The sequence below is a fragment of the Erpetoichthys calabaricus genome, chromosome 2 (genome assembly GCF_900747795.2).
Source record: "Erpetoichthys calabaricus chromosome 2, fErpCal1.3, whole genome shotgun sequence".
Classification (NCBI taxonomy): domain Eukaryota; kingdom Metazoa; phylum Chordata; class Cladistia; order Polypteriformes; family Polypteridae; genus Erpetoichthys; species Erpetoichthys calabaricus.
In genome coordinates, this window is record NC_041395.2 from 132304513 (window position 1) to 132440214 (window position 135702).

The 135702-nt window shown below is 37.4% G+C and overlaps 9 protein-coding genes across 9 annotated transcripts in view; all 9 read left to right on the forward strand.

The window, feature by feature from the left end:
• LOC127526833 (extracellular calcium-sensing receptor-like) overlaps window positions 1-1839 on the forward strand; it is a 6390-nt gene extending 4551 nt beyond the window's left edge. Inside the window, exon 4 of the mRNA XM_051923779.1 lies at window positions 715-1839. Coding sequence (XP_051779739.1) covers window positions 715-1628 — 914 coding nt within the window. The 3' untranslated portion in view covers window positions 1629-1839. The remainder of the gene's footprint in view (window positions 1-714) is intronic.
• An 8570-nt stretch (window positions 1840-10409) lies between these two features.
• Window positions 10410-20345, forward strand: LOC114645398 (extracellular calcium-sensing receptor-like). The gene is made up of 6 exons (XM_028793257.2): window positions 10410-10852; window positions 11374-11665; window positions 13358-14173; window positions 14268-14495; window positions 15926-16049; window positions 19181-20345. The coding sequence occupies exons 1-6, from the start codon at window positions 10653-10655 to the stop codon at window positions 20089-20091; spliced, it is 2571 nt and encodes an 856-aa protein (XP_028649090.2). The 5' UTR covers window positions 10410-10652; the 3' UTR covers window positions 20092-20345.
• Window positions 20346-21674: 1329 nt separating this feature from the next.
• On the forward strand, window positions 21675-29647 carry LOC114643289 (extracellular calcium-sensing receptor-like). Its single transcript, XM_028791893.2, has 6 exons — window positions 21675-21873; window positions 22253-22547; window positions 23315-24121; window positions 24531-24755; window positions 25498-25621; window positions 28734-29647. The coding sequence occupies exons 2-6, from the start codon at window positions 22287-22289 to the stop codon at window positions 29645-29647; spliced, it is 2331 nt and encodes a 776-aa protein (XP_028647726.1). The 5' UTR covers window positions 21675-21873; window positions 22253-22286.
• Window positions 29648-37670: 8023 nt separating this feature from the next.
• On the forward strand, window positions 37671-52964 carry LOC114645399 (extracellular calcium-sensing receptor-like). The gene is made up of 8 exons (XM_051922547.1): window positions 37671-37715; window positions 40203-40273; window positions 46879-47088; window positions 47512-47800; window positions 49076-49879; window positions 49977-50204; window positions 51149-51272; window positions 52063-52964. Exons 1-8 carry the CDS (start codon window positions 37671-37673, stop codon window positions 52962-52964), a joined length of 2673 nt encoding a protein of 890 aa, XP_051778507.1.
• Window positions 52965-59871: 6907 nt separating this feature from the next.
• On the forward strand, window positions 59872-75016 carry LOC114643298 (extracellular calcium-sensing receptor-like). Its single transcript, XM_028791901.2, has 6 exons — window positions 59872-60080; window positions 60250-60538; window positions 61169-61978; window positions 62464-62691; window positions 68834-68957; window positions 74024-75016. The coding sequence occupies exons 1-6, from the start codon at window positions 59875-59877 to the stop codon at window positions 74923-74925; spliced, it is 2559 nt and encodes an 852-aa protein (XP_028647734.2). The 5' UTR covers window positions 59872-59874; the 3' UTR covers window positions 74926-75016.
• Window positions 75017-81534: 6518 nt separating this feature from the next.
• LOC114643310 (extracellular calcium-sensing receptor-like) lies at window positions 81535-87916 on the forward strand. Its single transcript, XM_051923777.1, has 6 exons — window positions 81535-81711; window positions 83008-83299; window positions 84229-85044; window positions 85157-85384; window positions 86034-86157; window positions 87015-87916. The coding sequence occupies exons 1-6, from the start codon at window positions 81686-81688 to the stop codon at window positions 87914-87916; spliced, it is 2388 nt and encodes a 795-aa protein (XP_051779737.1). The 5' UTR covers window positions 81535-81685.
• Window positions 87917-105069: 17153 nt separating this feature from the next.
• On the forward strand, window positions 105070-114785 carry LOC114645400 (extracellular calcium-sensing receptor-like). The gene is made up of 6 exons (XM_028793259.1): window positions 105070-105275; window positions 105556-105847; window positions 106457-107272; window positions 107370-107597; window positions 112740-112863; window positions 113878-114785. The coding sequence occupies exons 1-6, from the start codon at window positions 105076-105078 to the stop codon at window positions 114783-114785; spliced, it is 2568 nt and encodes an 855-aa protein (XP_028649092.1). The 5' UTR covers window positions 105070-105075.
• A 4120-nt stretch (window positions 114786-118905) lies between these two features.
• Window positions 118906-124189, forward strand: LOC114643320 (extracellular calcium-sensing receptor-like). Its single transcript, XM_028791920.2, has 6 exons — window positions 118906-119104; window positions 119287-119575; window positions 119840-120655; window positions 121033-121260; window positions 122598-122721; window positions 122825-124189. The coding sequence occupies exons 1-6, from the start codon at window positions 118917-118919 to the stop codon at window positions 123736-123738; spliced, it is 2559 nt and encodes an 852-aa protein (XP_028647753.1). The 5' UTR covers window positions 118906-118916; the 3' UTR covers window positions 123739-124189.
• A 5295-nt stretch (window positions 124190-129484) lies between these two features.
• The window catches only part of LOC114645401 (extracellular calcium-sensing receptor-like), an 18044-nt gene continuing 11826 nt past the window's right edge, over window positions 129485-135702 (forward strand). The window contains 5 exon segments of the mRNA XM_028793260.2: window positions 129485-129684; window positions 129858-130146; window positions 130410-130579; window positions 134554-135220; window positions 135595-135702. The exon segment at window positions 135595-135702 is cut by the window's right edge and continues 120 nt beyond it. Coding sequence (XP_028649093.2) covers window positions 129485-129684; window positions 129858-130146; window positions 130410-130579; window positions 134554-135220; window positions 135595-135702 — 1434 coding nt within the window.

Below are 135702 nucleotides of genomic sequence, written 5' to 3' on the forward strand. Positions count from 1 at the left end.
CTTTCTTCAAACACTGGCATAATTACACAACAGACTCATTTTGAGAATGACACAATGATTATGCTGCAAGGTGAGAGCAACTGCTTTTGGTAAATTAATAGTTTCTGCTCCATGTTAAAGAAAAATTAATCTTTCTGCTCTTTTCAGTTGAAGGCAGAAAGTATTTGTGTTCTTGTTTTATGTGCCCAAATGTTGCCCAAATTCACACATTATTATCCTGATAAACGCAGTTTCTACTTACTATATAATCATTTATTGTCAGGTAAATTTCCAGCCTGTGAGTGAATATGTAATTGTGCATTTGTATGATCTGTATTAGACTGGCATATTTTCCTGTACTGGTTTTCATGTTAATACTTTAGAATAAGGGATACTTATAATGCATATTGCTGTCATTCACTACTATGTAAGAAAACCTTAACAAAGGCTTTGTTTGTGTTATTTAGCAATAAGTAACTAACTGGTTCAATAAAGCCATTAGGCTCTTATTGTAAAGTCTTACAGTTATTAACATTGCACTTTTTACTGTAGCTTTAGTTATGACTCAGTAATATTCGGCCAGAAAAAAATGAGTTCTGGAAAAGGAAAGATTAATTCCCTGGTAGTCCTTTTAACTACTCTAACTACTGTAGTGCATATATGTGTAACTATATATACTCTCTCTATATACTCTATATATTTATAATAATATATATGCTACATTTTATCTTTCAGATTCAATATTTTGTCTGAAGTGTCAACTGGAATATAAATCCAATGAACAAAGAGACCAGTGCATTCTAAAGGATATTGAATTTTTAACATTTGGAGAAATCATGGGAATACTATTGGTCATATTATCAATTTTAGGGACTATGGTAACATTAACTGTTGCTACTGTGTTTTTTAAATATAGACAGACTCCAGTCGTGAAAGCAAATAATTCTGAGCTGAGCTTCCTCCTACTTTTCTCTTTGACTTTTTGTTTTCTTTGTTCTCTCACTTTTATTGGTGAACCCTCTGATTGGTCGTGTATGTTACGACATACAGCTTTTGGCATCACATTTGTTCTTTGCATCTCTTGCATTCTAGGGAAAACACTGGTTGTACTGATGGCATTTAGAGCTACACTCCCTGGCAACAACATCATGAAACTTTTTGGTCCCAGACAACAACGTTTTAGCGTGTTTTCTTTAACAGCAATTCAAATCTTGATTTGTGCCTTATGGTTAATACTATCACCACCCTTTCCTATAAAAAACATGCAGCACTACAATGACAAGATCATTCTAGAATGTGACTTAGGTTCCGCAGTGACTTTTTATAGTGTTTTGGGATATATTGGCTTTCTGTCTATCATGTGCTTTATTTTGGCCTTTTTGGCTCGAAAATTGCCGGATAATTTTAATGAAGCTAAATTTATCACATTCAGCATGTTAATATTTTGTGCAGTTTGGCTTGCATTCATTCCTGCTTACATCAGCTCACCAGGTAAATATACTGTGGCTGTGGAAATTTTTGCTATTGTAGCTTCCAGCTTTGGTTTGCTTTTCTGTATTTTTGCCCCAAAATGCTACATTATATTGTTAAAACCAGAAAAAAATACAAAAAAATTTTTGTTGGGGAAAAATCAACCAAAGGCATGTTGAATTACAATTTATTTTAACTGCATTTCAGTTTGTTATTATTCTCTTAGTGAACCAAGGGTAAATTTAAGTTCCCCTAACATTGAACTCATCAATAATTTTTATGGCTAATTAAGCAGCAATAAAATGCAATTTACAAGAGTTTTTGGTGTGTTTTAAAATATGTATGAAACTTGTATTGTTTTGTGTATTTTATTTTGTCTTAGACCATATGAAGATGCTAGGATATTTTATAAACAGGAGTATTTGGATACCTTTTTGGGTCTGGCCCAATTTTTCAGTTTTCATGCAGTAGAAATCAGAAATATTATACATAAAAATATATAAAAGATACGTAAAAGTTAAATATATAAGTTTTGAATACACATTGGAAGGACTGAATACACAATGGGAGGTCTGAAAACCGAAAGTACACCTTATGAGAGGGATTTAGGAGTCGTAGTGGTCTCGACACTATCAACTGCCAGTGTTCAGAAGCCATTAAGAAGGCAAACAGAATATTAGGTTATATAGCACGATCTGTGGAGTACAAGCCCAAGGAGGTTCTGCTCAACCTTTATAATGCACTGGTGAGGCCTCATCTGGAGTGCTGTGTCCAGTTTTGGTCTCCAGGCTACAAAAAGGACATAGCAGCACTGGAACAATTCCAAGGAAGAGCAACTAGGCTGATTCCAGGGCTACAGGGGATGAATTATGATGAGAGATTTAAACACCTGAGCCTTTTCAGTTTAAGCAAAGAAGATTAAGAGGAGTAGTGCAGGTTCCGGATCAAGACTGAACTGTAATCATATTTTAAAATGTGTTAAAAAACACTGGGACACAGTTGGAAACTTGTTTTCGGTACATTTTGCACAAACATTAGGAAATTTTTCATTACCCTGACAGACATAGATACATGGAATAAGCTACCAAGTAATGTGGTAGACAGTAGGACTTTATGGACTTTCAAATCTGGTATTTTAGAAGAATTAAGTGGATAGGACTGGCACAATTTGTTAGGCTGAATGGCCTGTTCACTGCTCTACTGTTCGTTACACTACTATTGCTACTGTAATGTTAGAAGGCAAGCCATAGGCTTAGCTGAAATGGACTGGGAAATTACACTTTTTCTAGGGGTAAACTAAGGAAGGAATCATGAAGAAAGGCTTGAGTCAAAATACTGAAAAAACAAGAAGAAATTGATTGTCAAAATATAAATGAATAAATAAAGTAGGAAACAAAACTTAAATTTGAAAATTTAAAGCTGAAGTGGTTCTTACACTGTATTAATATCCTTTATCTTTCCATACTCAAACATTAGTTTTTATGAAGTGAATTCAAAGCTTGGACACTGAGAATAGGGGTTAGACATCTTAAACAGAAGTAATGTGAAGATGTCATGTGTAATAATGACGCTATATAGCGCCTGACCTGGCACAGACTGACGCAGAGGCACGTACTTAAACAAAGCACACTTTTATTTTTCTTCAGCCATGGGGCATGCCCTTCCCCGTGTCCCACAAGCCCAACACAGTCCCAAAACACTCACAAATGTTACCACTACACTCTTCTCTTCTTCACCACCACTCCTCCTCAGGCTTAGTCCTCCTCCTCCCGACTCTGGCTCTCTCGAGTGGTGGTGGCTGGCCTTTTTTATACCCCACCCGGAAGCATTCCAGGTGCTTGATCAATTGCATTTCCGGGTGGGGCTGAAGATTTGACCAGCCGGGCTGCAGACTCCATGCAGCTCCCCCTGGCGGCCATCTAAGCCCCCAACCAGGCTGTGGAGGACTCCATCTCCCATGGAGCCATGCGCCCGGTTGGGGAATCATTGTCTGCCAGGGAGGCTGCCACCAAGCGTCCCGGGGGAGGTATTGAGCTGTCCATGGTAGCTCCCCCGGAACAGATGCAATAGGGGCGTCCCTGCCAGGCATGGGACCCGGCTGTCCTTCACACATGCATTGCACCACAAATGACCACGTAACAAGTAGTGGATGTCATTATTAACAACACTATGGCTTTAAATATGATATGAGAGTTCTAAAATGGTGGCGCCCACCAAAAAATAAAAACAAAACAGAAAAAAACAAAAAGGTGAGCTACTCACTTCAATACAATAACAATTCAATTAAATACATTCAAAAACACTATATGTTGTAACAAGAATGAGTCAGAGACATCATAAAGAGTTGGGGCAGCCACCGTATAATATGCTCGGCTGCAAAATTGCTTCTTTTTGTACACGATGTGTTTAGATCAGAGTCCAGAACAGAACTGCCTGTACTGAGGCAAGATGGCAGTTTTAAAGGCCTGGAAAGGAAATGATGTCAATGGTGCAGGAACTGGGAGTGGCGTCCTCATGCCCGGAAGTGATGTCATCCTTGGGGCCGGCAACAGGCGGGATTTCCCGGGAAAGGTCTGCAAGGGACTGAGAGAGATAGTCAGTACACTCTGCCGCCCCCTGGCCTGGCGTAGAATTACTAGTGTTTAGGCCCTTCAGCTGTTTCCCATGCACACGTGTGTGACAAAGCCCCCCCCCTTAGCCCAGACCCATCGGGTCGGGCGGACCTGTCCGAGAGGTTGTGGACTCGAGGGAGAACATCCGCATTGGCATGGAGAGAACCCTTACGGTTAACAAGCAAGAACTTATATGGTTGGAGGTCAAGAAACCACCTAGTGACCCTCGGATTTGACTCCTTGTGAAGGGCCATCCACTGGAGAGGTGCATGGTCCGTCACTAGAGTAAATTCACGGCCCAAGAGGTAGTACCTCAACTGCGTAATCGCCCATTTTATCGCAAGAGCCTCCCGTTCCACTGCCGCATACCTGGTCTCCCAATCCAGCAGTTTCCGGCTCAGGTACATGACGGGGTGTTCAACACTATCGACACTTTGGCTCAGCACGGCCCCCAGGCCTGTGTCTGAAGCGTCCGTCTGGAGTATGAAAGGAAGTGAAAAGTTGGGTGCTTTCAAAATGGGTGCTGACGTAAGGGCCTGTTTTAGGTCACAAAATGCAGCGGCAGTCTTGTCAGCCCATACCACATGGTTTGGAGCCCTCTTCTTTGTTAGGTCTGTCAAGGGTGCTGCTCTCTCGGAGAACCGGGGTACAAACTGGCGGCAGTACCCAGCTAACCCGAGAAAAGCCTGCACTAGCCGCTTGGTTTTCGGACAGGGCCAGTTTAATATGGTATTAACTTTGGAGCACTGTGGCTTCACAACACCACGACCCACCAGGTAGCCCAAATACTTAGCTTCTTTTAATCCAAAGAAAGTTAATTCACCCAGTGCCCGCAATACCGTTTCCACCTGCTGCACGTCATCCTTCCATGTGCTGGAATAGATGACAACGTCATCCAAATAAGCAGCACTAAACGCGTTATGAGGCCGGAGCACTCTGTCCACCAGACACTGAAAAGTTGCCGGAGCCCCATGTTACCCGAATGGGAGGACCCTGTTCTGCCAGTGCCCACTAGGGCTGCTAAACGCGGTCTTAACCTTCGCAGAGTCCGTTAAAGGAACCTGCCAGTACCCCTTTGTCATGTCAAGTGTGGTCAAAAATTTTGCTTGTCCAAGCCTCTCGAGGAGGTCGTCCATGCGAGGCATTGGATAGGCGTCAAGCTGGGAGACTTGATTCAGTCGACAGAAGTCGTTGCAAAACCTCCAATTCTCATCGGGCTTACTGACCAAGACAATTGGACTGGACCAGGGACTATAACTTTCCTCAATCACACCTAGCTCCAGCATGCGCTTGATCTCAAGCTCCACTTCTGCCTTCTTTGCTTCGGGAAGACGATATGGGCGTTCTCGTACGACAACTCCAGGTTCTGTCACTATGTTGTGCGCAATCAGAGAGGTCCTTCCGGGTTGCTCACTTACTACCTCCAGAATGGACAAGATAGCTGTCTCGAGTTACCGTCTCTGTTTAGCATTCAAGTTGGGATCGAAGTTAAGGCTGTCATTCTGAGCAAAGAAAGAGCGGGGCTGAGCGGAGGAGGGATCGGGATCCCTCTCCTTCCATGGCTTCAGCAAGTTGACATGATATACCCGCTCGCTCGGCCGACGATTGGGATGTTTCACCAAATAATCGACGAGCCCTTTCCTCTCCTTAACTTCATACGGGCCTTGCCAATGGGCAAGGAACTTAGAATGCGAGGTAGGGACCAACACCATGACCCGACCCCCCGGTTGGAACTCCCGGAGAGCCGTGCCACAATCATAATAGTGGGCCTGTGCTGCTTGCGCCTCTTCCATGTGACTTTTTAAAATAGGTTGGATTTTTCTGAATCGATTGAGTAACTGCGTGATATACTCTAATATATTGACAGAGGAAAGAGCCTCTCCTTCCCATCCTTCCTTTAAAGCATCCAATAATCCTCAGGATTGTTGTCCATACAACAATTCAAAAGGGGAGAACCCCGTAGAGGCTTGTGGGACTTCCCAATAAGCAAATAGCACGAGGGGGAGGAGCTGATTCCAGTTCCTCCCGTCCCCGCTGACCACCTTGCACAGCATTTGCTTGAGAGTCTGATTGAACCTCTCCACAAGACCATCGATTTGAGGATGATACACTGCGGTCCTTAAGTGCTTTATTTTAAGTAACTTGGCCGTTTCCTTGAATGTCGCCGAGGTAAAGGGGGTCCCTTGATCCGTAAGGACTTCTTTAGGGACCCTGACACGTGCAAATACACCCACTAGTTCCAGTGCGATAGCTTTAGTAGTGGCAGAGCGCAGTGGAACTGCCTCTGGATATCGGATAGCATAATCTAAAAGGACTAATATATATTTATGTCCTCAGGCTGAGGGCTCCAGAGGTCCTACTATGTCGACCCCAATACGCTCAAAGGGAACATCAATCAGGGGGAGAGGACTGAGAGAAGCGTGGTCCCTCCTAGGAAATTGCCATAATTGACATTCTGGACAAGAGATGCAAACCTCCTCATTTATTCCCGGCCAATAAAATCTGAGCTTAATCCGCTCTTAAGTCTTTTCTGTGCCTAAATGGCCTCCCAGGAGGTGGGCGTTTCGCCAACTCACAAACCTGCTGCTGGTAGGTTCGTGGGATTAGTAGCAACTTCCTCACCCTCATGATCAGCTACTCAATATAACAGATCATTGTCTAGTACAAAGTGAGGGCCGCGAGGCATGGGCTGATGAGTGCGTTGGCCATTGACAAGCACGACTGCATTTTTAGCAAACTTCAGGGAGTCGTCATTCCATTGCTCCCTCCTGAAAGATGCCGGTGTTTTTTTGAATTGAAATTGTATTTCGGAGAGAGGGTCTGGTCTGACCTCAAGGGGCAGGGAGTCCTCCCGACTCGTCGAGGCCCGGGAGCCTCCCCGTCCTCCTCGGAGTCTTCCGTATCTCTCTCCTCCGGCAGGTTACACGCCGTGGAAACAGCCTGAGTCGGGTTTGTCCCTTCTATGACTAGGCCTACAGGGAGTAGTTATCAGTACACCGCATTTACTGTCAGACCAGTCCCGCCCTAGGATCACAGGAGAAGGTGTGTGTGGGTGGACCGCCACAGAGAACTTTTTTACTAACCCCTCATAGCTTATGACACACAGGGCAGTTTTATATAAACGTGTTTTGCCGTGTATACACCGGATACTGGTCTTTTTCTCGTCCACTGTCGCGGTAGTACGTAACGGCAATCAACAATAGAGATGTTGCTGCCGGAGTCTAGAAGGGCTGTAACTCTAAATCCATTGATTATTACCACTCCCGTATGACCAGTAGCCAGGGGGTTCGTAAGTGCACATAACCGTCTTTCCTCCTTCCACCTGCATCCCTCCGCGCTCCCGCGTAAGCGGCCCACCCCGCACCCCGGGGACATCGGGACAGGCTTCGGTTTATATAGAAGGGACTTATACAGTGGGACATAATCCCTACGGAGTCCACTAGAGGACCATTCTGCTCTCACAGATTGTGAGGCTGGCTTAGATCTAACTTGGGTTATTAGCTCGTCCATGGAATGTAAGTCTCCCCAGACCGGCTGGGCAAAATTATTGGGAAGACCTTAGCCTTGAGTAAAATAAAGCAGGCCACCTGCTGCACAATTTGCCTTGTGTTTAACTCAAATGGCTTCAGCCATTGAGCCACTAGCTCCCAGAGAGCATAAGCTTGCTCCCGGGTTGATCTCTCCGGATCATATTCCCAAGCTTGTAGGTGTTTTACCTGCTGGTCTGGGGATAGCCCGTTTGTCTCTGGGACCTTGGTCCCAAAGGGCAGCTCAGTCCTCTCCTCTGAGAGAACATAGTAAGCCCTTTTGTTTTCCCCCCAGGAACCAGCCCACGTCGGTGGGTCTCCTCCACATTCTTCCTGTGTAGGACTTGGGGCTCGTTGTCCCTTGGTGGGAGCGAAGCCTGCACCATGCCGCTCCGGACCGCTGAGCACGCTACCCACTCAGAAACATGGCCCCGGTACTCTCCTACCTGAGTATATCCAAGGTTCCTTCCTGGTTTCTTTTGGGAAAGTCGTATCCTGCCGACTACGCCACTGTAACAAGAATGAGTAAGAGACATCATAAAGAGTTGGGGCAGCCACCCGTATAATATGCTCGGCTGCAAAATTGCTTCTTTTTGTACACGATGTGTTTAGATCAGAGTCCAGAACAGAACTGCCTGTACTGAGGCAAGATGGCAGTTTTAAAGGCCTGGAAAGGAAATGACATCAACGGTGCAGGAACTGGGAATGGCGTCCTTGTGCCCGGAAGTGACGTCATCCTTGGGACCGGCAACAGGCGGGATTTCCTGGGAAAGGTCTGCAAGGGACTGAGAGAGATAGTCAGTACACTCTGCCGCCCCCTGGCCTGGCATAAAATTACTAGTGTTTAGGCCCTTCAGCTGTTTCCCATGCGCATGTGTGTGACAACGTGCAATATACGTATAAATTACTAAAATAAGGTTATGACACATACTGCTATAAAAAAAACAGCCAGGACTGACACAATATAGGCAGTTTTATTGTGTGTGTGTCACCTTGGTCAAGATACACAGAAGCATGTTTTGTTGAACATCTCGTATGGGGGAAATTCAGAGCAAATTAGAGAAACTGATAGCAATGACAAAAGTCAAATAAAAGGCAGAGGTCAGATTAATGAGAAATTCAGAATAAAGTGATTGTCAAGCCAGAAACACAAAACTAGAAAGAAAAGCTAGAATTACATCAATAAGTTCATAATATTAACTTGTTTGGTGAAAACCCTGGATGCTGGGCTATAAGCCACCATCTTTTATAGGTTGGGTATGGCAACTATAAACAATCTGCCCATGACTATGAAAAGATTCTCAACAAATGGCAGTGACCATACAAAAAAGGACACAAAATGGCATTGCAAGAATAATGATTAAAAATATAAACAACAAAAACAAATGTAAGAATTCCAAAATTAAACGGACTGGATCCAAGGATGCCAAAAAACAGATTCACGATGCATTTCAGAAATGTATCAAGCAAAGGATAATATCAACACTAAGTAAGGAAAAAACCTTTTAATTAATGTGTGATGTGCCAGTGCTTAAAACTAGCCCCAGAGATGTATTGGTGGACACCTAAAAGGATGGGAGAATATACATTTATAAAATCTGATAGGCTTCCTCTCATCAGTAAGAAATTGTTTGTACAGTTGGAGCTGAATATCTCAAATGAGGCAAATCTTGACAGAAAAGTGTTCCTCCCCACTTCTTTCTTGGTGGAGTTCTGAAACTGGTATTGTTTGAACAGAATGGAAAGTATGCCCAAATGGAAAGGAAAACAACTGCAGGCCTTGGAATGAAAGAAATTTAAAGTGTTAAGAACAATTTTAGTGGAAAGCAGAAGGACCATAAGGTAATCCAGTTGTCAAGTAAAGGCAGAGAATGAAATATGAAGCCAAATTACAGTACAAAGCAAAGTTTCTTGATTACCTGATATCCTTTTCTCTGTATAGCTACAAGACACCTAAAGATATTTTACTTGTATTTTAATCCAAACATTTGACATCAGGGCGGCATGGTGGCCCAGTGGTAGTGCTGCTGCTTTGCAGTAAGAAGACCTGGGTTCGCTTCCCAGGTCCTCCCTGCGTGAAGTTTGAATGTTCTCCCCGTGTATGTGTGGGTTTCCTCCGGGAGCTCCGGTTTCCTCCCACAGTCCAAAGACATGCGAGTTAGGTGCATTGGCGATCCTAAATTGTCCCTAGTGTGTGCTTGGTTTCTGTGTGTGTGTGTGCGTGCCCTGCGGTGGGCTGGCGCCCTGCCCAGGATTTGTTCCTGCCTTCCGCCCTGTGCTAGCTAGGATTGGCTCCAGCAGACCCCCGTGACCCTGTGTTAGGATATAACGGGTTGGAGAATGACTGACTGACTGACATTTGACAACAGTAGCTCATGTAACAATGTCATGGACAGTGATGCTGCCAAATCACTTTACCTACAACAGACACAGCTGCTATAAACAACATGGCCACAGCAATAGAAATAGAGCAGAAAATGATGGCTCTGACAAAGGATACTAACAATAGGATGATGTAATTAACAAAACAATAAAGAATAAGATTTATAGATTGGGTGGTATTGTAAAATAGTAGATACAAATACTGTCTGTTAGCTCCATTGGATTCAATTGCCAGCCTGTTGTCACCCATATTTGTTTTAGCTGTTCTTGTACTATTTGCAGTTTTAATAAATAATATTACCATTTTACCTGAGCAATATTTGTTTAGTTATCAATCGGTAAGTAAGAAGACTGCCATATTCAGTAAGTAAGAAGACTGCCATATTCCTTTCATTTTGTCTATCCTTTATAAATTAATTTTAAAAATTCAAGAGACTCGGGTTTATATAATTAAAAAAACAAAACTAGCAACAAATTCCTAAGGTACCATATTAAAGTAATTAGTTACAGATGACTGTTACTTGTTTCCCCAAGCATATTTACAAAAACATTTCCTTTGAGAATTACAGCTTTAATTGGACTATGGAAATAGAAGTGATTAAATTCAGAAACAGTTTGCTTTAGCCCTGTCAATCTATATAAAAGAGCAAAATATTATTCTCCTCGAAGATATTCTTAAGACATGCTGCTATTGGCACTTTCATTAAGTGCTCTCATCACAAGAGCAGAAGAGCCTGTTTGTCTACTGCAAGGAGCACCAGAGTTGCCTCAGCTTTCTCATGAGGGTGACATAATAATTGGAGGAATTTTTTCATTTCACAATAACCTCATAGAGGTCAGTCCTACATTCAGATTGATGCCTGAGCCATTGAAGTGCAAAGAGTAAGTCCACTGTACACTAAGTTTGAGATTGACCTTAATTTCTTATGTATTGTACAATTAATTTTTTATCTATAATAAGTTTATTAGCTCTAAGTGTTAATGTTATTCTGAAATAAGAAATAAATATAGCCTTTAATAATATCATATGATATACTGTAACCTAAGTGTTCGTAATGATAATTAATGCCTTGTTTTCCTCATGTTTTCAATAGTATATTTAAATATGTATTTTGGAAAGCTGCATATAGCAGCATTAATGGTAAGCACAATCGCAATATAGCTTACAGGTTAGAAAACAATACAACTGAAAAGGAATGAAGGGATCAACTGCATGTACAGTATATTCAAGATTAAATATGGGAAGCTACAGTAAATGACAGCCTTGAAGCGGAGATCATATTAAAGCTGTGTGTTGTTAAGTGTTGCATATACTGATTCAGGAAAGTGCCTATTCATATATTAGATATATTAGAAAATACTTGCTTTCATGATCTAAATAAAGCCTATATTTTTTTCCAAAGTTTAAATTTCAGAGAATTTCAGTTTGCAGAAACGATGATTTTTGCCATTGAAGAAATAAACAACAGTACTTTGCTACTTCCTGGTGTTTCTCTGGGATATAAAATATATGACGACTGTAGCTCAGTACCGTTAGCAATGAAAGCAGCAATGGCTTTAGTAAATGGTCAAGACAGAACATTCTCTGATGTTCACTGCACCAAAACTTCATCAGTTCATGCAATAATTGGACTTTCAGATTCATCACCTACCATAGCAGTTGCAACGTCTTTTGGACCTTTTGGAATTCCAGTGGTGAGAGATACATTGAATTTTTGGTGAAATTTGGTTCAGTTTAGTGAAAAAGTAATATTAAGAAATTATGAGTGGCAAATTATCACAGTGGTAACTAGCAGAAAATAGAAAGGATTATAAGCTAAATCACTGTATGGGTGTATAAATCCTTCCAGTGCTTGTGTGGGTTTTCTCCAAGTAATTTGACCTCCTCCTATGCCTTATATATTTTAATTCACAACTCTAAATTGTCCCTGTTGTTGGTGTATCTGTGTGAGTGGTGTGTGAGTTTGCTCAGAGTTAGACTGGCTCACTGCTGTAGTAGGGCTGGTTTCTGCCTTGCACTCAATGCTTCCGATACTCATTGTAAACTCATAATGGAGCAAGCATGTTTGAAAGATGGATAGAAAATGTAAATAAAATCTATCCTATTCCTAAATTGATCAAATTTTAATGAAAACTAGCTATATAAATTTCATAGGTGTTTCTAAATGAATAATATGCCATATACTGTGTAATGTTCTGTATAAATACAACTACATTACTAGTAGAATTTAGAAAAGTTATAATGTGTTTCCAGGTGGTGGATTTGTAGCTTTGTTGCCTTGCAGTAAAGTGACAAGGATTCGTGTCCCAGGTCCAGTGTGCATGGATTTTGCATGTTCTCTCTGTATTTGCGTGGGCTTCTTTCTACAGTCCAAAGACATGCAGGGTAGGGGGATTGGCGATGCTGTATTGACTTTAGTGGGTGTGTAAGCATGAGTGTATTCCTCCATGATAGACTGGCACCCTTTCCATGGGGTTGTTCCTTCTTTGCACCCTATGCTTGCTGGGATAAGCTCTAGCCCCCTTGCAACCCTACTCAGGATTAAACAGTCTTAGAAAATACCATGGTATAATGTGTTTGTATATCCATCCATCCATTTTCCAACCTGCTGAATCTGAACACAGGGTCATGGGGGTCTACTGGAGCCATTTCCAGTCAACACAGGGTGCAAGGCAGGAACCCACCGCAGGGCACACACACACACACCAAGCACACACTAGGGCAATTTAGGATTGCCAATGCACCCAACCTTTGGACTGTGGGAGGAAACCAGAGCACCCGGAGGAAATCCACGCAGACACGGGGAGAACATGCAAACTCCACGCAGGGAGGACCCGGGAAGTGAACCCGGGTCTTCTAACTGCGAGGCAGCAATGCTACCCACTGCACCACTGTGCCGCCCCCCGGTTTGTATATGTAAATAATAAATATTAATAACACGTTATTGCATTCATTTATAAACGTGATTGTCAGGTTTTCTTTTTCTTTTTATTCTAATTTCTGAAGGAGACATTATTTTTATAAGAATAAATATGCACTTAATTTCAGTTGATTACTTCCTACAGTCGTACATCCAAGCGTGACTTATGCTGAAATGCCTTTTAAATATAATGAGGGCTCATTCCTACTTTGTGTAACCTCCTGTAAATCTGAACAGGGCAGATTCAGTGTAGAAAACAGAAATGATTATGATTTAATGCAAAGCATAATTGAAAAATAAAGGAAGTACAGTAAAAGTATTATCAAAATATCTCTGTCTCAATGTAATATTTGGAATATGAAAATGTACAGTGCACTGAAGTTGAAAAGAATGTTTCAACTAATAATATGTTGACAGTCACAAAAACCTTTTAAAACTTGTTTCATATTTTTTGTCTTTCATAAAGATCAGTTACTTTGCCACCTGTACTTGTCTCAGCAATAGAAAGGAGTTTCCTTCATTTTTCAGAACAATTCCAAGTGATTATTATCAAAGCAGAGCCCTAGCTCAGCTTGTAAAGCATTTTGGATGGACCTGGATTGGAGCAATTAGAAGTGACAATGATTATGGGAACTATGGCATGGCCACCTTTATAGAAGCTGTTCAAGAACTGGGTGTTTGCATTGAATATTCAGAAGCCATTTATAGAACATATCCAAGAGAGCGATTTCGCACCACTGCTGATATAATGAGACGTTCCACTTCAAAAGTTGTTGTTGCTTTTGCCTCATTTATTGATCTAGAGTTCTTGATAAAGGAGCTTTTACTTCAGAATATAACAAATGTGCAGTGGATAGGCAGTGAGGACTGGATTTCAAATGAAAAGCTTGCTACAAAGGAGAATTACAAAGTGCTGGCTGGGGCAATTGGGGTTGCAATTAGTAATGCACAAATATCAGGTCTGAGTGAATTTTTGCAAAATGTTGTTCCACACGACACACCTAGTAATACTGGTTTGCATGAATTCTGGGAGAGTATTTTCAGCTGTACCTTTGTTACACATGAAAAAAATGCTACCTCACATCCATGCAATGGTTCTGAACATCTAAGCACAATAAAGGATCAGTATACTGATGTGTCTGAGTTGAGAATTGCTAATAACGTTTATAAAGCAACCTATGCTATAGCCCATTCCCTTCATGACTTTTTTAACTGTCCATTTGCCCAAGATGTAATTTCCACTGAGACATGTTCCGATAAAATTAATATCAAACCGTGGCAGGTAAGAGACCCCCTTCTTATATTAAAATAATAATAATAACAATGATAATAATAATATATTTCATTTCCCCTGTTGTCAAAATATTTTATTTTAGGGTGTTCATTATATAAAAACAGTAAATTTAACCACAAAAAATGGGGAGGAGGTGTTTTTTGATCATAATGGTGACCCAGTGGCAAAATATGAATTAGTAAACTGGCAACCTAATGATGACGGAACCACCAGATTTGTGACCATTGGAGTCTATGATGCATCTTTACCAGAAGGACAAAAATTCATAATGAATAATCTCAGTATTGTTTGGACAGGGCATCTAAACAGGGTAGGTTATCTGAAGAAAACAACATCAGAATTCTATAATGTGATTAAGAATAGAACTGCATCAACAACCAAATAAAATACATAATTTACAGTATATAGCCTTATCTTTTACACCGCTTTAGTGCTTTGTTATTTAATCATGTATTTACAGAATATACTTTTTTATTGTATTTCATTAATTTGAAGCTAATGATTCAAAAAGCTTATCAACACTTTTTCTATGGACTGTTACTTTGCTCTTACAGCATCTTGTTTATTAATACTCTTCTAATACAAGGAGGTAAAACATGTACAATTTATGAAATTGAAGAGGGAATAAAAAAAAGATACATTTTATAACTGTTCAGTTAAATGTTAGTGGACACAATAGTCATCTGCATGAAGCTTCTGGAAATGAACCTGTAAATGAGAAACAGAATGATACAGGTTGTTGAAAGTATGTTGTGGTCGGGCAATGGAAGGGTAGTCTGGAATCAGTCCGAATTTTGGGATGGCAACTAGGTTGTCCTTTTATTCATTGCCAGATGAAGTGAACAACAAAGAAAAAAGAAACAAAAAACCGGGGTTCCTCTACTTGGGAGTCAGTCTCTTGCTCCGCTCTGCGACTTGCTCAGGCCTTCCAAAAAAAAAGACGTCTCTCTTTGGGCTGACTGTCCTTTATGGTGAAATCCCCTGGAAGAGGTTGGGTTAGATGCCCTTATTGGGTGGTCTCTCAGTGCTGCGAGGGAGGAAGAGGAACAGGACAAAGTCAACAGTAGCCCCCCCCCCCCCTGCTGTCTTGGCGGGTTATTACATACCTTTACCAAGCCCTCAGAGGAGTCATCTGACGCCCATGCAAGACAATGTATAGGTGGATTCTTTAGATTGTGAGATTCTTGTTAAGATGTTGCCTGCTCATATATATTTCTCTTAAGTAAAGGTTTTTTTTTATTCTTAACTAGTGACTAATGGTACACCCTTTGTCTATTATCAAAGACAAAGGGGGCTGCAAGGTAAAAACTTACCCAGGACACACATACTGGTCCAGTTTAGATCTGCCATTCAACCTAACGTTTAGGAATGTGAAATGAAAATTGGAGACTCTTGAAAAAAAATGAGTAATGGGGAGAATCTGCAATTTGAATCCAGTGCTGTGAGACAGAAATGCTAACTACTGTGCCCATAACCCTTGCCACCCAGTAAGGAAAATGAAATAACTAAATGAAGTGGGGGCACAATGCTTGTTTTTGGTCAAATACTATACAATATAAACATATTATTTTGTTTATTCATTTGTAGTAACATAATTCTCATTCAGAGCCAAATGCAACCTTCATTGTTTTTAAAAAATAGCCTTGTGCTTTTTGGTTACTGCTAACTAACCAGCTGATGACAGATTTGTATTGGTAGTCAATAACATATTAATATTTATTATATTTAACTACAATGTAGGTGCCTGAATCTGTGTGCAGTGAAGCATGCCTTCCAGGATTTCGCAAAGCAATACAACAAGGAAAGCCTCTTTGTTGCTTTGATTGCATACTTTGCCCTGATGGAGAAATTAGTAATACATCAAGTAAGTTATGTTTATTCTATAAAAGCTTCCATGTATCAATCTTCTAACCAGTTTATTTACTTTTAGGTCGAAGAGAACTAGTATCTGTGGAGGTAGCATGGTGCTCATGGGTGGGGGTGGAGGGCAAACCCCGGAGGGCTTATCATTCCATCACAGTACACAGTTGTGTATACACGTACAAATAATGAAAACAGGCTGATTTAGAGTTGCCAAATAAACCAACTTGCATGTCTATGTCACAGAAAGTGAAAGAGTATGTACTGTACTCCAGAGGAAAACCCCACATACACTTGGAGAGATCAGTATATAGACAGGGATTCAAATCCAGGGCCCTGGGGCTATGAGGCTACAGCACTAACCACTACAACAACGTGTCACTATAACATTTTTTGAGACACATTTAGATTTACTGCTTGGTAATTTTATACTTTTTATAAGTAGGAGTATCACAATGATACATGTTGCTTTAAAACAATAAAAGGGAGATACAGAAGTTAGCAATGAGAGATTGACTCACTTTCTTTCTAGAATGTGTGCACATCTTTCCTAGAACTACAAATGTTTAGAAGATACAGTGAATTTTTTTTCCAGTGATCAAGTAACGTGCTAAATTAGTTTGTACTGCATTTAAGTTCGGGAATTGAATCTGTCTCACTGTGGCATTGTTTATAATGAAGCAAAAAATCTAAAGAAGCAAGGGAAAAAATGGATCATAGTATAATGATTTGTGTCATTAGAGTGATTGCAGTTTTGTTTCCAAACACTTTCCTGAGATCTTTTAAGATCTTCCTAGTAATGTTATAGTCTCATTGAAGTTTACATATGTAAGACTGGAAAAACAGTAAAAACATTGGGTTATAATAATTCTTTAAATCTTATATTTTCAGTCAGTGTTTATTACAGATGGGTATGGTATTTATGAATATAAGCCTGCATGCACCATTGTACAGTATTTGTTGTACTTTAAATTGTTGAAATGGAATCCTAAACCGGACAACTTTTGCAGAATTTCTAATATCCTTTCTTTCCATTGTTTCTTGAGTGATAAATGAATAGACTACAATTTATATTATGTTATTTTGGGAGCAACACATTACATGTTACAGTGGTGTGAAAAATTATTTGCCCCCTTCCTGATTTCTTATTCTTTTGCATGTTTGTCACACAAAATGTTTCTGATCATCAAACACATTTAACCATTAGTCAAATATAACACAAGTAAACACAAAATGCAGTTTGTAAATGGTGGTTTTTATTATTTAGGGAGAAAAAAAAATCCAAACCTACATGGCCCTGTGTGAAAAAGTAATTGCCCCCTGAACCTAATAACTGGTTGGGCCACCCTTAGCAGAAATAACTGCAATCAAGCGTTTGCGATAACTTGCAATGAGTCTTTTACAGCGCTCTGGAGGAATTTTGGCCCACTCATCTTTGCAAAATTGTTGTAATTCAGCTTTATTTGAGGGTTTTCTATCATGAACCGCCTTTTTAAGGTCATGCCATAGCATCTCAATTGGATTCAGGTCAGGACTTTGACTAGGCCACTCCAAAGTCTTCATTTTGTTTTTCTTCAGCCATTCAGAGGTGGATTTGCTGGTGTGTTTTGGGTCATTGTCCTGTTGCAGCACCCAAGATCGCTTCAGCTTGAGTTGACGAACAGATGGCCGGACATTCTCCTTCAGGATTTTTTGGTAGACAGTAGAATTCATGGTTCCATCTATCACAGCAAGCCTTCCAGGTCCTGAAGCAGCAAAACAACCCCAGACCATCATACTACCACCACCATATTTTACTGTTGGTATGATGTTCTTTTTCTGAAATGCTGTGTTCCTTTTATGCCAGATGTAACGGGACATTTGCCTTCCAAAAAGTTCAACTTTTGACTCATCAGTCCACAAGGTATTTTCCCAAAAGTCTTGGCAATCATTGAGATGTTTCTTAGCAAAATTGAGACGAGCCCTAATGTTCTTTTTGCTTAACAGTGGTTTGCGTCTTGGACATCTGCCATGCAGGCCGTTTTTGCCCAGTCTCTTTCTTATGGTGGAGTCGTGAACACTGACCTTAATTGAGGCAAGTGAGGCCTGCAGTTCTTTAGACGTTGTCCTGGGGTCTTTTGTGACCTCTCGGATGAGTCGTCTCTGCACTCTTGGGGTAATTTTGGTCGGCCGGCCACTCCTGGGAAGGTTCACCACTGTTCCATGTTTTTGCCATTTGTGGATAATGGCTCTCACTGTGGTTCGCTGGAGTCCCAAAGCTTTAGAAATGGCTTTATAACCTTTACCAGACTGATAGATCTCAATTACTTCTGTTCTCATTTGTTCCTGAATTTCATGGCATGATGTCTAGTTTTTGAGGTGCTTTTGGTCTACTTCTCTGTGTCAGGCAGCTCCTATTTAAGTGATTTCTTGATTGAAACAGGTGTGGCAGTAATCAGGCCTGGGGGTGGCTACGGAAATTGAACTCAGGTGTGATACACCACAGTTAGGTTATTTTTTAACAAGGGGGCAATTACTTTTTCACACAGGGTCATGTAGGTTTGGATTTTTTTTTCTCCCTAAATAATAAAAACCATTATTTAAAAACTGCATTTTGTGTTTACTTGTGTTATATTTGACTAATGGTTAAATGTGTTTGATGATCAGAAACATTTTGTGTGACAAACATGCAAAAGATATAAGAAATCAGGAAGGGGGCAAATAGTTTTTCACACCACTGTATTATGTAAAAAAAAAAAGTTATATTTTAAAATCAATTTCTTATCTCCCAGATAAGGTGGATAATATTCTTAGAGCACTGATATTTAAATTTAAGGGGAAGTGTTTTAAAGGATATTTTACCTAACACCTCTTAGTATAATATTAGATATAGCATAATCAGAAATGTTATTTGTTTATTTTTACCCCAAACAATACCAAAATGTGTAACAAGTGATAGATAGATAGATAGATAGATAGATAGATAGATAGATAGATAGATAGATAGATAGATAGATAGATAGATAGATAGATAGATAGATAGATAGATAGATAGATAGATAGAAAATACACTGATACATATTTACTGTGAATATTTTTGTAAATGTGTAATCCCAGTTACTTAATGCAAAATGTTGTGTCTTTTTGATTTTACAGATTCCATTAACTGTATAAAATGTCCCATAGAATTCAAATCCAATGACCAAAGAGATACATGTGTATTAAAGGAAATGGAATTCCTGTCATTTAAAGAAATCACTGGAGTGTTGCTGGTGATATTTTCATTAATTGGAACTTTTTTAACTGTATCTATAGCTTTCTTATTTTTCTATTATAGAAACACTCCAATAGTCAAAGCCAATAATTCAGAATTAAGTTTTCTCCTCTTGTTTTCCTTAACTATGTGTTTTCTTTGTTCACTAACTTTTATTGGGGAGCCTACAGAATTATCTTGCATGTTGCGCCATACAGCTTTTGGGATCACCTTTGCATTGTGCATCTCATGCATTCTGGGAAAAACAATAGTGGTGTTAATGGCATTCCGGGCCACACTGCCAAACAGAAATGTTATGAAGTGGTTTGGGCCTCTTCAACAGAGATTAAGTGTTTTGGGTTTAACAGCAGTACAAGTGCTTATTTGTACCCTTTGGTTGACATTATCACCTCCTTTTCCAAACAGGAATATGCAACATTACAAGGAAAAAATTATACTGGAATGCAATTTAGGATCGTCACTACCATTTTATGCAGTTCTAGGATACATTGGATTTCTGTCTTCCTTATGCTTTATTCTCTCTTTTTTGGCACGGAAGTTGCCAGATAATTTTAATGAGGCAAAGTTTATTACTTTCAGCATGTTGATTTTCTGTATGGTATGGATTACATTTATCCCAGCTTATATTAGCTCTCCAGGAAAATTTACTGTAGCAGTGGAAATATTTGCTATTTTAGCATCCAGTTTTGCTTTGCTTTTCTGTATTTTTCTTCCTAAGTGTTATATCATGACAATTCATCCTGAGAAAAATACCAAAAAACAGTTAATGGGTAAAATACCTTTAAAGCAATAAATGAATAATGCAGGCTTTTATTAGTTTACTATGCTGATTAATGTGTCCATATTATATTAATTAAGACAAATTGAATACTGTTGTCTACCCATAAATATTTAATTCACAAATGAGAATTAACATTAAACAGGTGATACAACATGTGTTTTCTCTGATGTTATTTATCATAGAGGTCCTTCAAACACAGAATGCTTTCTGAGAAATAATCTGTCACCAGAATTAACACTGTGTGTAAATGTACTTTGTCATTGGTATAGATACCATAGTGTGCCTAAATTGTTTAATAAAAAAGTACATAAACTAAAGAATGTCTTCTTTCTTATTTGAATTCTGATCATTTTGTTGTTAATAACCTATGTTATTAAATGTTCAGTTATCAAGAGCATTGAAAAGAATTGAACTTAAATAAGTTTATAAGAAAACCCCCTCATTAACATATAAAGTATATACCAAATGCCTTTTTGGTGTGATTCAAATTTTCCACTCTTTTTTTTACACAACTATGATGTTGTGATTACAATGTTAAATAATATATAAAACAATATACATACCGGTATAAATTAGTCATTCTGATATGTAATGTCTAGATTTGCTCCTCTGATGATGAACTTCAGTGAATATTATTAATTGTTTTACAAAAGCACCACAGTTTTGAAAATCATTACTCTCAACATCCATCCATCCATCCATTATCCAACCCGCTGAATCCGAACACAGGGTCACGGGGGTCTGCTGGAGCCAATCCCAGCCAACACAGGGCACAAGGCAGGGAACCAATCCTGGGCAGGGTGCCAACCCACCGCAGTACTTTTAACATGTAAAGTAAAAAAAGCAAAAAAAAGTACCAAAAAAATCTTATGGAGAACACTTCTGCAATGATTGTCTAGTCCAAAATCAGTTAAAACCTAAAATGAAATACACCTCTTAGATTGGTTTATTTGTGAGTAACTGTAATCCATATCCTTATCCTGGACTGCATAAAATTGTGTACACTGGATTCAGAGGAGAATGAGGCTTTACAAGTAATAGACATCATTCTGTTTCCACTTTGGCTATCTATCTACTGTATGTGATGTGGAGCCTTTTGTATCTGTTGATCTATGTGATATAGTGCCTTTCATATCTATCTATTATCTGTTACATAAAATTAATTTCGGAATGCATGTTATGAAGGTATATTCCCTTACAGTTCACAGTATTTTTAATAAGTGATAAACTAAATGCATGTAAAATAAAAGTGTAAACATGCTTCACTTTGATTTAGCTATTAAATGAGTTTTGACTTTGAATTCTATTGAAAGTATGTCTGTGCTTATATGTGTTTTGTGTGACCTTATATATTTAAATTGGATTTGCCAAGATTTATTAGCTTGACACATAAAACAACACACTACAGTTTCAGTCACTGTATTCGGTAGTTGTTTGTTGTTTTTCATCTCAGTTCATTTATTGCCTACCTTTGAGAATATGTGGTTCCTCAGAATATGATTATCATCTAACCACCAAGGATTTTTCGGACACCCTATTTAACTTACATGACACCACCCTTTCTTTGGCAGGATTTAGTTCCTCTTTGGAAATGCTCCTGTTATCAGCAATAATTCTAATATGGCCTTTACATTTCACAGGAGGGTCTATTTGTAGACTGCAGGGCCGACCAGAATTGCCTCAGTTTTCAAAAGATGGAGATATTATAATTGGAGGCATTTTTTCCTTTCATGACAACCTTGTCAATGTAAAGCCAACATTTAATGTTTTACCGGAATCCCTAAAATGCAAGGAGTAAGTAAAAATTTGAAATATTTTACAATACTGGAAATAATTATTTATTTTAAAAAAGATAAACTTTTCTATATTTGTTGTGTGTACTGTTAATTCTGATCTTAATTGTATGCTTCTGAATTATCACAGATCCATAGCAGATTGTATTTTACCTTTTGATAAAAAATATATTTTTGAAACACAAACAAAGTGATTGTTCTAACTTATCTTGGTAATTTCACTGCTTTTCTGAAAGCAAATCAATTACTCTGATATATTTTGTATTCAGTATAGCAAAAATAAGTAATTTGCTTTTTAAATATATAAAACTTTATCTTAATTTTAGTTATCTTTAGTGATTCTGTAATTATTTTATTAGAAGTGTATTTATTTATTTTAGCATTAACTTGCGTGAATATCAGTTTGCTGAAACCATGATCTTTGCTATTGAAGAAATAAACAACACTACAGATATTCTTCCTGGAGTTTCCATTGGGTACAAAATATATGATGACTGCAGTTCCATGCCTTTGGCCATAAGAGCAGCAATGTCCCTGGTGAATGGTCAGGATGAGCAAATTGATCCCAATGACGCCTGCACCAAATCTTCTCCTGTTCATGCTATCATTGGTCAATCTGGGTCATCTCTCAGTATAGGAGTTGCAACAAGTATTCGACCTTTTTCAATTCCACTGGTAAGGTGCTAAATAATGCAACACAATTTTAGTAGATTTCAAATCACTGTAATACAGCGTTTCAGGGTTCATTTCTTGATGCATTTTAATGTTTATTATGTGATGATTTGAACCATAGTAAATGCATGAATGGAGAATAGTGTATCCAGTTTTGAATAATAATGAAAGTATTTATTCCACAATAAACTTAAAGAAGTAACAAAGTTTATTTTGCACTTAAAGAGTTGACATTAATTATAAAATCAAATTGGCATGATATCCAAAAATGTTTTAATAATTGTTATATACTCTTTAGTATAATATGGCTTCCTTCAAGAAGGTTTAATAATTAATTTATTTTTCTAATGTTGGATGCAACATACCTTTAAAATTCACTAATAAAAATGTTTACATCATTTCAAATGCTGTTGTATTTTCTGAAATTCTTCTTTCAAAGGTGTTTGCATTTTGAATTGACAAGAATGCACTTTAAACTTGACTTCACACAATCATCTTGTTTTACAGTCATATTAATAAAAGTGTATATTGCAACTGAAAAAAACTTATTTTTAAGTGAATGCATTTTACATTTATTTAAAATATTTAAATAATACTGTTTTTTATTTACTTTTATAACACTATGAATATAGAAACCAGAATGTAAACAGAAAATATTCAGATGTCTTTTCTGAGTTTGTTGTTATGGTGCATTTGTACCAACACATCTCTTCTAAAGGTTGTCACTTTCAACACGTGTATTGTTTAATGCCTTTCATTTCTATTTCTAGGTTAGCTATTTTGCAACTTGTGCTTGTCTGAGTAACAGAAACGAGTATCCTACATTCTTCCGAACAATACCAAGTGATTATTATCAAAGCAGAGCCTTGGCACAGCTTGTGAAACATTTTGGATGGACCTGGATTGGTACTATTAGAAGTGATAATGATTATGGACACAATGGAATGTCAACTTTTTTGCAAGCTGTACAAGAGGAGGGTGTCTGCATTGAATATTCTGAGTCCATTTATAGAACTTACCCACGAGAGAAGTTTCTTAAAGTTGTAGATGTTATAAAGCAGTCTACTGCTAAGGTTATTGTAGCTTTCACCACTTTTATTGATATGGAATTTCTCATAAAAGAGCTTTTGCTTCAGAATGTAACTGGGCTGCAATGGATAGGAAGTGAAGCATGGATTTCTATTGAAAGCCTAGCAACGGAAGCAAATTATAGAGTTTTGAGTGGGTCAATAGGAGTAGCAATCCCTAATGCAGTCATATCAAATTTGAAAGAATTTTTAGTAAATGTAAATTTGCAGAGTTCTCCTGGTAACGATGGACTCAGTGATTTCTGGCAAAATATTTTTGGTTGTACATTGACAGCACAAAACGAAACACAAAATGCTAAGATGTGCACAGGATCTGAAAAACTGAGTGAAATTAATAACCAATATACTGAAGTATCAGAATTACGAATTACTAACAATGTCTACAAAGCTGTATATGCAATAGCTCATTCTTTACATAATCTTTACACGTGCACAAAGAATTCTATGAACAGGACATGTGAAAAACTGACCAAAGTTGAACCATGGCAGGTATGCATATAAAAACTGATTTATTTGCATAGCAGTTATTTCTGTTTCTAAAGCACCAACAACACAGTAAATTAATACTATAGGAGTATTATAGACAAAGAAATACAGCAACATGTAAATAAAGGTACTAGAGTGTAAAACATTACACTGCTCTAAGTCTCCAGCATGGCATATCAGTAACAGTATCAGTATTCTTAGTTTCATCATATCATTTACTCATGAATGATAAATCACAGAAATATTTATAAATGTCATGTCTGGTCTCTTCTAATTGGTTGGTATTGTGCAAATAGAAGAAAGGAGTTCTTTTTGGTGTCAACCTCTTGATTTTTCCCAGTGAGCACATTTTTGCTGATTGCTCTCTTCGGTGGATAATTCAATAGTGTTTTTTTTTTGTTTTTCCTGATAGGTACTTTATAATATGAAAGAAGTGAATATTACAACTAGAAATGGTGAAAACGTGTATTTTGATGAAAATGGTGATCCATCAGCACGTTATGAATTGATAAATTGGCAGGTGAAAGAAAACATGGTAAAGTTTGTAACAATTGGCATCTATGATGCATCTTTACCAAGAGGGCAACAATTTGTCATGAATAACAGGAGTATTGTTTGGGCAGGCTTCATTAACAAGGTGAAGTATATATATAAATATTTTGTTGTCATTGACTAATAAAATGTGTTTAAATAATGTACCTATATAAAATCTGCTATTATCACTTAATTAAATAATTTCGTAGAATATTATGATGTACTGGTGCATTGGTCAGAGAATTGTGGGAAAAGAACCTTAAAAAAATAGGTGTGCTTGCCACCAATAAGGTGAGCGTGTCACGGGAGTGCATCATGAGGTGTGCTAGCTAGATCAGGGTAAGAGCTAGAAGGAAGAAGTGAAGCCAGTTGTTTTTGCAGAAGGGTAATAGGCGAACATTTATTATTTTTGAGGTGTTTTCTGAGACCCAAACATCGGAAAATGGTTAGGACCCACTTTTAGTAAAGAAACCTTAAGCAATAAAGGCATTGGGCTTACCAGTAAAACAGTTTGACTTGTGTCCTGTCTCTGCAAGTCGTCACAATATGTTTGCTTGAAACTCCAAATTAGCATTTGCATAAGGTTTCTTAATGAAATTGTTTTTAACTGAGCAGGACATATACTAGATGGTTTATCTCTTATGCATATTCATGTTACACTTTTGTGTAAGTTTATTGATCTGCTACTTGTAATTTTAATTACAATTTAATTTTAAATATGTGCTTATTTGTATAATATTCAGATATTGCATGGTTAGCTACTTTTAATGTTACTATTTGATTTAACAGGTTTACAGTATAAAAATAAAGAAATTAAATAGAATTAAAAAACGTTTTTCCTAAAGGTACCTATGTCTTTGTGCAGTCAGAGCTGCCCACCTGGAACTCGTAAAGCTGTTCAAAAAGGAAAGCCAGTATGTTGCTATGATTGCATACCATGTGCTGAAGGGGAAATCAGCAACGTAACAGGTATTAAAATTGTTATAGAGTTATATTTAGGCTAAACCAAAATGTTCATTTATTGAGTACAAAATAACCTTAAAGGAATGTCACACATATCCATATACCTGTCTTCACAATATGTTGGTTTTCATCAAAATTCTTTATTGGCTATTGTTTATCATCATTTTTAGGTTTTCAATAAAGGTTTATAAATCTACTTATGTGGTTCAAATCTATCTGCAGAATGCTTGAGAAAACCACCCCTCATCAAAAATGGCAAACACATGTACACTTAAATGTAATATGGCAAATTAGCATCACTAGTTCAAACTGTGGAAGCCTGAATCTGAAAGTGCACAAGAATATAGGAAGACAAGGCATAGACGATCCTATATATTATAAGACATGCAAACATGCTACATTTTTATTTATAAAAATGCAAATGCAATTAATATTTTTCCTAAACAGTTGTAAAATACTGTAAGTGAATAACAAATTCTCACATTTCTAGAAATGTACTCCAGTTACTCCTCAAGACCTGACATGTTCCATCAGGTTCTTTGACAAATATAACTCTTACAGTGTGCTCTGAGTGTTTCCCCAGTGAGCCTTACTGAATGCCTGATATACCTAAAGGAGAAATAGCTTAACTTGAAATTCTTTGTAGACTGATTAAAGTAGCTTTTCCTTACATGCATATCAAATACCTAAATAAAATCTTGTCTGAACTGAATTGTCTTGAAGCTACTTCAGTGCCTTGCAGAGGGGGGTAGTAACGAGTTACGTTTACTCCGTCACATTTACTTGAGTAACTTTTTAAAAATATTGTACTTCTAAGAGTAGTTTTACTGCACCATACTTTTTTCTTTTACTTGAGTACATTTGTGAAAAAGAAATGCTACTCTTACTCCGCTACATTGGGCAACACTCGACTTGTTACTTTTTTCCATTTACACATTAAACTATATTTTTGCAAGAGAGAAGTTGCCAGTGGATCTACTGCATGAGTGTTTCACCAATCAGACGTAGCCATGTAGTCATATGACCACACAAACTTCCTGTGTCTTGCAGCCTGTGAGAGACTTTTTAGTCATGCGGGGCTCCTGTTAACTGCTAAACAGTCACAGCTTCACGCAAGAACCAGATCGTTGTTCCCAAGCCTGCCTTTCATGTATTTTAACCTCATGTCTTTTCTCCTTTTCTTTAATTCCCCCTTCTTTTTTGTGCTGACCTGTATATATACACTCCCGTCTCCGTGGGCCTTAATCACATGCCGCATGAAGCCAATAAATCAAATGAGAATGATCGGACCCGCAAGTGCAGGTGCGACTCGCTCCAACTACCTCATTAACTCCCCGTGTTCGTGCAATTGCGCCTACGGAGAGTGACACGGCTTTATGGATTTGAAACTGGACTTTTTTTTTTTTTTTAATCTGCTGACCCGCTACACCACAAAGTGAATATACAGTATTATACTGTCAGTGTACAGTATATCTTGTCACTGTAAGTAGTTTGCACTGTTCAAACATACATGTTACCTACTGTAGGTATTGGCTTCAAAAGCTTTGTTGGGAAAAACTGAGATTTGAAACTTTGTGTTATTTGTGCATCTTTATTTTGTAAAGATTTTATTAATTTGTACTCATTTTTTATTTTATTATTTGGAAATAGCAGAATTTGCACATTATTTTATATTTTTGTCTGTCTTATTACATTTCTAAAAAATAAATCATTTATTATGTTCAAACAGTTACTGAGTACTTGAGTAGTCTTTTCACAAATACTTTTTTACTCTTACTTGACACCTTTTATTGGCTAACTAAAAAGATTACAATATGCAAGCTTTCGAGGCAACTCAGGCCCCTTCTTCAGGCAGATCTTGCCTGAAGAAGGGGCCCTGAGTTGCCTCGAAAGCTTGCATATTGTAATCTTTTTAGTTAGCCAATAAAAGGTGTCATTTTGCTTGGCTTTTCTCTACATTCATAATGGCTAGCACGGTACAACACCCTAGTACTACTCTTACTTGAGTAATTTTTTAGATGACTAGTTTTTATTTCTACTTGAGTAATATTATTTTGAAGTAAAGCTACTCTTACTTGAGTACAATTTTTGGCTACTCTACCCACCTCTGGTGCCTTGGTAGTCTTATGTACAAGGGAGGAGGCAAGATGTATCCTTGTAGGTGTCAAAAATCTATTTCAAAGGAAAGAAAAACAGAATACAAATCCTGATTTTTTTTATAGTTATATTCTTTCAGCCCCTGCCAGAAGATACTGTGCAGTATTTATGTGGCATTTACCATTCCATAAACTACTCATAGACAGTAATGCCATATTACCATAACTTCTCGTCAAAAAAGAGTTGAACCATGGGGCAAATTAACAGTTTTTGTCAACAGATCCTTGCAGTTCTCTGCATTACTGAGGCATAAGAAAGTGTTCATGCATGCCCAATATTATTAGCTTCACTTTGTCATAAACTTATTTGTGAACTTGCAGCTTTATTAGGTGCTATTTGTTTCATGAGTGGTGCTTTTCTCCTTGTTGCTATTCATTCCTGTCATTATTTACAAGCTCCAGTAATCATACACACAGTCTTAGCTTTCCCAACACACCATATAAGTGTTAGATCCTTCTTTACCAGTAAAGGAGCATTCTAAAATGTCTCATTCAAGTTCCTCACCTGAGTGCCATTGAGCACCACCCACTACCTTGCAGGTTGTGAACTAATACAATAGCTCCATGGTTTTCTCCAGGCTTAGCCTCTCACCACCAGACACCCATCAGCAAGTGCCACATTCCTCGGGTTCCAGCATCCCCAATGAGCTTCTCTTTGTTGTTTGAACCATCAAGGAAATGAATTCTTTAACTGATTTTGTTTACCTTCTTCTGTTAGATCATATGCTAAGGGTAACTCTACCAGGAAAAGAAGCCTCTCAACAACATCACATTAAAGATCAACAAACATGTAATACACTTCATCACACCAACCACACAATCCTAGAAAGGAGTGCTACATACAATGTTTCAAATTGTTCGTTGAATGCAAAAGTCTTTACATGTGCTTTAAAAACTTTTACTATATTTACACAATATTTGATGTGTTCATTTTTTTCCAATATACATTTATATTTTCACAGATTCAATTGATTGTCTGAAGTGTCCTTTGGAGTATAGGTCAAATGACCAAAGAGATCAATGCATCTTAAAAGATGTTGAATTTTTATCCTTTGGAGAAGTTATGGGAATAATTCCAGCTATCTTTTCTCTGACTGGAGCTTCCCTCACCACATCCATTATTTGTATTTTCTTTTATTACAGGAATACACCAATAGTCAAAGCAAATAACTCTGAACTAAGTTTTCTTCTTTTGTTCTCATTGTCTTTATGCTTCTTATGTTCTCTTACTTTTATTGGTCAGCCCACTGGTTGGTCTTGTATGTTGCGCCACACATCATTTGGAATCACATTTGTTCTGTGTGTTTCTTGTATTCTAGGAAAAACCATTGTTGTTTTAATGGTGTTCAGAGCTACAAAGCCTGGGAACAATGTGATGAAGTGGTTTGGTCCAAGCCAGCAACGATTAAGTGTTTTAGGTCTTACACTAATTCAGGTCTTCATATGTATATTTTGGATAACATTTTCACCTCCTTTTCCTAGTAAGAATATGAGATCCTACAAAGAAAAAATAATTTTAGAATGTAATGTAGGATCCACATTAGGCTTTTATATTGTTTTAGGTTATATAGGACTTCTGTCTATAATCTGTTTTATTCTGTCTTTTCTGGCTCGGAAACTCCCAGATAACTTTAATGAGGCAAAGTTTATTACTTTCAGTATGCTGATATTTTGTGCCGTTTGGCTTGCTTTTATTCCAGCTTATATTAGTTCACCTGGAAAATACACAGTAGCTGTAGAAATTTTTGCAATTTTAGCTTCCAGTTTTGGTTTACTTTTCTGCATCTTTGCCCATAAATGCTATATCATTTTACTGAAACCAGAAAAGAATACAAAAAAAAGTGTCATGGGAAAAATGCCCACAAAATCCATTTAAATTCATTCAACTAATAATAAGTGATATTTTGTACAATGATATTATTTATCTTTGTGTGAAAATGTATTTTTGATTATAATTTTATATCATGCAAAATAAATAAATAATAACTATGATGTGTGAGGTGCAGAAGTATTTCTCAAAATGGATAATTATTTGAACAGTATTTCAAACCCCATCATATGAGATGAAGTAAACCAAAATATTTTTGCCATTTATAATTCATGTACTTCTTAAAATGTTATAACTTCCAAAATTTTTGGGGCATTTCTTCTGTCATTTATTATTTAAGATTGTGAGATAAAATAAATATTAATTGAATTATTTATATATGATGAATTTGGAGATATCTGTTCATTTTTGAGATTCATTTAGAATGTACTATACATTCAAGCTTAGAGAAACTCACACTTTAGCCAAACCATGGCTCCTAATAGTTTATTCACTCCAGTGCAGAGTAGTCCATACAGCTAAGTTAGTTATTTAACTAAGGTCTTAAGCAACAGTTCTGCCTTTCCTCACAGTTTCAGGTGGCACTGTGGATTCCAAGAATGTCTTCAAAATATATTTTAGTTATTTATCACTGGCTTAGTTCCTGCCTCATGTGAACTACACAAAAAGTATTGTTCAGATGTGACTCCTAACAATGGCAATTCTTCCTGTCATATGGCAACCAGGCAGGAAGAGGCGGGCTCAGGTGAATGGACACCAGAATTGACATCAGTTTAGGAGAGATGTCAATCTTCCAGTCTACAGAGAGAAGGAAAAAAGAACATTATCACACATCATATCATGCCATCTCCTGGTGCGACGGAGAATTACCATCACCAAAGCCCTTAAACCGTCTCCTAGGCACACGCGCATGACAATATATATAATATTTAATTTTTATTGACAAAAAGTCAGTGTAATAAATGGAAACATAATACAATCACCCATGTCCTTGTCATTGTAGTTCATTAGAAACAGCGGAGGTAGCAGTGGCAGCTGGTGAAAAATATTTGGACGGGGGTGCAGTTTTTGGAGGGACACACAATTGAAGCAGCACTTATCAATTATATAGTGCCTTTCATATCTATTTATCTATTATATAGTGCCTTTCATGTCTGTTTATTATATAGTGTCTTTCATATCTATCTGGTAATTCCATATGCTCTTGAGGTCCTCATCATAGTGTCAATGCACATCTTGGCCTTTCCAGTACCAGACCCATAGGACAAATCCAGGCTAAAACGTATTATACCCTTTCTACCATGCAGCTCAATCTGATGCCAGCTTTCCCATTTCTACTGTGTTCTAAAACTTCAATCCATGACATCCATAGTCCCCCTATTCTTCTTTATAGATGTGGAAAGGAACAGGCGTACCTGCCACCCAAATTTTATACTACGCCTGTCTCTAAACTGCCCAATCCTCTGCCAACTTGCCCAATTCCTCATTCTGCCAAAATAAACACCATAATGCCTGCACCCCCACCTCTATAATCTGTCCTATAACACATCCATAAGCATAAGTCCAGTCCAAATCTTCTTCTGCCTTTGCTAACAGGGTGCCCAGTCCTTGACCATTTCCACTGTATTCCATAAATCCACATCATATAATCACTAGTCCTCTGATTTTTCTCAAGTCTTGCATCTCAGTTTATCATTGAGTGCACCTACAGAGTCATCCATCCATCCATTTTCCAACCTGCTGAATCCGAACACAGGGGTCTGCTGGAGCCAATCCCAGCCAACACAGGGCACAAGGCAGGAACCAATCCCGGGCAGGGTGCCAACCCACCGCAGGATACACACAAACACACCCACACACCAAGCACAAACAAGGGCCAATTTAGAATCGCCAATCCACCTAACCTGCATGTCTTTGGACTGTGGGAGGAAACCGGAGCGCCCGGAGGACCTACAGAGTCATTCCCACCCTAATTTTATTCAACACTTGCTGCCAGTCTGCCCTGTCCTATTCAAGTTTGCCAGGCTTACCTCATCTGGGCACAAATTCAGGTTGTAAGATCAACAACCCCCCCACCCCCACACATCTTAAACTATAACCTGCCCCTCCCCCCAACCTGTATTGTACTGCACCCACAGGAGAAGTCCAACCTAAATCTTATTCAATCTTTATGATCAGGATACCTATATTTCCTTAAACATAAACCTTGCCCTACTTTCCTTCGAGTCTGAAAATGTCTCAATAGCCTCATGTTATTGTCAGTGTTTCCCAACCTTTTTTATCTGTAGTGGCACACTTTCATATTCAAAATCATCCTAAGGAACACTACTATTTAGCTAACCACAAACTCATATACTGTATATGTCATACATATACTGGACTACCAAAGAAGCCGGTAAAAACGGAGCTCCAAGATCATTATTCGCAGATGTGGCACTTAGTTAGCACTTTGGAGGCATCTCCAAGCTGCTTCGCCTCTTTGCCCACCCATCCCTGCTTCAGAGACAACTCACATGCCCACTATCCACCAGTCCTGGGAGGCTCACTGATGAATACACACCAAGGGCAGTTGGACTATAAAAGCCAGGAGAAATGTCTGAAGTGATCTAGCATGGTGATCATGGAGCTGCTTGTATGCCAGCTTCTCCGGGTAGTCCTATCTTCTTCAGACAGGTGTCGACCACCTGTGGAGATGTCCCTCTCAGGTTCAGACCCAAGTGCGCTACACTATTACTTCCAAGGCACACCTGGTTAGCTGTCATGGTGTGCCGCTGCACTGCAGCACCCTGGGTGAAAAACCCCCCACTGCCACAGAAAGGGCATAAAAGTTCTCCCAGCTCAAGCCTTGATTATCTGGGAGTGAGATAGGCTACCTAGAGTTAATAATATATCGTTATGTGGAACACATGCATTTCATGTGTGTTCCGTGTCTGCAACAATCTATGTAAATACATTGTTAAAACAGAAAAGTTTTTCATGTTTTAGTAATAAATGAAAAAATGTAGACATTAACTGTATAATGTGTGAAGCCTGAAGTCCAAATATCAAATAAACACTTTCACAAAAGGTACAAGGAAAATACAACAGGTGCAGCGGTAAGAACTGCTGACTTATAATCAAGAGGCCACTGGTTCAATTCTGGTTGCCTCGCAAATTTACTGTTTTGAGTAGTGAGTTGCTCTTATTGTTATTGGCCGGATGGAAAGTCTCGGCACTGTTGGACTCTGGTAGCAACCTCTGTGTAGTCCACCGTGACTTCCTCCGGCAGACCCCTTATGAGAGCACAGACGAAGTAAACATCTGCTTCATCCATGGGGACATTAAAACATACAAGACTGAATTTACTCCCTCTGAAATTTAAAGGGAAGAACTTTAAGGTTTGGGCTGCCTTATGAGACACCTCACCCTGGCCACTCCTAATAGGATAAAGGAATGCCCTCCTCCCAAGGGTCTTTGGCCACCTGCAGAACGTCTCCCCCAGTGGTGGATAAAGAGGGGCTCGCCGCAGACAATGTTAGTCAAGGGGTCAGGTTTGAAATCGAACTGGAATTGTCCAGCGAGGGGGGGGACACACGAATCGTCAACTGAAGACCCAGGACAGCTGGCAGACTTGGCCATGCTGTTGCTTGCACTAACAACCTCCCCAGACTGGACACCCAATATGAGCCCAGATGAAATAGCGGGAGGTGAGTGCAATGCTGCATCGGAGCCCACATCGCAAATGACTATTACTATCTGGAGAGAGAGGACCGAACTTTAAAAACTACATTTTTTAATTAAGGATTGTTTTCTGTATCAGATGATTTCTGATTGCATAGCCCGATGGTTTGGTTTGGTTATGAATTGATTTTAGGTGTTTGAATAAGATTTCCAAGTTTGATGCATACCCGATGCCGCATGTGGATGAAACTGTTGGAAAAGCTTGGGCAGGCCTCATATACTGTATTTCCACCCTGGACCTCATGAAGGGTTATTGGTAGGTGCCCTTGGAGGAGCCCAGTTGTGAGAAGACCGCCTTCACCACTCTGGACGGGCTGTTTGAATTTACGGCGCTTCCTTTTGGTCTCCATGGTGCACCGTTGACCTTCCAGCAGATGATGAACCAGATCCTGCGTCCCCATTCTGCATACGCAGGTGCCTATCTTGATGATATAGTTATTTTCAATAACGATTGGGACTCTCATCTTGTCCACCTTCAGGCGGTGCTTGACAGTTTGTGGCTGGCGGGGTTGACAGCTAACCCTAAGAAGTGCAAGCTGGATATGTCGAAAATTCACAATCTGGGATAATCCAAGGGTTTCCTCAAGCCTCAAATGGACAAAATAGGAGAGGTGCTTGCATATCCCTGTCCCAAAACACAGAGGCATGTTCATGCTTTTCTTTGGCTCCCAGGATACTACAGGCGGTTCATTCCCAATATTGTGCATCGGGCCACCCCCCCTCACTGACTTGACAAAAGGCAGAAAGAATCGTAATGTTGTCTGGACCGATGCTTGTAACATAGCCTTCTCGGATTTAAAAGCTGCTTTATCCTTGTTCCCGGTTCTGCGCAATCCAGACTTTTCAAAGAAATTTATTCTGAAAACAATTGCAAGCACTTTCGGTTTAGGAGCTGTGCTGTCACAGTGTTTTGAAGGGGAAGAACACCCTATCGCGTTTCTCAGCAGGAAACTGCTGCCCAGGGAGCGTAATTATTTAAACATTGAAAAGGAGTGTTTAGCAATTAAGTGGAAGGTGGAGGCCCTCCGCTACTACCTCTGGGGATGGCGGTATACCCTGGTGACTGACCACGCCCTGCTTCAATGTCTATACAAATAGAAGTATTCGAACACCTTGGACACTTGGTGGTGTATTAGTTTGCAGGCTCTTGCTTTTGATGTTCGCCTCCGTCACACACCAATGATGATGAGGTTTCTGAACTCTTTTGGGACCCCCCCCAATGGAAAGACACTCAGAAACGCAATTGCCACGTCAGTGTAAGAATGCTTGTCCATAGCCAAGGCAACCATAGGTTGGAATTGCCAGAGCATAGCACCGCAGAATCAACTACAAGCTGATCGTGGTCAGACCATAAGCGCCTGTCACCGATGGGTGATGCAAGGAACATTATAAATGCAGGGAGCAGTATAACTTGGCCACTGACAGGACACTGACCTTGCTTGTTTGCTGTGTCTGTGTATAGGAGAGTGGTAGATCCCGCGAACAATAAATAACTGTGCTCTTCCTGTTTCAAGTTGAATAAAGCGGGTTTTGCTAAAGTATTGAGACTCAGCCTCTTTTTTGGGGTGCAAGACAAAGATTCACGTGTCACAGTATAGACACAAGACAAAACATTAATCTATGTTTGATTGGTTTCATCCTTCCTAAAGATTTAACCGAGGAAACATTATTCCTAGGTTGATGTCCTTATCATAATTCTGGTCTTTCAGCCAATTACATGGATGAATTCTTAGCTCATTATAAAGTTTCTCAGAGGCGTTGATTTCTTCATAGCTCAAATGCACTTACTTACAGCAAACCGCTCATAGTAAAGATTTATATGTGAAGTACTTGCTGAAGCTGCTAATTTTTACAGAACCTAGAGAGTTTCTATAGCAGCTTTTAAATACTTTCTTTGTCCAGGTCCTTTTTGGCTTTGGTTACACCTTGCGCTTATGGACTATACTGCAGTTTACAGTTTTGGAGGTGTCATAAACATAGCACCTTATTTGCTAGCATAAAAATTGTGGATGCTGGGCGGCCAGTGATCAGTCAAATCTATTTATCAGCAATGTGAATGTGTTGCTTTACATGTGCTTGCTCTCTACCTTGTGCATCTTGATTTTCTTTAACAAAGTTAGACTCAATGTGGCACCCACTTCCAACTCAATTACAGACGCTCTTCCATTCTTACAGTTCTTCACTAGGTTACCATTTGGAATGGAAGGGTTTGCCAACATCTTAGGCAGTAGTGGACCTACTGTAGAACAGAATTTAACACCAGGTAGATAGCGGGCAAGAGAGTTAATACCTGCAAAGGTTTATAAAGGAAGGAGTAAAAATTTTGCCATTGACATTTTTCAGTTCACATGGGTCCAATCTCTTGGCTTATAATTGGTGGAAAGTTCTGTCCATCAGATTTTCTAATGGTTGAGCAATGAGTCTTTATTTACAGACCAAGAAAATACTTCTACCTTATCAAATGACAGGTTTCAGGTGATAGGCCTTAGCCTGAAAGTCTTGTTTATTGCTTTCTATTGGTGGTAAATTGGGTTGAAATTTAGAAGTGAAAATAAAGACAGACCCAGTCAGTAAAACAGTCTGCCACAGGGATACCTATGGTTAAAAATGAGGGGTACCGGAATCAAACCATCAACCTCCTGATTATGAGACAGTAGTTTTAACTTCTGCAACAGCCAAGGAAACGTGTCAGCATCGTACCCTAACCTGATTTCTTTTTCTTTGGTTATATTCTTGAATAAAAGCACACTTGTTTTGTTATACTTGTACAATTTGTGAAAGTGTTTATTTGATATTTGGACTTCAGTCTTCACACATTATACAATTCATGTCAACATTTTATCATTAATACTATAACATGAAAAAAGTTTCTGTTTTAGTTATTTGTTCAACATTTCTTGCCTCGCATTTCCTGTGATCCTAAGTTTACCCGGATCATTGTAGACACGGAACACACATGAAATGCATGTGTTCCAAATAACAATGTATATTATTTACCCTGTACAATTCCAAACCTACATCACACACCCAGATAAATAGACTTGAGCTGTGAGAACTTTTTATCCAACTTGAACTGCGTCTGCTGGGGATGGGATAACAAACTGCTTGCTGCCAGTGCCATTTTCAAAACAAAGACGCTGATAAGGAGGTGCGAGGGAATTTAAGGTGGCTCGGCATTACAGCTTTTTTCGTATGCTTCAGGGATTCTAGTCTTAAAGAAATCAGAGGGATATAGCAGCTCATACAGTATGGAGAGGCTTGTCCACTTGTAGTACCTAAACTAAGGCCTCCTATTTCAATTGCTTTCTGTTTCCTTTCCTTTCTCGAATGCTGACCACTTGCTTTCCTCCCAAATCCACAGGTTGCCTTTCTAATATAATGTGTACCTAGTAGCCATGTATAACACAACAGCAAAACTTCCAATTTTAAATGATCTATTATAGTATCAAAGTCAACCTTTAAATTGTATATATGAAAAAAATGTTTCTTTACATACACTTTAAGGTTCAATTTAGCACTGGAGATTTTTTCAGTCTGTGGTGTGCTGGCACCCTGCCCGGGATTTGTTTCCTGCCTTGCGCCCTGTGTTGGCTGGGATTGGCTCCAGCAGACCCCCGTGACCCTGTAGTTATGATATAGCGGGTTGGATAATGGATGGATGGATGGATTTTTTCAGTGGATAAACTGCCTTCATGCTACCTTTGTTCAGACTGGCAACCTATATTATCCATCATCCCTCTATCCATTATCCCCCATTGTCTTTTCTTATTTCCACTCCTCTGGAGTTCATAAGTCTAGGATTTCCTCTACTGCCACCTCTTCACATGTGCGTCATTAGCATAGACCCTGTCAGCCCTGTTAACCACTGTGCCAAATGCTCTCTAGAATCCTGGGTAAAAATACCGTCATTTTTTCTCAGGACACCTTGAATAATTATAGAGTGTAATTCCTCCTAGTGGTGGCAGCCCAGTTTCACTGGCAAAACATCTAATACTAAGAACCTGTTCTGAGCAGTATAAAACTGTTGGTATATTTTGTATTGGTTGAATCTTTGACAAAACTATGCTTTAGTGCTTATATTGTTCTCTTGATAAAAAAATATAAAAACCTAAATTATTAGAACCCTAGTTCCAAGTGGGCCTTCCTATAGTGGTGGAGTGGTGGCTCTGAGGCTAGGGATCTGCACTGCCAATTGGAAGGTTGGCAGTTCGAATCCCATAAATGCTAATAGGGACTCTGCTCTGTTGGGCCCTTGAGCAAGGCCCTTAACGAGCAATTGCTGAGCGCTTTGAGTAGTGAGAAAAGCGCTATATAAATGCAAAGAATTATTAATTATTATTACTATGTTGAGATGTCCATTGTCACACTTGGGGATCACCTTCCTGCCTCAGCTGAGGTAAGCGGTACCACTCCGGACAACAGGGGGCTTTCACGCTAACTGTCTCTCCTTTTCCACCCCCAGCTCCAAGAAGCCATCCAGTGAGGGCACCCAAACACGGCCACAGCACCCAGAGCTGTCCCCATCTCTTCTGGTCAGGGCTCTAAAAACAGTATGACCTCAAAGTATGGACTCTGACGATCTGCAGAAGACTCTGACATGTTCTCTGTGCCTCCACAATCTGGGAGACCTTTATTTATTTGGGCTGTTTCAGCTGTCTTTTCTGTTGTGCCATTGTGCAGGGATTTTGTTTGTTTTACTTATTACTACAACTATTCTGTCCACTGGCCTCGCTATTAAATATTTTACTACTGCCAAACATTTTTTTAGATCTTACTAGTGTTCCTGACTAGAATGGGCTTTGCTGGCCTTAATGAAGATCTTTACTACTATATTTATGTCATAAACCTGTACATGGCATATCATGTGCTTTCCACCTAGCACAGTTTCATTTCATAAATATACAGTTAATATTATAAACAATTATTATAAACTGTTAATATTGTATCTTTCAGTACTGATACTTCATACATTAATATCAAAAGTGTTGTATATATTTTTAAACTGTTCCTCAAGATCTGTACACAGTCTGATTCTCTGCTGCTAATTCAATGCTCACGGTACAACTGTTATGATTTTCCTTTCCACCCTGCAGGCATTTAATGACAAGTTAATCACCCAGCTCATTGTGACAGCACTGCACAGATAATGAGCCTTTATTTAACCTGTTTACTGTTTCAGTTTAATCAGTCAGTAGGCCTTAGGAGAAATGCAGCAGACTGTAAAATATGTGACACCTTGTGGAATAAGGCAGCATTGCATCATTAAGTCAGTGAGTCATACTAAGCCAGAAATGTGCTTTATACTTGCATACTGAATCAGCGGATAATGTTTATTTTCAAACTCCTGTGATCCTGTATTTTTAAAGTACAGCATTTACTCAAGAGTCAAAACAAATTTTATATTGTGCTACTTCTGCCTTCAGATGGTCTTAAAATAAACACATTTGTATCTGCAGTATATTCAGACTACACTGCCAGTCATCTTTTGATTTTATGTATTATTGTATTGTTTTTACAATGAATGTGGTCCAGAATTTCTAGATGTTGTTTTAGTATATATGGGGGTAGTGTAGGAGAGATAATATGACAGCAAAGTTTGCTGTATCTTTCAGTTTTCTGATGTGCAATATCTTATCCCCTGCTAATTTAGGTCAGTTGTTTCATGTTTTCATTAATAATAAAAACTGGCATACATTAGCCCTGTTAACTATAAAGTTTTGGTTCTTACTATCAAAGTGATGGTATTATCACGTGTTCCCACTAAAACATTTTCACCCTTATTTGCTGGCAGAAACTAAATAAATACATATATATGTATTGGTGATTTGGAGATTGTTGACCTTCTTATTCCTACTTTAAATGACCTCTGCTGCTAATCACATATATGCATGTGGAGTATGTTTATCCATTTATTTTTCTTCAGTGAATTGCAGTTTAAACATTAGTATCTCTGGACTTTTATATGAACTTTTCCTGCTGGGCCATGTGAAGTTGATTCCTAAACTAGCAATAATAGGTGCAATTTTGTAAACAGGCCTTTTGATCATATTGTGCACTAATGAACAAAACAGGAATATCAAACTGGGCTCCAATATCTGAGCCGATGCATTAATGCATTCCTCTTAAAAAACACTTTCATGTAGTAGGTTCTGCATAATCCATAACTTCTAAACATGCATAGATAAAATTTAGCTCAAAGGCGATTTAGATTCAGTAACTTGTACCTAATTAAATGAATAAAAATAACATTAACATTAATTAAAAGGTAACATTAATATTGGTATCAGAAAATCAATAACCTGATGATGCACTTAAGTTCTGAAGCAGTAAACATGTCTGTTTCATAATGACTAGAATCCAGTTCAATGCCCAGCTTACAGTATATGGGAAGATGTATATGTTGTAGATAATATTTTGCATATGGACAAAAAATGTAAAAAAAAGTTATTATTCTTTATTATTATATTAGTTTTTGTGAATTACTTAACATAATTTAATATTGAATTTTTGTGTTTATTTAATGGATTGTTTAATATTATTTACACTAAAAACTTATATACTTATTTTTAGCGATTCATTTAAAATAATCTTATTCTAAAACTCAGGTTACATTGTTTAAAAGACCAAAAACCTTTCATTTGAAGTACCATTAACGCATGTTTTTTTTCTGTTCAAGAACAACTAAAAAGTGGTTACAATGAACAGTCTGAAAGATTCCCATGGGGTGCTCACCCTTGCAATTCAGATAACAAATGCACATTCAGTTCACAGGCACTAATATTTCCTTAAGGCCATTGCTCAATAGGCATGAAGCAACACGTGAGACATCTATAGTCTAGATATTTTTCAACTTCTATGTGCTTTCTTGCTTTAATTCTTTTAGGTTGTTATGTCACCATGGGGAGCTTGGATCTCTTTTTCAGGCTCCTACCTTTGCCCACCTTCCCCCACAAGGTTTATACCTTAAACCCAAGGGTCACAGCTCTATCATGAAAGACTCTTGTGGTTATTTTTCCTACTCAGGATATGTGCAATTAAAAATGATCAGCAATGTGTGCATTATTTAATAAGACAAGGAATAAGTAAAGCCAACTGAAAATAATTCAATTAAACAATGTTTTTATTTCTCCCTTTTCTCATTTTTAGTTTTGTCCTTTATGTCCGCAGTGAACAGGTTTCTACACCTATTTGAAGATTCCCAGCCTTTCTTTCATAATCATGTAATGTACTTTATAATAATATAATATGAGTTTTACATTACTGTATACATTTATTTCAATTTGTCACATATACAACAGATCAAGTAGAAACATGATACAAAACACACACATGGTCAAAGGATAAAAATCTCAAAAAAAGCCACTTAAAGATAGTACAGAGGATGCAAGTGGAATTACATTTTTGAACCAACTGTCTCAATGAACCCCTACAAAAAAACTAAACAAAACTAGAAGGTACAAAAGACATTCATCATTTTTCAAGAGTGCTACAAGGAGCCTTTGTATAGCAAAAAGTCATTGTTAAATGTCACTGATGTTTATACACGGTAGGCACTTAAGATTGGAATTTTGAAAAATTCACCTATGTGGCTTTGTGTAATCAGAGGTTGACATTATTTTTTGGTTGTTGTATTCTAATGAGTACCTGCATGAATGGAGTGGTACTCAGACAAATTAAAAGGCATCCAACTTGCTCTTTGACTTATGTTTACTTCCACTTTCAACCTGACTTGAGCTACTTTTTTCAGATTTACCCTGCGTCACACACTCATGTTAAGGGGACAGCTAAAGGGCCTGAGTAGCTGTAATTCCACACCGGACCAGGGGGTGGTGAAGTGCACGAGTTCTCTCTCTCGATTCCTTGCAGACAATTCTAGGGAATTCCCGCCCGGCTCTGAGGCAGCCAACAATATCACTTCCGGTTCAGGTCCTGATGACATCACTTCCCATACTGGCCTTTAAAGCCGCCATCTTGTTTCTAGTGAATCAGTTCTGTTTTGGACTCAGTGGTGTTAACATGTCTGTTCTTTTTCATCAATTTTGCAGCCGGGAAAAATTATACGGGTGGCTGCCTCAAACTTTCTCAATGTCTTTTGATCATTTTTGTGACACCTGCAATGTGTTGTTTGCAACCACAAACGAAGTACAGGCTTAAGGTTTTATTTCTCTGTTGTCAATTTGCTAATATAAATATGCAAGCTTCTGTACTTGTTTAGAATAACCTTTGATAACCTTAATAGACAGGCTTCAAACATCTGAATTATGTCACAGGAAATTCTGTTTCAGAAAAGGTGTCTTGTTTCTCTTTAGGCCAGTTAGATTGGTCAAACATCTGATCATTCTTATGTACACCATGTATCCCATACAGAAATCTAAGCTTTTAACATATCCACTTCGCCCCCCACATCATCAGAATACAGAAGTACTTATACTGACCACTACTTTTAAGTAAAAGTGTAAACAATTCCACAGCTGCCATAACCTTACCTTTACACCTTCCAGTTATAAGCTGCTTACAGCTTATGCTGAAATGCAATAGACGATTTTCATCAAAACACTCTCAAAATCTAGTAATTTAGATTAAAAGAAGTGAAAATGTTCTATGCAGATTCCTTAAATGTCTGAACTGCATGATTCCTTCCTATTAGTCACTGGTAAAAGCCTCCAAATTTTATTCAGGACCTTATTGTGAAACTTTAATTTACAAAATGAATTTCTTTTGTGTTATAAAGTTGCTTCAACATATTCCTTTTTTAGCAGCACCTTTCTGCAAAATAAAAAGAGAAATCTAACAACGCTTTGCTAAATATGTCTTAGTATGGAACAGAGCAATCAGCTGAGTTGGTGCAGTTCCTAAAGAGCAAGTTTGATATTTTTCAAGTCAAAATTATTTCTTCACAAACATGTTATATATGCATTTGTCATGCAAAATTGTCTAAAGTTAAGTGTTTCTTATAAATGAAAAACATCTTGCCTACATTGTTGTTTTACAATGGAGGCTAATGGGGCATGGAGCACTGTGAAGAAATAACCTTTACTTGAAAAATGACAAACGTATCTTTAAGAGTTTAAGTGTTGCAAAATATATAAATAAGGGGGCATTCTATGGCAACCATTCAATTTAACTTTGGGACACAAGCATTGTACATGCCAGCTTCACCAGAAGCCACACTAAGACATTAGCTTAGTCTTTTCATCTTCACCTTTATTAAGTTGTATGCTAAAATGAGTTGTTTTGACTAACCACATTGGATAAAAATAAAGCTGTCTCATGTTCCATCTTCAATAGTGTAAAATAGGTTTTATTTGTGTAGTTATGACAAAAAACACCTCAAATGTTTATATTTTTGTCACGCATGTGTATTTGCATACCCATCTGCCCATCTATGTGGTAAATAAATGCTAAGGCCTTGTAAATTATTATACTTTAGTATAACTGAACAAAGTGGGTGTTATCACATTGTAACTTTGAGGCATAGTTAAAAATAAAATCAAAAAAGTGTGGCAAATATCTTAGCAGTACTTGTATTTGCATTTCAAGTATAAAGGAATTAAAACTCCCATAATCATTTACAGTTTTTTATATACAGTATGCATATAGGTAGCACAAAAATATGTGTAGTCTGCCTTTCAGAGCAGAACTCCGTTGTCCCCAAACATCACTATTCACTTGTCACTCAACACTCATCATTACTTGCTCATCAGTCTTAATTACTAACTTATTTTTTTGTCATACATCACTCATCACTGCGATGAATGATGTGTGATGAGCTATAAGCAACTAGTGATGTGTGATGAGTGACTACTGAGTAGTGATGAGTGATGCATGATGAGCAACTATTAAGTGGTGACAAGTGATGCGTGTTGAGTGCCTACTGACTAGTGACAAGTGATATGTGATGATCTACATGCGAGTAGTGATGTGGGGACAAGCGATGTTTGATGACTGGAGAAGTGAAAAATGGCAATGTCCTGAAATGGATAAAGTACACTGTCTAACATATAGTGTTCAGATGGAGTTTCAGTAATTTATCCTTACTAATGTTTGGAAAACAATAAGTATCAAATTATCTAGCAGGACATTCTGAAATATTTTGTGAAGTAATCAATAAGTTGTTTTTTTGTTTGCCATGAATGAATCAATGAAGTTCACCATGTATTTTTCATTTTTTTATTTCAATGAGAAAAATATCATAAATTCCTTAGCACTGGTGATGTTACGTGTCAACTGATTTTTTCATTATGCCACAATTTTCTGTAAACCATTAGAATATATTAAATTTGTTTGTAGAGTATGTTGCTACTAAAATCAATGTCTGTAGTAGCTTTTAAAATGTTCTTTATATACATTGTTTTTCCCTTGAATTCTAATGTTTGCCTCATTCTTCTCCGTTCTGTTGAATAACAATAACAGACCATAAGTCATATAAATTAAGATATGATCAGCTTACTTGCCACCTGTTGGACATATCTTTTGGACATTTTTCTGAGTAACTGCATATAATGTGTCAGGATAAACTGTACAGTACAGTTTTCCCTTGCATTATATATTTTGTATTACAACTTTTTGCCACACTACCACACACCTGCATGCTGCACTGTTTTTTTTATAAATATATGCACTGTGACGGCCTTCGCCTCATGATATATGTATGCTATATACAGGAATTATGAAGTAATTACAAAAAAAGTTCCTACAAGGTTCCATCTAAGACTCAGATCAGTTTATTCCATCTTTAAAACTGTAGGTTTCACAGGAGGTATTACTGTTCTAATTGTTTTGGTAATTATTAATTTATAATAATGTAAACTACGAGGAATATCTTCATGGTGAATGAGGGTGCTAGCGAATAAAGATGTGCATTAGAGGTGTACACCAGGACTAGAATCCCATGGAACTCAACATAAATGTGTGATAAAGATGATAAATTGCCTATAATGTTTAATAATATTCTAGTCAAAATTATATTGCTTTAATATTAAAAGTCATTGTAATGCATTTGTGTTCATTAATAACAAGTAAGCCAAAGTGAAACTTGCCAACTAAACACCTTAAATAAATGGAAACATGTTTAAATCAACAGCATGTATCTTCGTAAGGAATCTTATCTTTGCAATGGATAATCCTCCATTGACAGATTTTAAGTTGCTGTGCATCAGACAGGAGCAGTCAGAGTATCTGTGTGAACATGATTAAAAAACAATGCATTGCACAGCTCTAATGTGTATATAACATATATATGCCTTGGTGCTACACTAGCAATCTCTCACTCCGTAATTACATTTGTGCTTAAATAAGTTTAAATAACATCATCCTATGGTATAGGGAGAGGTTGGGATCATGCACTGATACAAAGTGTTGCTGCACCCATCACATGACGAACCACCTCAGGATCCCAAATTAGGATGCGAGTGCAGCCATGCAATGGGTGACACCTCAGTACCACACTAATGGAACAGTGTGAGTTTTTTTTTTCTTTTTTACAGAGGTTGGAGTGCCATTTCTGCTACCAAACCACCAAGTTATATCCTAAAAGTTGGAGGACCAGGATGAAGCTTAATGTCATACCCAGGACGGAACAATTGCAGGTTAAGGGCCTTGCTCAAAGACCCAACTGAGTGAAATCACTTCTGGCATTTACAGGATTCGACCTGGCACCCTCTGATTGCTGGCGCAGATCCATAGCATCAGAGCCACCACTATGACTGCCTGTGGTTTCATGTGTTATATTTAAACCAAACTACATGTGTAGTTGACAAATCAGTGTCGGTTTTTATTAACATGTTAGCCGCTAAAACTAACTGATGTCAGGCTGGAGTTCTAGTTCTGCTTATTACCTGTCACTGAAGTACCGTACTGTTGTTAACTGCACGACTCTTATTGTGGCTCACAGCCTTGTGTAAATGTAAAAGGGTATTTGGCACTGTATTTTTTTCTCCATGCATTTGTCAGCATACCTTTTTACTGCATGTTTATATCTTACTACCATGAATGGTTTCACTTATAGACCCAAAACAAAAATCATTTGTGTGTTGATTTTTAGGAAAGATATTTGGTGCATTGCATTGTTTAAGAGTCAATGATAGGGAATAGTAGAGATAATAGATAGAAATATCATTTGTGATGAATAAATGATAAAAAAGAAAGTACTGGGGTGCACATGGTGGTGCAATAGATTATTGCAGCCACTTCATTAATCTCGTTTTTCGTGTTTCAATCTTGTCCTTGGTCAATGGTGTAGACTGTGCATGTTCCCCTCATTTGTGTGTAAGTCAACTTTCGAGTACTCCAGGAATTTACAAATTGTCCCTTATGTAAGTGGGGATGCGGGTGTGCATGTGAATGACATCTGTAATGGACTGCTGTCTTCCACCCACTGCTGCCAAGATAGCCATTGAAATTAGAAAATATTAGAGGGAGTCTTGTTCCTTGAAAAGTGAAAAAAATCTAAATCCAAACTACGGCTAAGTATGCACTGTATGCACAGAAATGACCACACTGTATGAGTATGAAAGTCTAAGAATCAAACTGAGATGTTAAAACAGGAGACAGCTTAACACCATGGGTAAGACGTTACATCCTAAAAAAAAAACCTTGGAGTGAAGCCCAGTGAGGTATCTACTATCTTTGAGACATCACTGTAACGCCTATAAAAACTGCAACAATTAGAAAGCAATGTGGAGATGCAGTGATTAAGGTTTATATAGATAATATTTTCCATTAATTTTGGATGTAAGATTTTACTGCTTGTTGTACATTAAACATTGAAATAGTAATTGAAAGACCAACATGTATCTGAACTGTTTTGCTGACTAGCACAAGCAATCTACATCTACATATAATTTAATTCTGACTATTAAATGGCTGCACTAAAAATGGCTTCTAAGAAATGAAACAGTTACCATTTATATACATCTACAGTAAACTCTTGTTGTTAGCAAAATAACAATGTATAGCATGTTAGGAGAACACAATTCTGTTAAACTGTAGCTTATGATGTATATCCATAAGCTCTTAAATTTATTATGCTGTGTAAGAAAACTTGAAACTTCTTTATATAAAGTTGGTTAAGATATTTTTAATACTTTAAAATATATGACAATTTTTAATATAAATAATTTATATATAAATACTAAAACATAATAATCCTGTATTGATGTTTTTTTAACATTTTAAAATATGTAATACTTTTTAATATAAATAATTACATCAAAAGTAATTTAAAATACTTTAATATTCGATTGATGTTATTCATTTGAATTAATTCTTTTCTCTCTTGTTGACTCAAATGGTAAAGATGAAGGAATAAAATTATTGTATTTCTGAAAGATATTTTTTTACATAATCATAAATAAGGAACCATTAAGAAAATGAAAGTATTAAAAAATCAACAAAGTAATTAAAGTAAAATGTCTTCAGCAGAGTGTCTATAAAAAATAGTTTTCATTTCCCATGATACCTTAAGCCTAAGAAGAGTTCTTAACACAAGGCACAGGAGCAACTGAATTAACTATATAAACTTGGTGCTCTTTCTCGTTTGCAGAAACAGATTGCTAAAGTCATTTAGAAATGATTATCATTGCAGCTCTACTACTATTTTTAACCGTAATGGCGGAGGAGAACATATGCCAGATACAAGGGAAACCAGATTTTCCACTGTTTTCAAAAGATGGTGATGTAATAATAGGTGGCATTTTTTCCTTACATACATCCTTTATTCCTATAAAGTCCTCTTTTAATGCAGTTCCAGGGTCTTTGCAATGCAAAAGGTAAATTGAACTTGGAAATGTTTGGATTTATTTCAAATGTATCAAAATATTTTGTCCGTGCTACCTTACTTGTGCATTACTTAGAAGAAAAAAATATTTTTATTGAAGGAACCCTTTTCTTATAATATCTGTAAATGCTGTGTTTTGAATTTAACCAGAATTAGATTTAATTGTAAAGCATGTTTTTGCAACGTCAAAAGTGCCCATGTTTTTATGTGCCAAACAAAGCATTTGCAAAAGTAAAAAAAAATATATATGTCAAGAAAAGACATTAAACATGTGAAATGAGACTTCTATTCCAGTAATGTTGCTTCTACAAATAATGAATATTGCTTTTCTGAGGTGTAATATGGAGCCAATGTTCATCGACGAAATTATTTAAAACAGGATAAATGTACTTTTTTTATTTTATTTCCCATACAGTTTAAACTTTAGGGAGTTTCAATTTGCAAAAACAGTCATCTTTGCCATTGATGAAATAAATAACAATACAAAGATCATTCCTAACTTAAAACTGGGCTATAAGATATATGACTCCTGTGGGTCAGTTCTGCAGTCTACAAGAGCAGCAATGGCTTTAGCAAATGGACAGAAAGGGTTTTTCTCTGATGAATCGTGCACCAAGCACTCTGTTCATGCAATCATAGCACAATCTTCTTCTTCCCAAACTATCGCAGTGGCTTCAACTATTGGACCCTTTGGAACACCTGTGGTAAGAATGATTTTTTTTCTGGTTAAAACAAAGAATATTATAAATCCGCTTCAGCACAAAAGTAATTCAACCATTTTATTTTAAAAAATGTTTAGCAAGCTGGTTTCTTTAAAGCTGTATCGAATGCTATGTCATAATGCAAGCTTGTCTTACTCTGTGTTTGTAATTCTCTCTCACACACACTCACACAGCACGTCTATTTAGTATATCCCATGTTTGTTAAGAAAAGAAAAACTTCCTGGTGTTGAACCCAAAATTTCTATCATGATTAACATTATCACGGTAAGTCTACCTTAATAGCATAATGGTTTAACTTGCTTTGGTAATCACAGTGGAGATTTGTTCAGATAAGGGAAAAAGAGATTTTGAAGTAAGTAGTTCTACTCACTAATTATGGCATCTATGAGTGGTGACATGAAACATGTTGATTAGCTTCTGTGAGTAAAAGTTTCACTATACATTGCACAGTAACAGCCACATACAGTATATTAATTTTAAAAATAAATTTTTTACTGTTGAGGTGTTGCCAAGTCATTTGACTTGTTTTTAACAGTAGACTTTGTCATGGATCAAATTTAAACTTGTAAGCTTGTGGTTTAAATTTCACCTACATAAAACAACAGTGGGGTTTTATTTTTAGTTTCCACTGATTTTGACAGATAAATATTGGAAATTAAGTATAAGTATGTGAAAATAACGACATTTATTTACATAGCACATTTTCAATATGAAATAACAGTCCATTGTTTGTTGTTTTATGTCCCAGGCAATGAATGCATTTTATAACCTTCTATTTCTCCAATTATCATTGTCTTCCTCTCCAGAAATGTGAATATTTTGTAGTTAAGCAAATAACTAATAATGGCATAGTCAAAAACAAATCAAAATACTTTGCTTTGCGTACGTCTTTTATGTAATGAACACTATCCCCTTAAGGTAAAGACCTACAGGGTAATCTTTTGGATTTTTAATTTCAATTGGCAGGTTAAGCAATTTATTCAGGGCCACAGAGAGAGTGAAGACTTTTGGTTAAACGTTCATCATCCATTAGGTTATAATAGATAGATAGATAGATAGATAGATAGATAGATAGATAGATAGATAGATAGATAGATAGATAGATAGATAGATAGATAGATAGATAGATAGATAGATAGTTCCACAAACAACAATAGTAATATTAATTAAACATGTAAGCTCTAGAAATGAAGTACAATTTTGCTATGAGTTTTCCAGTACCTGATTAATGTACTATTTGCTACACTATATCCACAGATCAGTCACCTTGCGACATGTGCATGTCTCAGCAACAGACATGAGTTTCCTACTTTTTTTCGAACTGTTCCTAGTGATTTTTATCAAAGCAAAGCACTTGTTCAGCTTATTAAATACTTTGGTTGGACTTGGGTGGGAGCAATCAGAAGTGACTCAGATTATGGCAATTTTGGAATGGCAGCATTTGCTCAAGAGGCCCAAATGGAAGGCATTTGCATTGAATACTCAGAAGCATTTTTTAGAACTGATCCTAGAGAGAAAATCCTTAAAATTGTGAACTTAATCAAAAAGTCAACTTCTAAAGTTATTGTTGCTTTTCTGGCTCATGGAGAGGCACTGACTGTGTTGCCAGAACTGCTTCAGGAGAATGTGACAGGACTCCAGTGGATTGGCAGCGAATCATGGATTGCTGATAAATATCTTGGATTTCATGAGGTCCTAGGTGGAGCACTTGGATTTGTAACAGGAAATGCAAAAATCGCTGGTCTCAAAGAGTTTCTGTTAAATGTCCATCTCTCTGATGACCCAGGAAACAGTTTTTTAAAGGAGTTCTGGGAAACAGTATTCAACTGTAGTGTCTCAAGTAAAAGTGAGACTGATCTCAACTCCTGCAAGGGCTCTGAGAGTTTAATTAATATTAATAATCAGTATACTGATGTATCAGAACTGAGAATTTCCAATAATGTTTACAAAGCAGTTTATGCCATAGCTTGGTCTCTGCATAATCTAGTCTCTTGTGAAAATAATGGAGGACTGCTAGCCAATGTGACTTGCTCAACGAAGATGCAAATTGAGCCACAGCAGGTAAGAAACTGAAACAAGTTTATCACTCATGTTATGAAGAATGTGTTTTCCTTACATGATAAGGAATTAAAAGTAAAATATGTGTTACATTTCCCAGTTACTTCATGAATTAAAATATGTAAATTTTACATCATCAAATGGAGAGAGGGTCTACTTTGATGAGAATGGAGACCCTGCTGCAAGGTACGAGTTAGTTAATTGGCAGCTGAATAAACAGGGATTACTTGAGCTTGTTACAGTTGGACTATATGATGCCTCCTTATCAGCAAGACAGCAGTTGACCCTGGGCAACACCAACATCATCTGGTCAAGTGGAAGTAACAAAGTAAGACCTCTATGCATTTGAAACTTCTCTCTGTACTTATGATACCAATGTGATACAGTCGTTAGCACTGCCGCTTCACATTGACCTGGATTTAACTTCTCGTCTAGTCATTCTCTGTATGGAGACTGCATAATCTTTCTGTGTCTAAAAAAGATTTTCTCCACATACTCCAGTTCAATCCTAGACAGATGTATTTTAGGGTAATTGTCAAATCCAGATAAGTCAATTATAAGTGGGTGCTGTTGTGTGGCTGAACATGAGTTCCATTAAAGCTACTTCCTGTTGTACACCAGATATCCTCAGACAATCCTCATAACAAAAAGAAGTTCAAAAACAAAATAAATGGATATACTGTTTAAAAAAATTACATAAAAAATTGTTTTACAGTACAGTCAAATTTTAGACTGTTTTGATGTTTCTCCAAATAACTGATGTGTTCATATATAAAACAGTATTCAATTGCATTTTAACATTTTCTTTGACAAATAACAGATTTTGTGTGTCACTTTAAAAAAATCTCTTTCTTTAAAGGAGATCTTACCAATTTTATACCTGTAAATTTGGTTTAATTTGGAAATTCAAGTAGTATTACAGAAAAAATTATTCAAAAAATACACACAAAAAGTATACACTTTTACAAAATTGTAAAAATACAAAAAAATTCAGTGGCAATGGGTGCTAACCAAAAACCTCGAAACTGACAATCATTTACCATATTAAAAAAAGTAATTTCTATTATGTCATTCATTTGAAATGATACTCTTTGTTTTCTCAAGCAAATTTCTGTTAAAAAACATGTTTTTCATATATTAAAATGTTTTAAATATTTTAAGTTGCTGCCTTACTTTTTACCATATTTTAATGTATTTTTTACACTGTATGTACCATAAAGCTACAGTATATAAAGTAAAATATTTTGAGCAGAGGATTTGTTTTTTTAAAAGGTTCCTAAATCAGTTTGCAGTGAAGAGTGTCCACAAGGAACTCGGAAAGCTGCTCAGAAAAGACGGCCTGTCTGCTGCTTTGACTGTATATTATGTGCTGAAGGAGAAATCAGCAATGAAACAAGTAAGGTCCAAACTGTCTGATGAGAGCTGTTTTTTTCCCTGCTGCCTTACAGTTATGGCAGAATGGCTTAAAATCCTTGCCTTGTCTGTGTGAAATTTATATGTTCTCCCCAGTCAATAATGCTTTTTCTCTAAGTGCTCTGGTTATCCTCACAAGTTTAAAATATGTACATGTTACAAAAGGTCAACTGAAAAATGCAAATTGGCCATTTCAGTTGTCCTTTTTTTGGAAGAACATCGCAACATTAAAGACCAGCCTATTTTGTATCAAATTAATGAATTGATATCAGATTTATTAGCTAGTCATGGATTAAAGATAACAACAGCAACAATTTATTTCTTGTACAGCCCAAAAATTACTCAAGGAATGCCTCAATGAGCTTTAACAGGCCATGTTTTCTTACAGTCCAGCAACGTTGACTCTATAAGAAGACAAGAAAAAAAGGTTTTCTGTAAGAAAGGAAGCAATAATCAGCCAATTGCTAAAGATGAGGCTCATTTTTTTAATTCTTCCTGTACACTCATGTTTTCAAAACAATATCATTTCAAGTCCACTACTTAAGTCAATTATCAAATTTGAATAGTCTTAAATGCCATAAAGTAGCATCTAAGTGATGAGGCTGTATAGTTTATTCTTAGTTCTCTAAAAGTGCAATCGCAATCTGTTATATCCTGACTGTATTTAAAATAATAACAATGCCTTTATGCAGAAATATTTTTATTTATAGATTTATTTGTAAAACAACATTAAAAACATAATCAAATATGTACAGTATTTATCATGTTTTTAGATTCTGCAGATTGCTTAAAATGTCCTCCTGAATATTGGCCCAATGAGAGAAGAGATCAGTGCATCTTGAAAAAAACAGAATTCCTTTCTCTGGAGGAGACAATGGGATTGTTACTTGCGACCTTTGCCTTGGTGGGTGCTGCCATTACCATATCTGTGGCAGCAATCTTTTTTTATTTCGGAGATACACCTGTGGTGAAAGCAAATAATTCTGAACTAAGTTTTCTGCTTCTCTTTTCCTTGACTCTATGCTTTCTTTGCTCTTTGACTTTCATTGGCCAACCCTCGGATTGGTCCTGTATGCTGCGCCACACAACATTTGGAATAACATTTGTCATGTGCATTTCTTGTGTCCTGGGAAAAACAATTGTGGTGGTAATGGCCTTCACCGCTACACTTCCGGGCAGCAACGTTATGAAATGGTTTGGGCCTGCACAACAACGCCTCACCGTTTCTGTTTCCACATTAATACAGGTGTGCATTTGTGCAGTTTGGTTGATGATTTCACCTCCTTTTTCTTCAAAGAACTTGATCTACTACAAAGACAAAATCATTCTTGAGTGCAATCCAGGATCTGTAGCAGCTTTTTATATTGTTTTGGGATACATTGGACTTCTTTCTATTCTTTGCTTTTTTCTGGCATTTTTGGCTCGTAAACTGCCAGATAATTTCAATGAAGCAAAATTTATCACTTTTAGTATGCTAATATTCTGTGCTGTATGGATTACCTTTATTCCAGTATATATCAGTTCTCCAGGAAAATTTACTGTAACTATAGAAATATTTGCAATTTTGTGTTCAAGCTATGGGTTACTTTTCTGCATTTTTGTTCCCAAATGTTACATTATATTGTTGAAACCAGAGAAAAATACAAGAAAACTGTTAATGGGTAAACGGCGTTGATGGATCACTGAACCTCTCTCTGTTTTATTTTCATCATTAAAGATAGATAGACATACATACAGACAGACAGACAGACAGACAGACAGACTTTATTTTTCAAGGGAAAATTAAAGTTTTAGAGAAGCTGAAGACTTCTGGCTTGAATAAGAGAGCTGCTACTGTCAGTCCCAGGCTTTTAGGTGGGAGTAAGATTTGGTCAGATCTGCTCACTTGCACTGCAGGTTTACATTTAAAGGCATTGACATTTAAATGCAGCTTGTCAATGTCTGGCTTGTTGTTTCCACAATTCCAACATGGTAATTGTAGTTTGTTTGCTCCAACATCCCACTGATTAGGTCATCAGCATTCTAGGGTCAGAATGATTCTTCATTAGAATTTTAGTGCAAAGTGAATCATTTCTGTTCCTCAGTTAACATTAATCTGAGTGATGTAACTTATATCTCTAGGCAGTAGTCAGTATTTCAATGACTAGATTAACACATTTTAGTTTTAATTGTAATGTGCTTTTTTTACCATTACTTATTCACTCATTTCCACTCCCTCTTCTGCCTTTTCCACTCTGTCTGATTGTATCAAGTGAAGGCTTTCCAGCATTAAAATAGCAGCTGAAATATGAAGTTTGAGAGGGTTCTCCACAATAAATAAATTCCATAGTACCTGAACTCACCATGACGCAACATGACATATAAAAGTTCATCCAACTTATTTAAAATGATTGAACATTCCCCATTTATGGAGACAGATCAGTCCTGAGTACTTTCCACTTTTATCCTTGTTCTGTATTCTTTCTGTTTTTGGATGAGCTACTTGTGTAGTAAGGTGCAACAGGCAGCAGTGACCACAGAGCTGCCAGCAGAGTACTGAAACGTTTAATATATATCCCGCTTTATGTTGTCATTACATTTATCAAATTCTTCTGATCCTCTTCACTCAATCTGTGACAACTTTCCCAGCTCATTTAAAAAGCATTTGATACAGGAAGACAGCTCGGGTCTGTGTCTGCGATGACAGCAGCATATCTTTGATTTAAAAATTCATTTAATATTAGTAGTAGCAAGCCAGATTCCAAACCGTAATATTAATAATAATTAAATAAATTGGTTAATAATCATACAAAATAAGAAAATTATATATAGTACTTGATTTGACTTTTTACTGTGGAGTTCATGCTCATCTTTCAACTCTACAATTAATAGTCATTTAAACTATAATCAGTCACAATGGGATGTAGCTCCATTTAGGTAATTAAGTAATGTATTTACAACTTACATATGCATGTAATAATGTACCATTGTTGGTGAATGTCATTTTATTGATTTCATGATCAGAACATTATTTACACAACAATACTTAATTAAATACTTTCAGTACTTGGACTGAAATATTAATGCATTAAAGGATATATTGACTATATTCTAAATATATACTAGTAATACTTAATCTGAAAACTCTGATGTACTGTATATAGGATTTGAAGGTAAATGTCAATTTGTCAGTTCATTTCTTATGGATCTGAAAACTAGTTTTATCTGTTTTATTCAAGACAACTAAATATTTTGCTGAAAGACCACACAAGAAAATACAGAAAACCTGGTATTATGTATCTGAAGTTAATGTTAATGGAACGTTTACTTTGATTTTTCTCACCCAGAAAGCTTGTTTGGATTGCTCAAGTAGCATGGATGAATGGACACACTTATGTATGAGTTAGAATCTTTAGCTGAGATGAAAGCTGTCAGATTATCCATCCATCCAACCATTTTCCAACCCGCTGAATCCGAACACAGGGTCACGGGGGTCTGCTGGAGCCAATCCCAGCCAACACAGGGCACAAGGTAGGGAACCAATCCTGGGCAGGGTGCCAACCCACCGCAGCTGTCAGATTATAAAAGTAAAAATAACAAGAACCTCATAAAAATCAATCATTAACCAGTGCAGTCAGCAAAATGTGAGTGTATAGTCTTTAACTGACTAAAACCTCTAGTTATGAATGAACATAACATCGATGGGTATTAAAAAACAAAAGATTGTAAAATATTAATAGACGGATGCATAGGTACAGTATGTACTTGAAATACAAGACTTTAAGTGGAAAATAAGCCGTGTTTTTGGAGAAAACTACAGTTACTTAATGATATACACAAAAACATATAGTACAATTGTCAAGTTTTTATAGATTCCTTGACAAATAGTACTATTTGTATTTTGTTTTAAAGTTTTAAATGGGATGTTATTTTAAATGGTAATTTCAAAAACTCAAATATAAAAACCTATTATAACCTAATTATGTCAAGGCATTAATATTTTGTAATAAATCCAGAATCTACAACAGAGATTAGTGAACCATTATGATCTGGTGATCAGAATATAGAAATTTTCATAATATTTTGTTAGACTAAATTGCCAAAAAGTAAGCCTATTAAATTGTGTTTTTAAAAAGGTGGATATCAGCCAGTTAATAACACATAAAAAAATTACATTTGTATTGTTGGAGTACAATTGTATACTTCAGACCATTTAGGATTAATTCCAGGACTGAAAGCAGTAGTAAAGACAAAATATCTCTTCCATGTCCTTGTAAGGAGACATGAAGGAAATCGCCACAGACCAAGCAACTTGATAAAACATTTCAAATAAATAATAGCAACTTACACTTTATTGAACATAAAGGCAAGGGACAAGAATATTGGCTCTAATGCAACAACTAAAAGGACTCTTCCAGTGTCACAGCAGTACAGTCGACACAGATATAAGCATATTAATTAAAGCAATACAGAAACAAAATACTCAGTAAAAGAAAGAAATAGATATTCTAATTTCATATGTTCCTGATATTTTCACCCGCTGAGGTGAAAGATGTTTAGTATCTGTAGATGATGCTTAAAGAAAGAAGAAAAAAAAAACAACAACTATAGAACTTGTTAATTGGAAAAGGCAGAATTGATCAAACAGACAATATATACTCAATAGCACTTATAGAAAAAACTTTTTATGTTTGGTATACTACTGTATATAAACTACTGTATATAAACCCTTTATTATGAACTGTACTTTTTATGATATCAGAATTTCCTAATGATGGAAATTTAGTAAAGGTTTTATTGTTAATTTGGCCCTTGATTTGTCCAGTGCCCATAATTGAAGTTCAGTAAGTTTAATGTGCTTAACTAACAAATACATGGAAACAATTTTTAATGACAGAGTAGCCAACCAGAGGTAAGACAGATGTGTCAAAATGAGTTTAGACAGGAAAGATCATGTTTCAATAATGATTCAATAAAATGTTTTAGTTTACTTAACTGTATATACCAAAACCATATAATAGATCATCTCATGAGTAGTAATGAGTGAATCCTGCTTAATTTGCTTCACCGTGAGTTCAACGAAACTGTGGAAATGTTCCTAAATTTCAGAGAACTCAAAGAAATGAATGAAAATCAATGGGAAAGGAGAAATGAACTAGTTTTGAATGGATTATAGTAATACAATTGTCTTTTAAATACCCCTGAATGCTAGAGAAGCATCTGCCAACTATGCTGGACTGATTATTGTGGCCAAAAATGTGACCTGAGATGTGAGGCAGGAGTGCTAACCACTGACCCACCATGCCTCACTGAAATAAAATTATATTCTGAGTCCTTTATATCTTTCTGCATCTTCCAGGTTCCTAAGTCTGTGATACAATATATCAGCATTATATACTCGCGGGAATGTCCCTGTCACTAGCCGATATTTGTGCATAGCGAGGAACATAACATGCTTAAATTAGCTTTAAAGAAACAACATACAATGAATCTATAGAACAATGAAGTATGTTTATAATATTCTCATTATGGTCAGCTAATGTACCCCTCAAATGAATGAGTGTATATAGTTGTTGTGAGCTGAAGTCCCAAAGAACATAGTACTAAATCCTTCAAGAATACTTACCAAAGTGCCTGCTACAGGGGGTATAGTGCCAATTCCTGGAAAGAGTAAGGGTAAACACAGACTCCTTATGAAATTAAAAGATTTAGTTTCTCAGAATGCTCTGTCACATAGAAGAAGCTACGTGGAGCACAAGAGCCAAAAAGGAGTTGCCATAAACAATAAGGCAATCCAAAGCAAACACAGTGTCAATACAGATTCAAAGTCAAAAACTGAGCATGAAGTTAAAAATACACTAAATTGCACATAGAGCAAAACATAAGAACTCACCAAGTCCAGAGATTTTTCATAATGAACCACTAGGAAATGTGGAAGACCCCCTAAATATATAGGGTGAAGGGCAGTTCCTGGAAGTGATTGGCAGGTGGCCCCATCTCCTGGGAACCACCCACAATATGGAACATCGCACAGGTATAGAAAGCCAAGCAGATAATAAAGAAAACAAACATTAACATACAGTACATCAACAACTTAAAACTGAACAAAAAAGACAACAACTACATTTTTGAAATATGACTTGGTGTAAATTATTCACACATGTGTGAAGCAGATTGGGCAGCACTACAAAGTGTGAGGTGGAGTATACTCACAGCACACATGCTGTACGTGAAAGTTCTGCACATGTGCAATGCAGATTGGACAGGTACCACAGATCAGGTAGTGTCATCGCTATCCAATATGTCTGCTACAGCTTTTAGATGTCACACTGGCCTCTCAAATTATCATAGGATGATGGAAAAAAACAAAAACTGCCAAAATCTGCCACACAGCAAATTTTCAGGGAAAACTTCAGCCAACAAGGTCAGCGGCAAAACTATCAAACTTGTTGTCAAAAACATTTTGCTAAATTTCGACCAGTTAATACTACTCATGAGATTTTACAAATTAAAATATAACTGGCAGAAATTTACTGAGTAGTTTGTTGGTGGACATTGACTTTAGTACAAAAAATGACTCCTTATGATAAAATAAATGTATTCAGAAATACTTAATGACAAATTTGCGCTTCTCTGAAGTAAGAATTGAGGCTGATATAATTTTAAAAAATACATTTCTATAAATGATTTTAAGAAAAATAAAGGTATGTCATTAATTTGTTACATTTTCAGATAAGGTTAAAGACAGTGGACTACAACATACCCTCTAGCTACTGCAAGAACCTAAATAACATTTAGATATGGACAGCATTTTTAATCCTTTAGATAGATAGATAGATAGATAGATAGATAGATAGATAGATAGATAGATAGATAGATAGATAGATAGATAGATAGATAGATACTTTATTAATCCCAATGGGAAATTCACATTATCCAGCAGCAGTATACTGATACAATAAATAATATTAAATTAAAGATTGATAATAATAATAATGCAGGTGAAAAACAGACAATAACTTTGTATAATGTTGGAACCAAACAATGATGCAATATTTTTTAAAAACTGCATAAAATCATTAGTTATCATTACTAGAATTAAAGTACAGTGTTTTGCCTGTAAAGTGCCATATTTGATACTCTGAACTGCCGAATTGCTGTATCTCAGCCATACCCTGCTCCTCACATGGCTTTCCGGAACATCCTGATTCAAATGTGCACAATTTGATGGACAGAGTGTTACTTACTAAATGAGAGAGGTGTTTCAGCTTTCAAATGACACCACAATACACTTTCTACATTTCAGGTTTTTTTTTTTTTTTTTTGTAAAAATGCTGTTGAATCTAGCAACTGTTAGTGTTGTAATTTGGATACACAGTATCATTTCTTTACCAGCTACAGTATATAAGCCCTGACTTGGCCTTCAATAATGAATATGTAGCTACAAACACTTATTTGAAAACGGGAAAATTATTGTTTTTTGTACTGCTTTAAAACACTGAAACTAAAGATATTGCTTGTAGATATTTCGTAACAATTTTTTTGCTGTGTGTTCCTGACACATTCGCTGACTCATTTATAGTGTTTGGAAGCTTGTTCCAACATGTATGGAAATAAAAATAATATTTAAAGTGATTGTTGATTAAAATATAACTGAATTTTGCAACCTATTCTGCTGCATCATATGTGCATAACAGACCAGTATTCTTTGAGGTGCAAAAGTCTGAAACAAATCTGAAAGAGAATTTCTGATCTTTTTGAGGGGCAGAACATGAACATTGAGTGAAGGATGATGAAGTTATAGCCAGTTGAATCAAAATAGCAGGAAACTGACAAATATGAAGGAGTTTAAAGAGTTAAAGTACTTACACAATGGTGGCACTGATTAAGAAACTATATTTATGAGAAAGACTTGAGATTTGTATTACTTTCCTAGGCCAGGTATTGCAGAAAAGGCTAACACAATACTGTTTCAAAAACAACTATAGAAAGGTTATTCTTAGGCTGTAACTATGTATAATGGATAGGTGGCCATCCCTTTCACCATTAAATTGGTATGGAAAAAGGTATAACTTAAGGCTAATCATGAAATGGACAGAATGCTCAAGGGTTTTGTTTCAACTGCTGTCATCAGACGATGCACTGAATAATAGTTAGAATATTTTGCTGTATATCAAAAAACATCTTATTTGTTGAGAACATTTTCAAAATTGGTTTGAAAATACACAGTATAAGGAGGTCAGTGGCTTATGATGTAAGAGAATTGCATTAAACTACTACATTTCAAACAGTTAAATTTACCAAATTGAAATTTACATTTTCAGCAGTTACTATTAAATTGATTTGCTTTTGTTGATAACTATATTAGAATGCTTTCAAATGATTCCAGAAATCCAAGATTGTTAATTTATTCAAAAATACTTCAAGAAAAAATACTGATATAATCACTGCATTTACAAATATAATGATCTAATGTATTTCTCAACCTTACTTTGGGAATTAGTGCCATATATCAAATTGCAATTACTTAAAACACAAGAGATGTAGCAAACTATATAAAGCATGTAATCAGAGGCTAGTGTTCACATGCAAAGCACCGATGCTAAATGGAAATGATATTCTTGGCAGTTGTATTACTTGTGCTGTTAATAAGAGCAGAAGAGCCATTATGTAGGCTGCAAGCAAATCTCAGTTTCCCTCAGTTTTCCAAAGATGGAGATATTATGATTGGAGGAATCTTTTCATTACACACAAGCAATAATCCAACAAAACCAACTTTTAACTCCTTTCCAGAACCTCTACTATGCAAAAGGTAACATATATAATTTAACATTTTATCACCACCTTACTTTATAATGTAATTTATAGTAATGCCTAACATGCCTAGAATATCTTAAAATTCAAATCAAAATGGTTCTACTAATAAATGTTCTCATGCATGAAAAGTAATCTATATTAAACTCTTGTATTCAACGATTCAGTTTAAATTTCAGAGAATTTCAGTTTGCAAAAACTATGATGTTTGCAATTGAAGAGATTAATAACAATACCAGCATTCTTCCTAACATTTCATTGGGCTACAACATCTATGATGCATGTGGGTCTGTACCACAGTCTGTAAGAGCAGCCATGGCTTTAGTTAATGGACAACAGGAAACAATCTCAGACAAATTCTGCACCAAGAGACCTGTTCATGCAATAATTGCACAATCTTCATCATCGCAGACTATTGCAATAGCCACCACCTCTGGCCCTTTCCGGGTGCCTGTGGTAAGACCTGCTTTGTCTACTTTTAATGTTAATTTTGTTGTCTGAAGTACATTTGGAATGATAACATTGCATGTAAAGAGTCCCGTTGATACAGTACTTCAGTTTCAGTGTCTGTATCTAAAAGCCCCATCTAACAATTAAAGACAAATTTTCACAATCTGTACCAATTGAAGAGTAATGGTCATTGCCCATCTATATATATTTTTTTACATTTTTCTTGTATTCCATTCAGATTGTCTGTCTAGCCACTCTGATATTCCAAAGACATGCATGTTAGATTAATTGGCAGCTAAAAATTAGCAGCCGTATGGGTGTGGGTGAGTGTGATGGACTTGTAACCTACTTGCATTTGGTTCTTGCTTTGTACTGAGTGTTGGTAGTGATATGGCTACCACTCCCAAAAAAACTTGTTCTGGTAAACAATATTTTTTCCATGTGGTGTTATTTTACTTTATAAATGATATAATGTTTCTAAACTCTAAAAACTGCATAAAAGAGCTTATAAAAAGGAAACAATGAATGAATAAGATCAAATAAATGCACATATTTTAGAAGAGAGCAATCAACTTTATATTGTTCGCATATGAATTTTAATGTTTTTATAACTAATGTATCATTTTTATATAACAGATAAGTCACTTTGCAACCTGTGCATGTTTAAGCAATAGAAACGAATTTCCAGCATTTTTTAGAACCATACCAAGTGATTATTATCAGAGTAGAGCAATGGCCCAACTTGTAAAGCATTTTGGATGGACTTGGGTTGGAGCAATAAGAAGTGACAATGATTATGGAAACTACGGAATGGCCACTTTTGTACAAGCAGCTCAACTGGAAGGAGTCTGCATTGCATATTCAGAGGCATTTTTTAGAACAGACCCCAGAGAAAAAATTCTTAAAATTGTTGAAGTGATTAAAACATCCACTGCAAAAGTAGTTGTGACTTTTCTTGCACAAGGAGATATTATTGTTCTACAGCGAGAACTTTTGCAGCAGAATGTAACAGGGCTCCAATGGATTGGAAGTGAATCATGGATTACTGATCGGTTCCTGGCTTTGGGAAATGGTTATAAAGTTCTTGGTGGTGCAATTGGATTTGCAGTAGGAAATGCAGTAATACCAGGCTTAAAAGAGTTTTTAATTAAGCTTGGTCCAGCTGAGATTATGAAGAACAATTTTGTAAGGGAGTTTTGGGAAACTGTATTTAGCTGCTCTTTTGAAATCCAAAGCACATCTGAAAATCCTAATGTTTGCACTGGATTTGAAAATCTGACTAATATATATAATCAGTACAGTGATGTATCCGAGCTAAGAATTTCGAATAATGTCTATAAAGCAGTATATGCTATAGCATGGTCTCTCCATAATCTTTTCTCATGTCAAAATTATCAGACTAATAATGGAAGTTGTTCAATCAAACTTAATATTGAACCATGGGAGGTAAGAAACAAAATTATGATTCTATTTATATGTACAGTATTTATTTAAAGGTGGTATAATGATGAGGCGACCAATACTGGTGCTTTAAAGCCCGAGTAGTCTAAGTTAGAAAGCCAGCTTGATCACTGCATGGTTAAAGTGTGCAAATTTTTCTCAGTCTGTATGTGTTTCATTTTTTATAAACGTGTACTTTTCCTTGAGATATGTAAGTTTAGTTCCCCACCATGCCTTCTATCATCCTACGGATGTCAAACTGAGGTAGACTGTCAAATATTGATTGATCTAGTAGAGGTGAGAGGGCCATTAATGTGTGACATTCCAACCTGGGTTGAGATCTGCCTTGTGTTTAGGGCTGCTAAAACAAGCCTAACATTTAATTAGCGGGGTGCTGTAAGTGAATGAGTGGATATTCATGCACATATATTAAAATTAAACTGTCATCATGTATTCTTTATAAACATTCACTTTATTAATGATTCCTTCAGGTTTTAGATTACATTAAAAGGGTTAATTTTACAACCAAGAATGGAGAAAGGGTATATTTTGATGAAAATGGAGATCCAGTGGCGAGATATGAGTTAATAAATTGGCAGCTCACAAATGAAGGGTTCACTGAATTTATGACAGTTGGATTCTATGATGCATCATTACCTTCTGATAAACAATTTATCATGAACAATTCTAAAATTGTTTGGGTAAATGGCAGTGTTAAGGTAAGAGTTAAATTCATATGAGATATGATGATAGTGTTATTTAATCCGTTAAGGCATTTTCATTATCAGCATTATCTTGCCTCAGAGTTAATATACTGAAACTAATTTTAACAATTATGTAAATTAAAAAAAATATTTTGCTTCTGATATATACGTCTTAAAATATATAAACAGCTATTACATTTAGCAGATTGCCTTTTCATAGGAATATGTTGTGGTGATGTAAAATTAATGAGAGGTGCTTTCAAGATTGGTTCCTTCCTTAATCCAAATACTATTTTCCTATAATACTATAGATTATTGCTCATTTTATTCTTGTAGAGTGTTTTTCTTGTAAGTATAAAATTGTAACAGAAAGATGACAAACTATGCAAAATTTTCATATACGTGAATCCATCCATCCTCTTCCGCTTATCCGAGGTCGGGTCGCGGGGGCAGCAGCTTGAGCAGAGATGCCCAGACTTCCTTCTCCCCCGGCCACTTCTTCTAGCTCTTCCGGGAGAATCCCGAGGTGTTCCCAGGCCAGCCGGGAGACATAGTCCCTCCAGCGTGTCCTGGGTCTTCCCAGGGGCCTCCTCCCAGTTAGACGTGCCCAGAACACCTCACCAGGGAGGCATCCAGGAGGCATCCTGATCAGATGCCCGAGGTGAGGGTAGGAACATAGATCGACTGGTAAATTGAGAGCTTTGCCTTACGGCTCAGTTCCTTTTTCACCACGACAGACTGATGCAGAGCCCGCATCACTGCAGACGCCACACCAATCCGCCTGTCGATCTCCCCCTCCATTTTTCCCTAACTCATGAACAGGACCCAGAGATACTTGAACTCCTCCACTTGGGGCAGGATCTCGCCCCTAACCCTGAGAGGGCACTCCACCCTTTTCTGGCTGAGAACCATGGTCTCTGATTTGGAGGTGCTGATTCCCATCCCAGCCGCTTCTCACTCAGCTGCGAACCAATCCAGAGATGGCTGAAGATCACGGCCTGATGAAGCAAACAGGACAACATCATCTGCAAAAAGCAGTGACCCAATCCTGAGTCCACCAAACCGGACCCCCTCAACACCCTGGCTGCGCCTAGAAATTCTGTCCATAAAAGTTATGAACAGAATCGGTGACAAAGGGCAGCCCTGGCGGAGTCCAACTCTCAGTGGAAACGGGTTCGACTTACTGCCGGCAATGCGGACCAAGCTCTGACACCGGTTGTACAGGGACCGAACAGCCCTTATCAGGGGGTCCAGTACCCCATACTCCCGGAGCACCCCCCACAGGATTCCCCAAGGGACACAATCGAACGCCTTTTCCAAGTCCACAAAACACATGTAGACTGGTTGGGCAAACTCCCATGCACCCTCCAGGACTCTGCTAAGGGTGTAGAGCTGGTCCACTGTACCAGGACCAGGATGAAAACCACACTGTTCCTCCTGAATCCGAGGTTCGACTATCCGACAGACCCTCCTCTCCAGAACCCCCAAATAGACTTTTCCAGGGAGGCTGAGGAGTGTGATCCCTCTGTAGTTGGAACACACCCTCTGGTCCCCCTTCTTAAAGAGGGGGACCATCACCCCGGTCTGCCAATCCAGAGGCACTGTCCTACAATATCCAGAGCCTTGAGGTACTCTGGGCGTATCTCATCCACCCCCGAGGCCCTGCCACCAAGGAGTTTTTTGACCACCTCGGTGACCTCAGTCCCAGAGATCGGGGAGACCCACCTCCGAGTCCCCAGGCTCTGCTTCCTCATTGGAAGGCATGTTAGTGGGATTGAGGAGGTCTTCAACATACTCCCCCCACCGACCCACAACGTCCCGAGTCGAGGTCAGCAGCGCACCATCCCCACCATATACAGTGTTGACACTGCACTGCTTTCCCCTCCTGAGACACCGGACGGTGGACCAGAATCTCCTCAAAGCCATCCGAAAGTCGTTCTCCATGGCCTCCCCAAACTCCTTCCATGCCCGAGTTTTTGCCTCAGCAACCACCGAAGCCGCATTCTGCTTGGCCTGCCGGTACCTATTAGCTGTCTCCAGAGACCCACAGGACAAAAGGGTCCGGTAGGACTCCTTCTTCAGCTTGACAGCCTCCCTCACCGCCATTATCCACCAACGGGTATGGGGATTGCTGCCACGACAGGCACCGACCACCTTACGCCCACAGCTCCAGACAGCCGCCTCAACAATAGAGGCACGGAACATGGCCCATTCGGACTCAACGCATTTGGGCCTACCAGGCCTGACCGGCATCCTCCCCCACAATCGAAGCCAACTCACAACCAAGTGGTGATCAGTTGACAGCTGTGCCCCTCTCTTCACCCGAGTGCCCAAGACATGTGGCCGCAAGTCCGACGACACGACTACAAAGTCGATCATCGAACTGAGGCCTAGGGTGTTCTGGTGCCAAGTGTACATATGAACACCCCTATGCTTGAACATGGTGTTCGTTATGGACAATCCGTGACGAGCACAGAAGTCCAATAACAAAACACCACTCGAGTTCAGATCGGGGGGGCCATTCCTCCCAATCACGCCCTTCCAGGTCTCACTGTCATTGCCCACGTGAGCATTGAACTCTCCCAGCAGTACGAGGGAGTGCCCAGAAGGTATGCCCTCTAGCACCCCCTCCAGGGACTCAAAAAAGGGTGGGTACTCCAAACTGCTGTTTGGTGCATATGCACAAATAACAGTTAGGACCTGTCCCCCCACCCAAAGGCGGAGGGAGGCTACCCTCTCGTCCACCAGGGTAAACCCCAATGTATAGGCTCCAAGTCAGGGGGCAATAAGTATGCCCACACCCGCTCGGCGCCTCTCACCGGGGGCAACTCCAGAGTGGTAGAGAGTCCAGCCCCCCTCAAGGAGATTGGTTCCAGAGTCCAAGCTGTGCGTCGAGGTGAGCCTGACTATATCTAGCCGGCACCTCTTTACCTCGCGAACTAGCTCAGGCTCCTTCCCCTTCAGAGGGGTGACATTCCACGTCCCAAGAGCCTCCTTCTTTAGCCGAGGATCGGACCGCCAAGGTCCCCGCCTTGTGTGTGCACTGTGACGTGCGAGTCCCCGTCTTGCACCCCAAAACATGAAGCTGAGTCTCAGTACTTTAGCAACACCAGCTTTATTCAGCTTGAAACAGCAACAGCGCGGTTATTTATTATTTGTAGCGGGATCTGCCACTCTCCTATACACAGACACAGCAGTCAGGCAGGGCCCTGCACATTTATAATGTTCCTTGTTCCTTGTATCACCCATCGACGGCAGGCGCTTATAGCATGTCCACGATCTTTTGGGATTCGTTTTTACGGCTTTGGGACGCTCTTCCGCGTGTCGTCCCGTTGGGTGGAAACCCACAAGAGTTTAGAAATTCACTCACACCAGCCATGATTCTTTTTAAAGGTAAAGTGCAGGTTCATTTGATTTATGTATGTTTACTTTATATTTTGTATTAATCATTTTTATATGAATAGTTTTGGGTTGTGGAACGAATCATCTGAGTTTCCATTATTTCTTATGGGGAAATTCGCTTTGATACACGAGTGCTTTGGACTGCGAGCACGTACGTTTCCGGAAAGAATTATGCTTGTAAACTGAGGTTCCACTGTATTAAACCAATGACAGTTACTAAACTCGATACTCCAGTTTTCCCGTTACATCCCATATATGTGTGTGTTACAGTAGAATGTTGATTATTGAAACTATTTAGGGACAAGTTTGGTTCAGCTAATTAAATAATTTGGATAATCAAAGATACATGAGAATACCCTGTTTATACAATACAAAGGGTGATTAGGCCTACAATTGCATTTTTATACACTGTTACTACTGTATTTTGAAATATAAAAAAATTATAAAAATTTATTTAGGAAGTGCTTTGTACATAATAACCAAAATCTTCTGAAGAAACAATGTATACTATATTATTTTTATTTTAAACTTAACTGTTTTATGGTAACCTTTTTAATCACAAGAAAAAATAAAATTACACAATTAATTGCACACAAATAAGATTATAATGAATACTGGGAAGGTTTTTTTAAATACTATATGCAAACTTGAATTTTCTTTTTAAACATTTTTTTGGCAAAAAGGTCTCTCATCCTTTTTAACAGAAGCATCTCCTTAGAAATGCATTTAGACTGTTGCTCAAATCATGCCATTCCAGTTTTTAACCATATACCATTATACCACATATCATTATACTATATGTATAGTAGTTTTACCATGTACTGTATTTGTTCCTATTGTGCAGGCCTTTTCTCCATGTGCAACAGCATGGGGAAATGTTTTCTGGTGCAGAATGGGAAAAGGGAGTGCAAATAGATTGCACATACCTGCACGCATTTCAGGGACACTTCTTTCCTCCTAAAATCCACTGGCCTTTGTGTGTGGCCATTGGTGAACCTCTAGAACAGTGATTCTTAAACTTTTTTTCTTGTGACCCAATTTTGCCTATTGCTTGTTTTCATGACCCATAACTACTATGAAACAGCGGCCTATCATCGTGCCGTTTCCCCTAACATTGCTGCTTGTTTCCCATGTGGAAAATCATCACCGAAGATCATCTGAGGGATGGAGCACTCTTGAAGATTCACAGATATACAGGACCCAGAGGTTTGTTCCAGCCTTGCAAGCAGCACCCCATTGCGGCCTTTTCTGTAAACGTTTTTCAAATCTTTCGTGACTCTTTCTCATTCACTTCAATTGTAAATCACAAATCGACATGACCTAATTAGAGATATCTTGTTTAAGTAACACTGCTGTAGAAGGATCCCGGCATGGATCAGCTTACAGAGTTAAGGAAAGTGACTGCAGATGGTGTTACCTCTGACATGAAATGACCATTGTGAGGTCATGTGAATATGCAGCCAAATAGAAGGAGGTGTGGAAGATTGGGTGGCGGTGGAGGGCCTGGCTGCAAAAAAATTCTTAGGGGGCAATGTTTTTTTTACTCAAAACAACTTTCAGTGAGTTTTACATTTCACAACTGGGAAATTCAAAACAAAATGATTTTTTGGGGGAATCCTCACAAAACTGTATGAGAAACAAACCTTTGTTGTTCCACTCATCACAAACTGTACTGCATTTATCTTCAAATAAATAATTGAAAATGAATGCATTAAGCAGCAGGAGTAATACTTTAGCATAACAACCAGTACACTAAAAGTAGATACTGTAAGTTTTTTTTTTTTTTTTTTTTTTGGAGAGTGGTGATGCTTCAGATAACTGGCAGCTTGAATGACTGATGTTTGGCTAGTTAACATTCTGATTCATTTTGTTCTGAATTGACACTGTAATTAATCGGCCCTGCGATGGACTGCCATCATGTCCAGGGTAGGTTCCTGCCTTGTGCACAATATAGCTGTGATAGTGTGTGTCCGCCCATGACCCTAAATAGTGGGTTTGAGATTATTACATTATCATTTTTGATTTTGATTACAAAATAATACTTTAATGGCAGCATATAGCTACCAGAGGCAGCAGGAATGACTTAAGTAATATTTTTTTAACACTAGAATCCCATTGTTTTGCAAATGTGTCGATCAACACAAGCAGCAAGCAGCCTACTATCCAACCTCCACCCCATCATCCCGAGACCCCCAAAGGAGCTGAAGTCAGTCGCAAATGTCTGCCAGCTCAAGTCTCTTTATTGTAGTGTGAGGTGCCTGGAGTAGTATAGGGTAAATAATATCGTTATTTGGAATACATACATTTCATGTGTGTTCTGTGTCTACAATGATCTGTGTAAGTGTAGGATGAAAGGAAATGCTGCACACATGCCTAAAGCAGAAACTTTTTCCATGTTATATTAATAATGATGTGAAGTGTATAATGTGTGAAGACTTTACTCCAAATATGAAATAAATGCATGCTTTTATTCAAGAGTATAACTAAAGTAAAAAAAAATCATTCAATTTATATTATATTGAAAGAATATGGAAACAATTTTGAGAAGTGCTATTTTAAATTACTTCAGTACAAACAAGCACTATTAGGTATTACTTCTGATATATGTCCTTATTGTTTATTGGTTGATCCTGATAGATCTTACATTTGTACCATTGTAATTTTCAGGATTTTAAATCAGGTTTTTAAACAGTCTTGATTTCTAATCAAAGACTAAAAAAGAGAACTAAAAAATACCTGTATCCTTCTGTTTTAGGTGCCTATATCAGTTTGCAGTGTAAGCTGTCTCCCCGGAACCCGAAAAGCTATTCAGAAGGGAAGACCTGCTTGCTGTTTTGACTGTTTGCCATGTGCTGAAGGTGAAATAAGTAACACAACAGGTATGAAATTTTATATTCTAGAAAACGGAAAACATATTTACATATACAAACTATAGTGCTGGTTCATGAAAGACTTCAATTAATGGCATGATTTATTGTGGATAATGACTGAAAAACATTACAGTAATCCCTCCTCCATGAAAATCCGCAAAGTAGAAACCATATGTTTATATGGTTATTTTTATATTGTCATGCTTGGGTCACAGATTTTTACAGAAACACAGGAGGTTGTAGATAGACAGGAACGTTATTCAAACACTGCAAACAATAGTTTGTCTCTTTTTCAAAAGTTTAAACTGTGCTCCATGACAAGACAGAGATGACAGTTCCGTCTCACAATTAAAAGAATGCAAACATATCTTCCTCTTCAAAGGAGTGCGCGTCAGGAGCAGAGACTGTCAGAAAGAGAGAGGAAAGCAAACAAATCAATAGGGCTGTTTGGCTTTTAAGTATGCAAAGCACCGCGGCACAAAGCTGTTGAAGGAGGCAGGTCACACCCCCTCCGTCAGGAGCAGAGAAAGAGAGAGAGAGAGAGAGAGACAGAGAAAAACAAACAATCAAAAATCAATACGTGCCCTTCGAGCTTTTAAGTATGCGAAGCACCGTGCAGCATGTCGCTTCACAAAGCAGCAGCACAGAAGGGAGTAACGTGAAGATAATCTTTTAGCATTTTTAGACAAGCGTCCCTATCGTCTAGGTGTGCGAACAGCCCCCCTGCTCAATCCCCCTACGTCAGGATCAGAGAAAGTCAGCGCAAGAGAGAGAGAGAGAGAGAGAGAGAAAAGTAAGTTGGGTAGCTTCTCAGACATCTGCCAATAGCGTCCCTTGTATGAAATCAACTGGGCAAACCAACTGAAGAAGCATGTACCAGAAATTAATAGACCCATTGTCCGCAGAATTCCGTGAACCAGCAAAAAATCCGCGATATATATTTAAATATGCTTACATATAAAATCCGCGATAGAGTGAAGCCGCGAAAGGCAAAGCGCGATATAGCAAGGGATTACTGTATAACAAGAAATATATGTGTCCACTGCTACACACACTAGGCATGAGCTTACCTCTGCTTTAGAAAATGTTCTGTATTTCTCATCTTAAAATGCTTAGCCTTCCAATATGTGGTGAATCAGCGGTCAAAAAGATTAGTCAAGAGTTATGGAAGATCTCCTGTTAGGTGGATGGTTAGGATAAGATATATGATTGTAATTTATATGGCTGTTAATTTGTATTGTATTGTATTCCTTTAAAAATATAAGTAAAACTAAAAGTGATCAAACAAGTAGATTTGGTGAAGCTCATACAAATAAAACATCAGGGTGGAGTGGTGGCTCTGAGACTACGGATCTGCACTGGCAATCGGAAGGTTGCCGGTTCAAATCCTGTAAAATGCCAAAAGGGACTCTGCTCTTTTGGGCCCTTCAGCAAGGCCCCTTAACCTGCAATTGCTAAGCGCTTTGAGTAGTGAGAAAAGCACTATATAAATGCAAAAAAAAAATTATCAATAAAGACATACAACATAAGGCCACCAATAACATTATGTCATCATTATCAACAACCCACTAACATCCATCGTCATCATCATCATCATTCTTATCAGCCTCAACATAATCATCATTATTTCCATAACTCATTCCTTGATGAGGATCACAGTAGCCACATGCTGAGTTGAGCTGACTAGGCCACCCTATCTTTACTAACTTCTTCAAAAACTTCCTGGGTAATTCTAAGATACACCCAGACCAACTCATCAGTCCAGAGTGTCCAGGTTTCGCAACAAGATATTCTTGCAGGGGGCTGTGCTTTGTACACCTCCCATGGTAGGTGCTAAAGGGGCATTGTAACTACATGACCAAAACACACTTTTATATGGAAAAGCATCAGTTGTAATCCAAGGTCATCATGCTTAGCAACCCTGAAGGAGGAGCAGAAGAGATGCAATCCTTAAATTCACAATATGGAGTGTATCTTAAATCATGAAAGGAGAGTCAGTGAAAATTAACCTTTGGTGGAGTTCAATGCCCATGTTAATTGGATGAAATTAGTTTGGGTGTACTCTATGTGATTTTTACTCAAATTATGACTTTGAGACATTTGTATTGTATAGTATAGTGTATTGTATACTATAATGCAAACAACACTCTGTTTTCCTCTCTGCATTTTAAAGTTGAATTGTGATGAACCTTTCAACAATGGGAACAAGCTCCGACTGTATGGCTGGCAGTAGGGGAAGTGTGAGTATCCCTACAGCTTGCTAGGGTTTTTCACATGTGGCATCTTCACAGAAGGAGAGAAACCAATTTTGATCATAAAGTCCAGTTCCAGTTTAATTGCTTTATACAGAGGTGTGCCTGATTTTATATATATATATATTATATATATAGTGGAAGACCAGCCCTGGCACAGACAGGCAGACACCAATGTTCCAAACACACACACGTTTATTTACAATATATACAAGTTTCCAGTCCCGTACACAACCCACTGTCCCTTCACTACACACCCCCAATTCTGGGCCTTCCACTAGTCCGTCCTTCCATCACCGCCTCCACTCCTCTCCTCCAAGCTTTGTCCTCTTCCACCTGAATCTGGCTCATGACTGGAGAGAGGTGGCCCCTTTTACTCCCACCCAGATGTGCTCCAGGTGCCTCCTGATGAGCTTCTTGCAGCACTTCCTTGTTTGACAGAAGTGCCGCATGAGCACCCGGAAGCACTCCGGGTGTCCCTGGTAATACTTCCGCCAGCACTTCCGGGTGTGGCGGAAGTGCTGACGTCCAGGGCTCCTCAGTCGTCTGGGCACCCCCTGGCGGTGGCCACAGGCCCCTATAGGGTTGAGCTGCCCTCTTGTGGTCCGGGGAAGGCGTAGTCCCTCTCCTGATCCTTCTAGGCATCCCGGCTGGGCATAGCCCACAGCTGCCTGCCACTATAGACATATATATATATATATATATATATATATATATATATATATATATATATATATATATATATATACTGTATGTATATATATATATACTGTATGTATATATATATATATATATATACTGTATGTATATATATATACTGTATGTATATATATATATATATATACTGTATGTATATATATATATATATATATACTTTATGTATATATATATATATATATATATATATATATATATATATATATACTGGGGCGGCACGGTGGCGCAGTGGGTAGTGCTGCTGCCTCGCAGTTGGGAGACCTGGGGACCCGGGTTCGCTTCCCAGGCCCTCCCTGCGTGGAGTTTGCATGTTCTCCCCGTGTCTGCGTGGGTTTCCTCCGGGCACTCCGGTTTCCTCACACAGTCCAAAGACATGCTGGTTAGGTGGATTGGCGATTCTAAATTGGCCCTAGTGTGTGCTTGGTGTGTGGGTGTGTTTGTGTGTGTCCTGCGGTGGGTTGGCACCCTGCCCTGGATTGGTTCCTGCCTTGTGCCCTGTGTTGGCTGGGATTGGCTCCAGCAGACCCCCGTGACCCTGTGTTCGGATTCAGCGGGTTGGAAAATGGATGGATGGATATATATACTGTATGATCTGCTCCTCACAAACTGAGGGCACCGTGGCGGATGTTAGCAGATTGCTGGCCAACCACAAGCGTTACCTGGTAGGTAACCACCCATACAATCAGATTGTGACACAGACTACGAATGCCGTGAATGTAATTACCCCGATCTACATGCTGTCAAATAAACGAACCACACGCCGTGGCGCAACGTTAGGGGCATCGCCTCTGGCGCTGACGTCCGAGGTTCGATTCCCGAGAGGGAGTGCAGTGGAGTGTGTACACCTGATGAGCCCAGAATGAGGGCGAAACATGTGTCGTGTACTCTTTGCATTTATTTGACAGTAAACTATTTCAACCATTCTATGATCTGCTCCTCACAAACTGAGGGCACCGTGGCGGATGTTAGCAGATTGCTGGCCAACCACAAGCGTTACCTGGTAGGTAACCACCCATACAATCAGATTGTGACACAGACTATGAATGCCGTGAATATATATATATATATATATATATATATATATATATATATATATATATATATATATATATATATATATATATAATGTTAAGCTGGAATTTTTCAAGAAGCTCCACTCAACATTTTTGGACTGGGTCCGAGTGCACAAGTTGTGTCACTCTGCCACCAGGCCTAGATCCAAGAGTTGGTCTATGTCCCTGTTCTGTAGTTCATAGTTCATAATTCTAGGGTGGGCATAAACAACCAACTTAATACAAATCATAGTAGTATTATAAACAAATAAATCATATTAAATAGTGAGTGACATTGGAGAATTTCAAAGCGTGTAAGTATTTTCAAATATGTGTCAACTTGCTTTTTTAATCCTGTTAGAGATAGTTCTGTAGCACATTGACTGCTAACACTGTCATCTAATTTCTGCAAAGATCAAGGTTTAATTATTAACAATGCCTCTGTAAGTCCAGTTTTCCACATACTGTAGCTTTACTATGAGTTCTCTGATTTCACTGCACATGCCTATGATGTGTTGGTTAAGCTAACTGGCACTGTAACTGAATCTTGCTAAGGGATACTGATTCATCATGACACTCTAGTGGAAAGTCTAAGTTCAGAATATGGAAGGATGGATTTATAGTGGAAATTTTGTGCCTACAAGGAATCTACTAAAATTTTGAATATAGTTTAACGAAACTGGAGTGCAACTGTTTCAATTTTAGGCATACATTGACTTTATGGCAACATGTTGCATGTTCATAGCACATGCAATTATTCTCTGTGCATGTGACATTAATAACTCTATAAGCCTATAGAAAATTACATATATTAACTTACATGACATACTACTTACTACACAGTAAAACAGCCTTGATTCCAAAAGCAAATATATTGTTTAGTCACAGATTAATTATTGAAGGATTAAAATGGAACTTCCAAAACATTTAAAAATATATTGCATTTGAGGTCACAAAATTTTTTTGAAACATTATGAGTAAAAAAATAATAATAATAATATAAGCAAATTACGTAAAAGACTTTTTTTCGATTTTGTTTTCATTTTTTTAACAGATTCTGTTGATTGTTTGAAATGTCCTCTTGATTTCTGGCCAAATGAGAAAAAAGACCTGTGCCTTTTGAAAAGTATGGAGTTCCTGTCATTCGGTGACATTATGGGAATTTTGCTTGGAACACTTTCACTCCTGGGAGCAAGCGTTACCATGTTTATCACATTGGTCTTCTTTTATTTTCGTGATACTCCTGTTGTTAGAGCAAATAATGCAGAACTAAGTTTTCTTCTCCTCTTTTCCTTGACCCTGTGCTTCCTGTGTTCTCTAACCTTCATTGGTCAACCCAGTGAATATTCCTGTATGTTGCGTCATACAGCATTTGGCATAACATTTGTCTTGTGCATTTCCTGTGTTTTGGCAAAAACAGTAGTTGTATTAATGGCTTTTAGGGCTACACTGCCAGGTAATAATATCATGAAATGGTTTGGTGTAAACCAGCAGAGAGCCAGTGTTTGTACCTTTACTTTAATACAGGTCCTAATTTGTTCTCTATGGTTGGCTACTTCACCTCCATTTCCTACTAAGAATGTTAAGCTTTATAAAGAAATTATCATTTTAGAATGTGACTTAGGGTCTGCAGTAGCATTCTGTACTGCATTAGGATACATTGGAATTCTTTCTTTAGTATGCTTTTTCCTGGCTTTCTTGGCTCGAAATCTTCCCGATAATTTTAATGAAGCGAAATTTATCACATTCAGCATGCTGATATTCTGTGCCGTTTGGATAACTTTTATTCCTGCTTATATTAGCTCCCCAGGGAAATTTACGGTTGCTGTGGAAATTTTTGCCATTTTAGCATCAAGTTTTGCATTATTATTCTGTATTTTTATTCCTAAATGTTATGTTATTTTGTTAAAACCAGAAAGTAATACAAAGAAACATTTGATGGGTAAAATAAAATAATTTAATGTTTTTTGACTCTTGAACATGTGTAAAATCTATTAAAAACATGAGAATGGATGGTGTTCTGTGATATACAGGTAGTGCTAACAAAGGTTGGAAATGCAAATATGATTTTTTTATATACTGTACTAACCCATCATGTACTATTTTCAAAATGTGTACTGAATTTTCTGCTGCCTACAATTTGACACTGTCTACAATTTCATGAGAAAGTCAGTTATCTGATGTCTTATTAATGAAGGCTGAAAATGTCTCAGGATGCTGTTCAAATTTTTCTCATAAATGCTCAGTTTATTTTTTATTTGTTGACTGCATCCTCATTTTTTTATCTGGCTTCTATGCATTCATAAAAAATGGATGTCTGAAAATACTGCTGCATAGTAATCCTAAAAGATAACCCTCCTAGTGGGGCAGTCGATTAATGAATCAAATTAGGTTACAAGGGAGCACAAAGAATAATTCAGCAATGATGATTATTTTCAATTCTTTCCACATGATGAAAATAGCCTACATCATTCCATGCAAATGCAACCCATAATATTATGAACCTTTCATGTTTTGTGGTCAAATACTTGTGACAATAATTACTTTTCTTTTCCAGTCCATCACACTTGAATTTATTTACAGTAAATAAAGTGAAGATGGATTCAAAGCTACCCAGCAACCCTGCTCTGAAATAGTGGGTTTGGCAGATTGCTGGCTGAATGGATGGATGAATGAATGGATGGATATTAAAATTTCTTAACTGCTAAATAATTACCTGTTTAAGTTTCCTCATTATCATTAAAAGCATTTATTACAAAATGTAAAAAGTGGCAAGTGCAATACAACCCAAATATACTTTCCTGCTGCAAAGTTATAAGTTTGAAAATGACTTCTCACGATGTACATTAAACCTGTGCTTACAAACTGTTTTAAGGTGACACCTCACACTGCAGGAGAATGTGCTTCTAACTACAAATGCCCTTTGCTGATGATGTCTTGTTCTCTGAGTTTATTACCAGCCTCAGTCCTGTTAATGTTTTTACTAAAATGTCAGCAAGTTGAGGCATCTTTGTCACTGAAACTCTTACAACAATAATCACTGTTATATTGTGTCATTTATCACTATCTATTGGTAACTAGGTTTACATAACAATGGATACAAGACCTTGATTATAGAGTAGTGTTACATGCTTCATTGATGTAGACATCAACTCTTTTCAAGGTACTATGACCTAAATATTATAATCTTTTTTTGGCCCTCCCATATCATATATGTGGACTTGATTCCTGCAAGCAGCACTTCAGTAAGAGGATGCACTAGTCACTATTAGGAATGAGTTGATCTACTAAAACACAATGATTATAATAATAATAATAATAATAATAATTATTATTATTATTATTATTAATAATGTGATTCCTCACCCTTCTGCATAAATCTATACAAAGTGTACATGTATAACTGACAACTTTTATGTGAAGTTTATGCAAACTGTAATGCTGCTTGCATTAGAGAAACAAACACTTATAAACACTTTTATTATTGTGAGACATGAGATGTGTTGATAATTCAGCTGTATCCTTTAGCCGAGTCATCCTGTTTAATTAATGAGGACAATGAGGGCACCAAACGAAGCAAGAGGGTGGTGGACAAAGGCGCAAGTGCTTTTATTCAATATTAGCAATCCAAAAACAAAACAGTGCCCAAATAAAGTGCAGTGCTTCAAGTGTCCATAAATAAATAATCCATAAAATCAGATAAAATCCAGATATTTAAAACAAGGCTAAAACGAGATTAAAACCTGCAGCAGACATTTGGGATCACACCAGCCAAGCACAGCTCCTTCTCAGTCTCTCCAGCTCACTCAAGGATTGCTCAGCGGGAGAGACTTCAGCCGGTTCAGACGGTTCTCACACTACCGACCCCTGTCTTGGCTACCTCCACCGGCACCTGCCAGACCGCTCGGGGTCATTTGTCCTCCCATCTTCCTTCCCGCACTTGTAGTCATTCCTCGGATCCCTAGGGCAGACTCCTTCACGATTGTACTCACTCTCCCTTTCAGTGGGTGCATTCCGTCTCTTGAGCGCCGATCCTTCAGTACTGATTAAGCTGCTCAATTTTGTCCCTGTAGATAAGGTTTCAGCACCTGTTTATTTTTGTTTTTTATTTCAGCAAAGACGGTTGATATTTTTATCAAACAATGAATATTGCTCTCATAGTTTTGCTGAAGCCAGACATATAATACATACATCTGAAGATGGCCATGAGTGAATTTTGCTTAAAAGTGGGTGGTAGAATTGCTCACTGAATGTCTCATTTCTAAACCAATCCAACACCTCACAAAGGCAGCACTCAATTAGGAGCGGTGATTTCAAACTGCAAAGAGCAGTCTTGCTCTTGTTAACTTTGTCCGACAGAGAGGAAGCAGTGGTTTATTATGAACTGTTTGTTGTTGAAAAGTATCCTAAAAAATCTATTAAGGCATACAAATGGGTGTTGCTTGTGCAGCGAGTACATTGCACATTGTGACGGACGGCCAGGACCCATGCCCGGCCAGGATGCCCCTTTGTTACTAGATCTCGGGGGAGCAGCCATGGGAGCCACGCTACATCCCTTGGAACCTTTGTTGGCAGCCCCCCTGGGTTGCATCGGGGCCACTTTCATGGAACACCGGAGCTCATCTTGGTTGGGCTCCATGGCCTCTGCCAGAGGAAGCTGCATAGAGCTGCATGGCCTAACGAGCCCGTCTGGGCAGGAGCGTAGCCACACCCAGAAGTGCAGCCAGAAGTAGGTTAACGAGCACCTGCAGAACTTGTGGGTGGGCTATAAGAGGAGTCTGCAGCCACTACTCAGGGCGCCAGAGTCGGAAGGAGAAGGACAAAGCTGCCTGGGAGGAGTAGTGGAGGAAGACAAAGAGTGTGATTTGGGGAGATTTTTCTTTGTGTGTTTTGGGGACTGTGTAGGGCCTGTGGGATACGGGGAAGACGTGCCCCACGGCTGAAGAAAAAATAGTTTATTTTACCCGTGCCTCTGGTGTCAGCCTGTGTCGGGTCCACGCCAATAAAGCGCCTTTGCCAAAACATGTTAAGAATAAACAACTTGTTGCAAGCAAAAAAATTTTATGTAACATCAGATTATAAAGTGGCATTCAAAGACATCAATGAGCGAGTAGTAAACAAACATGAAGAATATGTTGTTGTAGGTGTCGTGTGTACTTTCTGTTGTTCACCATTACAACAATAGTGTAGGAGTCGAAAAACAATTGCCAGCTATGCTTGAGAACACATGAACTGCAAAATATGCATTTGAAATAAACGGTGTGTCACACATCATCAAAAGGACTGCCGTTACAGAGCTGATAACAAAGAACCACAGTAGATGCAGATTTCAGCACTCAAAACATCAGAATCATCAAATCTGCCTAACAACACCAGTAAACCACTGACAAGGCTGGAGGAAGCCCTGTGAGTGTAGCGATTGCAGTGACAAATTTTGCTTCTATTCACTACAACTTTTTTGTCCTCAGACGGTATTCTCGTTTACGAATCACATCTGTCCCCACAAGATAAGTGATCTCAAAATTAGAGAAAGAGACAAAATAATTCATCTAGGAAAGAATGAAACTATACAAAGAATAAACATAAGGGAGGTATAAATAAAAACAATGTACCAAATTAATAAACAGAAAACAAATTGATAAGGCCATTTTCATTTTAGAAGTTTTCTGTCCACAGTAATGTTTTCAGATTGTTTTTGAAGTTTGTCATCCACATTGAAATGCTAAAAATGTGTACCATAAACCTACCCTATTGGGCATGCACAGACAAGCACTTAGTTTGTTTATAGAGCAAACTCAAATTAAAATAAAATGCATAAAGAATGAGAAAAAAAAACCCTTAACCTAGTTCTTTGTCTAAACACAAAAAAAATTACAACTGCTTTTAAATGTCATAAGTGAGTATGCAGTTGCCATGGCCTTAGAAAATATAGATTGGGAGTCCCGACAAAATAGAGCAAAATATTGGAATATTTGAATGCTCCGTGACCCTGTGTTCGGATTCAGCGGGTTGGAAAATGGATGGATGGAAAGTACTCATTGCCTGATGCAAAGAGATCAGGAAGGGACTATCCTCACAGTAAACATGAGATCACAGAGGGTGTCATCAGAACAGGCTGAAGTCTCAATGCAGGCCAATTATATATAAACATTTAAAAAATCTATTCTTCCCATCCACACTGCTACGCGAAACCCTGTGTTTTGTAATTTATACACTTTTGGGTGCATTTTCAAAATGATTCATTTTCAGTGGTCAGAAACACTTTCAATGTGAATGGAATGCCAATCCAAATAACAAAATATACCCTTTCAAATATATCATTGTTGGTTTGGACTAGGTCTATCTTTAATGCTTGTCCTCCAATATATCCAATGGGGTTGTTTATGCACTTGCCCCCTCACCTAAACACTGTGCCACAACGTCAAAAATAGCTCCCCTTTTCTTTCCTCTTGATGTCTCACTCTATCTATTAGCCATGGCCTTTGTTTTGTTTTGTTTTTCTTTGTTCCTGTCTAGTACTTACCCTAAAACACCTCTACACTCCATATTTAGTTCACCTATACCCAAGGACCAATGGTATACTGAATTCTTGATCTGCTTTTAAGGCAATTCTCTAAAATCACTTTCAGAGTCCTGTAGCCTTTCACCCAGTGTTGTCTCTGTTAGATCCATGTCTCTCTGTATTCCTTGGTCCCAAATGAACCAGGTACACCTGGTTTCTTCAACCCTCAAATGTTCCTCATAAAAGAACATGTGTTTGCATTAGTACTATATCATTACATTGTGCTTCCACCTGCAGTTTCATGGAATTTACCAAGGCCTCTACCAGTCCAACTCTCTAGTCAGAAGGCCAGACATACGTGATGACAGTGAAGTTGCCTGTCCTCAAATACAGTAAATGGCATATGCCCCCTTGTCAGCTATTATCCCACAGTAGTATTTAAAGGGTTCTCCTATTACAAGTGTAAGTTCTTCTCCCAAAGGGGCTATACCACGCTTGCCTCTTTTTGCTCCCTTTCTTCCTGATACCTTCTTTCAATGTCAACACTTCATATATAACATAATTTAAAATAATGTAACATAACTGACTCATGCCTGTTGCAGAAGATCAAGACAAGAAGTCAGTCTATTGCAGGGCCCACTTAAGGACAATCTCATACTCTAAAGGGGTCTGTTTGGACCTGCTAATTAAAAGAATATGCACATCTTTAAGGATGTGGGGAGTAAAAGAAGAGTATCTTGAGGACAATCCAACCAGATGTAGGGAGAATGTGTAAACTTCACATAGACAATCACCAGTGACTAAAAAATGCAAACACTTTGCCTGGCTCATCAAAAGAGTCTGAGCAGTGTATAAAAATAACTCCTGTGTTTTTGTTAAGGGAACCTCTTTAAAAGCAACAACAGAGTCTGCTAGCTTAGTCTTGTGTCTCTTATTTTCATATATACCTGAGACCTCTAGAAAGTTTAATTCAAAGCGGCAGAGCAACAGAAATTTCTTGACCTCTAGGCTCTCAAAACAAATAAGTCTTTTACAAAGTACTCTATTGTATTTTGGCTAGCCTTAATTGTTTACACCAACATGATGGACTTATCTTGCCATGTGTGTCTTTCAGGACACTGCAGGCTATGTTGTAAACCAGCTGGGAATTCCAAAGTCTTGATCCAACATTGAGGACATTATTGAATTTTTATTTATCCATGGCTCCCAGGGTAGGAGTGCCTTCTTTTATGAAAAACTATAGTCAAGTTTGATGTTCTTGTGTGAATGAACACTTCTGCACATTTTCTTTTCTTGTTTTGAGTTTGAAATAAAGTATGGGGTTGCAATCACAAAAAGGAGTTCCATGTGAAATTTTGAGTACCACAGAATCCTCTGCAACAACAGAAAATATGTAACAATCCCAATGCTGTCAGGATAGGCCCTCCTATAACCCTACACTGGAGGAAGCTGGTTTGAGAATAGTATGATATGGAATGAAGTAATTATTTTTAAGACTTCTATTTTTATGTATTTCTTTGCTTTCTGCCCATTTTCCAGTTGTATTTTACAGACAGAAGACATAAATATAAATATGACTGCATGATGATCCATGAAAACACACGATGCAGATGCACTATCTACTTGGCAAGAACAAAGTTTTCATGATCCAAATATTCCTCTGCACCCTCTAACTCCAGCATGCTCCACTTAGCTTTATCCATAGCCCTTGGGGGAACAGTGTTTTTGTGTATGTGTACAAAGAATAGGAATATATATAAACACTTAAAAAATAAATTAATTAATTTACAAAACAGGCTTTAGAAGAACAGTATGAAAGGTTATTTTATCCTGTAGTTACAATTTAAAATGCCATAGATGAGAGACAGCAATTTGTTTACTCTTTTTTGTTTATTTGCTCTACTGAAGCTGATTAAAACTGTACTACCTTAGAGATTTACTGCTTTTAATCAACATCACTTTTAGATACTTACTGACACTTGCTGTAAATATAGTATAAATAGGCCAATGAAATAAATCCTGAAACAGGATCACTTGGCAATGCTGCTCTTTAATATACTATTGCTTGCTCTTGTAACAAAGGCAAAAGAACCTGAGTGTATCTTACAAGGAAAACCAGGGAATCCACAACTTTCAAAAGAAGGTGATGTTATTATTGGAGGAATCTTTTCATTTCACAGTAGTTGGGAAGGTTTAAAGGCTAACTTTACAACTATGCCAGAAGTAGTGAAATGTAAAGAGTAAGTACAACCTTCAAGTTAATACAGAATGCTATGCACAGAATGTTGTTGTTGCAGACTGTGTACAAGTCTGTAAATGTGTGAGTGTATATATATATATATATATATATATATATATATATATATATATATATATATATATATATATGAAAAAATAATCAATTATTTGTAAAAGTAATCGTTACATAATAATAATAATAATAATAATAAATGATGATGATGATGAAAACAATAGCAATATTAATTATGTACCACATTTAAGTTAGGAAAATTGTAGCTGAAATTCCTTTTTTCGCATTGAAGAAAACATTTACAAAAAATGATGGTGGATTTAAAAAAAATGTAATCAAATTACTACAACCACATTAGGATAATATTAGTAATGTGGTAGATTTAAGCAGTTACTAAAATTATAACCAAAAAACTTTGGTTATAATTTTTATAAAAACAAAATGTTTCTTCTTCAATATTTTTGTTTTATTGTTGATATAGTACTGTAAGCCTAATTTCCCTAGATGCTCTATAAGAATGATATAAGCATATTCAAGTTTATGAGAATTATCCACTGCACTGAGAGCAATATTCAACCCTAAAAATGATTAGACTAAGAGTGTGTTACTATTAATGACTTTGATAATCAGTAAACTAAAATAAGTTAATTAGTTGCAGGTGCTGCGGTGGGTTGGCGCCCTGCCCAGGGTTTGTTTCCTGCCTTGCACCCTGTGTTGGCTGGGATTGGCTCCAGCAGACCCCCGTGACCCTGTAGTTAGTATATAGTGGGTTGGATAATGGATGGATGGATGGATATTTGCAGGCGTTTCAAAGATCTGGTGTCAGCAGCATTATCAACAAGAACAACAAAGTTACCAGTTATGAGGAAGTCAAATTATTATTTGGTCTTATATTCAAAACCTGTTCTGAATTTTTTCTCACTGTTTATTGAGTCACTGTGCTAAAACACTTATGGGAATATCGGAACATCTTAAAGTGAAGGTCTCTACTTTGTGATTTTTTTACTAATGTCAAATGATGATTATTATGATTACTGAAGGGGAAACATGTCAGAAAATTGTGAGACACTTACTTTTTTGTTAATGTTTCTTTATGCAGTTTTATGTATTTAAAATAATTATTAGCTAGCAATTAAAACTGGCACTTTGACAAACCAATAAAGAAATCCTATTAGATATATAGGCTTTTCCTGTCTTTATATATTAATTACTCTGTTTAGTGCCACTGCATAATGCCAACTATTAATGCACCTTGAAAATACAGCATTAATGGTGTCTGTTTAAGTTTAAATTTTAGGGACTTCCAATTTGCACAGACAATGATCTTCGCAATAGAAGAAATAAATAACAGCTCTGATATACTACCTGGAATTTCTATGGGATACAAAATTTTTGATTCTTGTGGTTCAATAACACTGTCGATAAAATCGGCAATGACTCTAATGAAAGACCAGGAGGAAGAACAGAGCAACATATCATGCAAAAAGCAAAATACTGTTCATGCAATCATTGGAGAGTCGGCATCTACACCTACTATTGCAATTTCATCAACAACTGGACCTTTTCACATACCTGTGGTGAGAATTCCCTTTTATTTTTTGTAGCCTAAAGGGATCCATAAATTTATTAAGTATACATTTCAAATCTGTAACATGTTTCCTGTGAAACGCAATTAACTTGCAGTAAATGGCACAGTTTAGGTAAAATAGATGCCTAATTTAATGTTTATTTACTATATGCCTTTACTTCTTTGCTGTGTCCTGGTTTTGGATTCTTGTGCTTTTAAATTTCATTTTCACATTTTGACTGCAATTTACCTAGCAATTTCACAAGTGTTTTTTTATTGAAGTTTTGTTCTACCTAACACGATGTTTTAGACTAATTATTTTGTGAACTTGTTTTCCTGACCATCCACTTTCCTTTTCGATTTGTATTTGTCTCATTTTCATCTAGATGTAATTCTTAACATGGCACAATGCATCAAATCTATCATTAGGTGCTTCATTTTGTTTCATTTTCAGCCATAGGAAGTTGTAGCTACAAGTGCTTAAAAAAGATCTGACATGATTAGAGCAAAGTGCAATACAATACAACAGACTCAAAAATGTAATATTTTTAGAGCAGGATTTTGCTTCATATCACATTAGCTACAGATTGTGACTATAGGTCAAATCATTTTTATCCCTAAATGGTGTAATATTTGCAAATTGGATATAAATTGAGAGCATTTTATAAGTTCACTCTGGTATAATGTGTGAGCATTTTAACCTCTGATGTCTGATCACATTTTTATTGAGAATAGAACAGTTATGGAGATTCTTCAGTCATTGACAACTGAGACAATTAACATAAATGGTAACCTGATGCCTTTTGTGGTTTGTGTGTTCTTCAACATGGTTCTACATAAATAAATGATTGTTCAGTTTTGTTTTACCTATTAAAGTTTCTGTTTCTGTATGCTCCATCTGCACAATGATTATTGCTCTTTTTTTTCCTTTTGGTGCAGATCAGCCATTTTGCTACATGTGCATGTCTTAGCAATAGGAACGAGTTTCCTGCTTTTTTCAGAACTATACCAAGTGATTACTATCAAAGCAGAGCCTTGGCACAGCTTGTAAGACAATTTGGATGGACCTGGGTAGGAGCAATAAGAAGTGACAATGATTATGGCAACAATGGAATGGCAACATTTGTGCAGGTTGCACAACAAGAGGGTGTCTGTATCGAGTACTCTGAGGCTTTTTCCAGAAATGAGCCTAGAGATAAAATTCTAGCACTAGTAGGAGTCATCAAGAAATCATCATCAAAGGTTGTGGTATCTTTTACATACCATTTAGACATGGCAGTTTTATTAAAAGAGTTATCCCTACAAAATATTACTGGTTTACAATGGATAGGCAGTGAATCCTGGATTACAGATAAATATCTTGCATCTGGAGATGGTTTTAAAGTTCTTGGAGGAGCAATTGGATTTTCAATTCCCAATGCTGAAATATTAGGCCTGAAACAGTTTCTACTTAAGGTTCACCCCTCAGATTCACCAGGCAACACTTTTTTGAAAGAGTTCTGGGAAACCGTTTTCAAATGTACTCTACCCAATAAAAATGAAACTGATGTTATTAACCCATGCTCAGGTTCAGAAGATTTGGGAGAAATAAAAAATCAGTTCACAGATGTTTCTGACTTGCAGATTTCAAACAATGTATACAAAGCAGTATATGCCATTGCCTATTCACTGCATCATCTGTTTCGCTGTAAAAATTATGATACTCATCCTGACAATATGACTTGTGCAAATCTAACAAGCATCCAGCCATGGCAGGTGAGAAATTCAGGTTAAAAAATTTGAAGTTAGCAGCTCAAAAAAAGACCAATAAATACAGCAAGTGATTATAAAACCCTAAAGGTAAACTGTGTTTCTCATTACTTTTTAGGTGCTACACTCTTTACAAACAGTTAATTTCACTACAGCAAATGGAGAAAGTGTCTATTTTGATAAGAATGGAGACCCTGCAGGCATATATGAACTAGTAAATTGGCAGTGGAGTAAAGATGGAGGGACTGAATTTATCACAATTGGTTATTATGATGCATCATTGCCAAAGGGACAAGAATTTAAAATGAACAATAAAAGCATGGTGTGGACTGGAAATCAAAAACTGGTAGCTATCATCCACTTTCTACAATACAATACATTGACACCAATAATGCCCAATTTAGAAAAAATACTTTATTTGAAATATCCTGGTTAAGTTGTCCACAAGAATTAATAACCTTGCAGTCATTCTGATCTGTCCTATTAGACACATTTAATACAAAACCTTAGCTTATAGTTTCCTAGATTTTATTTTGAAATGGTTAGGGTGTAGTGTCTGTTATTCCTACCATATTTCTAAGATCAATACACATTTTCATATAATAAAATTGAAATTTACTTATATTCTATAAATATAAGGTAACATAGATTTTTATATTGGTTAAAAGAAACAGTGTAAGTGCTGTTGCCTCATAAATCCAGCATCCTGGATTCATAAATCCTGACCTCAGTCACTGTCTGCATGGGTTTTGCTCCGGGCACTACAGGCTTCTTCCCACATTCCCAAAAAGCATGTGTTTGTGAATTGATAATTCTGATTTGACCCCATGTAGATGTGTAGATGTGTGTGTGTGACAGGGTGTCCAGAACTGGTTGAAACATCTAGCATTTCATTTAAATCAAATAAACAACTGACATCTACTGCATGGCAAAATGCTGCCATGAAAACTTAAAAGTTTGCACCAACAACACATGCAACTGTCATTTCATTTTAGGTGCCTAAATCAGTGTGCAGTGAGAGCTGCCCTCCAGGAACTCGAAAAGCTGTCCAGAAAGGAAAGCCAGTCTGCTGCTTCGACTGTCTACCATGTGCTGAAGGTGAAATCAGCAATCAGACAGGTACTTCTTTTATAGAAAAAAATGTGAAACTAGAAAAACGTTTCACTATTAACTGAGAGAAGATAGTAATTAAAAAAGAAATTATCTTTATTCACTATTTTGACCGATAATTTACCTTGTTGCAAGCTTTTCACACAGTGATATTTTAAAAGTTTTGGATGTAAAAACACAACACATTATAAAATGTTCTATAATGAACTAAACTGACTCTGCACAAGTGAGTATGCCATTTGTTGGACTGGTACCCTGTCCATTATTGGTTGCAATTTGCAGCTGGGGTTGATGCCAGCTCCATGTGATTCTGAATCAAAATAACTGAATAAGAAAACAGAAGAAAGAAACGTTTAAAAATAGGATTTTTTATATCATTTCGTGATCTACATACTTGGCAAATGACATTTTTTTTAAAGATATACCTCATGCATTAACTAGATTAAACATCCTGCTTTCTTCAGTATTGTGCTGCTACAAGTGGCTGTCTGCTCCAGCAACATATGGAATAAAGTAGAGTCCAACTTTGGGTTGGACACTATTATATTGCAAGGCACATCCACATTCTCACTAATATCCAGTCAACTTAGGTAATTAAATAAACATAATTTGCCTGTTTTTTGAATAGTGGAAGAAAACTGAAGTATGCAAAGAAAATTCTTACACTCAGAAAGCACCCAAGATCCACTTATAAAGTGACCCGACCAGGAGTCAAATCCAGGTGCTGAGATGTGAGGCAGAAGTGCTAACCACCATGGTCAACAGGCCTTTTCATTTTTTAAAAAACTTTTATTAGCTCAACATTTTAATCGTATGTGTGTGATAATGGTAAGATTAACGTAACCTTTTTTTTTTTTTTTTTTTAGATGCCATTGACTGTATAAAATGTCCTATTGAATACTGGTCGAACAAAAAAAGGAGTCAGTGTGTCTTCAAAGAGATTGAGTTTTTGCAGTTTACAGAAATAATGGGCATACTATTAGTTATACTCTCTCTGCTTGGTATATTTTTAACTATAATTATTGCAACTATATTTTACTACTACCGACATACTCCAGTGGTAAAGGCAAACAATTCTGAACTCAGTTTCCTTCTTTTATTTTCATTGGCTTTGTGTTTTCTTTGTTCTCTTACTTTCATTGGCCAGCCCTCTGGATGGTCCTGTAAGCTACGTCATACATCATTTGGCATAACATTTGTGTTGTGCATCTCTTGTGTTTTGGGGAAAACAATAGTGGTGTTAATGGCATTTAGAGCCACCCTGCCAGGAAATAACTTAATGAAATGGTTTGGACAAACCCAGCAGCGTTTAAGTGTTTTTATTTTAACACTTGCTCAAATCATTATCTGTGCTGTATGGTTAATATCATCTCCTCCAATCCCTATCCAAAATTTGAAATATTACAAAGAAAAAATAATTTTAGAATGTAATGTAGGATCTGATGTTGCCTTTTATGCTGTTTTAGGGTATATTGGGGGACTTTCTTTACTTTGCTTTGTTCTTGCATTTCTGGCTCGTAAGTTGCCAGACAACTTTAATGAGGCTAAATATATTACATTCAGCATGCTGATATTCTGTGCTGTTTGGATCACCTTTATTCCAGCTTACATCAGTTCACCTGGTAAGTTTACTGTAGCTGTAGAAATATTTGCTATTTTAGCTTCAAGTTACAGTCTGCTTTTTTGCATTTTTTCACCAAAATGTTATATAATCCTTTTACAACCTGAAAAGAATACAAAAAAACATTTAATGGGTAAGACTCCATAAGAAACTTAATGAGTTTCAGTTAAATTTACAATTGAAAACAATACTACATATTGCAGACTGTACAGCTATTGAACCTGACCTGAATATACAGATTTGTAATTAGATGGTAATGTTCACTTATATCAGATATTAGCAAATACTTCGCCAGTGGATCTCAGGAGAAACATATCTCAATGCTAATTCTGTAATAAAATTAAAAATATAATGAGTAACACATTGTTTTAGATATTGAAACATGATTATCATCATTATAATACACAGAGGCTGCAGAGTTTGGGTTTGAAAATCATACACCTTAGTGGAAACTTCCACCTGGCTTGAGTACGATGATTGTGATTATCTTTTATAATTTAAATCAACTGAAATGCCTAGAAAATCCAAGAATGCCAAAGCTAAGAAAGATAAAGCAAAAAAGCAACCAAGATAAGATAGGAAAGGGCAAGTACAAAATCACAAATAGGAATAGGAGTCGAGACCATATTGTTTTTAAACTCAGTACTCACTGCCCAGCTGGGAGGCAGATACCTCAGAGGCTACATTAGAGAAATGAGCCTATAAAGGTTCCATGGGGATCAGAAGTGAAGGGACAGTGTACCTGTAGTCAAAGTGAATAGCCTCAGCTTCACCTTGAAAGTGGTTTCAGGACATTGCCAAGAGAGGGTCCAAGATGGGATTGTATGAAGCCCATTTCAGAAAGAAAGCTTACTGCTGGGATGTGAGATGGCAAGAAGACTTACTGAGGTGAGGAAAAGGAAGGACTGTACATCAGTGAGAAAGAAAGTGGGAGACAGAGAGATGAAAAGGCTTGAAAAGAGTGCTTTGTTTAATTCTTAGTAGGTGGAAACCACACCTATAAGGCAGGGACACTGCAAGTTGAAAAAGGCCTAGATGGACATGTTTTATCATGTGTTTTCTTTATTTCCCTCCATTTCCTCTCTTGTTGTGTATTTAATTTGCTAAGGTAAATGCATCATTTTATACGTATTTGAGCTACTTTGCATCATTTATCATGTGAATGAATGCCACAAAATGATCAGTTGTTAATGAATAAATAATAATTTATTCATCCATTCATCCATTATCCAACCCGCTATATCCTAACACAGGGTCACGGGGGTCTGTTGGAGCCAATCCCAGCCAACACAGGGCACAAGGCAGGATCAAATCCCGGGCAGCACACACTAGGGACAATTTAGGCGCCACCATGCTGCCCTAATAATTTATTTCATGTTCAAAATTGCTCAAATAAAGTACAAATTAAAGAGTTCCAGTCTGGAACATTACTTCAAATGAAACAAAAACAGCTATAATTAAAAGGGTCACAGTGAAAATAGGTCATTTTCTAGAGATTTGTATTGGTAAAAGGACCAATCAGAAACTGTGCATTCAGAAAAAATAAAGAAAGAAAAACTGAATATCCCTCCTGTGTGTGTGAACACAGACAAAGTGACCAAGGATTCCTGGCTTCTAGACTGCAGCACATTAGCAGATCACAGAGCCAGTGCAGAGGTGATAATTATTGGTGTATTACACTACACACATAAATTAAGCAATTAATTTTATGTGAAATATAACAATACGAAATTGTTTGTGTTTTCATAAAATATATAACTTTAGTCACACTTTCTTCAATATTTCTCATTTAAATTGTTTTACACACACCTACCAGAAATAAAATATTCTAACAAAAATACTTTGTGCTACAAACTATTTTTCTTTAATATTTTTGTATTTAAAAAAAAACACGTCTTTTGTCTAAGGATCTAACTACATTTCTGTTAGATTTTAATAAAATACATTAAATGAAGTGCCAGACATTTTTCCCAAAAACTGTATTATCCATCCTTATTATTCTTTCTCTGTTACATTCTTTATCTTCTGAATTTACAATGATGTTTGTACATGCTCATTCTGTTATGTATTACTAGCCCTTCTGGAATTTACATACATGTAAAAATTAAAATGAAATGATTTTGTCTTTGCATTTTGTTGTATTCTTTTATACTTTATTGGTTGCAATTTAGTATTTTTCTAATAAGACTAAATCACAATGAGTTGAGCTTTCACATGCCCTGATGGTGCTGCTCAACTGACTAAAAAGATTTGAAACTCTTAAGTCAGATCTGTTGTCAGGGCTAAGGCCAGTATGGATTTACTGTAATGTAAACTGTATGGTGGGATTGTTATTTCTTTCATTAATAGCCAGGAGGCATAGACTTCAAATGGTGAAGAACAGAAAATGTATTATTGCAACACTGAAGCTGCCATGCACAACTGCCATTCATTTAGCAGTTTCATGGTCATACTAAGAAGAAAAATTCTACATCAGAGAAATGAAATTTTCTGTATGAACCTTCCATATCATCTCTCAAAATTATTTTTTAACTAAGTATTATTTGCTGTGGTGGCACTTCTTCAGCAGGTCACCTGTACCTCTGGCTCAATGATTGCAAACCTAGGTCATCACAATGGCAGCACCCTGGCAGACTTATCCTTGAATTTGCACATACCATATAGTGTATTTTATGCAGTACTCATTATAAAAGAGCTTTATTCTAAGTGGATTCATTACTAACATATCACTGTAAACAGCATAATTTTATTAGTATTTTTAAAACTAATCTGCACACCATGTGAATGCTGTCAATGATGAGATCATTAGAACCCACAATTTTTTTCTCACATGAATTTTCTAGCTTTAAACCCCATTCTGCAATTGTAATAATAATAATCTATTTTTAAGGTTTATTTACATTTAATTTGATTTTACATGCATATTCCCTAATTTCAAATTTTGCCCACTCTAGGTAATCTGCTAAACAGACAAATTAAGTGCCATCTGAAAATGTAATAAACTCCTTACATACAGTAACAATACATTCTCAAAGAAAGGAAGGCCAGTGCTAATTCTGAAAGCCCTTGGTACAAAGCAGAATACAGCCCAGGACAAGGTTCCAGTTCATCACTAGGCCCACTCATACACACACTCGGGTAATGCTAATTAAACTAACTAGTGCATCATTGGTGATGTGAAAAGAAAAAAAGAGTACCTAGATGAAAACCCTCTGGGTATAACGTGTAAACTCTCACAAAATCAATGACCGGGTTTAGGATTTAACCCAGGAAACTGGTCCTTTGTGGCAGTAATGCAACCCACAACACCACCGTATTTTCTAAAATTGTTACAAAGCACCTGATAGAGGCTCACTACCCCAAAGGATTCATTAAATCTCATCCATATTATTCAATTATTGTCTGGTGATTAGGAATGCTGCTGCATAAAGCTGAAAATGAATTCATACTTCTGGATCCATCTCATAGCTTTCCTCATGGCACAAAGCAGGGTTCTCCAACTATGGTCTTGGACGGCTTCTGTGGCTGCAGGTTTTCATTCTAACCCTTTTCTTAATTAGTGACCAGTTTTTGCTGCTAATTAACTTCTCTTTCCTTTATTTTAAAATATTGACTTGTCTATTTATTTATTTTGCTTTTGCTTCATTTTTTTCTTTAAATGGCACCCAAACAGAAATTACATGTTAAGGGAGGCAACAGATGTCCAGCTAATTCGGGGCCACCAATGATTTTCTTAATTAAAAGCCAATTCTTGTCGTTAATAAACCCATCATTTAATTCCATGGCTCGCTGCTGCTCTCATTCTGCCATAGCAGAAATTTCCAAAACTATGTTTTTTTTTGTTTTTTTTTAAGAAAACCATCAACATGTTTTGTGGACCTGAGCAGATCAACATTACTTTCACCTCTCTTTATTTTTAGATATTGTATGATGATGCCAGTAATGTTTTGGCTCATTTTGTATCTTGCTACTGATTAATGAAAAAAGAATAATTAAGGGGTCTGAGTCTTAAATAGCAAGTCAATTAAAATTAAGGCAAAAAAGTTAATTAGCATCAAAAACTAGTCACTAATTTTAAAAAAAGGTTAGTATGAAAACCTGCAGCCACAGTAGTCCTTCAGGAGTTGGAGAGCCCTGGCTTGTTATATGGGAAAAGCAAGCATACTAGAGAGTAAGAATGCTTCCATAAAGGGATGCACTTATTGGCTATAGTTTTTCGTTTGACTGATTTCCTTATCAGAAGTAATTAAGTGCATTTTTGATCAATGTAATGGTTTTGTTTTGCTCTCAGATTGATGGGGATGTGCATCTCAGCTCTCTGTTCAATTAGCTTTCTTTCATGGACTGGTTTCAACCTTGCATTGTCTTTTTTCAGAAATTTTCAGTTTCTTTAATTTCAGTTTCCTTTAACGTTACTCTAGTACCTATTCCCTAGTTCACTTTAATTAATAAGGCTGAATGGCCTCTAGTTTGACTATATCCCACAATTAATCAGGAAACTATGAGTCCACTCTTAGGGAGATTCTTAAGCTGACCTTTGCCACAGTTCCCAGTTTCTCTGGATTGGTCCCTCAGTAGTTCTTAAGTAGTATCATTTTGTTTGGGTTTCCTACATTAGACATTAATTTTGGCTTTGATTTTCAGCTTAGTTAGGATTTTGAAATTAAGAAATATGCTAAGTGATTTCTGGCTTTGGCCATTCTGTTATGAATTATTTTTATCTGTAACTAGTGGATTACCCAGTGGCTTCGCTCACTGATTGCAAGGGAAAAAAATAAAATGTAGTCTATAAGTTATTAAACAGTAAAACATTAACATTTAAGAAGTAAAGATACATTGAGCACTACTGGAGTGGTTTTGGGTAAAGTACATTTTAAAGGCGCTATAACACAACAGGTAAGTAGTAGATCCCTTGTGAAAGGAGCTACACAACTGGTGTGGTATAGAAATTACATTTTCTATGTGATCGTCTACATTTCTGCCTGACAACCTTGCACTACATGCCTGTGATTTACTTCTTAAAATAATTCATCACAAAAGCAACCTTGAATATTGTGGGGTTTTAGTGACCCGAACTTACCTTAAGGGACAGTAATTAGTCGTGCAGGGCAATTTACAAACAGAGTCCTGCTTTAATGGCACCGATTACACTCATTCGCAAAGATTTCCACTCTCCCAGGAGCCGACGGGGGACTTGAAGTGTCACAAACAGTGCAAGAAGAGAGGACGCTGCCTGAAACTGCGAAGCTCTCGACTCAGCGGAGCAGGCCAACATTCCGCACTTTCCAGCGTCCACTTTGTTCTCACGACCCCTCACCGCTGAAGGCAGTCTCGTCTTCACATTGTTTACAGCTCTGCGCAGTTAAAAAGTAGAAAGACGCAAAGCTGTTTTCCTTATCTCTTCTACTATCAAGTACTGCCAACTAAAAAAAAGTTACAATGTGGCAGTTTCCGCGACAGTCACATGGACGAATAAATAAAACTTCTCTGTCAGAACGTGCCTGGCGCCGGACAGCTCAGCGCTGTAGTCCAGACAGGAGGGCTGAGAGAGGACGACGCGGGGCGCACTTGTATGGGATAGATCAGCATGTTTGTGTTTACTTCTTTTCAACATCAATAAAATAACTCTCACACAAATAATAACAATTCATAAAGACGATATAAATATGGCGTCTACAAATCAAGTGATTAGTTCCTGTATTATAATATGTTCTGTGGTCATGGGAAATTTCCATATCGTGTGGTCATACGTAATTTCCGTTTCATACGTAATTTCCATATCACGTGGTCATACGTAATTTCCGTTTCAAACGCGAAAAGAATTTTATATATATAGATTTGTTATGGAAGTATTGTTATGTTTCACCACTATTTTTGCACCCCACTAAGGTTTTGAATAGTGAAGAATTTGTTTATGTCAGTGGTTGTTTATACTGACAGCTATCTGAATGGCCTAAAATTATTTTGTAACATCTTTTACACAATTTTCTTGTTAGCAAAAATAGAAGATGATGAAATTAAGTGGTGTATTTGTCTAAGTAATTCTTTTAGCTTGAGGGTACAACATTACAATGCCTGTCACTATGCTGAAATTAAAATTCAAACTCCTGTAAGACAGACTATTTTTAAAAATTTGAACAAAAATATTATGTGGAAACAGTAGTTAAGTAAACATTTTCAAAAAGAGCTGATCAAACTCCAAAATCATAAGCTGGTAACACATAAAAGAGACATAATTGTAATCTGATATATTGCAATACATTGTGGGTCATGACAGCACGTCTCATTTTCTCTCTCTTTGATCGTTTCTTCCTCTACATGCCCTTAGTGGATCATGGATGTCTTGGATATAAATATACTACAGTCTAGCTTTTTTGGTATAATGTACTTAACTTGCATATCAATAATTTTGTTAGTTTTCTTTTTCATACCCTGCCTTTCCATGCAAAGCAATTTCTACTTTCCTAATAGCACAAATACACCTCATGTAAGGCTTGAGCAACTTGTATGACAATCATGATCTTGTGCTCAGCTGGAATACATCCTAAGCTTTTAAAATGCCAGCATATGCTTTTAAGAAGAATTTCTTGTCATTATCTACATTGAATAGTGACATCCAACACCTTTTTTAACTACATAAAGTTTCCCAAGGACGCTTGGCATATTAGTATAGTAATTACCACATGCAAGTAAGAATTTCACTAGGCTCTGTTCATGTGACAATACTGAACTAATGGTTGCACATCTTTATCCACAATTTGCTTGTAGGAAACAAAGTAACTGCTTCACACAGAAATTATGAGCAACTTTTCTTGCACTCGTATCTTCCACAGATGTGCACAGTCGCAACATTAAGCATGATTTGGCCCTCAGAATTCCAAACGCAAGCCAACAGCATGTTCAAGATTACCATTGATCCCTAAAAACCCTACAACCGAACAGCCGATTGATGCCCAATTTTGCTTATCTGACATGAAGTATTAATTGATAGGTAATACTGGGAAACACTTTAAAGAATAAGAATTAGGCTTATCTCTCCTATTTCATGGGACACACAGTTCATATGCCTACACATATATACAAAGTGATTTGAAACAATTGCTGTAATGTTTATACATGTGAATTTTGCCACTCCTCAAAAGCATTTGTATGTGTGTCATTGGTACTGTAGCTGATGGTATTTAGTCATCCAACCCCCAAACTGTATTAGGGATATGCTCGTTAAGCACTTTGAAGAAAAGGTAGAGCTGAAGAATACCATCCTCACATGCAGTATTTGTTCAACCTGACTTCATAAAATTGAACAAAAATATTATGTGGAAACAGTAGTTAAGTAAACATTTTCAAAAAGAGCTGATCAAACTCCTAAATCATAAGCTGTAATTTTTAAAAAAAAAAATTTTTCAATTGTTATTGACTTTAATTGACTTCATAAAAGGCCTCAGTTCAATGATCGACTTTGTGGTCGTGTCTTCGGACTTGTGGCCACATGTCTTGGACACTCGGGTGAAGAGAGGGGTGGAGCTGTTAACTGATCACCACCTGGTGGTGAGTTGGCTTCGATGGTAGGATGCCGGTCAGGCCTAGTAGGCCCAAACGTGTTGCGAGGGTCTGCTGGGAATGTCTGGCAGAGCCCCCTGTCAGAAGTAGCTTCAACTCCCACCTCCGGCAGAACTTCGACCATGTCCCGAGGGAGGTGGGGGACATTGAGTCCGAATGGACCATGTTCCGTGACTCTATTGTTGAGGCAGCTGACCGGAGCTGTGGCTGTAAGGTGGTCGGTGCCCGTCGTGGCGGCAATCCCAGAACCCGTTGGTGGATACCGGCAGTGAAGGATGCTGTCAAGCTGAAGAAGGAGTCCTACTGGTCCCTTTTGTCCTATGGGACTCTGGAGGCAGCTAATAGGTACCGGCTGGCCAAGCGGAATGCGGCTTCAGTGGTTGCTGAGGCAAAAACTCGGGCATGGGAGGAGTTTAGGGAGGCCATGGAAAATGACTTTTGGACGGCTTTGAGGAGATTCTGGTCCACTGTTCGGCGTCTCAGGAGGGGAAAGCAGTGCAGTGTCAACACTGTATATGGTGGGGATGGTGCGCTGCTAAACTCGACTTGGGACATTGTGGGTCGGTGGGGGGCGTACTTCAAAGACCTCCTCAATCCCACTAACATGCCTTCTAATGAGGAAGCAGAGCCTGGGGACTCGGAGGTGGGCTCCCCCATCTCTTGGACTGAGGTCACCGAGGTGGTCAAAAAACTCCTTGGTGGCAGGGCACCGGGGGTGGATGAGATACGCCTGGAGTTATTCAAGGTTTTGGATGTTGTAGGGCTGTCTTGGTTGACACGTCTCTGCAACATTGCATTGACATCAGGGACAGTGTCTCTCGATTGGCAGACTGGGGTGGTGGTCCCCCTCTTTAAGAAGGGGGACTGGAGGGTGTGTTCCAACTACAGAGGGATCACACTCTTTAGCCTCCCTGGAAAAGTCTATTCGGGGGTTCTGGAGAGGAGGGTCCGTCGGATAATCGAACCTCAGATTCAGGAGAAACAGTGTGGTTTTCGTCCTGGTCGCAGAACAGTGGACCAGCTCTACACCCTTAGCAGAGTCCTGGAGGGTGCATGGGAGTTTGCCCAACCAGTCTACATGTGTTTTGTGGACATGGAAAAGGCGTTCGATTGTGTCCCTTGGGGAATCCTGTGGGGGGTGCTCCAGGAGTATGGGGTACCGGACCCCCTGATAAGGGCTGTTCGGTCCCTGTACAACCGGTGTCAGATCTTGGTCCACATTGCCGGCAGTAAGTGGAACCCGTTTCCAGTGAGAGTTGGACTCAGCCAGGGCTGCCCTTTGTCACCGATTCTGTTCATAACTTTTATGGACAGAATTTCTAAGCGCAGCCAAGGAGTTGAGGGGGTCCGGTTTGGTGGACTCAGGATTGGGTCACTGCTTTTTGCAGATGATGTTGTCCTGTTTGCTTCATCAGGCCGTGATCTTCAGCTCTATCTGGATCGGTTTGCAGCTGAGTGTGAAGCGGCTGGGATGGGAATCAGCACCTCCAAATCCGAGACCATGGTCCTCAGCCAGAAAAGTGTGGAGTGCCCTCTCAGGGTTGGGAGCAAGATCCTGCTTCAAGTGGAGGAGTTCAAGTATCTCGGAGTCTTGTTCATGAGTGAGGGAAGAATGGAGCGTGAGATCGACAGGCGGATCGGTGTGGCGTCCGCAGTGATGCGGGCTCTGCATCAGTCTGTCGTGGTGAAAAAGGAGCTGAGCCGTAAGGCAAAGCTCTCAATTTACCAGTCGATCTATGTTCCTACCCTCACCTATGGTCATGAGCTATGGGTAGTGACCGAAAGAACAAGATCGCGAATACAAGCGGCTGAAATGTGTTTCCTTCGCAGGGTGTCTGGGCTCTCCCTTAAAGATAGGGTGAGAAGCTCAGTCATCCGGGAGGGGCTCAGAGTAGAGCTGCTGCTCCTCCGCATCAAGAGGAGTCAGATGAGGTGGCTTGGGCATCTGATCAGGATGCCTCCTGGACGCCTCCCTGGTGAGGTGTTCCGGGCATGTCCAACCAGGAGGAGGCCCCGGGGAAGACCCAGGACACGCTGGAGGGACTATGTCTCCCGGCTGGCCTGGGAACGCCTCGGGATTCTCCCGGAAGAGCTAGAAGAAGTGGCCGGGGGAGAAGGAAGTCTGGGCATCTCTGCTCAAGCTGCTGCTGCCCCCGCGACCTGACCTCGGATAAGTGGAAGAGGATGGATGGATGGATGGACTTCATATAATCCTATCTCAGGTAAGGACTGGGAGATTTCCTTATGCTAGTACAGTGGTTCTTAAAACTTTTTACTCGTGATCCATTTTTGCCATTTTTGTGTTTTTGAAATACTGCCGGCACTCATCCCATGTGTGGTTGGGGGTTGTTCCCCTTGGAGAATTGTTGCCAGCACTCACCCTTTGGTTAAACTGCCCACAGCAACCCATCCTAAGACAATCCTCAAGCTGTATGGATCACAAATCACAACTCTGTGCGACCCATGTGAAACTTATTTTGTTTTAAATTATAAATTACATGTATTTGGTTTTCAGTCAAATCATTGTCTTTGTGGGGTTACACATTTTCTTTGCAGCATGGGGCCCACAGAAAAAAATCAGACCTGAAAGTTATACCTTCCATGTCCATTCTCTTATAGCAGTCAAAACATGCAACACTGTGTAACATTGTGACCAACCTAAAAATAAAAAAATATATATACCTATATTACCTTTTAAATTAAATGAATACTTTATATATTGATTTTCTGGAACATCCTTGCTGAATCCCTTTCTACTTGTCAATAATGACTGTGAAATGGGAGATCGATCTTAAGGTTTTTAAAAGATAAAGAGACTGGCATATCAAAGCACTAACATGAATTACACAGAATCTTAATTAAGGACTAAGGGTCAATAACATAAAGACAGCACTAAAAGAGCTGAAAACAATTCCCAGTATGGAAAAGGTAACTGAAATCAAGAGTACAAAGCAGAAAGATACTAACAGTAAATTGTACTTTGCAGTGCCTTTCAGCTTTATTTAGTACTAAAAAGATCTGATGGATTTGATAGCAAATTTGAACCAAATAAAGAATGCCAAGAGTTACATTATACACTCTTAAACAACATGAAATCAAAATATTCCAGAAAAGGTGTCACAAAATAAGCATTAACAATGATAATATCATAAAGGAATATGCCCAGGATAAATCATAACACTTAGAGAAGGCAGTTTTAATGAAGTAATACATTGGTGAAATAATACAATTAAAATATTTCAGTGGTGGGAATAAAACTGGAGGAAAATTTTTTTTTAAAAAGCCCCATGGCAATATTCTTTTCAGTAAGCCTGTGCAGCCTGGGCATGGTTGTGATTCACCATCTGGTGGTTATTTTTATAACTGCAAAATCTGTGAAAAAGAGCATTTTAAAAATAAAATTGCAGTGATGTTGGTGGGTTATGTAGCATAGAGGTAAGAGGGAATAAGGAGCAATTAAATTTCCACGGCAAAGTGTATCATTACTATAGACCCAAATACATAACAACTTTTTTATATATATACTGCTTCTGTAAAAATTACTACTGAATTGTTTGAAGGACTGGCATGAAAAACCATTTGGAAAGTAAAGGTTTGAATAATTACATAATTATATGTACGTAAGTTACAAATTGTTTACTTGTTGCTTTAGGATGATATATTGTGTGTGTGTTTGTGCTTGTGTATTTTGTTTTCTTAAAAAAAAAAAAAAAAAAATGATTTCAACTACAATACTTGTTTTGAGAAATTCTTTAGGTACAAGATACTAAAAGATTGAAAAAAATGGACACAATGTTTCCCAAAAAGGGGGACACCTTGTGTCAAAGAGTATAACTTTGCAATGTTATGGGATATGACATTTAAACTTGGTACAGGGATAGCTGACAGATTGGGGCACAAACGAAAATTGTTTCCAGGATTGTGCATCATAAAAAATCTTGGTTGTATGTATACTGTAAAATCCATTTTTTAAAGGAAATATCTAAAACACATTTTTTGTATTATTTAGTTGATATTGGTGTAAACAAGGTTTTTTTAATCATGTAATTACTTTCTTTTAAAAAAAAATGTTGTGTTGTACTCATTATTCTTCGACCATTTGGAGCAACTTACATAAGCAGAATAATAGCCATTTATGTTTGGGTGTGTAATTTAGATTGTTATTATGCCCAAAACCGCTTAGAGCATGGGGTGGGGTTAATGAATTTGAATGTCTGGTGGAGTTTATGCATTTAAACATTTTGAACACGTGTCATGGATAAAGCAAAGCACTTGTCATATAGTAGTTCAAGTATTAAGGTTTTTAGGAAACATTAAATTCATCTTCTCTGTTGTATCCAATAACAGACAAAAATAAAATAAAAAAATCAGACAAAAAAAGTTATAGAACATACGTGATTAAAAGTTATAGAAAAATTCTGAAATATTTATATCACTTGAAAATCCAGTACTTTGTTACCTGCTTCTATTAGTGTGACTGTAAATTTTACCCTAAAGTAATTAGACATTACATGTGAAAAACACTATTAAGATTTTTATTATATTGGATATTTCTTAAGAGTTGTCAGTAATAGACATACAAACAAAGTTAATATGTACACTTACCAGTTATACCTGTAGATGTTGGCAACTCTTCTAGAATAGATGAGTGTTTGCTGTACTGTATATCAGCCTAATCAGCATGATATGTCTTTCTACTGACTTCTTTTTCCCTGTGTGTTCAGGACATTTGTACAACTGTTTAAATAGGTTTTTTTACCGTTTCAACAAGAATAGGGTCACTGAATAGGAACTGAAATAGTAATTTTGTTGTTTAGAATTCCTTATATTCCTAGTTCTTCCATACTGTCTGCCTAAAAAGAAGAAAGTAATAGTGGACCATCTCTCCAGGTATGACAACATTAGGTTTACTGTTAGAAAGTGAACATCTCATACAGTTGATCCAGTGGTGGCAAGTAACCAAGTATGTGAATTTTGTGCAAGAGCATGAAGTATCTGCTGAAACAGAAAAATGCTGGTGCTGTTGAGAGAGGGTGAGACATTAGACATTTCATGACTATAGCTGCATTAGCTGCAACACAGCTACTTTTTTTAGGTATGAATAAAATCTGAACTTTCTAAGGCATAATATACAGGTCAATCAGTGACAGCAGATGAAATCTGAAGTGATTCTGACCTTCCTGTCTGGAATTGGAGGGAGGTTTGGTTCATTTTAGCAGGGGTGATATCAATGTCCTAAAATCCTGTAACAATCGAATAATATTGCCTAACTAAAATATAGATAAATGTGATTTTACAAACAATATAGTCTCTCCTAATAGTATGACTGAATTTATCAGTTGCACTTACATATTTGCCTGAAATGTCAAGTTAAGCAAAATGACACCTTTTTATTGGCTACATTTTCTAAACTTCTCAAACACGGTACAACACCCTAGTATTTGCCTGAAGAAATAAAAAATAATACCTCTTGGCTTGGGTGACTTACGTGCATGCGGAAAGGGGGGGGGGGGGGGGTGATATTTCGGTATAATGTCTGCATTTCTTTTTTCTCACTACATCAGGATGCACACCCAGGTCACCCTGATGGTAGATCATCATCCATCCATGAGCTAAAGAGAGACAGTTATGCTTCACATACGACTGTATTAACGTTTACCTTTCATCATCATTACTTTCTATGCAGTATATTCTCCATAGATTTCATGGCCTTTTCAGTCAGTCAACATGAGTAACATTTACAGTAATGACAGCAAGACTACTTTTGATAATTATTTAATTATTTTCATTACATTTACATGATGGTGTTCTTTTTCCCCTTGCTCTGTCCCTATAAATTGATTGAGAGTGGGCAAATCGTTAATTGCTGGCATGCCGTCAATAATGGGCAATCAGATGTAAAGTTGAGCAAAATGAGTAGAAATAATAAATAACAACAATAGTTGCTTATTAGTTAAACTTGGTATTGATCTTAATTCGCTGTTTACTGCAACAGCACTTAGACCTGAGAATCATCTCCCTTTAGTACCATACTATGTAGTCTGGTCTTGAGCCATAGCTAGTGTTGTGGAAAAAGCTTTCCTCTATTTTCAAAGAAGGCAGTCACGGAGCCCAGATGAGAATGCAGAACGCTCTGCACATTTTGCACAAAGATATGCAGAAATGTTTCAGTCCATGAAGTAAGCAATCAATTCTCCAATTCATTTGCTTTTATTCTTTTCTATTATCATTACCTCATCTAATACATCACATCATCTGACTCCTAATATGCATAATATGCAGAACTTTATTATTCCATCCAAACAACTAGTACCACCAGTATTTACTAACTCCTTTAACAGTAGAATTAGCAAAGCCTACGAAAACCACCTTAAATCTGTTCGCACCTCTCCATCAGCATCTTTTGTTTTGTAAATGTATCAATCAACACAAGCAGTAAGGAGCCTGCTATTCCATCCCCCACCCACGCAGAAAGGGCAGAAAGTTCTCTCAGCTCAAGTCTGTTTACCTGCGTATGAGTTGCCAGGAGCTCTATAGGGTAAATAATATATTGTTAGTTGGAATACATGCATAGCTGCAGGTGGAAGCTTCTGTCGCACCCTACGCAACTGTGCTTGATCTTATTCAGGAAAAGATCCCAGTCACCCCACGGAAGAAAGACTTTCCGAGACTAAGGTCATAAAGCTTATGAAACCATTTCTGGACAAAGGCAGAACCCTAACAACAGATGCGTGGAGCTTCCACATGCAGCTAAAGTCACTTCAGTACACATGTAATTTGTGAGTATGACCATATTGATCAGAGGAAGCTCTGCAGTCTACTTGTGACTTTTCGCTGTAGGAAGAAAAGAAAATGAAAAAAGGTAAATGCCATTCGATCTGGCTTTTATATAAGTAACACATAAATGTTTTTTATATAAAGATCATCACAAAACATAATCATAAACAGGACTTTGCATGATACTTTTACAAGCTCTGTAAGCTCTGCTTTTTCTTTGAATGACAGGTGTGGGGCAGACTGACTGGCAGGAAGACGCCGGACCTCTTGTGCATTCAAACGGTACTATCTTTTTCCTTTACACCTGGTGCAGCTGCATTGTTCTCAAAGTAAACGTGACTGAGAGAATAAAACTGATTAAAAAAAAAAAAAGCTAACTTTTACAAGTATCATAAATTTACACCGGCTGTTACAGACTGACATCAAATGTATGTTTTTATTCTATAATAGAAAGAATAAGAGCAGCTCACTACTCAAAACAGAGGCATCCAGAAATCAAACCCTGAACGTCTTGATTACGAGTCAACAGTTCTCACCCCTGCACCACCAAAGCGGGCATATTAAGGGTGTGTCAATATTGCAGCCTAACACGAGTTCTTTTTCCTGCAGTTATATTCTTGAATAAAAGCCTGCTTGTTTTGTTATACTTGTACCATTTGTGAAAGCGTTTATTTGATATTTGGACTTCAGGCTTCACACAATATACACTTGATGTCTACATTTTGTCAATTATTACTAAAATATGAAAAAATGTTTCTGTTTAAACGATGTGTTTATATAGATTGCTGTAGACACAGAACACACATGAAATGCATGTGTTCCAAATAACGATATATTATTTTCCCTGGAAACTCACACACAGGTAAACAGACTTGAGCTGAGAGAACTTTTTGCCCTGTCTGCATTGGTGGGGGGATGGGATAGTAGGCTGCTTGCTGCTTGTGTTGATCGACACATTTACAAAACAAAAGACGCTAACAGAGAGGTGCAAACTGTTTAATGTGGGCTGGGATTACAAGTTTTTTTGGTAATTTTTTGTGTTATTTGGTCATTCTAGTGTTAACTTAACCATTTACCTGAATGCCGCCTTGTTGACAGGGGAGTCTTGCGGACTCTTCTATTGACTTTGTGCCGCCTCATAGGATTGTTCTTTGGGCTTTCCCATCAGTTTATCCTTGCTTTCTATAGGGGTGTTATTTACTCATTTTCCTCATTCTAACCGAAATTCAAGCTGCTAGTTTCTCTAAGGTAAGGCAGACCTCACATGCTCAAGGTTTAAGGCACGTTTCACTAACACTTTAGTTATCTTCAGTCCTTTTACTTTTGTTTTAATAATTCATTGTTACAACTTTAATTAAGTATATAATTCTAATAAATTGTAAAATATAACTAATATTAATTAATATATATTAATATAACTGAAAATTCCTTACTAGTACAGTACTATCTCAGTTACACTGCAACTGTCCCACAGAATTCTCCATTCCATTACAGGAACAATAGCTGTAAATTGTTTTGGTTCAGTTTCTTAACAGAAATTATTACTGAACACATTCTAGATCATAATCACAAGATGTATCAACTGATAAATAGTATTATTACAATAAGGTAAGTTTAGCTATAGAGTCCCAAAACAGCCAAAAAAGTGGAATGATCTGCTGGGCATGAGTTGGGGCGAGGTTTTCCCCGTTGTTTCCATGCCCACAGGGAGCAGATACGAGGGGTGGGGGGGGGGGGGGGAACGGTGTTATGAATGTAATGGTCTGGATCATGGGTGGAGGAGCTGACCCAACAGAAGCCCAAGACATGTCAGATGTTCTATTCTTATCATTTTGTTTTAGGAGGGACCTGTGGACTGTTGGACTATTTGGACTCCCCGTCCTGGAGAAAGGTAGCCCTCGCTGGGCAAGATGCCTCACCCCACAGAGCTCGTCAGAGGGAGGGGCACTGTGACAGATAGCTTGGAGCATTACCCGGCTGGGACGCCAGCTGGGTGGATGGACCAAAGGAGAGATTGTATTCAGGACAACGCTTGTGAGGAAGAGAGGAGGCAAAGTATATATAGAGAGAGAGAATGAGAGAGATAAGAAGAAAAGACTGTGTTTATTTATATTTGGTGCTGTGTACTGTGTTGTGAAGGGGGGAGAAAGAGAAAGATGCTTCCCCACTGAAGAATAAAGGTGTGCTGTTTTGAATTTGTGTATTGTGTATTTATATATATAAATACATAGTATCTTCTTTAGATGGAGAGCTGAAACCTCTCTTGTCAGCATTGGATCAGAACAGAAACCAACCCTAGACATTGCACCAGTCAACTGAAAAGCACATTCACACACACCTACACTCACACACAACTGGGCTAGGTCAAAGTTGTCAAGTAATCTAATTAACTCAGAAAACTATTGTAACAGACTGCTATATAGTGTTAAATGTGCTGTTCCTAGCATTTATATCCCTGTGAGTTATCCATCCATCTCAGTTTGAAAATAGTTCAGGGTTATAAATATTTGAACTGATACTGTATGTTGTTTGCTACTTTTTGTTTTTGTGTACTTATTAAAGCACATTGTGGTATGGTGGAAAGTGGTATACAGCATTAAATACCAGCTGAAAGAAAGAAAGAAAGAAAGAAAGAAAGAAAGAAAGAAAGAAAGAAAGAAAGAAAGAAAGAAAGAAAGAAAGAAAGTTTTGATATTTCTTTCTTTCTTTCTTTCTTTCTAAGGCACAAAAATATTACAATACCTTATCATTTATTTTATGATATATTGTAATCATCACTAACAAACACTCATCTACGGTATTTCATTTGACAAATCAGATTTGAAAAATTCAAAGTTCCTCAGAGGTTTACCTCCATACAGTAGCAGAAAAAATACCTCTCTCTTAATTTATACACATGTGACACCAGCAAGCCTATAAATGACAGACAGCCTTAGATATTTAGGACAGAATTAACAATATAGCCTGAAATGCAGGTCTTGCATGTATTACTGTTTGCTCTTTTGACAAGAGCAAAGGAACCTGTATGTTCTCTTCAAGGAAAACAAGTAATTCCACAGCTGGCAAAAGATGGAGATGTCATAATTGGGGGAATTTTTTCATTTCATAGTAGCTGGAATGGTAAACTGTCATTGTTTGAAACAATACCAGAAGATATGCAATGTAAAACGTAAGTTTAAAATTGTTCTTTCATGATTGTTTTACTGTAATGGATGTTTAGACATATAAACAGATGACTGGCTCTAACAAGTACAGATAGATAGATAGATAGATAGATAGATAGATAGATAGATAGATAGATAGATAGATAGATAGATAGATAGATAGATAGATAGATAGATAGATAGATAGATAGATAGATAACTATATTATAGATAGATACACATCATAAATCTAATAGTAAAAGAGCATGATTTCTTTTTGTTTTTTATTTATTTAATTTCTTTTAGTTTAAGTCTGAGAGATTTTCAGTTTGCACAAACTATGATCTATGCCATAGAAGAAATAAATAACAATACTGACATTCTGTCTGGTTTTACTCTGGGCTATAAGATCTATGATGCTTGTGGATCTGTAGCTATCTCAATAAAAGCAGCCATGGCTTTACTGAACGACCAGAAAGATGAAAACTCTGATGTGTCTTGTGTCAATTCAACCACTGTTCAAGCCATCATTGGAGAGTCAGCCTCAACACCAACTATTGCAATTTCCTCAGCAATTGGACCTTTTCACATACCAGTGGTAAGATTTTTTTTTAATTGTGAGTGCACTGCAGCAGGATAATAACACTCAAGTAAAATTTTGGGTCATTAAATATTATCAACAAAAGGTAATAATGTTTGCTTTTGCCAGACTTTCTGTAATGATATACTAATGGTATATTGACATGTCTACCTGGTAGTTGAGTCATGGCAACTGGACTTCTTTCTTGTTAGGTAGATATGTTTCAATGCTCATCCAAGCAGCTTCGTCAGTCGAAGCTGCTTGGATGAGCAGTGAAACGTATCTACCCAACAAGAAAGAAGTTCAGTTGCCATGACTCAACTACCAGATAATTTCACCTGTATGACTGAGACTCTTCACAGACATTAACATGTCTACTGTGTAAGTGCTGAATATTATATTGAGCACCACCATTTGCTAGTGTTTTTAATTTTCACTAAGAAAAGAATTTTTTTAATTTTGTATACTAATGTATGAGCCTTTTAATTAAAAAAAAACTTTGCATGAATACTGGTTAGTTTAATTAAAATGTCATTTCATTTCAGTACATGGGTGAGCAAAAATAACTGAAGAACGGACATTTCTGTAAATTTACTGAACACAATGTACTTTTTTTTTGTTTTACAGATTAGCCATTTTGCTACCTGTGCATGTCTAAGCAACAGGAATCTGTATCCTACATTTTTCAGAACCATACCAAGTGATTTCTATCAAAGCAGAGCTCTAGCTCAACTTGTAAAGTATTTTGGATGGACTTGGGTGGGCACAATAAGAAGTGACAATGATTATGGAAACTCAGGAATGGCTACCTTTCTACAAGCTGCTAGGCAAGAGGGCATCTGCATAGAATATTCAGATGCAATTTTCAGAACTGACTCCAGAGAAAAAATCCTTACATTAGTAGAAGTTATTAAGAAGTCTTCCTCAAAAATTATTGTAGCATTTACTTCTCATGTAGATATGGAGGTTTTGTTGCAAGAATTACTACTACAAAATGTTTCTGGTCTTCAATGGATTGGTAGTGAGTCATGGATTACTGACAGATATCTTGCATCCAGATATGGATGTAATATTCTTGGTGGAGCCATTGGCTTTGCTATCCGCAATGCAGTTATAGATGGCCTGAAAGAATTTCTTTTAAAATTGCACCCGTCACATTCACCAGAAAGTGCTTTTTTGAAAGAGTTTTGGGAGAGTATCTTCAGTTGTTCATTAAACATTGAAAATAAGACCATGTTTGCAAAGCCTTGCACTGGCAAAGAAAATCTGAAAGATGTAAATAATGAATACACTGATGTATCGGATTTGCAAATTTCCAATAATGTTTACAAAGCGGTATATGCCATAGCCTATTCACTACATAATCTGCTTACCTGTAAAAATGGACAAGGTCCTTTTGCTAATAAAACATGTGCAAACAAAAAGAAGATTGAGCCCTGGCAGGTGAGAACTGTTATTTAGCCTCCAAGTGAATAACTTATATTTCATTGTGGAAAAAAAAAACTTGTTACAGTAATGTGCATTTCATCAATCCCTAAAGGTCCTGCATTACTTGAGAACAGTTAACACCACATCTGGAAATGGTGAGAAGATCTTTTTTGATGAAAATGGAGATCCAACAGCAACATATGAACTAGTCAATTGGCAGTCTAATAAAGAGATGACAACTGAATTTGTTACTGTTGGCTATTATGATGCATCCTTGCCACCTGGACAACAATTTAAGATGAGCAATACCAAGATTTCATGGATAGGGTCTCAAAATGAGGTATCTAAATATACATATCTTAAAATTCATGTTCTTTTGCAATCAGTTCATTTGATATATACAGTAGTATATACTGTAGAAATATTTTTAATATTGAATTACAAAGCAAACTTTGCCCTTTACTATGTTTTGTAATCAATGTAGATATCAGCATTATAATTTGAGTGCATCATCTATTGTAATGAATTTTGTAATAAATGTAGTAATAAAATGCATTGCATTGGTCATTCCAACAAATGCCACACCACAAACTTTTGCCATAATAAAATGCATTATTACAAATGTTTGTGATACTCCATCTGTTTGAATGACAGAGACATAGCAAATGGATGGACACAGAGATAAACAGACACACTGATAAGGTGGATTTGTCCTGAGAAAAGGTAAGCATTGTGACTTGTGAGTTGCTCATTCAGTACTAACCAGTGATTTACTATTTCAGCCACAATGTATAACATATTAATTTACCAACTATAGAAATATGTCCCTTTGTGATTTCAGTCTGAATAAAATTCTATCTATCTATCTATCGTGGCATGCAAAAGTTTGGGCACCTTTGCTTAAAATATCTGTTACTGTGAATAGTTATGTGAGCACAAAGTTAAAGGTGACACATTTCTTTAATATTTCCATCATTCACAGGTACAAAATACCAATAAAATTAAAATGGCCTGAAGCAAAAGTGTGGGCACTCAACATGGTCAGTACTTAGTAACACCTTCTTTGGCAGGTATCACAGCTTGTAAATCCATTTTGTAGCCAGCTAAGAGTCGTTCAATTCTTCCTTGGGATATTTTCATCCATTTGTCCTTGCAAAAGACTTCTAATTCTGTAAGATTTTTGGGCCGTCTTGCATGTACAAATCCTTTGAAATCTATCCAAAGATTTTTCAATGACGTTTAGGTCGGGGGACTGTGATGGCCATGGCAAAACCATCAGCTTGTGCCTCTTGAGTTATTCCATTGTACATTCTGAGGTGTGTTTGAAATCATTATCTTGTTGTAGGACCCATCATTTTTTAACTTCAACTTTTTTACAAATGGTATGACGTTTGCTTCCAGGATTTGCTGATATTTATTTGAATCAATTCTTCCCTCTACCAATGAAATATTCCCTATTCCACTGGCAGCATCACAAGCCCAAAGAATGATTGATCCGCCCCCATGCTTAATAGTTTAACAGGTGTTCTTTTCCTAGAATTCAGCACATATCTTTGCAAATTGTGGCCAAAAAGTTGTATTTTAACTTAATCAGTCCACAGGACTATATTCCAAAATGCATGTTTAGATGTTTATTTGCAAACATCAAGCACTGAATTTTGCGGCTAGGATCCAGGAAAAGTTTCCATCTGCAGACTCATATTTGTTCAGGTGTCACAAAGTAGAAGTGCACCACCACGCCAGGGTCTGCTATATCTTCATGAAGGTCTTTTGCAGTCAAACAGGGGTTTTTATTTGCCTTTCCCACAATCCAACGAGCAGTTCTTTCAGAAACTTTTCTTGGTCTTCCAGACATCAACTTGACCTCAATTTTTCCTGTTATGTGACATTTCTTAATAACATTACAAACTGAGGAAACAACTACCCGAAAATGCTTTGGTATCTTCTTGTATCATTCTCCTACTTTGTGAGCATCAGTTCTTTTATTTTTCAGAGTGCTAGTAAACTGTTTAGAGCAGTGGTTCCCATACCTTTTTTTGGCCATGCCCCACCAAGGCCTCTCTAAAATCATGATGTCCCCCACTGTAACATATACCTTATTCTTATTATTACCTATTCAATAAGTGAACTCCTACTCAAGTGGAGGAAACCCATAATGTCATTAATTTGGTCTAATCAAGCTTCCAGAGAACATGGAAACAAAAGAGGGAAAGGATAATTGAAGTACTGATAAAGAAATCACTAAGAAATTGTTAAAAAAAAAAATATATAATATGAAGTAATATGAAAATACAGCAAATACAGTTTTGAAAACATATACAGTCGACCCTTGATATATGACCGGCCTGACATGCGAACAACTTGATTTACGACCAAAATTTTTGTTTTGATTTATGACCAAAATCTTGCGTTACGACCTGAATGCGGTCACGTGTATCCGCTTGCGCGATTGTAAACAAACAGCCGAGAGCGTTTGTAAGCGTCAGTCGGAGCCCAGATACATGTGTTTGTGGACGTAATTTCGGTCAGTGCAGTGATTTATATAATTCTTTTCGATAATTGCTAAGGAAGGAAGAGAAGGTAACGAAGGTAAAGAAAGTGATCACAATCAAAACGAAGAAGGAAATTATGCGGAAATATGAGAGTGGTGTTCGTGTGACCGATCTCGCTAATATGTACAGCATGTCAAAATCCACCATCTCGACAATTTTACAAAGAAAAGATTTGTATAGGGAGGTTCCTTCCAAACAATAACCACCTTCCATTTCATTCTCCTCCTCCTCCCTTCCTGCAGCCCAAAGATGTCAAATTAAATGGTGAGTACAGTATGAAATTGTTGTTTCTGGTAGGCTAGGCACTTTTTGGTTAGTACATTAGAAAAATTATTGGTGTTTTGGTAAATTATGCACATTAAACAACCCTGTTTTATTATGACAAGGTTAAGTAAGTGTTGCTGTGGGAGGTTTGGAATGCATTATGGGTATTTCCATTATTTCTTATGGGAAAAATAGTCTTGACTTACAACCAATTTGAGTTACAACCAGCCCTTGCAAACGAATTGAGTTCGTAAGTCAAGGGTCTACTGTAATATGAGATGTGATATTCATAAATATAAAATAACTTTAATGACAGCTTTTTCTGTAATATTTTGATCATTTTATATTTTTGTTATATTGCAAAATTTTATAATCATTGTTACAATTCATATTATTTTAATGGTAAAAACGATTTCTAAGTAGAAAAACCCAAGCTGGTTGTAAAATTATAAATTAAAGGGTTCTTCACCATCCCTTCTATGTTTATATAAATATATAAATGTCTCTGTAAAAAATAAAAATTATTTGTTTATTTTTTTCTATCATTTTTAACAGTGAATTTCTGTTTTTTCATTTTTTAAATTGTTTAACGTACCTAAATTCTTTAATTGCCCTCCTAAAAAATCAAATTGCCCCCCAGTGGAGCATGTGGCCCATGTTGGGAATCACCAGTTTAGAGGATCCATTAGCTGCTGATTGTTGGGACAAGGTTTGGGGCGCCAGAGAATTTATGAAGATTTGCAATTTGCATCACCTGCGGTTTCCTAACAATGACTGTATACAAGCCATAGCCCTAATGAGCTAATAAAGGTCTGAGACCTTAGGAAAAGTTTTCTGAGACCTCAAATATCTAGGGGTACCCAAACTTTTGCATGGTGGTCCTTTCCTTTTTTCACTATACAATTGTACAAAACAAAAACAATACACTAATCTTGCATAAAATGCTGAAAAGAAATGTGTCTTCATTAACTTTATGTCTTTTGGTGATCATTTCATCTTCTGGTCACTTAACTATTCACAGTAACAGACATTTTAAGCAAGGGTGCCCAAACTTTTGCATGCCGCTGTGTGTATATATTTATATATATAGTGCAAAGTTCACTCACTCTTTTACACATCAACAAAAACACTATTTACCATTTACCTGTAGTTATTTAGGAGTAAAACCCCTCCTACAATAGAAAAACTAAATACCTCAAAATCACAAAAATGCTTGGACTGAATTGATTGATCATTAAAAAAGAAAATTATCCAACTCGTGTTTTTTTAATTAAAAAATATATTTGTCTTTATTTATTAATATTATGCTAATGTACATGCTCTTTGCTGCACTGAGAGTTGGCTTTATACAAATGAAGCATGCAGCATTAAGCAATAGGGTGGACAGATGACTAAATAAGGGGCAGTGTCCTGGATAGGAAAAAAGAGACATGATCACATTTGGTGTGTATAGTCAAGTGTGAAATGAAAGGAGGAAGTTTGGTGAAGCTCAAGAAGATGCAGGAGCATTATAAGGCTACAGTAGGGTGCCAGACACTGTGGCTGTAAACACAAATGTTGTTTTGCTAGAAGCAGAAAGGCAGGGGGAGAGAGAAGCTTAAGTGGAAGTGGTGTCTTCTGATCCAAGACAAGCCAGGACAGACGGTGGCAGTTTAAACTTAGCAGGTCTCTTACTCGCTACTCCACTGTAATATACTTTCAAATCTTTGGACTTTGAAACTGGATCCCCTACACTGACCTCTGTAATTGTTTACATTGACATGCACATCTACTTACTTTGACCAGAGATCTCCCAAGCCCCTGCTCATGTGCTGTACATATGTACATATACATTAGCATCTATGGACTTTAAAGGGGGACCACATACAACTGACTATAAACATGAAAATAAGTACTTGAGTTTAACAATGAAAACAAATAGAAATCATAAACATATAATAATAATAATAATATATACTCAAATGATGTTCATTATTCCTACTGATTACCATTTTAATTTGAAAGAATACATTTTTGTGTAAGATTTGTGTAAAATTGAGCAGCTGCAGGAGTATTTGACTTATGGACAATTGTGTATAGAATATTCAATTTTAAGCAACTCCAGTGACCTTATCCTATTATTATTGTTATTTGACTGGTACATTTATTTGATATGACTTACATTTTAGATACAATTGGTTACATTTCTTTTGTATTTTTCAATTGGAGCACAGGCAGGTGAAGTGACTTACTCTTGGCTATAGTGTATGTAACAGGATTTGAACCCACAACCTCAGGGTTGGATGTCCTTGGTCCAAAGCCTTAGCCACTACAGCACACTGCCTGCCAATTAATTCCACTGGTATAAAAAAAAAATTATACAGAAAAGTACTCATCTTGTTCCATAGGATCTCTAATAACCAACAGCACTATAACAGAAGCCCATTGTTTTATGAATTTTCCAGGGGGAAAGCCTGGCAAGACAGCTATTTTAGCTTTACATATAAAACCAAATTTCTATAATAATTCCTTGCAACCCTGACAAAACCTAGAATAAGAGTGAATGTATGAGTGGGAGTTTAGATACATAAGAAATCCAAATTTTTTTTTTTTAATTAGTAAAATTTAAATGAATTCAGCTTGGTAACTTTTTAAAAAACAGAAAAAAAATTGGTTTGTTTTAAAAGGTGCCAGTATCAGTGTGCAGTGAAAGTTGCCCTCCAGGGACCCGAAAAGCAGTGCTGAAAGGAAAACCTTCATGCTGTTTTGACTGCATATCGTGTACAGAGGGAGAAATCAGCAATGCAACAGGTTTGTATTTTTTTTACATTTTCTAAATAATAAAAAATATGTATATATAAGCTTTTTACTGAGGACTTCAAATTGTTAGTCAGATTTGGCATACTTACAGTTATAGCACATGTAAAAACAACAGAAAAACAAGCCCCTACACTTTTACATAGTCACCAAATCAGACAATGATTTTGTTTCTGAAATGACTATACAATGAAGTCTGTAATACGGATGCAATATTTCCAATTGGAGGGACCTATTAATAGTGTAATGCATTGTCTGATGGCTGAATTAACCCAATTTTTTTTTTTCTTTTTTACGTCCCAGGTTGAATAGATATGCTCATTTATCAACTAATATAGTTTTAAACATAATCAATCAATTCAGCAACCAAATTGTTTTTATTTTATTTAGTACAATTTCATCAGTTTAGATTGACTTTACACTCATTGTATTTTATAACAGTTAATGACCAGACAAATTACTGAACTACCCGGTGTCATGGGTGGGATTAAACCTATGACTGAGTAGTTTCATGTGTTTTTGGTGAAAGATTACCTCACCATGCCAGACACAAAAATGATAACATAATATTCTAAAATTCTTTTAATCCCATTTAGGGTCATAAAGAAAACAAAAAACAGATAAATGTTATTTTCATACTTAACAAATAAAGGAAAGATGAGAGAAAATTTTACAGCATGAAAATAGGTTTCATGTATATTTACCTTGTGTTTTTTTAGATATGTTTCAGCATCTGCATTGTCTGCTTTATGATGGCCAATGTAACCAATTATGAACATGCAACATCTCCATGAACTATATTTGTAGCAGTTTTCTTCACTTATTTTCCTTTTGTCTCAGTTGTAGTCATTATCCAACTAATTTCACTGAACCTGATATGCCATATAAACTGTTTTAAATGAGTCATTTCATAAATATTAGCAATATACAGTAAATCTTACTTTTCATAAAGGATTTTTAGACTTGAAAGACAATGTTTTCCTTTTTGATTTTTGTTTTTCTTTGTAGATTCCATTGAGTGTATCAAGTGCCCTGAATATTATTGGTCAAACAGACAACGATCTCATTGTATCTTAAAATCAACTGAATTTCTGTCATTTTATGAAATTATGGGAATACTGCTGTCAATATTTTCAGTAGCTGGGGCCTGTTTAAGCATATCAATAGGTATAGTGTTTTTCCAATATAGGGACACTCCAGTAGTTAAAGCCAATAATTCTGAGTTAAGTTTTCTCCTTCTGTTTTCATTAACCCTCTGTTTTCTTTGCTCACTGCTCTTCATAGGTCAGCCAACTGAGTGGTCCTGCATGTTACGTCACACAACTTTTGGAATTACGTTTGCATTAAGCATTACCTGTATACTGGGGAAAACAATTGTTGTGTTAGTTGCCTTCAAGGCAACTCTGCCTGGTTACAATATCATGAAATGGCTTGGAGCCACCCAACAAAGGTTAAGTGTATTTAGTATAACACTTATCCAGACAATAATTTGCACTCTCTGGCTAATTCTTTCACCTCCATTTCCATATAAAAATACAAATTCCTATAAAGACAAGATAATCTTAGAATGCAATGTTGGATCTGCAGTAGCCTTCTATGCAGTTATTGGATATGTTGGTTTTCTTTCTTTAGCATGCTTCATTCTTGCCTTTCTCGCTCGAAAGCTTCCAGACAATTTTAATGAAGCAAAATTTATTACATTTAGCATGCTGATTTTCTGTTCCGTCTGGATTACTTTCATCCCATCTTATATCAGTTCCCCTGGCAAATACACTGTAGCTGTGGAGATATTTGCTATTTTAGCTTCAAGCTTTGGCTTGCTTACTTGCATTTTTGCCCCAAAATGCTATATATTATTACTCAGACCAGAGCAGAATACAAAAAAACATTTAATGAGTAAAACACCATTAAAATAACTTTAGTAATAATTCTGTTATACTTTCTATTTCATTTACTGTCTATATGTGCCATTCAGTAATTACTAATAATCAAGATTTTTTTTTGTTATTTTTTAATCAAAAAAATTTTTTAAAGGTAAAGAAAAATGAATTGGATTTCACATGAAATAACACAAATGTCCAAACTTCAAATGTAAAGTTTTTTAAACAAGATTTGCCCACGTAGACCTACATGTAATTGAAAGCTATTGCATTATAATGATTACATAGCCATAAATCAAATTAGGAATCTGAAAATATTGTGGTAACAAGCCTGCTGCTGGATAAATTAAGAAAAGTAAAAAGGATGACTGAAAGCAAGCTTGACAAGAAGATGTGCAGGTAAAAAGTGACCACTAAATAATAAAATCAGATCTGTAAAAATAAGTTTAATGGAAATCGAAGGTTTTAACCGTATTTAAACATTCAGTGTAAACATGTAAAACTGAATTTGTGTTTAACACAGAATTTTAACAACCCATACAAAGGGCTAAAATGTTGTCTTTTGCATTATTCTTTATAATTATGTAAGTTATGAATACATATTCATAAACCATATGAGCAACACAGCCATTTTGTGAGGAAGAACTCTGCAGCTTCATTTGAGTCTTTGCCATTTCTTCTAAAAGTGAATAGAAGCGGCAATGAGGTAAATGTCTTCTCAGTTCATTCAGCACCTTTGAGCACAATATACATAAAAAAAATCACCAATGAATGCATATTAAACATGTTAATGATTGCCCTTATTATTTTCATCATAAAAAATGTAAAAAATCAAGATGATAATTCAAAGTAGTCGCAGTAGTTGCAGTAAAATCACAATTTCTTTGTTATGAATGGTTGCCTAGGATTTTCTTGAATATATAACTGGTTTGGCTGTCTTGAGAATTGTCAGCTTCTGGTGACAATGCTTGAGCCAAGTCAGGCTGACTGTATCCATATTCTGTACATGCTATTGTGTGTTACATGCATTTGCTCAACATTAAAATGTTTTGGTAAAACCAACAGCAGAGGAACTGCCTGTATAACAACTTAATGTTCTGTCATTCAGTGGTTGCCAGTACTCTCTTCTATGCTGTGATGTGCTGCTTGGGGTGGTTTGCTTGAAGATGCTGATTGCATTGACAAGCTGATTAAGCGAGCAGGATCTCTGGCTAGCATAGAAATGGACTCTCTGGTGATAGTGACACTATGGAAGCTGCTGTCTATTATGGACAATGAACATCATTCACTATACATCACCATAATTAAGCAGAGGAGTTTGTTTAGTGGTAGGCTGCTATCACAGACCTGAAGTATGGACAGATACAAAAGATTTTTTGTCCCCAAAACCATTAGACTCTTTTACTCTTCCCTATCAGGGGGGTTGCCGGGGGTTGGTTGAACTCAGGACCTGATACTCCTTCTCTGCTCATAAGCTATATTAGCTGTACACTGCATCCAATACCACACTTCTTGGTCACTACTGCATAATCTATTTTCATAATGTGTCACTTTAAACATGTTATCCTATCAGCATAAACCAGATCACTTTGTTTTACTTTTATTTTAATATTATGTCACTTTATTATTATGGGCCACGTGTCACTTTGGTAGTAAGTTATTTGCACAGTTCCCATTGCACTGGCATTATTGCATGCACCATCTACATTACCTGTATTGAACTGTAAGATTACAACCCTAATGTACCTAGTTAATGTTATATTTATAGTGTGTACTTAAATGTTAATGGTAAATTTACCCTAGTTAGTTTTTGTTTAATTTGATTAGAATGTAGTTTTCATATAGATAATGTATATTTTTGTTTTACCCTCATTAGGTAACATGTTAATGGATAGTTGTTAATGTTCAGGTATATTCCTGGGTGACAAAAGAATGATCTCAGATTGTACTGTAGCTAGACAGACAGAAAGAAACATGAACTGTTAAACAGAAATGCATTAATGGCATATAATTTTCTGATTGTATGTGTATGTCAAATGTAGATCTTAGTGTATGTGATAACATACACAGTAGAAACTTTGGAAATACAATGTGGACACCTAAGCCTTAATGGAACATTACAGACAATAAGTTTTTTTTTTTCTTTTTTGTGTATTATCAACTTTCTTCTTTATTTTTTGTGTGAACTATTTGCTTTGAATTTCACTACATTTAAAACAAAAACACTTGGACTGTACAGTGGGTTTTTTTTTTGTACATGAGTTATACTAACTGCTGGAAAGCCTTTCTGGTAGTTGCATTTTAAACTATTTTAAAATATGTGGAAACCCTTGACAAACATAATAACTCTATAAAGAATTATATTTTCAGGAATTCTAGATTTTTTATAGGACTTTAATAATGTGTATAAAGGTCTTGAACTTTAGCCTGAAGATAAAATAAAGACAAAATACTCCAGGCTGCTGAGAGGTTGTATGTTCGTAATTTTCTTTCATTCTATGGGTGTTAAATCTGTTTATGTGAGGACCATTATTGTGTGAACTGCACTAATGCATGAGTATGATCATGAAAGCAGAATAAGAAGTTTATTTCTGCATCTAAGATGGTAAGACAAGATCAATAATCTGCATATCCTCTGTAAAAAAAAAAAAAAAAAGATTTTATTATACCATATGTAGATGCCCCAGAGGACGGTTGGGCGTCCCACCCAGGATGGAGGTGGAATCCTTACCCAGCTGGGATGCTATAATGGAAGGATGGATTAAATTGGGGCAACACCCAGCTGGGACGACTTATGAATCTTGTCCTGATTGGGATGTCCAAAGGTTACAGAAATTGGCAAGAGAAGATGGCAGAGAACAGTTCATCCTCCACTTTAATAGGTGGCAGTGTTCCTCATATGGAGTCCCAGTTTGGACACCTGCCAGGCTGCATTGGAGTTGGAGTCTGGAGGTGCAGTCCTGTAAGGATCCCTGGTTGACGATAGAGGGTGCTGCTGAGGGAGGACATGCCTGGCTTTCTCATGAAAGTGCTTCCAACGGGCGACATCACATCACTGGAAGTACTCCTGGGTCCTCCATAAAAGAGGCCACACTGCTTTGTCCAGGCGAGTCGGAGCTGGGAGCAGAGAAAGGCAACACTCGACTGGAGGAGTAGCAGTGCAGTGGAGAGAGAGGGGGAGAGACAAGGAAGAAGAAACACTATTTAATTGTTACACAACGTATTTGTGTAATAAAACCCGTTTCATTTGAACCCGGGACTCTTTGTGTGTTCATGTTTGGGGTTTGGGGCTCTGTGGCAACCCCTAGATGTCGCACATATATAATTAACAATTCACAGGCAGCTTAATTATTTCAGTGCTGTCCATGGAAGAGGCATTATTTTAAGAATTAACCCCTGAGGAATAAATACTCAAGCTGTGAAGGAAAAAAGTTGAAAGGGAAGTTTCTTTATATTGTAATTTGGCTTTTGGATTTGTCAGCATTAATTATCTGGCAACATTACATAATTTATCATATTTCAAGGTACACTTAAGGTGACTTTACCAGGTGTTTTTGGTACATTACATAACATTTTATCCAATGATATGTTTCTTAACTGAGGTGTCTTTTCTGTGGAGTTTGAAAAAAGATTTTACAGCCTTGTCCATAGGCATGTTGTCAATCAGATGACTGAGTATCTAAATATTGAGAATTTGCTTGTACATGTGTATGTGGTTTCATTCCAAGAACTATGTTCTGGTACTGGCTCCAATCAGTCCTGAATTGTCTTGTGGCAAACTTGACCATGACCAAGAAAAGATGGTCAGGTCAATAAAAGTTTATACTAGAAAAATGAAATATACCAGATTATTGAAATAAAGTGAACAATAATTGCAGTAATATGTTGTTAACCATTGCAGCAAGATGATTAGATGCACTGTATAAGACAGTTGTCAATATCACAAGAAATAAAATAAGCCAATGGAGAAGAGTAATAGTTTCCTAGGTTTCAGGGATGGGGATTATCATTCCTCTTGAGAAATATTTGTGCATTCTTCTCACTTGTGGGAGTTGATGATTTAGTTATTGCATAAACCATAATTGTGAACTGTGTGTGCTACAGTATATAAACATATAAAACAGCAGTTATCATTTTGTCTGTTTAAGCTCTGCAATGCAGATCCTGATGATATTGCTACTCGCTCTTTTCACAAGAGCCGAAGAACTGGCGTGTAAAATTAGAGGAAGACCAGAGATTCCAGAATTTTATCAAGATGGTGATATCATAATTGGAGGCATCTTTTCATTTCGCAGCAGTTTAGATGGTACTACATACAACTATCGAATTATGCCAGAACCTCCCAAATGCAAAAAGTAAGCTATTTCATATTTTTCAAATTGAACTGATAGCCAATAAATCAATGTATATCCAAAAAGTTATAAGCATATAAGCGTTAAAACACTGCTTTTGAAAAGTACATGTTTTTCTATTAGATACAAATTGGATAATAATAAAGAAGAAATGCTGAGGATTAATTTCTTCAACCTCTGTTTAGCTTTAATTTCAGAGAGTTCCAGTTTTCTCAAACTATGATCTTTGCCATAGAAGAAATAAACAGAAATAAAGAAATACTTCCAGATGTCACTTTGGGCTACAAGATTTATAATGCATGCGGCTCCCTGAATATTCTAAGAGTGGTCATGTCTTTAATAAATGGGCATAAAGAAGTGCTTTCAGACTTTTCTTGTGTAAAACCCTCAACAGTACAAGCAATAATAGGCCATTCAGCATCAACACCAACAATGGGAATAGCAAGAACAGTGGGGCTTTTTGGAATACCTGTGGTAAGATTTGAACAGCATGAATAATAATAACTTTATACATCAATAAATGTTAAAATGTCATATGTTATAGAAGCCAAAGGAATATAACACTTACTTCAGATGTGTTATTATGAAATATGTTTTCTGCAGTTTTCATAAAATTCTGTTGCCATAAATATTTTACTTATCGTGCTCTTTACTAAAGTGTTAAGTGTACAGCTAGAATAACACTTACCAGATTTCCACTATCATTTAGGTATCTTTAATAATCTACTGTTGTTTCAGATTAGTCATTTTGCCACGTGCGCTTGTCTCAGCAATCGAAATGAATTTCCCACTTTCTTCAGAACAATACCCAGTGATTATTATCAAAGTCGAGCCCTTGCAAAGCTTGTGAAGCATTTTGGATGGACTTGGGTTGGTACTATTAGAAGTGACAATGATTATGGGAATTCTGGCATGGCTACATTTGCACAGGTGGCCCAGCAGGAAGGTGTCTGCATTGAATATTCAGAAGCTTTTTTAAAAAGTGGACCAAAAGAAAAGATTTCTCAAATCATTGACATTATAAGAAAATCTACTTCAAAGGTGATAGTGGCTTTCTTGTCACTTATAGAAATGGAAGCATTGGTAGAAGAACTACTGCTTCAGAATTTAACTGGCTTGCAGTGGGTAGGCAGTGAATCTTGGATAACAGAGAGATCCCTTGTAGCAGGAGATGGTTACAAAATTCTGAATGGGGCAATTGGATTTGCAGTTGGTAAAGCAACAATTACAGGGCTTAAAGATTTTTTGCTGGCTATTCATCCCTCAAATAATTCTGGAAGCAGTTTTTTGAAAGATTTCTGGGAGGCAGTTTTCAGTTGCTCTCTGACTTCTGAAAAAGGGGTTGATATTTTAAACCCTTGTACTGGGAATGAAAATTTAAAAGACATAAATAATGAATTTACTGATGTTTCTGATCTGAGGTTTTCTAATAATGTTTATAAAGCTGTATACACGGTAGCACATGCCCTTCATAACCTACTTATCTGTAAAAACGGTTCAGGACCATTTGAAAACAAAACATGTGCTCAGAAGATGAAAATAGAACCATGGCAGGTACACTATTGAATTTAATGTTTCTTTCCTTTTTTGAATCTATTTACTTAGTTTTGGTAGTTTATATTGTATTAAATGGTATTTGTATCCCGCTTAGATGTAACTTGTATTCAGTAGTGTTTATCACTGATTCCAAAGATCCCTTTAGTTGCATTTATGCTACTTCTGACACTTAGTTACACTCTGTAATCATAATATCTAATGTTAAACAACAGAATTAATAATTTGTAATATCTTCCTATTTGTGCCTAATATTTTTGTCATCTATTAATTACATATGTAAACAAACAGTTCAGTACCACTCTGTGTTTTTAAAACTGAACATTTTAACAATTAGATTATGTTTGGTAATTCACAGTTCATTTTAACACTTACAGGTTTTGCATTATCTGAAATTAGTGAATTTCACTACCAGAAATGGAGAGATGGTATTTTTTGATGAAAGAGGGGATCCTGCAGCAAGATATGAACTAATAAATGTGCGTGCTAACGTGAGAAACATAACTGAATATGTTACTGTAGGTTATTATGATTCAGCTTTTCCAGAAGAAAAACAGTTTGTGATGAATAATATTAGCATTGTTTGGGCAACCGGTCAAAATGAGGTATGGTTTAATTGTGTATACAAATGTTTATAATATAGGAATACAATGCCAACTGTGCCCCAGTCACACTTAATGACACATTCAGAGAAAACTGGGGGCTGTTTCTTCTAAATTAGTTTGATACTATAACAGAATGCAAAAAACTGCTATGATGTTTATCATAACAAATACAAATTATTTTATTTATTGCACACAACCAAATGGCAGGTGTGAAAACCTGTATAAACTTCACAGGAACTGATTTCTATGGCTAAATGAAATTGGGTATAAACAGAGCTTTGGCCACATATAACAGCAGCGAGTTTGGCGTTGAAAAAAGAAAGCATATGCAGGAATAAACCTTATACCTACTGTAAATATGGTGCTGGATCTCTGATGACATGGGGCTGTTAAGCTTTAATTCTTCTTGGAGTGCTCAGTAAGGCCAAGGTCATCTTGAGCTTCAGTAGTGACCAGAAAATTGCAGGAAAATATGGCTTTCTCTGCTTCAGTAGAAGAACACTAGGCTACACGTGGACACTAATCCCACACATATATCAAATTAAAAAGGATTTACTTGAATCCCTTTAATCAACTTATCTTAAAATCTACATATTTTAATTTAAGGTGGCAAGAAGCCAGAGCCTACATTAATTAGATGCTAGAAAGGATCCATTCTTGAAAAAGATTCCAATTAAAAACGCCCATCTCAGTTTGTGGTCTACACTCTACTGAATACTGCATGTGTGATTTAAGCTGCGAATACGTTTAAATAGAAAGATATCAATTATCAGGAAAGAACTTGTATGATGTATTTTTTTTGAAGATCACCTCCTATTTTTCATTTTTATAAGACACTATGAAATATTTTAAATGTCATATCACTGCATAAACAAAAGCAAGAAGTAACTGATTTATTATTTTACTCTCCTATATTCAAACACAGACTTTTGAAGAGCTAGAGCCTATTTTGGTATTAATAAATGCAAAATAAGAACCAACCCTGGACAGGAGATCATTACATGGCAGACACACTCACTTACATACAGATGCATAAATACCAAACAAATGAACACACACAAAACAATTAATGTAATGGAGAACATGGAAAAAACATCCTGAGCCAAGATATGAACATACAACTTTAAAGATATTCTGTGCCATGGTTAATGAAGAGAACTATACTTAATATATTGAAAAAATACACGGTAGCTGTGTTTGTTGTTAATCTGTTTTCAAGGTTAACTTGGACAATAATAACTGACGGTGATTTAGAAAGCATTTTTTTTTATTTCTGTTATAGATTAAATTAGAGTTAGATAATTGTCCTACAATTATTATTTACATTCTTTATACAGATACCAAAATCAGTATGTAGTGAAAGTTGTGATCCAGGAACAAGAAAGGCAGTTAAGAAAGGAAAACCTAGCTGCTGTTTTGATTGTATACCATGTGCAGAGGGGGAATTCAGTAATAAAACAGGTAACACCTTTATCATGCTAACGATACAGTTCTTACAAGAATGCATGTATATTCTTGATTATAGTGTATATGGATGCATAACTTACTTTATACTTCCATTTAGACTCCCTAAACTGTAACAAATGCCCTGTGGACTACTGGTCAAATGAAAGAAGAGACACATGCTTCCTAAAGAAAATTGAATTTCTAATGTTCAGTGAAATTATGGGATCATTACTAGTGGCTATTTCATTATTTGGAGCCTGCATAGTTACTGCTACCGCTGCCATATTTTATCATTACAAAGACACTCCTGTTGTTAAAGCAAACAACTCTGAGCTAAGTTTCCTCCTTCTCTTTTCACTGGCCTTGTGTTTCCTCTGTTCTCTCACTTTCATTGGTCAGCCTTCTGACATTTCCTGCATGCTACGTCACACTGCTTTTGGCATCACATTTGTCTTGTGCATCTCTTGTATTCTAGGGAAAACAATTGTGGTATTAATGGCTTTTAGGGCAACTCTACCAGGTAATAATGTTATGAAATGGTTTGGACCCAATCAGCAGCGGCTAACTGTTTTCTCTTTCACATCAATACAAATTTTAATATGTATAATGTGGCTGATTATATCACCTCCTTTCCCTGATAAGAATACAAAATACTATAATGATAAAGTTATTCTGGAATGTGATCTAGGATCATCCATAGCATTTTACATTGTATTGGGGTATATAGGCTTACTGTCTGCCATATGCTTTGTTTTGGCTTTTCTTGCTCGCAAGTTGCCAGATAACTTTAATGAAGCAAAATTTATAACATTTAGCATGCTGATTTTTTGTTCAGTTTGGATAACATTTATCCCTGCTTACATCAGCTCCCCAGGAAAATACATAGTAGCGGTGGAAGTATTTGCTATTCTTGTTTCTAGTTTTGGTTTGCTTTTCTGTATTTTTGCTCCCAAGTGCTATATTATAATACTAAAACCAGAGAAAAATACAAAAAAACATTTAATGGCAAAGACAAATGTTAAAACTCACTGAGAAATGTGCATGCAATGTTGAAATTATTATTCCAATAAACCAATTTATGTGAAAGATTTATTACTGTACTGTTTTGTATTGGATAACACAGTGGCTAGCAAATCCCAGCCTAAGCAGTGTCGGCATGAAAATTTTTCTGTGAACTCTGATTTCAACTAAAATTCCAAAGTTAGGCTGGGCTTGTTATGAATGAGCGGGTCTTAGGGATTGTGTGTGTTCTGCAGATACCCTTTCCTGCGTTGGATCCTACCTTGTGTCCATTGCTAGCAACACCCTAGCCAGTGGCCCTGTGTTGAAGAATAATTGAAAAAAGAATAAATGAATGTGGTACCAATTTTAAATATACTTTGAATTATTAATTATTTGATATATCAAATTGTGAGATTTTAAATAAATGTATTAGAATATATTACACAATAACATTCATATAAACATTTGTGATTAGGAATCTTGCATATTTCTTTCAGATATACTGAAAAAATAGTAGTTTCCTTCATACAGTGTATTTTATATATATAAATGTGTGTGTATATATACAGTACTGTGCAAAAGTTTTAGGCAGGTGTAAAAAAATGCTGTAAACAAAGAATGCTTTCAAAAATGGAAGTGTTAATCATTTATTTTCATCAATCAACAAAATGCATTGAATGAACAAAAGAGAAATCTAAATCAAATCAATATTTGGTGTGACCACTCTTTACCTTCAAAACAGCATCAATTCTTCTAGGTACACTAGCACACAGTTTTTGAAGGAACTCGGCTGGTAGGTTTTTCCAAACATCTTGGAGAACTAACCACAGATCTTCTGTGGATGTAGGCTTCCTCACATCCTTCTGTCTCTTCATGTAATCCCAGACACACTCGATGATGTTGAGATCAGGGCTCTGTGGGGGCCATACCATCACTTCCAGGACTTCTTGTTCTTCTTTACGCTGAAGATAGTTCTTAATGACTTTGGCTGTATGTTTGGGGTCATTGTCCTGCTGCAGAATAAATTTGGGGCAATCATACGCCTCCCTGATGGTATTGCATGATGGATAAGTATCTGCCTGTATTTCTCAGCATTGAGAACACCATTAATCCTGACCAAATCTCCAACTCCATTTGCAGAAATGCAGCTCCAAACATTCAAGAAACCTCCACCATGCTTCACTGTTGCCTGCAGACACTCATTATTGTACCGCTCTGCAGCCCTTCGACGAACAAACTGCCTTCTGCTACAGCCAAATATTTCAAATTTTGACTCATCAGTCCAGAGCAGTGATATGACCATTTTTCTGCACCCCAGTTCCTATGTTTTCGTGCATACTTGAGTCGCTTGGCCTTGTTTCCATGTTGGAAGTATGGCTTTTTGGCTGCAACTCTTCCATGAAGACCACTTCTGGCCAGTTCTGAGCTGATGGCACTGCTGGACAGCTTCCGATTTCGAAGGGTAATAAGCTTGATGTGTCTTTCATCTGCTGCACTAAGTTTCCTTGGCCGACCACTGCGTCTACGATCCTCAACGTTGCCTGTTTCTTTGTGCTTGAACAGCACATCTTGAAACCCCAGTCTGCTTTGAAATCTTTGTCTGGGAGAGACCTTGCTGATGCAGTATAACTACCTTGTGTCTTGTTGCTGTGCTCAATCTTGCCATGACATGAAACTGTCTTCCACAACCTCACCTTGGTAGCAGAGTTTGGCTGTTCCTCACCCAGTTTTAAGCCTCCTACACAGCTTTTTATGTTTCAGTTAATGACTGTGTTTCAACCTACGTGTGACATTGATGATCATTAGCACCTGTTTGGTATAACTAGTTGATCATACACCCGACTAAAATCCTACAAAATCCCTGACTTTGTGAAAGTGTACCTATAAGAATTGATGCTGGTTTGAAGGCAAAAGGTAGTAACACCAAACACTGATTTGATTTAGATTTTTCTTTTGTTCGCTCACTTTGCATTTTGTAAATTGATAACAATAAACAATCATTATTTATATTTCTGAAAGCATTCTTTGTTTACAGCATTTTTTCATACCTGCCTAAAACTTTTGCACAGTACTATATATATATATACAGTATATATATATATATATATATATATATATAATATATATATATATATATATATATATATATATATATATATATATAATTATATATATATATATATATATATATATATTGTAATAAGGTGCTATATAGCGCCCGACTCGGCACAGACTGACGCAGAGGCACGTGTAAAAACCAACAGACTTTTTATTTTTCTTCAGCTGGAGGGCACGTCTTTCCCGTAATTCCTCCAGCCACAACACAGTCCCAAACAAAGCACTTAGCCAACACACAAACACTTTTCTCTCCACCTTGGCACCACCACTCCTCCTAGGCAACCTTGTCCTCTTCCTCCCGATTCTGGCTCCCGAGTGGTGGATGTTAACCCTTTTTATAGTCCACCTGGAAGTGCTCCAGGTGCTTGATCACCTGTTGCTAATTGCACTTCCGGGCAGGGCTGTAGAGGTGTCCAGGCTGGCTCCGGGATCCATGTAGCACCCCCTGGAAGCCACCCCAGATCCCCACAGGGTTGTGGAGAACTCCATCTCCCATGGAGCCCTGCGGGAAACTGAGGCACCATCGTCCCCAGGAAGGCTGCCACCAAGCATCCCAGGGGAGGTAGTGAGGAGCCCATGGCTGCTCCCCTGCAACATATATAGCAGGGGCATCCCGGCCGGGTATGGGACCCGGCCACCCATTACATCGCCCCTCTTCCAGATGAGTCCAGTGGGACTCAGCGGCACGTCCCGCAAGGGCTGGTCTTCTCCATAACAGGGAGTCGGCGTCCTCAGTACTACGGTTCCGCCGTGTGGATACAAAAGCAAAAGGTCTGGGGGTGTTGCCCCGACGTCCCTGCCACTCGGACATCCTCTCAGGACAACACCACCAGATGTGGTCACAGCAGCCGCAGTTGTAGCACACTCGACTCCCTTCCGCTCGACCCTTGCGGGAGCGGAAGCAGGCAGGAAACTCCTGCCCCTCTGCCCGCTCAACTTAGGGCTTCTGATGTTTCCGCCCCTCTGCAGTATAGCCCTTTCGTGCCGTCCAGCAAACGAGCTCACACTGTGTTCTGTCAGGAGTTTCCAGTTTCTTCCTCTGGGTCCTCCTCTTTCTCTGGGACGCACTGACAATCTGAGTCCCTCTATGGGAAGAAGAGGGACCCCTCATCATCTGCACCCCTTTAGACGGCCACGAGACCGGCACTGGCAGTCGAGGCAAGGTTGTTTGGCAGCCAACATCCACCAGCTGCCTCCCTGCCTGCTCCCCTGCCATGCTGTCGGTCATCACGGCAGCGTCTCATGTAGTGGGCGGGGTGGCCTGACAAGCAGTACTAACTATCAGTGCAGCTGTTGCGCTCCGCCCTTCCCTTTCCTCTACGGCACAGGCCTCACTCACCTGTACCGCTGTGTCATGCAGGTAGGAGGATAACGCTCTGCATCCTTGAAGCCATTCGACAATGCCTCTGCACGAGCTGCCGAGCTTCTTCTCGAGTCCCTCCTTCGTCTCCTGCAGGGCCTGAAAGACTTTAAACAAGGACTGCAGGGGCAGGAGGATGGATTCTACTTCCCGTGCAGCTCAGGAAAAATTAATGTTTTTGGTCAGCGGTGGAGTTGGGCTCTTCTCATCCCCTCCCACCAACCGCGAGCCATCGAAGCCCTGTGGACTCTCCGCAGGCCCCTTCGGGCATTCACCGAGTTTGGGGTGAAGGTTTGTCGTCCCCGCCTCTGCTCCTTTACCAGCAGGAAACCAACACACGCCCTCCCCCCCTGTACCTGCTTCAGGGAGGAGCTCCTGCTCCTCTAGCGGGGACACCGAGTCGGGAAACTCGTCCGGGCTCTCCCCCTCCAGCCGATGGGTCGGGCCAAAGGGAAGACACAGCTCAGCCTCGTTCTATCCCGAGCTCGCCCCACCGTCACGCCATGGACACATCTCCCCCAGCCCTAATCGGATGCTTTGCCATTCGGTGTCTAGGAGGTAGGCTGACCCACATGCAGAAAAGCATTCCCGCGGCCCTTCACTCTTGGGCCCGTCACCTACCTCTGGCTGCAACCCATGGTGCGGATTAGCGTGGCGGTGTCTGGCGGCTGGCCTCTGTGTCTGCCCGGCTTTTATCTTCCCCATTAAATGCAGTGTCTTCAGGAGCTCCTTGGTGGTTATCCTGTGGCCCCTGCCGCCACAGTGCGCTTCGGTGCACTGCGCTTGCCTGTGGTCTCGGTTGGGCTCTATCACGCTGTGCTGCGCGTGCTGACCTGTGGCCCCTGCCATATGTGCACGCTTCGGAGTGCTGTGCTGCGCGTGCTCGTCTGCGGCCTCAAGTGCAAGCTCTCCGCGCTGTGCTGCACATGCTTTCCTGTGGCTGCAACGGGAGCACGCTCTCCGCGCAGCTGAGTCGAGCACGTGCCTCGCGCTGTTGCACTTCGCTATGCCGGGCCTTCACACAAATTTTTCACACAGGTCCCAGTCCAAATAGACGGACCAGAATCCTTCCGACTACGCCAGTGTAATAAGGCGCTATATTGCACCCGGCCCGGCACAGACTGACACAGAGGCATGTGTAAAAACCAACAGACTTTTTATTTTTCTTCAGCTGGAGGGCACGTCTTCCCTGTAATCCCTCCAGCCACAACACAGTCCCAAACTAAGCACTTAGCCAACAGACAAACACTTTTCTCTCCACCTTGGCACCAGCACTCATCCTAAGCAACCTCGTCCTCTTCCTCCCGATTCTGGCTCTTGAGTGGTGGATGCTGACCCTTTTTATAGACCACCTGGAAGTGCTCCAGGTGCTTGATCACCTGTTGCTAATTGCACTTCCGGGTGGGGCTGCAGAGGTGTTCAGGCTGGCTCCAGGATCCATGTAGCACCCCCTGGCGGCCACCCCAGATCCCCACAGGGTTGTGGAGAACTCCGTCTCCCATGGAGCCCTGCGGGAAACTGAGGCACCATCGTCACCAAGGGAGGCTGCCACCAAGCGTCCCGGGGGAGGTAGTGAGGAGCCCATGGCTGCTCCCCCGGAACATATACAGCAGGGGCGTCCCGGCCGGGCATGGGACCCGGCCGCCCATTACAATATATACATACAATGATAAATGTGAATATATGTAATTACAATGACAACATTTTTATATTTTGCATAGTCTGTCTTAAAAGTTGATACATGTGTGTAGGCAAATAAACATGCAGCTGTTGGAAATCATTAATACATGATTTTGCCATTCTGCTTTAAAATGTTTTTAAATACTGTGAGACTGGCACGATTCAGTATGATATTTGTTATTTGTTTTTTTGTTTGTACATGTGTATGTGGTTTCATTTGAAGAACTATGTTCTGGTACTGGCTCCAATCAGTCCTGAATTGTCTTGTGGCAACCTTGACCATGACCAAGAAAAGATGGTCAAGTCAATAAAAGTTTATACTAGAAATATGAAAATATACCAGATTATTGAAATAAAGTGAACAATAATTGTAGTAATATGTTGTTAACCATTGCAGGAAGATGATTAGATGTATAAGACAGTTGTCAGTAGCAAATAAAATAAGCCAATGGATAAAAGTAATAGTTTCCTAGGTTTCAGGGATGGGGATTATTATTCCTCTTGAGAAATATTTGTGCATTCTTCTCACTTGTGGGACCTGATGATTTAGTTATTGCATAAACCTTAATTGTGAACTGTGTGTGCAGCAGTTATCATTTTGTCTGTTTAAGCTCTGCAATGCAGATCCTGATGATATTGCTACTCGCTCTTTTCTCAAGAGCCGAAGAACTGGCATGTAAAATTAGAGGAAGACCAGAGATTCCAGAATTTTATCAAGATGGGGATATCATAATTGGAGGCATCTTTTCATTTCGCAGCAGTTTAGTTGGTACTACATACAACTATCGAATTATGCCAGAACCTCCCAAATGCAAAAAGTAAGGTATTTCATATTGAACTGATAGCCAATAAATCAATGTATATCCAAAAAGTTATAAGCATATAAGCGTTAAAACACTGCTTTTGATAAGTACATGTTTTTCTATTAGATACAAATTGGATAATAATAAAGAAGAAATGCTGAGGATTAATTTCTTCAACCTCTGTTTAGCTTTAATTTCAGAGAGTTCCAGTTTTCTCAAACTATGATCTTTGCCATAGAAGAAATAAACAGAAATAAAGAAATACTTCCAGATGTCACTTTGGGCTACAAGATTTATAATCCATGTGGCTCCCTGAATATTCTAAGAGTGGTCATGTCTTTAATAAATGGGCATAAAGAAGTGCTTTCAGACTTTTCTTGTGTAAAACCCTCAACAGTACAAGCAATAATAGGCCATTCAGCATCAACACCAACAATGGGAATAGCAAGAACAGTGGGGCTTTTTGGAATACCTGTGGTAAGATTTGGAAGCACGAATAATAATAACTTTATACAACAATAAATGTTAAAATGTCATATGTTATTGAAGCCAAAGGAATACAACACTTACTTCAGATATGTTATTATGAAATATGTTTTCTGCAGTTTTCATAAAATTCTGTTGCCATAAATATTTTACTTATCGTGCTCTTTACTAAAGTGTTAAGTGTACAGCTAGAATAACACTTACCAGATTTCCACTATCATTTAGGTATCTTTAATAATCTACTGTTGTTTCAGATTAGTCATTTTGCCACGTGCGCTTGTCTCAGCAATCGAAATGAATTTCCCACTTTCTTCAGAACAATACCCAGTGATTATTATCAAAGTCGAGCCCTTGCAAAGCTTGTGAAGCATTTTGGATGGACTTGGGTTGGTACTATTAGAAGTGACAATTAAAGAGAAAGAAAGTATGCTCTCACCTAACAGGCTTAAACGCTAAAATAGTATTTTTACAGGAGACCCACTTACTAACCAAGGATCAGTTCAGATTACAAAAAGACTGGACTGGCCAAATGTTCCATTCTAGCTTTATAAAGAAAACTAGAGGGGTGGGAATTCTCATACATAGAACAGTTCCTTTTGTAGCATCAGAGGTAGTGTCGGACCCTGAAGGGAGATATGTGATGGTCATGGGCAACTTATATAACAGTAAAATGATTTTGATAAATGTTTATGCACCCAATGTTGATGATAAGGAATTCATGCAAAATCTATTTGCATCCATTCCCAGTGTGAACACTCATAAAATTATAATGGCTGGGGACTTTAACTGTGTTTTAAATCCACTCTTAGATAGGACTCCTGTGACAGGGGGGACGACATCTAATACTGCAAAGATAATTACACAGTTTTTAAAGGATCACAACTTATCAGACCCCTGGAGGTTTCTTAACCCAAACTCAAGAACATATTCGTTCTACTCACCAGTGCATTATAGCTACTCAAGAATTGATTATTTTTTTATAGATAATAATTTCCTGCCTACAATTAAATTATGCAAATATGACACAATTGTTATCTCTGACCATGCCCCTCTAGTCTTGGAGCTAAAATCAATAAGCCCCTCGTACTCACCTCGCAGATGGCGTCTTAACCCTCTTTTATTGGCAGACGAGAACTGCACAGAATTTATATCCAAACAAATCAGCTTCTTCCTAGAGACAAACATGTCTACAGAGGTTTCTGCAGGAACACTCTGGGAAACTCTAAAGGCCTTCCTAAGAGGCCAGATTATTTCATATCTTTCCCATAGAAATAAATTAGAAACCAAGAAAGTGTCAGAGCTAAGAAATGAAATTACTAGAATAGATGAAGAACAAGCCAGGCGTCCAAGTGAAGCTCTTCACAGGAAAAGGCAGGCCTTGCATACAGAACTTAACATCTTAACAACTAAAGAAACTGAACAACTTATTTATAAGTCTAGACAGCATTACTATGAACACGGAGAAAAAGCTAATAAGCTTTTAGCTCAACAAATTCATAAACAAGAAGTTCACAATGCAATACCAGTAATCACCAACAAGAATGGAGAAGAAATCATCGACCATAATAAAATAATGCACACATTTAGAGATTACTATAAGTCTTTATATTCCACTGAGCCCAAAGAAGACAACACGCAATCTAATGCATTTCTGGATAATTCACAAATACCACAAATAGATGCTTTAAGTGCTGAGGAACTAGATAAACCTCTAACGCTAACAGAATTACTAGACGCTATAAAGTCACTACAAAGCGGGAAATCATCAGGCCCTGATGGTTACCCCGTAGAGTTTTATAAGAAATTCTCCACTCAGCTAGCTCCACTCTTATTGGTAACATTTACAGAAGCTAAAGACCACCAAATACTACCTCAAACATTTCGACAAGCATTAATCACCGTCTTTCCTAAACAAAATAAGGACTTGTTACAATGTGCATCATATAGACCAATTTCACTCCTGAATAATGATGTTAAGATACTCTCAAAAATCCTAGCTAGAAGGATGGAGAAAGTGCTGCCCTCGGTAATATCACAAGATCAAACTGGATTTATTAAAGGCCGACATCTATCTTCAAATCTCCGACGCTTGTTTAATGTTATATATTCACCAGCAAAATCAAACACCCCAGAGATATTACTATCATTAGACGCAGAAAAGGCATTTGACATGATCGAATGGAATTACCTTTTCACTGCATTGGAGAAATTTGGGTTTGGCCCGAATATTTGTGCTTGGATTAAACTACTGTATACCAGTCCAGAAGCTTCAGTTTGTATTAATAAAATTTGCTCAGACTACTTTAAACTAGAACGTGGTACCAGACAAGGATGTCCCTTGTCGCCACTGTTGTTTGCAATCGCTATTGAACCACTGGCGGTTCACTGCCGAAATTCTCATCAGATAAAGGGGATTGTCAGAGAAGGACTGGAACAGAAAATTTCTCTATATGCAGATGATATGGTCTTATATATATCGGACCCAGAAAACACTGTCCCTGCTGTTTTAACAGCACTAACAGAATTTCAAAAGATATCTGGTCTTAGAATTAATCTGAATAAAAGTATACTCTTTCCAGTGAACTCACAAGCATATAATATTAAATTAGACACCCTACCTTTTACCATAGCAGATCAGTTTAAATACCTAGGGGTAAATATCACAAGTAAACATAAAGCTCTTTATCAACAAAATTTTGGCGTCTGTATGGAAAAAATTAAGCAAGACTTGCATAGATGGTCAACCCTTCATCTCACTCTAGCCGGAAGAATTAACATTGTTAAGATGAATATCCTTCCTAAACTTCTCTTTTTATTTCAAAACATTTCAATATATATCAATAAATCGTTTTTTAAACAGTTAGATTCAATAATAACCTCATTCATTTGGAACTCAAAACACCCACGTATCCGAAGAGCGACCCTACAAAGACCTCAGGCAGAAGGTGGCATGGCTTTACCTAATTTTCAGTTTTATTACTGGGCAGCAAACATACAAGCCATAAAAACCTGGACACAAATAAATGCACATACACAGGCTTGGTCTGCAATAGAAGTAAAATCCTGTAGTACTTCTTTATATTCCCTGCTTTGCTCTCCAATAAATGAAAGTTATCGCAAATATACTAATAACCCAATTGTGCTTTACTCACTCAGAATATGGAACCAAATTAGGAAGCATTTTAAGATGGAAAATCTTTTATCAGTGGCACCTTTGCAAGGGAACCACCTCTTTCAACCTTCGCAAGTATATCCAGTTTTTAATACCTGGAAAAGTTTTGGGATTAAAATGCTCAGAGATCTTTATATAGACAACATATTTACATCTTTTGAACAATTACGTTCAAAATTTAACCTCCCAGCTACACATTTCTTTTACTATCTTCAAATTAGAAATTTTGTTAAACAGAAATTGCCCGATTTCCCCCACCTTGCACCCTCCACAATGCTGGAAAAAATACTGCTCAATTCCGAGGAAACAAAAACTATTTCCGCAATATATAAAATCTTATTAGAGTCCCTACCTTTCAAAGATCCAAGAGGACATTGGGAAGAAGATCTCTTAATCAATATATCAGAAAAGGAGTGGAAGGTAGCAAAGCAGAGAATTCACTCGAGTTCTATATGCGCAAAGCATAGAATTATTCAACTAAAAATTATATATCGAGCTCATCTGTCTCGCTTAAAACTGTCCAAAATGTTTCCAGGCCAGGATCCGACCTGCGAGCGCTGCAACCAAGCTCCTGCCTCACTGGGTCACATGTTCTGGGCCTGCACCAAACTAACATCATTTTGGACAAAGATTTTTAAGTGCCTCTCAGACAGCCTTAGTATCACAATCCCTCCTAACCCACTAACAGCTGTGTTTGGTGTCCTTCCAGATGGACTTGAATTGGAGAAGGACAAACAAACGGTGATTGCATTCACTACACTCTTGGCACGCAGACTTATTTTGTTAAATTGGAAGAATCCTAATTCTCCTCTTATAAGTCAGTGGGAAACTGATGTTTTATATTATTTGAAATTGGAAAAAATCAAATTTTCAGTTAGAGGATCTGTACAAAATTTTTTCAAAACTTGGCAGGATTTAATCAATATTATTTTAGAATAAGAGAATTAACTATTATTGTATTTAACTCCCTTCTCCATCTCTTATTTATATAGATATTTACTTCTCCCCTTCTTTTGTCTAATGTTGCCTTATTAAAAAGCTTAAAGAAATTTTCCTTTAGCTAAGCTCTCCTTCTCAGGGATGGGGTTTGATTTGTTTTCAAATTTGTTGGGTTATAAATGGATCTGTTTGTATGGAATGATTACAATGAAAATTAATAAAATAAAAATATAAAAAAAAAATAAAAAAAAAAAAAAAAAAAAAAAAAAAAAAAAAAAAAAAAGAAGTGACAATGATTATGGGAATTCTGGCATGGCTACATTTGCACAGGTGGCCCAGCAGGAAGGTGTCTGCATTGAATATTCAGAAGCTTTCTTAAAAAGTGGACCAAAAGAAAAGATTTCTCAAATCATTGACATTATAAGAAAATCTACTTCAAAGGTGATAGTGGCTTTCTTGTCACTTATAGAAATGGAAGCATTGGTAGAAGAACTACTGCTTCAGAATTTAACTGGCTTGCAGTGGGCAGGCAGTGAATCTTGGATAACAGAGAGATCCCTTGTAGCAGGAGATGGTTACAAAATTCTGAATGGGGCAATTGGATTTGCAGTTGGTAAAGCAACAATTACAGGGCTTAAAGATTTTTTGCTGGCTATTCATCCCTCAAATAATTCTGGAAGCAGTTTTTTGAAAGATTTCTGGGAGGCAGTTTTCAGTTGCTCTCTGACTTCTGAAAAAGGGGTTGATATTTTAAACCCTTGTACTGGGAATGAAAATTTAAAAGACATAAATAATGAATTTACTGATGTTTCTGATCTGAGGTTTTCTAATAATGTTTATAAAGCTGTATACACGGTAGCACATGCCCTTCATAACCTACTTATCTGTAAAAACGGTTCAGGACCATTTGAAAACAAAACATGTGCTCAGAAGATGAAAATAGAACCATGGCAGGTACGCTATTGAATTTAATGTTTCTTTCCTTTTTTTATCTATTTACTTAGTTTTGGTAGTTTATATTGTATAAAATGGTATTTGTATCCCGCTTAGATGTAACTTGCATTCAGTAGTGTTTATCACTGATTCCAAAGATCCCTTTAGTTGCATTTATGCTACTTCTGACACTAAGTTACACTCTGTAATCATAATATCTAATGTAAAACAACAGAATTAATAATTTGTAATATCTTCCTATTTGCAGCCTCATATTTTTGTCATCTATTGCATATGTAAACAAACAGTTCAGTACCACTCTGTGTTTTTAAAACTGAACATTTTTAACAATTAGATTATGTTTGGTAATTCACAGTTCATTTTAACACTTACAGGTTTTGCATTATCTGAAGTTAGTGAATTTCACTACCAGAAATGGAGAGATGGTATTTTTTGATGAAAGAGGGGATCCTGCAGCAAGATATGAACTAATAAATGTGCGT

Coding starts and splice junctions, on each gene's coding strand:
- LOC114643298 (XM_028791901.2), top strand. CDS start 59,875: ATGGAAATGATATTCTTGGCAGTTGTATTACTTGTGCTGTTAATAAGA. Junction 60,081..60,249: donor GAACCTCTACTATGCAAAAG/GTAACATATATA, acceptor TCAACGATTCAG/TTTAAATTTCAGAGAATTTC. Junction 62,692..68,833: donor GGGTAAATGGCAGTGTTAAG/GTAAGAGTTAAA, acceptor CTTCTGTTTTAG/GTGCCTATATCAGTTTGCAG.
- LOC114645398 (XM_028793257.2), top strand. CDS start 10,653: ATGCTGCTATTGGCACTTTCATTAAGTGCTCTCATCACAAGAGCAGAA. Junction 14,496..15,925: donor GGACAGGGCATCTAAACAGG/GTAGGTTATCTG, acceptor ACTACAATGTAG/GTGCCTGAATCTGTGTGCAG. Junction 16,050..19,180: donor AGAAATTAGTAATACATCAA/GTAAGTTATGTT, acceptor TTGATTTTACAG/ATTCCATTAACTGTATAAAA.
- LOC114643310 (XM_051923777.1), top strand. CDS start 81,686: ATGCCAGAAGTAGTGAAATGTAAAGA. Junction 83,300..84,228: donor GACCTTTTCACATACCTGTG/GTGAGAATTCCC, acceptor CTTTTGGTGCAG/ATCAGCCATTTTGCTACATG. Junction 85,045..85,156: donor CAAGCATCCAGCCATGGCAG/GTGAGAAATTCA, acceptor ATTACTTTTTAG/GTGCTACACTCTTTACAAAC.
- LOC114643320 (XM_028791920.2), top strand. CDS start 118,917: ATGATATTGCTACTCGCTCTTTTCACAAGAGCCGAAGAACTGGCGTGT. Junction 120,656..121,032: donor TGAAAATAGAACCATGGCAG/GTACACTATTGA, acceptor TAACACTTACAG/GTTTTGCATTATCTGAAATT. Junction 122,722..122,824: donor GGAATTCAGTAATAAAACAG/GTAACACCTTTA, acceptor ACTTCCATTTAG/ACTCCCTAAACTGTAACAAA.
- LOC114643289 (XM_028791893.2), top strand. CDS start 22,287: ATGATCTTTGCTATTGAAGAAATAAACAACACTACAGATATTCTTCCT. Junction 22,548..23,314: donor GACCTTTTTCAATTCCACTG/GTAAGGTGCTAA, acceptor TTCTATTTCTAG/GTTAGCTATTTTGCAACTTG. Junction 24,122..24,530: donor CCAAAGTTGAACCATGGCAG/GTATGCATATAA, acceptor TTTTCCTGATAG/GTACTTTATAATATGAAAGA.
- LOC114645400 (XM_028793259.1), top strand. CDS start 105,076: ATGCAGGTCTTGCATGTATTACTGTTTGCTCTTTTGACAAGAGCAAAG. Junction 105,848..106,456: donor GACCTTTTCACATACCAGTG/GTAAGATTTTTT, acceptor TTTGTTTTACAG/ATTAGCCATTTTGCTACCTG. Junction 107,273..107,369: donor AGAAGATTGAGCCCTGGCAG/GTGAGAACTGTT, acceptor CAATCCCTAAAG/GTCCTGCATTACTTGAGAAC.
- LOC114645399 (XM_051922547.1), top strand. CDS start 37,671: ATGTCCATTGTCACACTTGGGGATCACCTTCCTGCCTCAGCTGAG. Junction 47,801..49,075: donor GACCCTTTGGAACACCTGTG/GTAAGAATGATT, acceptor CTATATCCACAG/ATCAGTCACCTTGCGACATG. Junction 51,273..52,062: donor AGAAATCAGCAATGAAACAA/GTAAGGTCCAAA, acceptor TCATGTTTTTAG/ATTCTGCAGATTGCTTAAAA.